At 35.9% G+C, this 141,083-nt stretch overlaps 13 protein-coding genes across 16 annotated transcripts in view; 5 read left to right on the top strand and 8 right to left on the bottom strand.

Moving 5' to 3' along the window:
- Positions 1-11,516: 11,516 nt before the first annotated feature.
- Positions 11,517-12,147, top strand: LOC146139700 (transcription initiation factor IIA subunit 2-like). Its single transcript, XM_083391071.1, has one exon. The coding sequence runs from the start codon at positions 11,540-11,542 to the stop codon at positions 11,864-11,866; it is 327 nt and encodes a 108-aa protein (XP_083247197.1). The 5' UTR covers positions 11,517-11,539; the 3' UTR covers positions 11,867-12,147.
- A 4,450-nt stretch (positions 12,148-16,597) lies between these two features.
- On the bottom strand, positions 16,598-23,054 carry LOC146139699 (uncharacterized). The gene is made up of 6 exons (XM_083391070.1): positions 22,905-23,054; positions 20,455-20,673; positions 20,245-20,358; positions 19,235-19,330; positions 18,455-18,672; positions 16,598-17,658 (listed from the first exon to the last, which is right to left on the bottom strand). The coding sequence occupies exons 1-6, from the start codon at positions 22,939-22,941 to the stop codon at positions 17,638-17,640; spliced, it is 705 nt and encodes a 234-aa protein (XP_083247196.1). The 5' UTR covers positions 22,942-23,054; the 3' UTR covers positions 16,598-17,637.
- A 5,313-nt stretch (positions 23,055-28,367) lies between these two features.
- Positions 28,368-39,851, top strand: LOC146139698 (CD151 antigen-like). The gene is made up of 8 exons (XM_083391476.1): positions 28,368-28,545; positions 29,040-29,249; positions 31,666-31,740; positions 32,881-32,988; positions 33,569-33,791; positions 34,580-34,743; positions 35,240-35,323; positions 38,893-39,851. Exons 1-8 carry the CDS (start codon positions 28,492-28,494, stop codon positions 38,938-38,940), a joined length of 966 nt encoding a protein of 321 aa, XP_083247602.1. The 5' UTR covers positions 28,368-28,491; the 3' UTR covers positions 38,941-39,851.
- A 1,455-nt stretch (positions 39,852-41,306) lies between these two features.
- Positions 41,307-49,358, bottom strand: LOC146139697 (trichoplein keratin filament-binding protein-like). The gene is made up of 11 exons (XM_083392109.1): positions 49,138-49,358; positions 48,447-48,614; positions 47,966-48,008; positions 47,595-47,720; positions 46,808-46,957; positions 45,894-46,033; positions 45,416-45,590; positions 45,032-45,175; positions 44,179-44,342; positions 43,238-43,403; positions 41,307-41,977 (listed from the first exon to the last, which is right to left on the bottom strand). The coding sequence occupies exons 1-11, from the start codon at positions 49,326-49,328 to the stop codon at positions 41,942-41,944; spliced, it is 1,503 nt and encodes a 500-aa protein (XP_083248235.1). The 5' UTR covers positions 49,329-49,358; the 3' UTR covers positions 41,307-41,941.
- Positions 49,359-50,170: 812 nt separating this feature from the next.
- Positions 50,171-52,088, top strand: LOC146139696 (transmembrane emp24 domain-containing protein 2-like). 3 transcript variants are annotated; one of them, XM_083391317.1, is made up of 4 exons: positions 50,171-50,367; positions 50,605-50,800; positions 51,457-51,567; positions 51,852-52,088. In XM_083391317.1, the coding sequence occupies exons 1-4, from the start codon at positions 50,188-50,190 to the stop codon at positions 51,974-51,976; spliced, it is 612 nt and encodes a 203-aa protein (XP_083247443.1). In that variant the 5' UTR covers positions 50,171-50,187; the 3' UTR covers positions 51,977-52,088. The 3 variants fall into 3 exon arrangements, with proteins under 3 accessions (XP_083247443.1, XP_083247444.1, XP_083247442.1); XM_083391318.1 differs by having other exon boundaries at positions 50,605-50,806; XM_083391316.1 differs by having other exon boundaries at positions 50,605-50,851.
- Positions 52,089-54,450: 2,362 nt separating this feature from the next.
- On the bottom strand, positions 54,451-61,617 carry LOC146139695 (glyoxalase domain-containing protein 4-like). Its single transcript, XM_083391192.1, has 8 exons — positions 61,481-61,617; positions 60,382-60,431; positions 59,918-60,038; positions 59,434-59,578; positions 57,507-57,557; positions 57,272-57,438; positions 55,722-55,889; positions 54,451-55,041 (listed from the first exon to the last, which is right to left on the bottom strand). The coding sequence occupies exons 1-8, from the start codon at positions 61,568-61,570 to the stop codon at positions 54,943-54,945; spliced, it is 891 nt and encodes a 296-aa protein (XP_083247318.1). The 5' UTR covers positions 61,571-61,617; the 3' UTR covers positions 54,451-54,942.
- Positions 61,618-61,951: 334 nt separating this feature from the next.
- On the bottom strand, positions 61,952-63,225 carry LOC146139694 (tRNA N6-adenosine threonylcarbamoyltransferase-like). Its single transcript, XM_083391847.1, has one exon. The coding sequence runs from the start codon at positions 63,164-63,166 to the stop codon at positions 62,144-62,146; it is 1,023 nt and encodes a 340-aa protein (XP_083247973.1). The 5' UTR covers positions 63,167-63,225; the 3' UTR covers positions 61,952-62,143.
- Positions 63,226-65,812: 2,587 nt separating this feature from the next.
- Positions 65,813-73,979, top strand: LOC146139693 (uncharacterized). Its single transcript, XM_083391264.1, has 10 exons — positions 65,813-66,052; positions 66,636-66,716; positions 67,248-67,370; positions 67,566-67,689; positions 68,341-68,463; positions 68,777-68,877; positions 70,116-70,240; positions 70,731-70,829; positions 72,982-73,135; positions 73,425-73,979. The coding sequence occupies exons 1-10, from the start codon at positions 66,042-66,044 to the stop codon at positions 73,495-73,497; spliced, it is 1,014 nt and encodes a 337-aa protein (XP_083247390.1). The 5' UTR covers positions 65,813-66,041; the 3' UTR covers positions 73,498-73,979.
- On the bottom strand, positions 73,979-88,523 carry LOC146139692 (protein Smaug homolog 1-like). Its single transcript, XM_083391263.1, has 15 exons — positions 88,370-88,523; positions 87,316-87,493; positions 85,963-86,132; positions 85,355-85,511; positions 85,057-85,158; positions 84,849-84,983; positions 84,499-84,608; positions 81,513-81,599; positions 80,757-80,940; positions 79,964-80,049; positions 79,570-79,673; positions 78,681-78,843; positions 77,662-77,762; positions 77,014-77,102; positions 73,979-76,329 (listed from the first exon to the last, which is right to left on the bottom strand). Exons 1-15 carry the CDS (start codon positions 88,385-88,387, stop codon positions 76,301-76,303), a joined length of 1,713 nt encoding a protein of 570 aa, XP_083247389.1. The 5' UTR covers positions 88,388-88,523; the 3' UTR covers positions 73,979-76,300.
- A 4,577-nt stretch (positions 88,524-93,100) lies between these two features.
- LOC146139691 (scavenger receptor cysteine-rich domain-containing protein DMBT1-like) lies at positions 93,101-97,798 on the bottom strand. The gene is made up of 6 exons (XM_083392350.1): positions 97,630-97,798; positions 96,627-96,826; positions 96,229-96,382; positions 95,730-95,965; positions 94,562-94,778; positions 93,101-93,388 (listed from the first exon to the last, which is right to left on the bottom strand). Exons 1-6 carry the CDS (start codon positions 97,676-97,678, stop codon positions 93,288-93,290), a joined length of 957 nt encoding a protein of 318 aa, XP_083248476.1. The 5' UTR covers positions 97,679-97,798; the 3' UTR covers positions 93,101-93,287.
- Positions 97,799-99,979: 2,181 nt separating this feature from the next.
- On the bottom strand, positions 99,980-110,072 carry LOC146139690 (phospholipase B1, membrane-associated-like). The gene is made up of 13 exons (XM_083392515.1): positions 110,066-110,072; positions 108,633-108,703; positions 108,104-108,188; positions 107,964-108,022; positions 106,117-106,228; positions 105,658-105,772; positions 105,510-105,561; positions 104,673-104,819; positions 103,936-104,115; positions 101,817-101,921; positions 100,878-100,973; positions 100,606-100,668; positions 99,980-100,201 (listed from the first exon to the last, which is right to left on the bottom strand). The coding sequence occupies exons 1-13, from the start codon at positions 110,070-110,072 to the stop codon at positions 99,980-99,982; spliced, it is 1,314 nt and encodes a 437-aa protein (XP_083248641.1).
- Positions 110,073-113,522: 3,450 nt separating this feature from the next.
- LOC146139689 (uncharacterized) lies at positions 113,523-118,729 on the bottom strand. Of its 2 annotated transcripts, XM_083392342.1 has the most exons (8): positions 118,594-118,729; positions 117,535-117,704; positions 116,491-116,647; positions 116,120-116,264; positions 115,468-115,549; positions 114,601-114,735; positions 114,201-114,291; positions 113,523-113,937 (listed from the first exon to the last, which is right to left on the bottom strand). In XM_083392342.1, the coding sequence occupies exons 4-8, from the start codon at positions 116,182-116,184 to the stop codon at positions 113,861-113,863; spliced, it is 450 nt and encodes a 149-aa protein (XP_083248468.1). In that variant the 5' UTR covers positions 116,185-116,264; positions 116,491-116,647; positions 117,535-117,704; positions 118,594-118,729; the 3' UTR covers positions 113,523-113,860. The 2 variants fall into 2 exon arrangements, with proteins under 2 accessions (XP_083248468.1, XP_083248469.1); XM_083392343.1 differs by lacking the exon at positions 118,594-118,729 and having other exon boundaries at positions 117,535-118,002.
- A 15,126-nt stretch (positions 118,730-133,855) lies between these two features.
- Positions 133,856-141,083, top strand: part of LOC146139688 (sarcosine dehydrogenase, mitochondrial-like) — a 22,171-nt gene continuing 14,943 nt past the window's right edge. The window contains exons 1-4 of the mRNA XM_083392514.1: positions 133,856-133,940; positions 135,661-135,918; positions 138,901-139,079; positions 140,226-140,405. Coding sequence (XP_083248640.1) covers positions 133,856-133,940; positions 135,661-135,918; positions 138,901-139,079; positions 140,226-140,405 — 702 coding nt within the window. The remainder of the gene's footprint in view (positions 133,941-135,660; positions 135,919-138,900; positions 139,080-140,225; positions 140,406-141,083) is intronic.

Here is a 141,083-nt window from a genome sequence, read left to right as displayed (position 1 = left end):
ATCTCCTTTTTCGTGAATTTCAAGAAGTGATATAATTCTACTTTCTGCTATACAGCCCGCAACAGTTTTTTATTAAACTTTTCGTTTGAGAAGCTAATTTTGCTTGATTTCTACCACCGACTCAGCGTCTTTTATAAGCCGTTAACTAAATCATTGAACCAAAAAGCTGCTATTCGCCATACACCAGGCTGGATCTAAAGTTTTTTTTACATAATACCACAAACTCACTATAGCTAAAAGGAGGTCGGAAAATCAGTAAAGTAAAATAAACTTGCTAAATGGAACTCATGCGCGATTTGCCCATAGCATTTAATTTATGAGCGTCAGTTCTTATAAAACTTAAGTATTGACTTTTTTTACAATAAATTGCGATAGAACGGTGTGTTATCACGTTAAAGTTTAGGGAAAACATTCCATTTGTAAAGGGCTATACGATACCGACAATACCCTTGTTGATAGCCAAACTTAACCAGCATAACTGGTTTACACAAAATGCTAGAGAATGCGTTTACTGAAGAATTTTCATTGCGTCAGACACAGTGGTGTTTCATAGCGCTCTGATCAATCCTTATTCGCGGGTTATAGGTAAAGTTGGGAAATGGGGGTAGATGGGGCATGACATTACGCACATACAATTCTATTCGGTTTTTATATGTTTTATTAAAGTATGACTGCTTGAATTGTTAGCAAGCACAATTTGGTAGCAAGTTGGTAGCAAGCCTATTTAAGGTTATGTCTTAATTACAGCACGTCAGATGAGAATACACCAAAATCTTTAGTTTTGTCGCATGCACGTGTTACGCTAAGTATAATTAAATCGACCTATTTTTAATTATGAGTCAAACGGGAAACAAAAGTACCCTGTAAACAGTTTCAAACTAAAACACCCAGGACGGCCCCGTTATCCTATAAAAATACTGAATAATTTTATCCTTTTAACGAATGACCGAACGATTTTAATAACTTAGATGAGCTAATTAGATATTACATCGTCCTATGCATATATGTACAAATAATATTAACAATAAAATTAGTTTGTTTTAAACAACATCACTTAGGCTACTGTATATGTTATAAAACAGGGGTCTGCAACCTTTTTCTAGTCGCGGGCCAAAACCAAACTCAGAAAGGTCTCTGCGGGCCACACAAAATGTTAACTGATAATTGTGTTATTAACATGTTAGAAATGTTAATCAGGCAGGCCTCGGATCGTTTTTGCACTTAAAAACGTGTTTAATTACATTTAAGGAGGCAGTAAAGTGTTGACGCAAAGCGCAAAAAAGCGTTTGTTTGGTTTAAAATTAGAGTTCACATGTCGTCATCCGTGCAACGAATGAAAAGTGTAATAAAACTACTTTGATGGAACGCGATAACATTCACAGGGAATTTATAGTTTAGTGTTTGTTAACCTTTTGGGTGAAAGTAAAGCTGGCGAGCGAAGCGAGCGCGATTTTTTTTGTTGTATACGGGCATTTCTTTTAAATTTCTTGCAAGTTTTCATACATTGCCGAAAATGAAAAATAAATAAAATGTTAAAAAATGTATGTCCAATATTTTAGAATAAGTATGTTTTCCGTTTTTCCGCGACGCACTTGACAACCTTCCACGGCGCAACGGTAATAAAGAGGTAATCTAGTTCAAAAGACAGCATCAAAACGTAAACAAACCGGACGTAGAATGGTCATTCGCGCGAAGCGCGAAAATTTTTCGCTCTTACGTAGTTAAAATAGTCAAAAAGTATGTGAAATAGACTCGTTTCTAATTTATCAAAGAGGCGGCGGGCCGGATGAATTTCATTGGCGGGCCGGATCCGGCCCGCGGGCCGTAGGTTGCCGACCCCTGTTATAAAATTATAACTAATTAAAACATAGTCGTTAGATCCAATTTTTTACGAATAAGTGACGGCCTTCTTGGCTGAACGGTTATACTCAAAGACCAAATTAGGTGTACACTTAAAAATAGCTTAAAAATGTGAGCGATTAATGCCAATTGAGTCCAGCTAAACAACGGCCATCTTGGAGCCACACAAAGGTACAGGAAATTTGCTGGAACCTGTGGCAAAGAAGCCAATTGTTTCACTTGGCCGAATTGGACTGGTTGCTACTGAAAACGCAACGGTTCGTTTGATGGTGGTAGGTTCTACCGAAAGTCGAAGGGGTTGGTTGTATATCGGTCCACCGGTTGAGCTGTAATAACTTCCATTCTGTACATAACGAAAGTCAAATCAATGCTTTTCTATCGATCATGCATCTCGCACTGTGGCTAGTTTAACAGAAACTCCAAAAGTTTACCTTCGGTGAACAACACGACCTTTCAATAACCAATCAAAGCTACACAAACATGTTAACAACTATTATAGAACAACATGCATATATATAGCCAAGAATGATATCATAAAACAATTAAATATTGACCTAAATTTCTATTGAAAAATTTTCTAAGGATGAGTGGAATTTACTGTTTGAGCTTCATGTCGTCCACGCGTTTCCTTTGTCTGTTTCGTTATTAAACTGAATTCTGTAACACGATGGTATTTTACACCTACATGATTACATGATAAGGTTGGATAAAATAACGACTCATATTATTACGTAGGTGCTCTGTGAACATTATAACATTTCGTCATAAACGTACATTCGTTTCGTCTCATGTTTGTGTCTGGAAAAATATCATTATATTTAAAAATTCGCTTCTACCGCCAAAATTATTTCAAACGAATAGGCAATCCAAAAAGAGCCGTTGATGTACCTTATAGTTACTTGCAAGCCATACGTCCACTGCATCAGATGCAGGTGCATCTGCGTATATATTCCATGCCATTTGAACATAGCCGTAAATAATGTCATACATTTCTTTATTTTCGATGTCGATAAGAGAGCCGTTGTAAAAGTTACAGAGATCCTGTGCAGTTTGCCTGTCACTGAACATCCCTATCGTCGTTATAGTCAAAGGAAGCCAGTAGCAAGAACCGTTGTAAACCATTCCACGGCATTTCATTCGCTCTGATACACGGTTCAAGCACTATTAGTAAGACAAAAGTGTTCATTTACAAACTATATAATTAATTCAATTATAGACAAAGCAGCCAAATGTATATCACAAAGACTTTTATAGCGGCCGAAGACCGGCACAGCTATTTATCAGTGGCTCACGACTTAAAAAGTTTATTAATGCCTTACGAAAACTAAAGATTAAAAAAAGACTTGTGAAAGGCTCTTCTCAGACAGAAATTCATCCTAATTAAAATCAGATTACAAATATCATTGCATTGCGTCCTGCCTGAACGAAATATGAAGCGCAGACATTAAGTAATAGAAAACGAATCTGCCCAACTTTATAGTTTTGATACTACTAAACAAATCTTGACGTTGAAACAATTACTAAAATACCTTGATCATACAAATACAAAAACCTCCCATGCAAATTCAGAATTCCCATTAAAGGAAAACCTCTTAATACTGTTAAAAACTCTGCGGCACATATGTCATATTCAAATAGATGGCAGCAAATTTTTTTCTTATTTTTTTTGTTTTTTTGGCCAACTTGCATATGTAAAAACATTTGTCAAAACTTAAAACAAAACAAAGTCATTTGTGTAATAACATTTAAACTACAGACAACGCGCTGCTGAATATTTGTCTAGATTATCACCACTGTATTGCAATTTGAATATTATTTATAACAAACTGATAAGTTAAAGTAACTTGACGAAATTGGTTGCCTCAATGTTGTTCATCACTCATCAATACTAATCAGCACCATTTAAAACAACTTTTACCCGCTCGTCAATTGTACCGGTCACATCAGCCTTTGGTCCGATTGGTCCTGGGGGTCCAACTGGGCCTGGATTTCCAGTGAGTCCGATCGGTCCGTCGGCCCCAGGCGGACCCTCAATTCCTTGTGGTCCAGGTAAACCCTGGGGTCCAACTGGTCCTTCTGCTAAACTTTTCCATGCTGTATTTATGAAATGAATACGATTGACATTGCCATAATTGGTTCTACTTGTATATTTTCGTTCTACTTATATATTTTTTTACGTTTCCATGGATAAAATAGTAAGAGTGTGAAACAAATATGAATTGTAAAAGCTGTTTTAAACTGTCTGTGGATGCAGTAGAGCAGGGGCCGGGAACCTATTTCTTGCGAGTCATATATGGCTCTTTTGATGATGTTATCTTGCTCGCAGATAAATGTAAGCTATATGATTTCTTATCATGGTTTGAATAAAACTGCCAGCGGCCATGATCCCTTTCAAACTTTTAATTTAAAACCTGTCTAATAACAAATGTTTCTGTGCTTCGCGCGAATTTTTTTTTGTCGTTACGTGACTGTTTGGCGATTTGAAGTTATATTTTTGCATCAAAATAGCGTTGTTCGTACCATAGCACCCCGTTATCAAAGTTTTGCAAACTTGTATAGCTAATATATTTTTTCTCGCTTACTGTGTTGCCCTTTCAAATGGCCCAATTTAAATCACCATTTTGGCAAACTAAACAAGTGTTGAAAAACAATACACGCCTCTCATGAAAAAACAACCAAAAGTATTCGGATTTAGTTGTTCCCTTAGCTGAAAAGGTTCTTGACCCCTGCAGTAGAGCATAGGCATCCATAATTAGCGTCTAAACACATTATTTCAGTATCGTAAGAGCCAAGGTACTACATCCGATATAACCTACTCTTACCTGTTTGACACTTTTCGACGCTCGATGGTGATGAGCAGGAACAATACAAGTTGTCATAACTCTTCATCCGGTTGCATGTTAGCGCGACTGAAACAAAGCAACTATAATAAGCATTGACTGTAAAGAGAAGACAGCTCTTGAAGTCTGACGTTGACAATCGAAAGGTATACTCTTATTAAATAGTCAACATACATTTAACACCGTTCTTCAAAAACTAATAAAATGGATTTAGGTTTCGTGGGTCGCGAAGCATTTCCAAATGTTACAGTTTTCTATTAGATCGGAAAATTATTGCATTACCATTACGTAACATTTATGTAACAACATCACAAATACGTAACAATTAGATGTGTTGTATCGTATTAACTATTTCAGTACGTACGCCAGTAGTTAAGGTGCAGGTTTTATGCAACTTAATTTGTTTGATCATATTTATTGTGGGGCGCACAATAAAACTTGCATTTAAAGTCGATCGCGAACTGAAGCACTGCACTAGTATATCGACTATATTTAGACTTGGTTTGGACTCTACTGTGTTTTTATTGAAGCACAATTAAACAGTTTTAATTTTTTGTTAGACAATTGCTTCTTCGAATCGAAATAATTACCGATTGCCAAGATTTAAAAAACTGGATACCAATAGTTTAATTTCTTTACTGTTACATAAAAAAGTATAACTTAAACAGCGGATTTACTCAACTCGGACTAAAGTTACAAAATCAGAAAAAAATATATTATACCTGTTAGCAACCCTTGCGATGCTGTCAGTAAAAGCAAAACGGCAAGATACCCTTGAATCTGCATTATATTCAAAGGGATTGTGCGCAGTGAAACAGATCGCAAATAAACGCGCTTGATTTTTTGCCCTGTTCTTCCGGCGTTGTCTACCTGCTTGCAATTGTTCTTTTACGCGCGTTGAGCTATTCGTATAAGACCACTTCCTGGTTCCCTAATCAAAGGCCTTGTCACCGTTAGACCGCAAGAAACTGAACAATGAACACGGAAGACGAAATTTACCCACGATTATAGACAGGGTTGTCATAACGTGCTTCCTTTTTCAGCAATTTGTGCTTTAGCAATCAACTAAACCTTTGGCTTGACGAGAGGATTGACGTTTTAGGTTTAGGCATACGTGTGTCAATACATACAAAATAATATTGAGAAAGTGAGTTTTTTCTAAAGGGAAAAAACAATACGATCATTGCTGTTATAGTGATGGTGAAATCAACGTAGAGCAGGGGTGGGCAATTATTTTTAACCGCGGGCCGCATGTGAGACTCAAAATGTTGTAGCGGCCTGGTCAAAAATAGGATCACAAATACACGCAATATGACGTCATACTCTGACGCTATAAAACCAAGAAGATCACGAACTTATTATTACGTTTGGAGATGTGCGCAAATGTGCAATTTAAGTCAAATTTAAAGAAGGCCACAAGACGTCGAGCGAAGCGCGAAAAGTTGCGACTATATTGTTTTAAAATGCAAACTTTAATCTAGACTCAGAGGGGGCGTGGCGCATTGATCGCAGATGAAAAAAGTACATTGCTTGATATATTGGCGTTTATAAAGTTATGTTGATCTAAAAGTTAAGATTAAAATACGTAAAAATTTCGCACACAAATTTTTGTTGTGCCTTTTGAGGCTTTAAGTTACCGATACCTGCGGTACAACGGCCATTTTGCAAAGACGATATAAATCGGGAGAAACACGCAACATGGCATTAACTAAACTAGGTTGACAAAATGTGAATAGATATATTTCAGAGTTCGGAAAACGGTCGGTATTTCGTTTATATTCTAAAAACGGACTACTTTCGACCGAAGCGCAAAAAATATATAAATATTAGGCTAAGTTTGTTAAACTTTTGTTGGAAAGAGTGCACAGTGCATATAGGACGGTATTTGTCTGTATAAAGATACCATAATAGCGTGGAACATACGAGAAATACAGAAGAGTTTCGCGCGAAGCGCAAAAAAAAGTTCCGTTTTGATATATAAAACAGGCTAAAAATCGAACTTGGCGGGTCCATGACTAGATCCGTCCCTGCTAAAAGTGTTTACGGTACAACCAAACATGTAGAAACTCGCCCTTGATTTCGCTTAGCTTATGTATATTTTAAGGAAAATAAGCCGCGGGTCGGATTCAAGTGGTTGGCCGCGGGCCGTATGTTGCCCAGGTCTGACCTAGAGGCCATTGAAACACAATGTTACAAAAACACATAACACTTTTGCTATAGAAGCATTACAGCAAATCATTCAATGAATAATTTTATTACAAGCAAACTGCGTGCGCGTTTCATGCTGTCGAGCACTGCGTTTTAAAGGCGTACAGGTTCACTCTGACCCAAAAAAGTTAACAAAGCTTGCAAGAAAGTAAACTACTGCGTCATCACAGAATAAAACTGCGTGTTTATTTTTTTGGTCTTGTCAGATGCTTGTAGCCTATGTCTATATCTCAATTTAACCCAGGGTGCGGCAACCATTTTCAAGTCGCGGGCGAAACCCAAACTCAGAAAGGTCTCTGCGGGCCGCACAAAATGTTAACTGAGAACTTTGTTATTAAAATAATACAGGAACTGGGAATCAGGCCTGGATCGGATCTTTATTTTAAAACGTGTTTAAAAACATTTTAAGGAGGTAATAAAGTATTGGCGCAAAGCTCAAAAAACGCGTTTGCTTGGTTTAAAATTCGAGTCCACACGTCGTCATCCATATACTACTAATGAAAAGTGTAATAAAACAACTACGATACCTTTTAATAGTTAATCTAGTTCAGTGTATGTTAACCATTGTAAGATAGGGCACACCTGGCAAGCGAAGCGAGCGCGATTTTTTAGTATACCTACATTTCTTTTCTCAAGTTTTTGTTAAATTGCCGAAAATAAAACATAAAAAAATGTTAAAAAATATATGTCCAATATTTCTGAATACGTTTTCCGTTTGTCCGCGACGCATTTAGCAGCCTTCGAAGGCGCAACGGCAAAGAAGCGCTGATCTAGTTGAAAAGACAGCATCAAAACGTAAACAACCCGGACGTAGAAAAAACATTCGCGCGAAGCGCTAACATTTTTCTTACTTACGTATAGCTAAAAACAAACGGACTCGTGTCTAGTTTGTCAAAAAGGCTGCGGGCCGGATAAATTACATTGGCGGACCGGATCCGGCCCGCGGGCCGTATAGGTTGTCGACCCCTAAGTTAACCTATGGGTTATGCCGATGTGTCGTCCATCTATCGTTTTAATTTGTTATGCATCACATGGTGATTAATGTGCAAAAGTGTATTAAACTGACAAAACGCGTACTACTTGCAACGATTTAAAAAAAAAAACTACTAACTAAAGGGAAAACATTCAGAAAGAGCGCAAAAAAAGTCTTTATTCGTTGAAGTTTAACACTTCTTAAATGAAATATAATCGCGCTAAGCGCAAAAAAAATTTTTTTTTTTTTGAATAAATACAGTCTTGTAGTCAGGGGTCATGGCCACCCCTGGATCGTCCCTGGTCCGTACTGTTATTGGTATGACGACTGCACAAAAAGTTAATTTGCAGCGATGAAGTGTCGTTTATAAATTAACTTGTTCATGCGGTGCTTTCGACATTGACCAAACCCTACGGAATATTTTAAGGAGGGTTAAAGAACATAGAGTAGATGAGTAATCAGAGGTTTGCAGACACCTTCTGCAACATTCCGAAGTAATGCTCCAACTAATCTCAGTCACATTAACTTAAGGTGATTCTAGCTCGTACCAAAACGTCTTAATAATCAACATGATGTCGATCTACTTCACCTTTTTAGCTTTGCAATTCATCATCAAGCTACATTACAAATCCATGCATAGTGTACCCTAACCCTGTTGAAAAAAACGAAATGACAAGAACACAATAATGTGTCCGCTAATTTTAGGAATTTATTTCGACGCTTTTCAGCCTATATTCATCCGAGTTAGCTAACAGTTTCGTGTTGAGCTTGGTTTGTAAGTCGCACAAAATACACACGCGTTTACTTCGTAACTTTTAAAGTTTTCATGTATAGAATGAACTCCCTTAACGCAGAACACATCAAGCCATTTTTCAGTATTTTGGTGTAATACGAACGGTTCGTCGTAAACAACAAGTTTACCGCCCACAAAAAATAATCTTAAATACAACAGTTAAGACACTAATTTGTGACACGAACACTGCACATACATTAACTGTTAATGTGTGCAACCCTTTAGCTAGCGCTATGTCGATGATGTAATAATAATGTTGATGGTGTGGCAGTGATGTAATGGTTGCACTTTCTCAAGGTGATAGGCTATAACGTGCGCAATCATTTGGCGTGCCCAGAAAAATCATCTCGTGTGCCAGGGTTGCCGACCCCTGATTTAGCTTCTCCAAGCAGCCACAAACTACCAATTAACGCGTAAAGTGATCTACTTCGTTTAGGATGACAAACAGTGACAGATATTTTAGCAGCTTTCACGCAATGCGAGAAAAAATACATAGCATATCGATTCGCCCTTCTACTCAATGTCGACCAAAGACTATAATATTGTGGAAGAACAAAATAATTCGCTCTACATGTGTTATTTTTTAGTCGCCTAAGTCACTGACAAAAACGTGATAATGACAACAACAGTAGCGTGAAAGATAGAAGCAGAACATTTGAAATTTTATCAAAAAACAGGAAGTCGAACCGTTTGACATTTCCAGTTCAGGCTCAGTTCTGGTTTAAGGATTTTTTTGGATACCGGTTTCGAGCAATTTAAAAGTTCAGCTCCAGATCGACCGTCGTTATTTCAAAACAGGTTTATAAAGTTCTGGTAAGGATACAATATAAGTTGCTATCAATCTAAAAATGTTGGTCAATAAATGTAGGCCTATAGAAAATCTTTTTATTAAGAAAACTTATATATTGAAATATTAAAAAAAAATCAACATTTTATTTAATCAATAGGTATTCATATGTTTGTCATAAAATTTCGAACATGGCGTAACTTAACTCTGTAAAACACATGTTGTAACGTCATGCTGGAATGAACTGCCTTTTTAACAGGTTCAAGTTCGGTTAAGGACCAAATGGACATGTTCTTTCCAATTATTCGGTTCAGTTTCAGTTCGGGTCCTTAAAATCGTACAAAAAACGGTTCAGGTTAGTTTATGGATAAAAAAAATTGACCCTAAATCGATTTATCAAGTGCTTTTCAATTTGTAGGGTCTTCATAAGTAACTGCCTTGTACTGATTCTTTCACCCTTCTTTATATTAATTTTTACGCGCGAGATTAAGCCTGGGGTTACATTACTTTAATAATATTAATTACCGGTACGGTAGGTAGATCGTAGACCACTGGTCGGCGGGGCCGACTACGACTCTTACCCCTGACCCTAAGAAAGATTATTTAAGAAAAAAATTAGCGTCGGCTTACACCTGTGGGAGATACAATATCCAGTAAACGTGTAGATGATTTAAAAATATTTCATAAAAAAATACTGTAGTGTAGGTTGTTCCCCTATAATGAGATGAACAAACGACACAGAAGCAAAAACAAGTAAATAAAAAACTAGACAAGTATATACAAAACAAGTTTCTTAGATGCTTTTTAAACAAGGTATAAAAATACAAATTTACAGGTTATATTCTTTACCTTTTAGATCAAAATGTTTGGCGCTGGTCTAGAATCCTACCACAGTTATGAAATCAAGGCACAGAATTTGAGTTAGGGTGCGAGTTAGCGTTTGGGTGTGGGTGGGTGAAGTATTATAATATTCTTTATTTAACACTTTTACTTGACCCACCCTAACCCAAACGCTAACCCGCGCCCTAACCCAAATAATGTTTGTTGTGGTAGGATTCTAGACCAGCGCCAAATGTTTAGTTGCGAAATACATTTTTACATGAAAATGAAGAGATCATTTTGTTAAATTACTTTCTTCGGCAGGACTAAAAATACAATTTCTTGCCGATTTTTGATGGTTATGTGACTATTATCAAATCAATTGCAGTTTCAAATGATATTTAAATTGATTATCTTTACAAAACTTTCACACATATATTGCAATAATTTTCAAATAAATTAAACTAGTTGCTCTCCTAAAGAAGTGATGCCTTATGAGGCTTACTAATAAAACGAATATTTTAGGCCCTTTCTTTCATATTAGTGGTTTACTGTGATTATAAACTAACGTTAGTGGTTTACTGTGATTATAAACCACAATAAACTAACATGAAAATAGTACACAACATAGAAAAACAATTCTTGACTTGTGGCCCTCAAATTGCACACAAAAAATGTTTACGAAGCTTACCAGTAAAGTAAATATTGCAATCCAAAATTTAAAATATAACTTGGCAGGTGTTAAAACCAGGGCTGCGTAGTCGGTTAAAAACAACCAGAGTCCGACTCCGGCCAAAAAAATACACCGAGTCTGACACCGGCCAAAAGTAAGATTTTGTCAAGTCCCGATTCCAGCTGTGACTCTACACCCTGTATTTTTTACCCATTTACGCAACTAAATTAAGGTGGTTTTCTGCAATCCACTCATATAGGTGTCATTATTCATCCACCCGCATTACAACATTTCACCAATTACTAATACACTTTTAGTACTTACATTTTGCCGCCTTTACAGTTTTAAAATTTGATACTGTGCATGCGCACGTCGGACTCAGGTAGTTTTACGCGGTCTTACTCGAGTCCGACTCCGGCAAAACAAACGGACTCCGTCGAGTCCTGACTCCGCAGCCCTGGTTAGAACAGCCCCGCATTTGGGAAACAATGTCTTTAAGGGTTATCAATTTTTTTATAGTGAGCAACATGAAATTAGATGTTATATTTTGATATTACAGCTTTTTTTGGTTAAAATCTACATAACCATGAGTTACCAACTGTATCGCAACACAACCCTTGGAAACAGCTTACAAGAGTCACTGGATGAATTGATTCAAAGTCAGCAAATCACTCCCCAACTGGCACTGAGGGTTTTGCTGGAATTTGACAAAGCCATTAACACCGGACTCTCTTCTCGTGTGAAAAACCGTATTATGTTCAAGGGAGACCTAAACACTTACAGATTTTGTGACAATGTATGGACATTTGTTTTAAAGAATGCAGATTTCACTGAGTGTCTCATGAAGATCCCAGTAGACAAAGTTAAAATAGTTGCTTGTGATGGGAGAACCGCAGCAACCAAGGATGACTGACCTTTTTTGGACAAATTTGTTAGCTACAGATGCACAGCCCAGAAAAAGAGCAGTTCCAATAAAACTTTTTGGACTTTATTTTAATATTAAATAGTCATTCTATTTTACAACTGGGCTTTACAGTAACCATTATAATCTGCATGTTATTACCTTCGTGAAACACAATTATTTGTTTATTCATTGTGTGATATTTATTGTTAAAACTGACTTTACTTTTAAGTAATATCTTATAAACAAATACAACCAACAATAAAATTTAATTTTTTACAAATTGATTTTAGCAGCTTTAAAAGGTAAACCAATGACAAGCCTATGTGCTTGTGTTGCTTCTCTGCTGGGTCCAGTGCTTTTTAGAAAAAAATATGATGACAAAAAAAGGTTCATTGATGAAACAGAGCCATATATCAGACATGGTACCATCCATAGTTCACAACTTCACGGCAAGGACTTGCTGATCATTGGAGACATTCATGGGTGCTTTGATGAGTTGATTGCTCTCATTGAGCTTGCAAAATCCAGGACAAACAAAGAAGTTATTTGTGTTTTAGTTGGAGACATCATCAACAAAGGTCCAAAAAACATTGAAACAATTGATTTTGTCTCCTCCTCTAATGCAATTTTTTCTGTTCGAGGAAATCACGACCAAAAAATATTGCAACTCTATTTGAATTACAAAAAAGGGAAAGTTGCTGAAACTGACCTCAATTCCTGGATGAAAGATTTAAAGCCAAAACATATTGACTTTTTAAAAAGCCTACCGTATACCTTGTCAATACCAAGTCTGAACATTTTAATTGTACATGGGGGAATTGTTCCCAATGTACCACTTGCTGACCAACACCAAAATAGCATGCTTAACATGAGAAGTTTGTTGTATGAAAAAAACGATTTCGGTGATTTAGTTTTAAAGGCTACACGTGAAAAGATACCTGGCTACCTTTGGGGAAATTTGTATCAAGGAAGAAAACATGTGTATTTCGGCCATGACGCAATCGAAGGTCTTCAGTTACACAAGAACTGCACTGGACTTGACACTGGTTGTGTATATGGCGGTAGACTTACAGGCATGTTATTGCATTTGCACACACCAAATCAGGAAATCGTCAGGGAAATTATTGATGTAGCCCCTCTTAAAACTTACAAGGAAGTCGGTTATAATCCAAAGCAAAAACCAGCAGTTAAATTTAGGCAATAATCTTTTTAGGTTCTTGGCCAGCCGAACGCCACCGCCATTCGCTTTTCTTTATTTTATCAGGCACGATTAAAAGCATTCATATATTCGTTAACACAGAATTAAACGTTTTGCTTTCAGTATAAAAAGCACTTAACTTACAGTTAGCATAATATCTTTGTGTTTAAACAATGTTGTTTCCCGAACCCTATTACGTAATAAACGCCTTTCTGTAAACGCGCGTTCTAGTTTTAGACTAGCAAAATAATAAAAAGTATAATTAAAGCAGATGTGTAAATAGGAATCCTGAGCATAGTCTTGGAAATATATGTTGAATCTTTGTTTTTTTAAATCTTTTGTTATTTTTAGGATAGCTACTTGCTAAATGCAGTTTGGTTAAAACTAAAAGCTTAGTGTTAGAGACTTTCTAGTATTGGATGAGTTAGCAAAATGTAACGATAACGCTCGGCCAAAATCGTTTTGTTTAGTTGTGGTTTGCAAGATTGTTTGTATAGGAACGTCGAGTTAGAGTACAGCAAATAGTAGACGAGCGAGAATGAGTCAAAATCATTGCAATAGATTTGTGCCTCCGCGAATTAGCAACCAGGAATCCTTAACGCCAACAAGTCTTATAAGACGACCGATTAATGTGGAGACCCCCAAAACAGTTTCACAAGGCTACACTGTTGAACATTTGCTGGGAAAGCGAGCGGAAGTCGAAACGCCGCAACTTCGAGAGATGGTTTTAGGAAAAACTCCAAAAGCAGGTAAATGCGGTGCCGGCGCAGTTTTGCAAATCCTCCTATGTCTGTCGTTCCCTAATTTGTTTAACTATTATAAAATTATTTCTCGGAACAGTGATTTCGCAGCAAAACAGACTACACAGCGAAAACGAGAATCATATGTCGTTTTCGAGCAGCAGGAATTACGTGTAGACCAATCGCCGTTTTATGGGCAGTTTCTCCAAAAATATACCTCCTAAATACTCCTTAGTCCTCCCTTTGCACTTACTAACAATCGTATATTCCACAAGTTCAGAAAAGTTACAGATGATGTTACCGGTGTGACGTCTTGTAATGACTATTTACCAGAAATGAGGGTTGCCAGATTAAAATAAAAAAAAAGCCAAACCGTAAATGAAAAAAAGCCAGAAAAAGCCAAACATTAATTATATAAATTAAAAACACATAAAGGGCTATAATAATACGAGAAGTTTATTTGTATGATAACAAATAACCTTTAAGGTTCAAACTTGTGTGGTATAGCAACATGACAACCATAAGATGTTCACAACATACCAACCAAATTGATTTTTTTATTTTTGGAAAGCTCAGTTATCCTACGATCTTTAGACTGAAAACGTGATATTTATTGTCAAGCTTTTCATTGAAAAATACTTGCGCTCACCATAAAGCGCGGTGTTTCTTAACCTTTTGGGCTGCCTGCCATAAGTAATAAACCAGGGATTTGCTAGCTTAATCCACTTCACTGAACTGTTTAAGCGACCAATACTTTACGTAACAATTTAAATTTAAGTATGAGAAATTCTCTTTGTATTGCTTGCAATTTCCTTAAAAAATTTAAACGCGAACCAACCAAATCCAACAGGTTGGCGTTGGCCACCCTTGGGCACTGGTTCAGAAACACTGCGGCCTGGAGAGTGGAGACCTTCCGTAACGATTTATAATTTTAAAACTCAAGCAAGGTAGGGCAGATCTTAAAACGAATATTTTAGAACAAAAAAGGAGACCTATGTATGCAATTTGACTAGTTTTAGCAGGCTTGTATGAAAAAGCCAAAATGCTAACTTAATTTTCTGACGCCAACCAAGCAAAAAAAAAGAAGAGCCAAATTTGAAGAATTTGGCGTCAAAAAAAGCAATCTGGCAACCCTGCTAGAAATATTTGTTCAGAATGGAACGTTCATTGATAAAAAAAAAAAAAGTTTAACATACATATTTTTTATGTCTAATATGCTGTGGCTTTTCGCGACTGTTTCGCTGTTTCCAACACTGTTGCATACTACTCAATATTTCGTTAATGATCTGCATAGCCTAATAAACATGCTCGTCTCGTGGTTTAATAGGGACCAAGGCTTTGTATCACAAAATAGGTTTTCTTTAAAAGTCTGACAAAAAAAAACTGGATAAATGATCTTAAAAAAATTAGAAAAAATATTGTGCTCGACTCGAGTCATAAGATTTGTACTTTGCAAGTTGATCCGTCAATGAGGACATTTATTTTACGTTTTCGGGGCCATGTGTTCCAACAAAAATAAATCGGATAGTCCCTAAATCAAATCCAGTCCATCTTTTTGGCGTTTTTCAAAATGCAAACAATTTCCGTATGAATCGCGTTCAAATCAAATATGATAATGGAAGTCTAACGTATCCAGATTTAGCTCCAATATCCCAAATGAAACATGCGCCAATAAGCACAAAGTCGACCCAAATTTACTACATTAAGCACTGAACAAACGAGCTTTGCAGATTATCATCCGCGGGACATCGACGATATTTTCCCGTCACATATCGTAGAAGAAACGCCACCGGGTTCCCCGACACTATTGGATCGTCGTTTCGCCGAGGTGACTATTCAAGCCAGGGGTAGGAAACCTACCTGCATAGTACTGTTAGGCGTGTAGGTTATAGTTCCGAAGTAGTTATGTTTTTTAGATTAAAGGTAAGTTGAAGTGAGTCCTATTAAACAAGCTTGCTGGTCACATGCAAGTGGACTCCAATAATATATTTTTTGAGAGGACTTCAATAATATAAAGTCGACTTCAACGTTATTATTGAAAAACATACTTACAAACCGAATGGCTAACGGGAAAATGTTACGATGTTTAGGTATATTGTGACCAGGGCTGGGGAGCCACCGTAAAATGGCATTAGCTCCGGCTCCGGAGCCATCAGGCAATTATTAAATGGCTCCGGCTCCAGAGTCGTAAAACTAAATCCTTTGGCTCCGGCTCCAGCTCCGGAGTAGTAAAACTCATATCCTTTGGCTCCGGCTCCAGCTTCAATGGCTTTTTAAAAAAGTTTTAAAAATTGCTTTTGTCTCACTAACGTTGTAGATGGAACAAAATATAAATTCTTAGCTTTAGCACCACAAATTGAAAAATGGCCCCAGTCCACAAAAAATAATAAAAAGGGCTTCGGCTCCTAAGAAAATAATAAAAATGGCTCCGGCTCCAGCTCCACAAAAATAATAAAAATGGCTCCGGCTCCGGCTCCAGCTCCACAAAAATAATAACAATGGCTCCGGCTCCGGCTCTGGCTCCAGAGAAAATGCTTAGCTCCGGGCTCCAACTCCGGCTCCCCAGCCCTGATTGTGACAATTGTTGAAAAAAATAGAACCACAATTTTGTTAAAGGTTTGGTATTTAGTTTAAAGAATCGATTTAGATAAAATATTCTATCCAGGAACAAACCAAAGCAGTTTACAACTTTCCTACTTCTCCACAAAGACTGCTTCAGCCAAAAATATGTAGTAGACCCTCGTCACGGAAAAAGACGCAGGTTTGAAAGGCAAGGTTTCTTTCTTGGCATATATGCCGAAACTAATTGGGATATTTTATTTTATAGCGCCAGGAAAGAGAAAGAGAGAAACTTTTAAAATTTGTACAGGACACGCTGAAAGAAGTACGAGAAATTAGGAAGAAACGCAGTATTCTACGACGAGAGGGATTGTAAGTGAACTTTGGAAAGTTTCTGTTCAAATAGTATTTTGTAAACATATTTTTATATCAGGGGTAATAATTAGAAAAAACACTTCTACTGTAAAACGATTAGGAGATTATTTTGAGTTTTGTGATTGTTGGCAAGTCCGAATTTAATACTCCGTATTATAGTAATAATTTAATACTACAATCTAAAACGAATTGACCTACAGGTAATAACTTTTGCGACAATATATAAAAGTTTTTTTTAGGTACCATACTATCCAGTAAGATTCAGATGTTTTTGTTTCAGGGAAGCTCTAAAGAGTTATGGAAGCGGAAAAATCTTGTAGTTGTAAGTTCTGCCGAAATACGCATTGTCAGTTCACTTTAATTTTTGTTCTTCGTTAATCGCCCGTTGCATTTTTCGATTTACATAAAACAAAAAAACTTGCTATGGAACTTTGAAGATAGGTTCATTTAAAGATCGCTAAAAAAACTATATACAGCAAAAAAAAGTTGATAATTACACACAATTAAATCAATATAAAATAAGTGCATTAAAATGCATAAGTTGTATACAGTGGGGCAAATACAGTCTTAGGATTTGGAAATCAAACGCCAAAAATAAGCTGAATTTTAAGGTTGATATTTTGGTAAAGCATATCGGACACGAAACATGTGGTTTTAAACTAAGTGTAACCCTCAAGCACTGTAGAGGCGAATAATTATATCAAAGGCCAGAAAAATTACAAATATTGGGTTTGGATTACCTTAACTGAACACAACACCATGACATAACATTCTTACAGAATTGTTGCATGATATGTAAAGGATATATATTGTCACGTATGTACACATTTCTACCTTTAAAAGGAGAACATATCCATAAAAAACAGAAGACGTCAGTTAATTCGTTTTCTTCAGGGCAGTTGGCAAATTTAGCTTGTTTCAGCTTCCATCTAAGGATTATATTAATAGGTGGTCAGCACGTTCTACTATATAACTAGGGCGATCATTTTTTGATTTGTCAAAAAAAGTCAAAATTTTGTCTAAATTTGCACGTTAGGTCAAAATTTGTCAAAATTATTTCCAATGAAAATCAATTAGGAATACACATAAATCGCTTAGTATTTCAACTATTTACACAACATTTAAAAAAAAAACAGCGTGTTGTTTTTTTTGCCATTTTAGTAGTTGTTTGTCTTTTGAAATGAGAAAAATGTTAACTAAGCGTTTTCATGAGTTTTGCATAAACCCGAAATAGAACTGATTTGTGTTGACCGGTAGTCAACAAAATATCAAAAATGCGTGGTTAACGACGCCAAGACACTATTGCAACACTTTAAACAACAATATATTGTTTGTATCAATGTTTTTCTAAAAGGTCAAAATTTTGTCAAAAAATATATTTTTAGCTCAAAATTTGTCAAAATTTTCCATTTTTTAGATAAAAAAATAATCGCCCTATATATAACATTTGGAGTAACCTAGTTTGTAAATTGTGACCCAACAATTTATGCTATTAACACAATTAGACAGCCGACAAAATTGGTTTATGTTTTCTTTGCAATATTGTCGAACTCCACGTGGGTGATGTGGTACATATGTCCATTACATTACGAATCTACGTTTCTTCAATTATGGAGTTTTTGCAAAAAAACCTTAGCAACGCACAATTCTACTTGTCTGCAAACCCATATTAGAATATAAATAAAAAAATCTAACTTCAGACGGTAATCGAAATATTTGTCTTACCTCATTACCAACAGACAGTAATGCATTGACAATTGCATTTCTTTTATGGGAATTGCTGGGCAAGGCAAAGGCTAAGTTTGCAACAGAATATTCCATCTCCAACAGAGAAATCAGATCACGTGAACTTACACCCGTCTGTAATAGCTTTAAAAGCACCCGTTCTGGGCTGTAAGGTGGAAAGTCTGGAATCTTAAGGGTTGGACTTGCTGCACTTCCACCTAAAAATCATAAACAGTAATGCACAAACTTAAATTTAGTATATTTACATTTATCCCAAATATTACTGTTTTGTCACACTGGAATGCATTATTAAACAAAACATAAGTTCAAATAACTTACACTATAGACATGTATAGTATTTTGAATGGTACTTAATATTATGTTTGGCCAAGTGTGTAATAGTTAGAGGAGTATTCAGAAAGCTAAAAATCGGGTCCCGAATTTTGAACTAAGGGAATTTCCTTAATTTGCGGCCAACGTTTATGATGTCATAATATATAGAAACAACCTTATCAAAAACAGTCAATTAACATCTAGCGAAAACAAACTACTAATTAAACGGAAAGCGAACATGTTCATTGTACATAGTTAACAGTGTTTTGCGTTGCATTTTCGCTTTGGCTTAAGATTGGCCAAAATACAAACGTTTGCTTCGAACAGAGAGTCGAACCCTGACAAAAACAACACATTAGCGCTTACAATAAGGGACACGGAACCCAGAAACCCACCCCCTTGATATGCCACAGGTCATAGTATACAATTTGATAACCCAAGGCCTACCTGTTGTAGTACAAGTGCTCTTTCCTCCAATGCTGGTTTGCGTAAAACTCCCATCAGTGATGTGAATGTTCTGATTTTTGGCACCATCCTTGAAAACTGTGGAAATTTTAATTATTTTTTATGGGGAACAGCTCACTGTATTTTATTTAAAGGTCAAATCTAAATTTTCTTCTTAACTTAATGGAAGTTATTACTTTTTAAGTCAAAGTCACTGTTTTTAAAGGACTTGACTTGATTAGTTTGAGTCTTTTGGACAAAATTACTTGCATTCACAGTTTTTGCTGGTAAAACATGCTGGCCTATAATATTTTAAGTTTTTTGTTATTTTCTAAATAAAAATCGGTATCTGACAGGTTTACCCTAATTTACCCTTTTATTTTGACGACTTGACTGGGACTCAAGTCGTGACAGTATATAACAGTGGTGCAAATATACTTTAGACCAGTGTTTCATAACATTTTTTACCTCAGGGTGCACTTAAAAAACTCTTGAAAACGTGGAGGCGCACCTGGCGAGCAAAGCGACTGCAAACTTTTTGGGGTATCTTGTTACATGTTATATTATGTCTTCACTTTTTATTAGGAAGGCCTCCTAAAATCGTTATCTATAAAGTATGGTATGCTTTATGAGATAAGTCAAAAGAGAAGTAAAAAATAAAAAAGAGCCTAATCCTGCAAATTATTTGCACAACCTGGAATACACCTTAAACCCACATACTTAACATGAAAAAAATAGATTGTAGCACATCATATTTAAAAAAACACTTACTTCAGGGATACACTCAACAAAAACCTACAAAGCAACAATCTTTAAATCAGAATGATCTAAATATACCATATATTACTAAGACCAAAATAAGATAAAAAGATCTAAAGAACACCCAAATTAAGAGGAAAAGGGTATGAAACGATTCATTTTCTCGTGGCACACCTGTTAAGAGTCGCTGCTTTACACAATTAATACTATTTAAAACATCTTTATATTAAACAAAGTATGAAGCAAATTCTTACCTGTTGATTTTGTATTAAATTTTACTGGCCCAGCAGACCCAATAGTAGCTGCAGTAATATTTGCGGCTTTTATATTGTAGACATTTCTTGTGGTTTTGCCATGCATTCCTTTTTCTAAAACACATAAATAAGCACAATAAGTACCACTCACATCCCAGCGAGAGGTACAAAATGCTTCCAGAAAAATTAAACAAAAATAGATTCTCATACTTTCAGATGAACTTGAAATTTCTGCTGATGTGTTGGGATGAAAATCAAAGGATCTCGAATTCGGGTAGGTCTGGGTTTGTTCCTGCTGGTTTGCTGTTTCAGCTGTTGGTCCATAACTCGGTATGAATCCATGGCTTTTATTTCCACCCTCGGAAGTCTTTTCCCCTGAAGCTGTTTGGGTATTGGTTGTTTCCTCTGTCTCCATGTTTTTTGGAGCGCCTGTAAATTGTTTTTGTATGTTTAGTGACAACCACCCAAAAATACATAACTTAATTACAATAAAAAAGAATACTGGATCAAAACCATTGGCTAGTCAATTCCTTTGTGGAGTTTTTTATAATAAACTTAAAAAAGTCATCTTATTTAATCAGGGTTGTCACATATTACTAAGAATCAAATTCAAAGACATTCAAAGACTTTACAAAGACATTTTTTAGATATTTAAAGACGGGAAATCGAAACACTCGGCATGAGTCGGAGGTCATTTTAAAATCAAAACAGTATAAATGAATAAATACAATAACAAATAGTGTTTCAGGCACACAACTCAAGTTTGACTAGGTTCTTACTTATGAGGAAGAATCCACTATAATGAAAAAAATGAATGAGAATGGACTGTCACAATTATATTAAATTCGTCACAATCTAAAAAAAACATTGTTGCATCCATAGGCGACAAACTTTTAAATTCCAGGGCGTTATTTTGTATAGACAATGCAAAATTGGTTATTAATTAAACAAAAAATGTGAGCACTGAGCCAACCATTTCTACTTTTAAAACTTTATTTTCGCACAATTGGTTATTAATTAAACAAAAAATGTAAGCACTGAGCCAACCATTTCTACTTTTAAAACTTTATTTTCGCACCTTTGGGCTAAAAAAGTTTCTATTGAAATGGGCAAAACGTAATAACATTTAAAAAAATGCATATAACATAAAAAACATAGTTTGGAAATTCTATGGCCTCGTGTCTATATGCTTATTCAGAAAAGTTTCAAACAACTTTGGTTAACTAAGACTGTGCTACAGAAATTATTTTGCAAATTTATTAATAACTTGGCGAAATTCCCCAGCGTTTTGACGCTCTACGAGAAATCCAGGGCGTCTAGAAATGCTCTGCACACCCATGTTCGGCGCCTTTGGTTGCATCTTACTATTACTTTACTTAATTAACAACTTCTACGAATGAACATTAGAATCATTAACCCTAACTACCAACAGTCACTGCGAGTAGTCCAGCTGTTTTCCTTTTGATGCTATGAAATAGATACAAACAATGAGTTATCTGATTTAAAAAAAAACCTTGTTTCTGTTAATACGGATTAAAAATAAATTCTTCACAAAGTTTCATATAAAATCAAATCAAAGACTTTTCAATACATAAATCAATTCAAAGACATTCAAAGACTCAAAGACTTTGTGGCAACCCTGTTAATGGTGATAAAAACAAGAAAATGTAACGGGTCATAAACACGACCTTAATCCTCGCAAAATGCTAAAGTGGGTCATATATTAATCATATGCTAATTTTATGCGAAACTTTGCTGTTGCGACGGTTTAAGTGTAATTGTCCGGGTTCAGAATTAAAGATTTGTGGATGATTTCCAAATTCTGATTTACGCGAAAATTAACTCAAATAGTTTACAACAACTGCAGCATTTTTTATGGGATTACAGGAGTTCACAAAAAGCTTTTCAGCATGGTTTATTGGTTCAGCCATGGTTTCCAGAATGTTTAGTCTTTGAGCTCTAAATTTGCCTTGAAGAATAACCATCCTTTTTACAGCGATAAAAAAATGCTTTTAGTTGTCTGCTTTTCTGCACGCATTTGTTGCTGTGCAGTTAATGTAGGCCTACTCATCACCCCTAAAACACTTTTGCACGATCCACTGATTGGGCAGCCTTGATTTAAATAGTATATAGTGATATCTAAGAATCAACGCACAATATTTGGGTTAGGGTGACAGTTAGTTTTTGGTTTAGTGGTAAATCAAGTATAATTATTACTTTTATTTCTTCCTTGCAGTTTCAATTTTGACGACACGTTTTGTTGCTGTAAAAAATGTGGTGTGATTCTAGACCAGCTTCCGCATTTGTTGAACTAATGTGCAAATCAGTGGCGGCGGATAGCAGTTTATTCGTTGTACAGTGGGTCATTAACAATCTGTGGTGAGTCCTTTGTGACCCGCGGGTTAGTGGTTGGCCATCCCTGCCGTAAGTTATAATTCTCATACAAATTTAAATTCATCTAAAAACGGTGTTTAATTTGGTAATTCACGTTTGCACAAAGATTGGTTTAAAAAAATATATGGCCTGCACCTGCAATTGAATGCAAACTTGGCCCGTGAAAGCATTTGAATTTGACCAAATGGTACCAAGGTTGTATTTCGTTTATGATTGGAAAGACCTTAAATGTCAATCGTAACTCAAAACTATGGTTTCTAACTTACCAGTATCGAACGGTTGTGCGTCACTCTGCAAAGACATTTTAGGTAAGACCAACTAGCTTAATATTGATCCGAAATTAATATCAAACAAGGTTTTCTTGAAAGTTTAAAAATTACACAACGACTAGTATGGAAAATGTCTGAAATAGTTCCTCTTTTCAACAGGCAAAGAAATAACGGGTACTTGGGGTAGCGCAGATAGCGATTGTTTGTTTAAAAAAAATAATTATGTTTATAAAGTTACCACTCTACTACAAGTTCAGTATAAGACTATAGTGTATTTTTCTCGATAAATTGTTCGAGAAAATGGCATGGATGTTTGTTTCACTTTAATTTTTAACCTGAATAAACGCCAGCTTGTTTATTTTTAATAGTTTTTTAAATGTAATTCAGACAGGGCTTCCCATAGGTAGTGGCCGCGAGTCGTGCTACATTAATTTTACGCTGACATTTACATATTTATGAATTTGTTTTATTATACTGTTTTTATATGTGTATATTTCAACAGGTGAGACATGACCACCGTGCTATCTGAACTCCACTAAATCGAAACTAAACAAACTGTCATAGCATTTCAAAGTGCATACATACTGTCAGGTCGCTTATAGATTTATTGTACATTCACATAATTTAGCATAGCTCGCTTTCAATAAAAGAGCTTACAGCGCAGTAAAAACACGTGTTGCCAGTAAGGCGTGCATTGTTGACTGTTGTTTTTAATCCAACAGCAGCGTGACACTATATAGCACAAGAGCGACTGCGATGGAGATTAGCTGAGTCGAATGTCGGCTAGATTTGCCAGAACGGCCACGACCGGGAAATGAGTATCGAGGTGAAATATTTAACACTTTACCAGGCGAACACGCTATAATTACAAGCACAAACAGACATGCGTCGTTTCTCTACAACATTTCCTTCCTCCCTGGAAAGCGAAAAAGGTCTCGAGCAGTTCGTTGAGCCGCGCTTCTTCTTTAAAATCTTCCCAGGATCCGATCACGAGTCGAACAACAAACGCAGAACGTCGGACATTTGTGCAATATGGAAACATCTCGTGTTGGGGATCGTGGTGTTCAATAGAGCGAAGAGGTTTCATGAATTCCTTGTCTTGGCTTCCCACGAACAACTCCAGGGGTAGCTGGTTGTACGACACGATGTAACGTCTGAAATGGTACTTAAAAGGCACAATAAACAACAATGCAAAACACTTTTGAATAGCCTATAATGCAGAAAATGATCGTCTTAAAACGCAATTCTAATTTCAAATCGCAAAACTGAAGTTAGTCGCTTAGAGTCTTTTGCTCTGAAGTTCCAATTAAAAGGGGGTAAGGTGCTAATCTTAGAAACGCGAAAACAAATTACATAGCCTAGTCAACATTTGATGGGTTCCCTAAATAGCAGACATAATAACCTTGGCGCAAAAGGTCATTCTAGAAAGTTACTCTCAGCATGCTAGTAACTTCATGTGGACTACATGACGGTTATCTCACACCGTCTGAAAAGTAAATGAGGCATCAAAGGCCTTAAAAATCATTGGCTTATAATACCCAGAGCATGCTCGCTTGCAGTTACAAATGAGACAAAGTGATCAGGTTATTTGGGTGAGATATAAAACATCAATCACCATGACACGTGACCAGAGACAATAGCCGCAGTGGCTTTGACACTTTTGAAGTAACGACTTCTGTAAGTGCTGATTGAGATAGAATCTATCCGTTTATTGGTTTTGAGATTAGATATCACGAGAGGTGTTCGCAGCCAACCTCGATCGTAAAATTTTCACCTTAAAAACTTTACCAAAAAGGGCCATAATTTCGCAACAATAACTATAATAGTCTTGCGTAACTAACAATTTAAAGCGTCAAACGATTTTTCTCTGCATTACGCCTAATCAAACATCAAATTAACAAGCAATAACGCTGGCATAAACTTGCCAACAAACGTTTCAACAAATCATAACTGATCGGCGTAACTTAAAAATACTTACAAACGAGAGAACTGCGCTAGCAAACCAAATTAACTCATATTTGCTATGCAAACTGACAGTATGCATAAAATTTTATTCAGAAGGATTTATTTGCATGTTCATATCTCAGTCGGGGTCTCCAATGTATATTTCAACAGGTGAGACATGACCACCGTGCTATCTGACTCCACTAAATCGAAACTAAACAAACTGTCATAGCATTTCAAAGTGCATACTGTCAGGTCGCTTAGATTTATTGTATACATTCACATAATTTAGCATAGCTCGCTTTCAATAAAAGAGCTTACAGCGCAGTAAAAACACGTGTTGCCAGTAAGGCGTGCATTGTTGACTGTTGTTTTTAATCCAACAGCAGCGTGACACTATATAGCACAAGAGCGACTGCGATGGAGATTAGCTGAGTCGAATGTCGGCTAGATTTGCCAGAACGGCCACGAAAGGAAATTAGTATCGAGGTGAAATATTTAACACTTTACCAGACGAACACGCTATAATTACAAGCACAAACAGACATGCGTCTTTTCTCTACATATGCAAATGTACAACTAATAAACTGCTATCCGCCGCCACTGATTTGCACATTAGTTGAAACTGCAAGGAAGAAATAAAAGTAATAATAACACTTGATTTACCACTTAACCCAAGCGCTAACTCGCACCTTAACCCAAATAATGTTAGAAATATAACCCCCGGGCGAACATGTGGTAGGATTCTAGACCAGCGCCGAAATGCGCTCTTATGCAGACAGTGAGAAATAGGGGGTCGCCGACTTAAAGTTGGGAAGCCCTTTACCAAAAACCCTTCTATTAAAAACGGTCAGGCTTTAATACAAGCAGTGTTATCAGCAACACTCTTTTGAATGTATATAATACAACTAATATTGAATTACATTTCATTGTACAACACAACAACAAACTTCGTTACAAAAATTGCCAATTTACAATAAATGCTGTACAACCGCTAGGTAGCAGTAGAGGCGTAGCCAAGGTTTGGCGCCCGGGAGCGAACTATAAATTTGTTCGGCATTTGTTGGCCTCATTTTTGTCGCCCCTGTTTGACGTCCGTGGGCTTATGTACCCTTTATGTAAAATAAAAAGTTTAGCTACCTATTGCTTTTTCGTAATGATCTATTTCCGTTAAATTGGACTACACACATTCTGTTAAATTGGACTACAATGCTTTTATTTCGAGCAATATGCAAATCTTTTTTTAGGATCTACACGTCTCTTGTTAAATTAAAAGTTCTGCCTTTTTCATCGAAATTACCGCCTTTTTGCGCGCTTGTGCGCGTTAAAACTGAATTTGTGCTGCACTTTGTGTACGAGTTTGGTCGAGAACGACAGATGTTTTTAAAAGTATTTATTTTCTGACGTTACAGTATGACGAAACTTTGTGAAAAAATCTATTTATATTGCACAAATTGGATGTAAGAATATTATTACAGGATACGATATTATCGAACACAAATAAAAAAGGACAACTAAACCATTTCAAACGCAAACTACATTTTATGCTTTTGGGCGTGACAAGATTCTAAACTAGAGACACATGAAAAAAGGCTACGACCTGTTGTTTAACTTGTTTAGTTTATTTAAAATACATGCGTTGCAAACCACGTATATCTTGCACGATATACAAGACAGGCCAATATCGACGCAACGTGAAGGAAATGACTCGAAGAAGCTGTTTTTAAATGACGCAGACGAAAACACCTTTCTGGCGACCAAGCAGGCAATCAGGCAAGACTGTCGCTCATCAACACATGCACTTCGTCACATCCTTCGTACAAACCCTTTGAAGTCATGCAGCGTTTGTAACAGTAAGACTTCAGGAGTATAGTCCTATGGTAACTTTCGCAGTTCAGCAGCTGAGTACTAAGTTGCTTTAAACGAAAGCTGTTCTATTGGCAACTAACAGGGCAAACATAGAAAACGCTCTAATTGTTTATTATGCAGGTTATCGTGGTGATTGTAAATGTCGATAAACATATGCAAAGGCATTTCACAACGAGGGAAGTGTTCAGAACGGAACATAAGGGTGTTAAATCACCAGTGCATTCTTTGAGGTCAATTACGAGCTATAAACTTTAAATATAAGATTTGACTAATTAAATTATTGTATAGTTCGCAAGATTTAACGCAGTCAACACCCAGACAAGGTGTATGCAATAGAAATTCCTCATATAGGCCGTCCATAAGGGACATTCAGTCCATAAGGGACATTTTGTATTAAAAAATGTCGGACTTAGTAATAGGAAGAGTCTGTCACGACTTACGTCAACCAAGTCATGTGCATAATGCTGCGACGACATTTTACGTCTTATTGGCCTACTGTATTTGCATTGAAAAAACTTAATGATAGGGCAACGTAAACGTGTAAAACTTAAAAAATACTTAATGAGAAGTATAATGTAACTCTAACTAAATTTAATTTTGAAAAGCTGAGCACAGACTTTGACAATAAACGGTTAAAGACAGAGATTTTTATAGCAAGCTATTTACGTACGTCAAACCTAATTGAGTTATTATGTATGTCAAACCTAATTAATAAAGGTAAAGTACTAATAGCCTATCGCATATATGGTGCAAAAGTAGAATAGAAATCAGATTGTCAAACACCTGCGGTAAAATCAATGTCAATGTTAGATTTTCTAATAAAAAACGGCAAAGGCCTTGTGAAAAGGCGCCTCTTCCCAATTTAAGTTCCACAAAAAAGTTGGCCAAATATGAATGAAAATATACAACGCGGTCAGGCCTTATCCAGTGGTAGAAGACCACATGCGTGGGCCGTCGTGAACTTTTTTCACATCACTCGGGCAATGTGCGCGAGCTCGCAATTATGACATATAGTGACGTAGAGGAAGTCCGATTAGTACTTGTGCCTTTTGCTGATGTTGGTGACGATTTAATTGACGAGAAGCTCTTATTAGGCAAGGCCGCAGTACAGTGTAGAATGGCCGTAAAAGTTGTCTGCCAGCAGCTACGACAAAACCACTAGGCGGTTTAAAAAGTGGCTTCTTTGGTTCCCTGTGTTTGTGTAAGGAAACTCTGCAGCTATTTTTGCTGTGCGCCTGTGTTTTGGAAAGGAAGTATTCGGATCTACGTGCTCTTGTTGGCTCGGGCTGCTCTTTGTACTCAAAACGCGTTGAAGGCGTAAGATACAGGTTTTAATATATTTTCGATTTAAACTTCAAGGAACTACTTTATTTTTGGCGACGTCGTTGAACTTCGTGTTAAGAACGAGAAAGGGTATTGTGGTTCTAGTCAGGAAAAAATGCGACTGCACGTGTTTGGCTTTGACGCTGAAAATCACTTAACCTTGTTTGTCACACGTTAATATGCGCTAAAAATAGAAAACGACATTCTAATTGACTTGTTTGAACTACAACAGTTTAAAGCAGCAGGTGGCGAGTTATCTTGTCTGTGTTGCAACAATTCCTCAAACCTAATATAACCGTTCTTAAATTTACTATCACAGTTCATTTTCAGATTTTCCATAGGCAAAAAAAAAACAGATTGCAAAGTTAATTTTTTCAGTGTTGTTTTTGCTAAACGAAGTAAAAATCAAGATTTATTTGATTGGATATTGAAAGAAAGACAAAGAATCATGGGAGAAGCCTGTGTAAAAGTTCTCTTTATATCCTTTAATGTGATTTGTTTGGTAAGTAACATATATATATAGAACCTAAGTGACATATGTTTAGCAACTGCGCGTACCACCACTGTTTTTTGTGTTGACTGTATTGTAAAGCAAATTAGGATAAATGCTGTTGCATAGACAGTCAGATATCTACATGTACACGAAGTTAGGTTTTATCATATGTAGAAAACAGGTTTGCTCAGATTTCAGTGGATCCACTTAGGAAGAAATATAACCCATCGAAATTAAGTCCATTATACAATCGCGATATTACGGTATACATCAGAATGACCTATTGTAATATTTTAGAGCAAATGGGCTTTACTCTTCGTTAGTTAGTCCAAGCAAAACAATTAGAGTTCTCAGGCTAAAACCTATAACAAAATACAGCATTTCGTGTTTTTTACAAATAAAAAAATAGCATCCGAGGCGCTTGCCTACATAGGCTTCATAATCCGCCCGCTTTAACAAGCCTGTCCACGTAAAACTCTCAATCAAAACGCGCGCTTTTTTAGATGGCTGGGATCCTAATGTTCGCCGGTGGCCTGCTCATCCAATACTTGCCGGTCGTGCAGCAGACGCTGCTTGCGGTCAACGGCACGGTCACACAGACGCAAATTGGCGCCATCGGCGTAGGACTTATCGCTCTCGGCGCCCTGGTGCTGCTTATCTCGTTGGTCGGATGCTGTGGCGCGATTTCGGAGAGTCGAGGGCTGCTGGGCGTCGTAAGTAAACTCGGGACTGTGAAGGGGCTTGATTGTACGATTGTGCAGTCGGGGCGCTAATCGTGCCATGGCTGTATACTGGAATAGGCCTCGATGTGCTTTGCAACATCACTGGGGCGGCATAGAAGAGCAACGGTCTTGACCGGATTTTTCAAAGCTTTTACCAAGGCAGCGTTCTTAAACAATACCTATGACGAAGAAAAGTCATATCCAAAATAGATTCGTTCCAAAGCAAATCGTTTCAACCGACAATACCAGTCCAAGTCTATTGTAATTGCAGGTCAAGTCTAAATCAAATGATGTGAAATTTTAAACAGCTATATTTTGCGAAGTAAAAACTAGCCCATAAACATTGTCACTTGACCAATGGTTTCAAATATAATTAGACACAAATGCGATACACTTTAAAACTATGAAGAGACACAAATGCGGTACATTTTATGCTAATTCATATGGGCGTTTAACAGTGTTTAATGATTTGAGTAAATGACTAGACTCCAGTGAAATAATGTTACTGTTTTCGAATGACTCAATTACGCAAATGACTAGTTGACTTAATTTAAGGTGATGTTTTTTTAATCCCAATACTATCTATACCCAAAGCACGGCGAATTTCTTTAATTATAATGTAGAATTTTTTCACAAAGAATACTCGATATTAAAACTGTTAGGGCTTACGTGTTATAACATTTCAATCAACAAATCTTTAGGGTCCCTTGTCCAGAGATTAGACCGAATCATATATTTATGCCAACGCTTTAAACATTATTATCTATAGGCCTACAAACCAAAAATACATGCGTTTGTGCCACTCAGTTGCCTTCAAACGTGGTTTCTGCTTGTTTGAACGACTCCGAGTTGGCGTTCAATGTAACGGAATTACGCGGGGCGTACACCTGTATCCTCTTGGAAACACGAACAACGGTGTGATTTAAAATACACGTGGGTTCACAGCAGGTATAATGCGCATGGTTAATGCACGACCCCGTTTAAACGTCCTGGTATCAACCTGTGCGGGATTGTAAAGCACACGACATCATATTGCAAAATTCGCGGCGCTCATTTCTAAAAAGGGCAGATTGTATGCACGTCACACCAATAAAGCGTATATACAGGCACGTGAATATAACGGTAATGTGTTAAGCCTATGGATGTATTCTAAGGTCTTCTTTATAGGTACCGGTACCGTACATCAATAAATAATAAAATCCATGTTTTAAATTTGCATCGATTTTGCCTTTGTTTACAATTAGGTCTACCATGTGAGCAACATGACGACTGTGAATGGTATGAGACGTAATTGTTTAACGCAGAGTTTCTTAAACTGTGTGTCGCGGCACCCTGGTACGTATAGTTTTAATCTTCCAAAGGCGTCGCACAATGATTACGCTTCTTATCTCAACTTAGCTGCGACAATGACATGCTTACAGATATTATTATCCAATGGCATGGGCATTCAAAGTAATTTGTTACGAGAAAATTGAAGCAATTGATTATATGATTCCTGAAACAAACAACTATTGGCTTTGGTAAGAAAATGTTAGTATAAATTTTTGAAAGTTAGTGGTTCGGTGCGCCGCAAGTCCTAGCCGTTCTTCTTATATAAACTATTTCCGGGAAAAATACGTCATTCAACAAAGTCGTATTGCGTGACAGTCATTTGTTTACACCCTTAGTTAGCAGCCCGGAATGCGAACGACTCGCGGCACGACATAACCATGAACTGCATTAAGTTGCCCAACAATTAATGCGCCAAAAACAAGGGCTTTTTAACTGCAGGAGAAAAATATATGATGCAGTGTAATTAGGGTCTGTATAGCTATGTTGGCATACAGCTCGCACGACAGCGCAGTGAATCAAATAATATTTTGCTCTCTAATTTACTTTATGTTATTCAATTATTACTCGTGGAGTCGTGGTGACTTATAGATTAGTGGTTCTTAACCTTTTTCCTTATTGCACCCCTTTAAAATAATTAAACAATCTCGGAACCCTATAAAATCACCAACCAATTTTCGCACCACCTTCTAGTATTGTTTAAATAACAACCATTGTAGTTTTATTTATATACAAATACAAGTAATTGATAACACAGTAACACGATACCAAAATATAAGTTAGTTTTACATTTAACTGAGCAAAGAAATAAATTATAAAGTAATGCATTTTCTGAGTCTGATTCATCATCCCCTCACCCCTTGGAATAGTTGTTTCCCCCCTTGAGGGTGCGAGCACTCCTGGTTAAGAAACTATGTTGTTATAGATGCTCAGTATAAAATAAAGTGTTTGGTCCATACATGTGATTAACTGACTAATTACCAACAACGGCTGTTGGATAAATTTTGCCTGATAAAAGTATCCCATCCTACATAGTCTTAACTTGAAAGTAAAGCTTTGTTTATTGAACTTTTTGCAGTACTTCGTCTGTCTTCTGCTTCTTCTACTCGGACAAATTGGAATCGCAACTGCCGCTTTCGTATATGGGTACCAGGTATAAAAGTTAGAACACTACAAAAAGTTCAAATTCCGTTTTGGTACTAAGTTGATATGTATATAAAAGGCCTATCTTTATGGGATCAAGAACCAATGGCAGCAGGTTTTTGCTTGTCGATCACTGTTCCGCTTACTTATAAACAAATAAAACCCAAAACCTGACTAAGTTCAAAAACCTGAGTAAAATCAGGATCAGACATTTTGTTATGATTCATTCGAATTAAGGAACTGACGATGCCAGTATAGCCGAAATATATATTCCTTTAACAAAATGTGTGATCCTGATTTACTCCATTTTTTTTTTAATTTTGAGTTTTATAAGTTGATATGTGAGTCGGATTATTGGTATAACGGGCGTTGACAAAAGTTTATCTATTGCCTAATTAGTTAATGTTAACGACAAAATATCCTAAATAAAAGAAGGGTTTCAACTTATTTTTGGTGAATGCCCAATGCCTATTCATTGAAGATTTTTTGACAGTAATTGTCAATCTTATATATTGACATTACAACATGTGAAGCACAATAACTTTCAGAGATTGGCTACTTCAGCATACCGTTTTCGATTTGAGGAAATTTTGCACGTAGAGAATCCGTCGTCGTATATGTATATAGTATTATTACTTAAACGACGCTGTAAGCTCAGGAATGCCACCAAACTAGAACCATTTATTGTCTAAGCCATACAAGGGGAACTCAAAAGACGAAGCCGGATACAAGTCTTCTTGAAGCGTGGTTAATGATAAATATCCGGTACGCAACTCGGGAAGTTAAGTTGCGTCAAACCTACACCGCGATAGCAGCACAGCTTATCATAGTCCATCAAAAAGTACTTGAAGCTTATGATTTAATAAGACCCAGTCCTGGTCAGTGGTCATTGTCATTGGTCCAAATCAGTTTATTGAAATCAAAAAAGGTTTTAACTGTTATATTTTGTAAGAAACTACAAAACATTAACATTAAGCAACTATTTTCCGTGTCCAAAGTCAGGGAAACGTCGCATCTTGTCAGAAAAACAGCTCAAACATGTTTTCCACACAAAAGTGATTTTACTCGTAACTATAAAAGTCAAGTTTTGTAATTCGATGACTCTATACCACGTACTATAATCTTGTTGTATTTTGATATGTATTCTCAGGGCCTCACAACTCAAATCCTCAACTACATGAAAGAAATAGTTCACGGCTACGGTACGCCGAGAACTGGTCAGAAAAGTATGGAATCCATTGATTTCGTTCAACAAAATGTAAGACAATTATGCGTAAGACTGTTTTTTAACTTAATTTCTTATTTAAAAAATGGTGTCCCAAATGTGGTGCCATCTTCCCTGGGTTGTGTAACAAGACAGCCCGCTTTTAACTTCATTTAATGTAAGGCGCACAGGATAATAGCGTAAGCTGCCCAAGAGCTTTCCAAAGGCGACTCTGTTGATGGACATCAATTTTACACAAGTTTCAAAAGTTTTACATCCAAACGAATTGTACATATTCTGTTTTCAAAACGCAGCTGTCTAAACAAGGGCTTTACGACTTAACCTAAAAGAGGGTCGCGAAAAAATTTCAGTCTTATAGTCGCCAGTTGATTTTTACATTACTTGATCAAATTTGTGTTGAGGCAGACAATGAGAAATTCTCTATTTTCCGCTGTTCTGTTCCATAAATTAAAACGGTTTACAGACTATAGCGTTTAGAAATCCCTAGGATGTTCAACCAAAGTTCTGATTGTATAATGGTAAAACATAGTAGGCTATATTAGGTGTCTATAGTTGACATGTGATGTTCTAAATCGAGCAAAGCAACAACCGCTATATTTTCGTATTGCTGCAGTTCCAATGCTGCGGCTACAACGGAACTTCCGACTTCATAAACTACAAGCCAGCCGCCACAACTCAAAGCCCGACATTCAACGCGACTACGGCCACCACGATGCAAACAACTGGCTCTCCGGTAACCAGCATGGAGATGTCGACCGTGGTGGACGCAACAGGAACAACTGGGATGATGGTCAACATGACAACTGGAGAAGTATCGACAGGCGCCGCTATAACTGGTAGGCTGCGAACAAAGCACTAACACAGTGATTCTTAACCTTTCATGGCTTACAGCACCCCTCAAAAATAATAAATATATTTTGAGCATCCCGACCGGAATTTTCGTCGAGTATTTCACAATCGACTTGAAACATGTCGGAAAATGTCGTTTAAAATAATGGTCTCTAATCGTACACAAATAGTTGTATCAAGAAGCTTATCAATTGACCAAAAAACAGATTCTTACAAATTATCAAATACCGATCGGCACCCTTACGCATGAATTTTTAAATCCAGGGTACGTTTCTCTGTCGCAGTGAACATTTCCTTCGTTTACACAACATTTGCCTATCGTGTTTAGTCCAAAAATGTATTAACAAACGTTTAGACCAGTGGTTCTCAACCTTTTTTCTTCCGTGGCCCATTAACGTTTCAAAAAAATTATGTGGCCCAATAAATTTTGGTGAGGGAAAAAAAAGTGTAAAATAGGTTTAAGAACAAAACGCAGCAGACCATAGTGAGCCATAGCCCACTGGTTGAGAACCGCTGGCTTAGACCAAATCACTTAACAGCTTTGAAGTTAGATTGTTATACTATAAATACGTTTGAGCTTGAAGAAGCTCATGAAGAGAAACGCCAGAGACGATATTTGGAAATGTCATTAGTTTGGAAATCGTCTGGGGTGCATAATATTAGCTTTGAGACAATGGGCCGGCACTTAAAAAACTAAAACTGAGGAAGTCATATACACATTCCGAAATAACGACATGCATAATTATGAATATATGCTAAAATCTCTCGTTGCTAGGCGGCGGAATGAATCAGGCCACGACCCAGACAATGCCGACTTATTTGACTGGATTTTGGCCCCAGTCTTGCTGCAAGCAAACAGGAGGAAAGTACATCAACGTGACCATTTGTACGGACAACACGCAGCCTCTTTCCGTACTGGAAATGTACCTCAACACCCAGGTGACCCAAGTACTTAGTACAACGTAGAAAATGGCACACCGAAAAGCCATCGCAGACTCGCCGAATCTATCGATCTATGACACGGAAGCCGTAATCGTTGGTCATAAAGCAACTTCCGAGGGGCTAGATCACAGATGTTATTAAACACATATGTTTGTGCGTGTCTTTCATAGAAAACGACACGTTGGACTTTTGGCACTTTGGTAGTTGAATCAATATTATTTTAATGTTGCCAAAAATATATCAAATTTTTTTAGAAATGTTATTTTATTACGTAAAGTTTTGCAGAATAAGACTTTACTTTTGAAATTAAAAATGTCATTTAAAAAAACGGAAGTGAATATATCCCATAGTTACAGCGTTTCAACTATTTAAGTACCAAAAATACTAAAATTTTGAACCGCCCGGGGCCTGGAAAAACTACCAGCATTGGCAAATTGATTATGTGAAATTCCAACCACGAGCTATTCTAAAATACGGTGTTTCTCTTGACCAGGGCTGTTTTCCAGCGATTGAAAAATTCGTGAACGACAACCTGATCCTTATCGGGGCAGTTACGCTGGGAATTGCCTTTGCACAGGTGAGACATTTTACAGTAGCCTATATACCTGCTTTCGTTAACCAGATCGCCATTTGCGTCGTTTTTGCTGTTTATTTGTTTTACAAAGCCGCGTAAAATAGTTTATATCGCGCTGATTCCTCCAAATCTTCAGTGGTAGCCACCTAAATAGCACAGGAATGGATTAACAGCTGCTCTTACGTTGATTTTTTTTTTAGTTTTTACGGTTGCCCAGTGTCAATTCTCGTGTGCCTAACTTTGTACCCATTTTAACAAGTAAAATTCAATATTTTTCGTGCTTGCGCCTAACTCGTTAAACCTTCTTATATATCTTAGCCCCATTTGAGAAATCTTCAACTTAGACTCGCCGTGCATTGTGTGGCAGTTTGCTAAGATTTAAGGGGCTAAGACCTCTGTCGCTCTAGTATTGAATGTGATTAAGCTTGCTTTTTGCGCACGAGACTAATACTGCCACACGCCCCCTAAAACAAAATGACGGAATACACCCCTTCTCGGACCCTATTCTTTTTGTAGAATAAAGTCAACAGATTTTTTAAACGTCGACGGCGTGATGGCATTTATTCGAAGTCTTACATTGAAGAAAAATCGCACTTCAGCCTACGTCATGATAATGCATGTCTGTCGTAATGCTGAACCGAGCGAATGAAGTAAATTGGCGTTACTTCCTTGTGTTAATTTATTTTGTGCGGGCTCGATATTTGACGTCAAATGGTTACATCTGTCAAAACAACATGGGCACCGTGTAATCTGATTAACAGCGTCTAACGTTTAAAACAATTATTGTGCGCGAATGTTTAACTGTGCGACTTTTTGGTTGTAAATAATGCAGCTGGTGGAACTTATCCATCGCTAAACCAGCCGATCCGTCAGAAATTAGTGCAGTTCTAAGCAAAAGGGTCTACTCTACGACAATTAGTGCATCCAAACATTCAAAAAGTCTGACTTTAGACTTTGAGGTCTTGGACAATGCACTAATTTGACCCAACAAATCTGCATAAGAAGATTAAGTTTAACAATACTTGACCAACCCGAACCCAAACGCTAAGCAGCACACTAACCCAAATAATGTGCGTTGATTCCATAAGAATATAAACGCTTTTAGGCCCTAAAACATTAATGTGTGACGTAACAATCCTATACACCCTGGACGAGTAATGATCTTATTCCCAACCGAGTTTGGGCTTTTTCCAAGCCTTTAAATAATTATTACGGAAGTGTACGTCCCAGTGACGTAACACACTCCGCTTTTTTTTTTTTTTTTTTTTTTTTGAAACCGTTTTCTGTCTGCGTGGCAGGTTTGTTCCATTGAGTAATACTGTGATCAGCATTTGTTGACAAACGTAACGCCAATCAACACAAAAGTTATAAATAGCGCGTAAACCTGGTTCCAAATGAAATTGTCAAACAGCTTTAAATCGAAGCAACACAAAACATAATGCGTCATATGCGGAAACGGCCTAACCTGTATGCGTCATATGCGGAAACCGCCTAACTTGAGTGCGCGGAAAGCCCTAAGCAACTGTTTGTTGTCACGTAAAATAAAACAAAGGCCACGCCGAAACGATGAATCACCAGGGGAGGTTTCGTTGGAAAACTGCTGACTAACCTGAATCGAGAGTGAGTCGCACGTAGACGCCGGTGTAATTTTATGGATACAATAGCAGCAGGCCTCCGAGGTGCCAAACAAGTTTCATAGAGTGCACACAAACCCGGAAGCCCTGGGTTTCGGCCAGTCACTCTTCCTGGTTGGAGGCGCACAATAACACGCGCTTTTAAACGGGCAACGAAATGACCCGTCGTGCGTATTTTAGATGATAATAATCGCACGAGCAAATTTCCAATGTGACCCAAGCACACGCGAGCGACGTTACAAAGCAACTACTCTCAGCCTATACCTGGTGTAGTTATATCACTTCTGCAGTGGTAACAAAGAGTAAAAAAAAATGTTCGAAACGTGTGTTGATATATAAGTATATTATGAGCATCTATACATGAGCTCGTAGCACCCCCTGGCCCCTATATGAAGCTGTTCGAGTAAGTAAACCGTTAGGGTGTAACTTCATAGTTACGCCTGACCAATGTGTTTGTTTCCTGCGACTTTGCGTTGCCAACTTATCCATCGGGCTAATTGTGAAAACAGTTTTGTACACCGTCGTTCATGACCAACTGCCTCAGTCACCGGTACCACAGCAACAGCAACCTATACGAGTATTACGAATTCGAGCGTATACATTTGTTCGCGTCTTTCTTGGTAAATGTACAACTGAAAATTGCGTCAGCCTTTGTGCGTTTTTCTTCGTCAATTTTTGATTCAATTCAACTACATAATGTTCCGACTGTACTAGCCCGTTGCCGTGAAATGCTTGCTGACCATAACCACGCCAGTAACGTCGTTTGGCGTGAAATATTGCCGGCCTAGTGAATTGCCCATGAAAATTGGCCTTTCGAGCGTAAGTATTGCAAAAAGTTGGCGTGGAATTTGGACTAAAAAAAATTATTGCTGCGAATGTTTGGCGGCCACTAACTATGGAATGCAGTCGGACGTACTAGGAGTCCGTAATGCGTGCAGGGAAGGGCGACTGTTCAAAGCGTCGAATTTGCGAAAAGCGCCAAAGCAATAAAGCCTTCCTATGCGAGGCGCCGCTTCATTCCTTATTCTCCAGGTTGAGCGCGCAGGACGTGACGCAATACACAACGACTCGAACAACAGCTCTGCATCTTTAAGCATATGCGAGTTGCGGACAAACTGACAAAGCGTACACAGGCGGCCGTCACATGATAGGCGCTCACCACGCATAAGAGCATATATGACATGCGTTTTCTACTAACTTCCGCGCATTTTGTGGACCTTCTTTGGTTGCCTTAAACATTGCACCAAATACGAAAATTGGCGTGTCGAAATCACGCGATAATGCGTCAACGCTTTTAACAGTTTGGTGTTTGCGGGCTATTGGAAAACCAAGCAGCACGTCAATGCAACGCAAGGCCAGAAGTATACATTCTGGTGTTTTGAAACTGTGTTTTTGTGAAAACGCAAACCGCTTTAACACCGATGCAAGTTTTACAAAAAATACAGGTAAAACAACATGAGAACTGCCCTGGCTTTTTTATGCATAGTCTTCAGGTTGCCACTGGGTGCAGGTTTGTTTGTATGTACGCTAGCGTTTATCAATACAATATTTTTCCACAAGACCGAAATAGGAAGTTTAGTTTATTCATAAGTCGTTGTTGCACCGTCGCGAAACTATTTTGGTATAGCGTACGAAAGAATACAGTACTAGATACTCAACGATAGAAACCTATTTAAAGATCTATACATGGGCCTATCTTTATGGAATCCAAAACCATTGGTAGCAGGTTTCTCCTTGTTGATCACTGTTCCGCTGACGCGTATACTACCAATAAATCCTAAAATTTAAAAACGAAAAACGATTCTTAGAGCTGGCGATGCCAGTATAGTATAGGCGAAATATATATATTCCTTTAAAAAGTGTCTGATTCTGGTTTTACTCTGGTTTTTAAACTCTGAGTTTTATTGTTAATTTAGATCTATTTACGTTTGTCTGCAGGTAATGGCTATGACGATGGCTTGCTGCATCCGAAAATCGATGGACTAGAAAAAGGCGAGGTCCGAATCATTGATGACACCTGGCGGTACAGGCGAGAAAACGTATTACTACCAACGATACTTCGCCGACGCCCTAAGGTTAATGTACTCCTAAATAGACAAGCTATATTAGCTTGACATGCTTGTATTTTGTGTGTGACTGTTCGTGCAGACAAGCCATGCTATTTCGCAACAATTATTGGTACTTCATTGCTTAGCGAAGCGTGCAATACCTAACTTTCCTCAAAAGGTAAAGGGGCTCGAAGTTGGTTCACTCTTGAGATCAATAGTAACTCATAATTGCTGACTTTACCGTGCTTGGCTGCAGTAATGCAACGCGTTTATATGGTGATTTTTTTACTTGAACACTTTTATCGCTGCAATACCCGTACCTGATAACAACTGGCACTTTTTCGGTTATGTGCAATTTGCTTACTTGTGGCATTTAAAAACATAATGCAAACCTTCGTTCCCTAATAGTGTTTTGTATATCTTATTACTGCGATTGCGACTCGGCAGAAAATCGTTATGTAATTGACTTTTTGTCAGGTTTTAAAAATGTTGAGTAAAAATGCATTATTATCTATAAGCTATTTTTGATAACCTAGGCCCTAGAATATTTTCCAAAGTTTTGCTTTTGATGAAAGCTTAGGCATTTCAAAAAGAACCACTTTCTAAACCGAACATCAACCATTTATCTTGTTGCCCACTTATCATTCGTGATTATTATTTCGACCAGCAAAAAATATTAATTCCTGATAAAGTTCTTTGTATAGTTGTAGTCATGTGTTGTTTTTTATTTTTTTGGCAAGAAATTCGCTGTTTCACACCAAATGCATTCAAGACTTTATAAAAGAAACAAACTATTTTGCAACGTTGTCGTGCTTTGTTAATAAAAAGTAAAACAGTGGTTTTATCGTACGTTATAGTTTAAATATAGTAGTTTCAGTAACGCAGGAATTGGGCTGCATCTGCACAAAGCTTACACAACAAATTATTAAATAAATTCAGTAGAAAATTCACAACGAACGCGTCAGTTTCATCGATAACCAAAATCCAACGAAAATTCATTAAATTTAACGAAGACTGTCTTATGTGGACGATAACTGTAGCTTTGCTACATTCCTGCTAGAACAGGTGTGGGCAACTATTTTTAACCGCGGGCCACATGAGAAACTTAAAATGTTGTCGCGGGCCGGGTCAAAAAAGAGGATCTCAAATGCACGTAATATGACGTAATACTACGACGCTAAAAAAATAAATTAGCTAACGAACTTGTTATTACGTTGGGAGTTGTGCGCAAATGTTCAATTTACGTCGAATTTAACACAAAGGAAAACATGTGACTAGGCCTAGGCTTTTTCAGTGTTTCTTAACCTTTTTTACTTGGGGCGCACCTAGAGACATATGCAAACAGGGCGGCCCACCTTGCGAGCGAAGCGAGCGCGAATTTTTTTTTTTGTGTACCGGTATTTCTTTTAAATTGCCTGCATTTTTTTTATTATATAGGTTTTATATAGTTGCATATCTTTAAAGGGACTCCAGCCTTTAAGACTAAAAACCTTATTTTGTCCATTTAAGTCTTCTTCCGATTAATTTTGGACTTATTTCGTGTTTAGGTCTTATTTAGACTATTTTAGATCTTATTCTGTCGTGGTTATTACTGCGAGTATGGCGTTATTATGTCGGTGGTCTCAGTAGGTCTACTATGGTAGCCGCGGCGCACCGGTTGAGAAACGCTGGGCTATTTGTTAAAACGAAAATTTTAATTTCGACATAGAGGGGAACGTCAAAAATTGAGCACAGACAAAAAATGTACATTGCTTGATATATTGGCGTTTATCAAGTTGTGGGTCGAGTTGACTAAAAAATTAAGGTTAAATACGTAAAACTTTCCCACAAAAAACTTACAATGTTTTTTGGCTTTTGAGGCTTTAAGTTACCGATGTGTTATACTTTGGTACAATGGCTATATTGCAAAGAAGGTATAAATCGGGAAAAATACACAACATGGCATTAACTAAATTAGGCTGACAAACGTGAATTTGTATGTTTCAGAGTTTAGAAAACGGCATGTATTTCGTTCATATTTTAAAGTCGGAATACATTCGAAAGCAGCGCAATATATCTATATATATTAGGGTTAAGTTTTGTTGTTTGTTTTGCCCAGGTCTGTGCTAGAATAACAACGAACTTTAAAATTTGGGTTCTGAGTGGAAAACGTTGCGTAACGACATCGCTAAGTTTTATGATCCCAAGTTGTTTTCCCACAATAAATCTAGAGTTAAACCTAGATTAAATCTATTCTCGCCAAATCCTAGAACCTTGTAGTGCAAGTCAGTGGAATATAACAGGAAAAATTCGCAGCATGGAAATCAAATTTTGTATTTGGAAATTATTCCTTTACACAGTCACAGTACATTTATTCCAAAATTCAAGAGAAGAGTAAGCAAGAAAACGATCAAAGAGTTTTTTTTTTTTGAAAACAATAACCCAAAATTAGGCAGATTATTTTTACGGCTTCATCACAACTACGAATCGAAACGAAAAATTGCGCGTGTTAAAACACGAGATTTCATTCTAACTTAATAAATTAATATCAATGTCGGGGATCAATCCTTTATCTTCCTGAAGAAAAATAAATCTTAGGAAAATTCATAACGATGCAATACTGATAAAAAAAAGACTCATAAAGAAACGAACAGTTAGGAAAGAATGTCAACTTTTTTTTCGATTTTTCAACAAAGCGTGTAAGTTTCTAGTGCGTATGGTACAGTACAGAAAAAAAACAATTGCGGTCAAGGTAAGATAACGCAACTGAAATAAGAAAAAAACAAAACAGCTATTGTCCTTAGGTTTCGCAAAGCCCAAATAAAAGGGATTTTACTGGTGCCAATGTACTATAACAGAAGGAATGAAGACGACTGACTTGCAAAGGACGACAACGCATCCCATAAATCACTTCGATTCGCTTGCAACGTTTGTAGGATTTACCGTTTTGTTAAGGATGTTTACTCCCAAGCCGGTCGACTGGAACGTGGTCGCCTCTGCAGTAAAAATATCTATGTCAGTGATTTAGGCTACAACTAGTGTTCCGCAAGATATTGATTATTATGACCAATGTTCCATGGAACGTCGATCGAAAACCACCGTCGGTGTAACTCAGCGCATGGAAGGGAAGTAGCCTTTCATAGGAAATCCACAAAACAGATAAAGGCTCTCTAGACCTGTTTGTAGTAAATCTGCTGTAAAATATCCTGCTCTACCAACAATGTTGCAAAAATGCGTATGTCTATTTGTAAAAAATTTACCTAAATTTTCATTTATACATTGTTTAGCTGAAATCTATATTGATAAACAGTAGTTAATCCATTATACCAAAAGAAATGCTTGGTTACTATTGACTCCAAGTGGACTGACAACTCTTCAGTAGAATATTTGCACAGTTTAAATGTTCCACAGTGATTTGCTTTATTTTTTATTTGTTTTAATAATAAGTTTGTTGTGCAATAATCATACGATTGCATCTCTGTTGGTCTGTTAGTGGCATTAGTGCCTAAGTACAATCCATCTCGGATATTATTTTTGTGCTCGTCCAAATAGGTCCGATATTGACTAAAACAATAAAGGCGAATAAATAGTTGTTTTGTTGTTTATTTTAATGAAACCTATAAACTTTGCTTTATCCGTTTAATTATTTTAATGCATAAAGCGACAAAAATAGTCAAAACGCACTATTCTATAGACTAACAGACGCTTATTAAATAGTATTGACGTAGCCTAAAATGTCGTTACAATCAAGGGACAAAATTAGCGAAATGACATAATTAACACTTTTGGAACAACTGACTTTTTTCGACTTTTTTCTTACTTTTTTTTCAAGTTTAAAGGGTTAATGAACAATATACCTTCGACCAATTGTGGCAATTTAAGTTGTACTACAATATATTTAAGCTAAAAGCACGCGTGTACTTACTCAGGCATATAATTGCCATAACGCCACACAAGTACCGCCAACTTTTAAAAACAAAAATAAAACTACGCAACTAAATAATTTTTTGACAGGTCGGCTGAAAAGAAAATTTTCTACCACACTGAACAAAGACAATAAAATCTCGTCAAAGTGATCTCGCGTACACTGTACGTGAACCCGTTATGGATTTTGTATTGTATCATTCGTGCCAGTTGAACAGTTTTATAGTAAATGTCTCGTGATAAATGCCTATTTTTAGTTGTATGTATGTCAGATTTGCAAAGCATATAGCTTCCGTTAGATCGAAATAATAAAAATATTCAAAGGAACAAACCTTTTCGACAAAGCCTCCCATCTTCATTCGCCTCGCCTCCTCTCTCATCATCTGGTTGTACTCTTGCTCCTCTCGTTTTTCTCTTTCTTTCTCCTGATCCTCCCACTCTCTCCTGGTGCGAGCTTGGCGGTCGCGCGCGGTGATTTGACCGTGAAGCTCTTCTTGCCTGTGTTTTGATTAAAAATAGCAATTTTAAAAGGAATTCCGTTATCCTGGTAATCCTGGGGGAGCAATTCCATTTGTATTTTTTTTGCATATTTAGTAGGAGTGAAATCATTAGTAGCAATTATAACTATACCTAGAAAAACGGATTGAAGCTAAAATCATTGGTTAAAACCGGGGACTTAAAATGCCTCAAAATGATGAACCAACAGCAGTATTGAACTCTTTAATCCTGGCAATCCTAGACTCTGTTAATCCTGGTAATCCTTAATTTTAAAATATAAACCGTATTTTCAATATTGGTAGCGTTTAGATATCGGACAAATAGTTTTGCTTATGTTTAATTTTAAACTGAAGGCCTGATTAGCGCGAAAATGTGTGAATAACATGCATATGTGGTAGTAATTCACTCAAGAGGCTACAATTCACGCCACAATAAAAAAATTGGTTCCATACAGCGTATAGCTAAACTACATAACGCAATCCAAAGACTGGGAGAAACCAGTATGTTGTTCTGACCCTTAGCAATGCGTTATACACAATTATAATTATTGCTTAATAATAAATTCTAAGCCAAAAAGGTCGAGTAGATCGACATAATCTTAATTAAGACGTTTCGATACAAGCTTGAATCATCTTCAGTTCATGTGACTGAGAAGTAATTCAAAGTATCACTAAAAGGTGGGATGTAATTGTTATCGGTAAAACTGTCTATGGTTGAAACATTATTTACAACGACGTAAAAAGTTTTCTTTTTAATAACAAAAGAAGATGCCGACCTCTTCTGTTTTCTCCTTTCCTCCTCCTCTTTGTCGATCCTTGCCGTCTTCTGGACCTCCTCCATCTGCTCCAGAAGATCCTCCCGCTCTTTGAGGAGCGTTTGCTGCCGGATGCGGTTCAGCTCGGCTCGTCGCTTGATCTGGCCTCCTCTCTCGTCTAAGACCTGAAAAAAAACGCAACATTTTTTTTTAATTTGAACGATTTCTGAAATATGCACCTTTCAAATGTGTTAAAAGGCAAAAAAAATTTAACTTTTCTTTTCTTTTTTAGAATGGGACACTTTTTTGGTCAGACGTGTCCGTTTATATACACAAGTGGTGAGGTGCTATTGTAGACCAATTTTAAGAGTAATACTTTAAAGCGCCTCCCGAAAACAAACAATCTGTATTGTAAGTGTTTGTTGTTTATCAAACGCTAAATAATCATTTATTATAACCAGACACGATGTTTGCTACTCTTAAAACAAAGGTATAACACTGATTCGCTTTCTTCCTGATCATCAAAATGGTGACGATACTAATACCAAGTCTAAGAACATTTGTATTAAAGTTTGGTTCGCAAAACGTTTCCTAGAAATTGAGTTGAAAAACGAAATACCGTCTGTCATTGCTTTAAACTTAAAAGTGAACGATAAATTAATGAAAATCGTTTTGGCCAGTTTTCTACCAACTTGGAATATGCTTGCCAAGTCAGATAAAGTATGCTACGAGTTCGTTAGGCCTAAAAGGTCAAATCAAAATTGAATTTAATACTATTTTACAAAAATACTGACAGTGGAACTTTCTCCCGGCGTGAAGTAATAAATTAAAAGATCAAAACAAACATCCTTTGATTTTGTCAAATTTAACTTACCTCGCCCATAAGCTTCTCCCTCGCCATTCGTTCTTTCCTCCACTCCTCTTCACGTTGATCCCAAACTCTTCGCGCCTCTTCCCGATAAACGAGGTCGAGTTCTGCTTCGCGCTCGCGCTCAAGCTTTAGCTGCTCCTCCAGGACCTGAGTAAAATAAACGAAGCATTTATAAATAACAAGTCGAGATAAGTATATAAACAGGTCTTCAGAAAGTTTTCAGTATTTTTTAAATAAGATTACACATATCTTTTATTTTTTTATTTTATTTTAATTTAATAGTTATTTAATACTTATTTTATTTTTATTTTTGTTTTTATTTTATTTTATTTTTATAATTATATTTTTATTTTTCTAAAAAATATATATATTTTATATTGAGCTGACCTGCTTCATCCACTTGACATCCTCCTTGGCTCGTTTTTCTCGCTCTGTTTGCACTTCGTCTCGCTTCCGCTCTTCCTGCTCCAGCAGTCGAAGGATTTCTCGATCTCGCTCGAGCTCCTCCTGAACTTGCTGGGCTCGCCTCCGGAGCTGCGCCTTGTACTGATGATGCAGAAATCTGGAAATTAAAACGACATCACAAACTTAACGTCTTAAACACAATAAAATTGGCAAAACATATTCAATTTAGATGCATAATGGTTGGAGATTGTAGTAAAACGAATATAATAAGAATATCAAAGCCCATACAGAAATAGGTATCAAACTCTGTTAAAAATGAATAACGAGTTATTTGAAACATTCAAAATGATACCTACTTCTGTATGGGATTTGATATTCTTATTATATTCAATTTAGTTTTTACTTTATATTAATACAAAAGTATATATCTTTAAATGCCAATATTGATATTATATAAAACCTGTGATGCTCGGCTTTCTTTCTCTGTTCCTCCATCTTTCTTCTCTCCTCTTTAAGTTTCTCCAGTTTCCACTCTTCCTGTTGAATTTGATCTTCCTCTCGCTTGAGAACGGCTGCTGCCTCTTCACGATCCTGCAAGTCCTGAAAGGCACAACTTGTTTGATTTCAATTAAAAGTCGTTTCTTGGTCTACTCATAGACATTTTATTTAGCAGAAATAATTCATACAGGTTGTATAGAAAGCCCACAACTTTGGATTGTACCAGTAAGTCATAAAAGCACACCTTTGTAATTAGATTGGAATCTTTTTGAAATAGTAGGAAATTGATGTTTATGTTCAGCAGTGTTGACTTTTTTAGTTAACAGACATTTATAAACAAGTAATAATAGCGCTAATAAGCTGCATAAAAGAATATGAGAAACATAGTTTTTTCCAACCACAGTTGAATACAAAATAGTTTGCTGCATTTCAAAACACAAGACACGTTTCGTTTGCCTTCTAACTTCTGGCAACAAAATGGTACACATCCTTAACCCTATTATGCACCATTTATATTGAATTCTTAAAGTGTAGCCAGTCTGTTAGGCGGCAGCGTAAATATAAGTCCACCTAAATATGCAGTAGTTTAACACAATGTAAGACTTTTTAAATATGTGTTCTTTGACACAATATTACATATTATGGTGTACCATCCCTGTCCCCACCATAATTATTTATATATATATTTGAGAAAGGCATATATTTGAGAACCACTGATCTAAAGGGTCACATTAAAAAAAAATTAACTATTTTGATTTTTGAAATCCTGCAAAACACAAACAAACCCACACTTACTTAAAATCAAAGTAACACACTATACACAAAGTTGTTACATTGTGGACTGTATATATTGGGCCAATGTGCTGTACAACATACTTTAATTTGTTTCCTGAGGATTTCCGCCCTTTCCCTTTCTGCCTCGACTCTTTGCTCCTCTTTTTTCTGGATGTTCTCAAGAGCTTTAAGGCGCGCCTCCTCGTACTCATTTGCAAACTTGCGCTCAAGTTTCTTCTCTTCTTTTTTGGCCTGAAATGATGCACAATAAATAGGACAAGTTTAAACTAGTTTAAAAAACAAGGTTTAGAAAAGGGAACACGCCATGTTTATAAATTACATACAAGGATATCAACAAATACAGGACAGTTAAGAGACATAAGAATCCAATGTTCCAACATGTATCTAAAGGAGATAGACACATATCATATTGTCTCATTTACATTTGTATCACACAGGAAGCATTTACAACACAAATCAATATTAGTAGCCATTCAAGGATCATTGTGCACGCAAGTGACTGAAGTGGCAAGCACATATTAATCATTGATCTCACAGCATCAACCTATGTGGTACCATTGTTACAATTGCTGGGCCTTTGTTCATTTCTGAAAATGACAGTTTAATGCCTTATAAAATAGAAAAATATACATAATGCAAAAACAAATTTATTATTAATAAACCGCAATGCCAAAGATTTAGTAAACAAAACGTTTAGGGCTTGTTAAATTGGGATTTTAACTAAATTTTTGTCTCTGCCACATCTTTTCCACTACTACCAATTTAAAGTTAAAGCTTGATAATATCTGCTTCAGAAAGAAATTGACCAACTTAAGATGTATTTACTGCAACCATGACAATATTATGGTAAGGAAATTCAAATACTTACTGCTTCTTTGCGATCTGTCTGGTCACCCCAAGCCTCAACAACATGATCTTTGTGCAAGTCACTCTCAATAGCTCGTAATTCAGGATTGTTCTCTTTCCAATGTTCATATAGTTTTTCAGCAGCAACCTTAAATTAAAACAAAATAGCTTGTAAAATATAAATTTATATAGCATATATATTTATATAATATAACCCATGTTTGACTAAATTGATTAAAATGACCTCGTAAATTGGTTTATTGTACTAATAAATATACTCAAGTTTGGATAACTATTTTTTAAAGCAGATCTGACAAGAATGTAGCATCCTGGCACTATTAAAATATTTTTTAAGAATAACCTTTACACCCTGTAATGAGGATATTTGCCTACCTGTTTCCGTTTCTCTTCTCTGGCAGATTTGAGGTTCTCAGACCTGAAAGTACAAACATTTCAAAATCACAGGCATGAGTTTTAACAGGTTTAAAATCAGGGTGATGGTCCACAATCCAATCACTTTTTTATAGTAACAAAAGATACAGTAACAAAAATGACAAATATGTTAAACAAATATAATAATAATAATAATCTTTGATCCACCTGAACCCAAAGCTAACCTAAATAATTTTAGTAATTAATACTACAATTCCCTGGACAAAAAATTATTTTATGCCCAGCAGAGTTTTGGCATATTTCTCAGTGAGCGTTCAAATAGAATTTATATTAAACATTTATTCATTTAATTTGATTTAAATTTTGACAGCTGAATTAGTTACGTTCCTAAAAAAAAGTGAAAGAATTCTAGACCAGCGCCAAAAACAGTACAACAGTAATCATATTTATTTTTACAAAAGTAAAAATAATGTTTATTCACTTCTCTTTCATTTCCTTGAGACGTGAGTAGTTGCCCAATGAAAGGTGTCTTAATTCAGCTTCCAAAGAATCTTTTTCCTCTTGAAGCATCTTCTGTAGTTTTGCTCTTCTTCGATGAAGAGCGGCTGCTTTTCGTGACTTTTCTTCCCTCGATGAATATGCATCCATACTGTAAACAACAGTTTCCTGTCAGTTCAAGAAGTGTCGAAGAAATTAGCTAAGTTATTACTTCCTTTTATGGTGAATATCTAGTTAAGAAATCAATTAACATTAAAAAAATAGTCATTTGGTGAGTTTGAACATGCAAATATTGCTATGCAGTAATGTATGTCATCAACATGATGTTTGAACGTGGATGCTCATCTAGAATCCTACCACATTTTTGTCCGGCGGTTTATATTGTTAACAACATTTGTTAGCGTTTTGGTTTGGGTAGGTCAACCCGGTCAAGTATTATTATTTTTAGATTTATTCTTACATATTTATGCCTTCTTGTAATTTGAATTTTGACAACTCGTTTCGTTAGTGTTAAAATAAATATGGTAGGATTCAAGACCAGCGCCAAAAGTTGTTCTTAACTCAATCATATAGCTTTCTGGGGAGGATGTGTCTATAAAAGCCTAAAAATGTATATGTATAGATTGCTAAACATTCAAATCAAAACCTACTAACTTTTAGGTAATTTAACCAACCTTTTGTTGAATGATTGTTTCGACTGTAAATTGTTGGACAGTTTCGTGTTGACATTTTGGTCGTTGAAATATTTCGCCGCCGTGTTCCACTGGTCGCGAAACAACTGATGCTGCTGGTGCATTCGTGACATTTGTTGCTCGATGTGCTGGTGCTTGTGTGTCCAGCAAGAGGGCAAAGTCGGAAGAGCCATATCGACTTCTAACGACGTCTTCTGCGGTGCTGTAAGTTTAAATTATAAGCGTGACTGCGTGAACTCACTTGAAAATTAAAATCCGTTTTTGTTTTTGCGGCTGTTTCTATTGTGAAAACATCCTGAGCAGTAAGGCATAATCGTTGCAAACGGCGGCTAACTTTTGAAGTATTTACGATTTAGTTTGGGAATATCTACATCTATTTGACATGTATGACAAAATGAATACCAAATTGAAAATTGTGGTTTCAAATAACCGACATAGATGTTATACGTTGATTACGATACAGATCTGCATTAGGGGAAGAAAATGTTTAAAGCGTTAAAAACTAAAATTTTCGAATGATTGTTTATAGATAAACATTTTGTAGCAACACAAACATTTTTTGAACTATAACCTTTATTTAACAATTAACAATTGCTTAACTACATTCTTAAAATTTAAAAATTTATTTAATCAAATTATGCACAAAAGTAAGATGTCTATTATTTATTGCGAAGATTTGACACGCTTGGTCGGTTTCAGTTGTCTCCCAAGTCGTTGTGAGATTAAGTTGACGTGGCCGAATTTCCATATGTTCGTTATGTTTGTTTGAGCAGTAATGTTGAAAGAAAACAAATGTTTTTATCTTCCTGTTTCTTATATATTTTTGCTTTGAATGTATATTTCTCATATATATATAATATTGGATAATTTCGTGTACTAGCTGTTAAACCCACAGCAACATGTATATCATTTTCATATAAAGCAGGTTGTTGTCATGATACTTTATAATACCTTAATAGAAGTGGCAATCCTTGTAATTTAGTTTAAACTATAATAATATTGTGTCTGCAGCAGTATATTTTTGTATATAAAATGAATTTTTTAGTATTTGTTGCCATAAGCCTGTTGGCATTTGCCCGTGTTGGGAATTCATACTTTATCACAGTTGATGCACATGCCGAAGAGTGCTTCTTTGACAATGCAGAAGCTGGTACAAAGCTTGGATTAATGTTTGAAGTTGCAGAGGGTGGATTTTTGGATATTGATATTGAGGCAAGTATATACACGATGCACATGAAGTTAAATAAACTTGTATTTAATTTTTTTTTATATTCCTAATTCTGCAATAGATTTTAAGGGCAAAATATCATTCTTTGTGTTTGTATCTCCCTTTGCAGTTGAAGTGGGTTGTTACAAAAAAAAATCTCAAACAAATTCTCACTCAATTTGTAGCAATGAAATGTGGTAACAATTTAATTTGTTATGAAAATATTTATTTTTCATTTCAAGGTTACTGGGCCCGATGGCAAGACAATCTACCAGGGTGCAAAGGAATCCAATGGCAAATACACATTTACCGCACCGAATACTGGAAAGTACAAGTTCTGCTTCAGCAACAAAATGTCAACGATGACGCCGAAAATTGTCATGTTTAGCATCGATATTGGCGAGGCTGCCAAGCCAACAGAAGATGCAGAATCAGATGGTAAATGTTTGTTTAGGGATACTCTTTATCTTCTGGGTTCGCGTACAGGTTGTATTTCAAAAGACAATTCAATTTTCAAGCTTTATTACAGATAACTTGTTTTGACTCAAACTATTATTAAGAATATTTCTGCTGGACTATGCACTATGGTTTACTTTGCAAAACAATGTGTTTCTTTGGAACAATGTTATATATAAAAAGCAATATAGCTTTCACTATTATGCTATATCAGGGGTGGGCAAATGTATTCAATGGAAGAGCTATTTGCAGAAAATACAAGTACCTGAGAGCCTCAAAATTATTTCAATACTAAAACCGTAAATAATGCAAGTTCAGCAATAATAACAGAATTGTAATATAACAAGTTTTCATCTTTACATTTTCGTTTTTTGCTAGCTTTAGATGCCATTGTTTTCGTTTTGAAGTGTATTTAAACAGACTAAACTGAGCTAAATCTTACTGTCTGAGCAATGAAATTGTGCTGATTTGCTGTTAATTAACTCTTCGGATTCTCTGTCTAGTGTTACGTCATAAACAAAATGCTGCCTAACTATGAATACTTGTTTGTGAAAGAGTGTGAATGTACAGTACTAGAATTTTAATTGCATTTAATTTACTGTAGAAATTTATCTTATATAACTGTTGTCTTTTTGCAGCTGCTCACCATGACAAACTGGAAGGAATGATAAATGAACTATCGGTGGCTATGACTGGAGTTAAGCATGAACAGGAATATATGGAAGTGAGAGAAAGAATTCACCGAGCAAGTAAGTGATAAAAATTCTTTTAAAATTTAATTGGAATACAATAAAAATAAATATGTTTTTACTTGTTAAATATTTAGTGGGAATTTGAAAAATATGTTTCCAGTTAAAAGTTGTTATATTTTTTACTATCTTTAAATTTGAAAATTCTTTTAAAATTTAATTGGGATACAATAAAAATAAATATGTTTTTACTTGTTTAAGATTTAGTGGGAATTTGAAAAAAAAGTTTGTTTCAAGTTGATAATTGTTATATATTAATGTCTTTAAATTGTATTGTTTTGCAGTCAACGACAACACCAACTCCCGCGTTGTTTTGTGGGCTTTCTTTGAGTCACTCGTCCTTGTCGCAATGACATTGGGACAAATCTACTACCTAAAGAGGTTTTTTGAAGTTCGAAGAGTTATTTAGGCACTTTTTGCAACATATTTTACTATTTTTCGCGTTCTGGTGTCGATGAACTGCACACAACAACAGCAAAATAAATGATATAGGGCATTCTAAAACTGATGCCAATATCACACCTTTATATATAGCGTTTAATGTATTTATTACATTTTTTTCATTTAAATGTTGGCTTAGAAAAAGATGCTTATATTAAAAATAAATGCCAACATTAGTTTGTCGTCATTTTAGTTTTCAGTTTGACAAATTAAAAAAATAACATGGATTTCACCATGCCAGTAAGATTTGCCTATACCATAATATAATGTATTACTTTGCACAAAAATATGGTATTTAAAAAAAAAAAAAACTTCGTAGCTCTAACATCATTGGCAGTAAATGTTAAATCACTTATTTCTTGTCACTGCTTTTACAAATTACGAATTTCTACAAATGGGGTGGTTTGGTGACCTAATTCCTCATTTATTCCGATTTCGCGCGCGTTTTGGTCGTTTTATTGCAATGCGTTGGTTGTGAAAGAAAAGATGCAAGATTTCTCAATTATGTGTAGAGTCTGTTGGGAATATCTTTTGAAAACCGCCAGCTTAATAACACTGTTGTGTTTAATATTGGCCATAGTGACGGCTTTAGCCACCAGTTGGTTTGCCTCAATCAGTACAGGATTTCCTGACAATTGTCGGCAGACGTAGATAGACCCGGCTTACCCGTACTAAAAAAGAAAGCACGAAAAAACATTGTTTTGTAAGTTCTAAACCAAATGAAAAAACTACTTTGTCGACTGCAAGATCTATTTACTATAATAATCTCAATTTAAAATAGTTCCAAAAGTTAGTTTAAAGCTCCCCAAACAACCATGTCAGACTGTTTATTGAAATTTATTTTATGTCTAGAAAATATTTTTAAATGTTAACGTAATTAATTTGCTAGCCATCAAACAGTTTCCACAGATCTCGTCGCCCAATTTTATGGCACAGAACAGACCGTGGCGGCCACCGTGTTCTGCATTTTACACGATGGGCTCAAAACTTTTGTACATCTTTGAGCCCATCGTGCAAATCAGATGCAGACATACATATAACTTAATTATAATTACCAGTCTGCATTTAGGACAGACATCTAAAATTATGTCGTCGGCTAGAGAAAGTAACAACAATATTTTAATAAGTTAAGCAAACTACAAATTTTAAGATCTTGAGTACCTAATTACGGCGAACGAACAAATGTCAAAATGAAACATGTCTTTAGAAATTCCACATACTCTGTCATCGTTATTAAACTTGAAGTACAACTATTGTTCGTTGCACGAACAGATAACTTTAGATTGGTATGAATACTATGTAATGAAATATGCACACACAATAAATACGTGTTCAACAACTGTTATCTCGCCCTTCTGAAGGCTTTCTTATCATAGTACACCGAAAGCCATCGAAGACTCCATGAATCTGTCGATTAATGATGCCAGCAAGGCGCAGGCTAGAGCCTGCAGTGAGGTTTGAACTCACGACCCCGGCCATCGGGACCGTGGCTCTTAAATCGGATATCTCAACGTTTTATCGAAAAATATACGACCCCGTAATGTATTTCACTGATGCTTCTTTCAAAGAGAAAATCTGCGGCATCTTACAGAAAGACTGTATCAGCCCACAAGTTTTGTTTGGGAGTAAAAACGCAAAATTCAACAAACGCAATATACGATGCAATTTTTCCGCAACTGTAGTGAAATTTCGTTGCTTTGAAAGAAATATAAAATAAATGTTTTAGTTGGCCTTGAATAGAAATTGAAGAAGTTCGTACCAACATGAAAAAAAAACAGTAAAGCAAACAAAACTATGATATATATTTAATCACCAAATGATGCTCAATAAAATTTACAACGAAAAGCTTTGTCACTAAGTATTTGCGAGTTACACTATGATACAACAGCTTTCAAAAAAACAAGGTTCAGGGGTTCGTTTTAGAAGCTTGGTCGCAATAAAACTTGCTTTATCTACTACACCAGTGGTCCCCAACTCGGGGGTCGCCTAAAATTTTTGTGGGGTCGCCATAACTCATCATATTCCTACTGTTTTAGTACGATTTATGTAATTCGTTTTTTTTACGACGACGTCACACTAATAAACGTGAGTGAGTGCATAGGTGAGACAAGCTTTCGTTTCTGCTATATAGAATTGCTGTTTTTAGCTTTTAATGCAATTTACTGTTGAAACAAATTGAAAGTTTTGTGTTCGTTTGTTTGTTAAATTCAAATTTGTATGATAACTAAACTTCCTAAGGGCAATCATTTTGGTGCACATGTTTAGTCACGGTTCTCTGGAATTGTGTATAATTTACGCATATTCTCTCGTGTTACTTTGTTACAGCAGTAATTGAAATATTTTTATTCGTATCTGACACAAAATGGGGTCGCATTGTAAATTCTAATTTCTTTTGTTCAAAATGGGGTCGCATTGTAAATTCTAATTTCTTTTGTTCAAAATGGGGTCGCATTGTAAATTCTGATTTCATTTTGTTCAAATTGGGGTCGCTTGTTACAAAGGTTGAAGACCACTGTACTACACAACATAAAACAACCTTAGGAAGTGCGGTTGTTGGACAACCATTCGATACTAAAATGTATATTGCTTTTCAACAACAGTGTCACCTGGTCCACAACTAACTAATTACTAAAATAATGTAATCTTAATGCACGATAAACGGTGATGTTGCAACACAAAAAAGCAATATTACAGTAGGGCAATGCAGTTAACTACCGCAAGTTTACGCAAATGCTTTAGCGAATGTCTTGAATTGTACAGCACAATGTTTTCCGGCAAACACTCACACACATACACATAAATACAAAAATACACTTCTCCGTTCAAAAAAAGAAACTTTTATATCGCTTTTAAATCTTTGACAATAAGAACACTAATACAGGCCTGAATCCCGACGAATAAATCATGATTTGAAACGCACGCGAAGTTCAGGCATTACGCCGCCGGCTTGGAGCGATTCTTCTTGGCGTACCATTCATTACTTTTGTCCGCTTCAAGCGCCTCGTTCATCAACTGGTCGCCTTTTGGATCCACCTGTTAAGCAATTATTAAATAAGTTTGTAGTAACAATTATTTTGGTAATGATTTACGTGTCAATTCGAAAGAACAGCCACTTTTCTAGCAACTTTTAAACGCGATGCGCTACACTGCTTGACACAAAACGCTGCAATAACAGTTGGCTGGCGGTCAGGAATTTGAGAGGAGACTCGAAACCAAAATTACGGCCATTTTTTGTGGCTAGATGTTGTTTGTCTGCCGATCTTAAATACAACGCTGACGTTAATTTATGCAGCAGGCAGTTCAGCGTTAATGAAGTTTGGCTAAATCCGTACCGGGCCAAACTTCCATAAAATAACAGCATGTACATGAAAGGAAATTCCTAAATTGCAAGCTCTTTTGTTAAACATAAACTGCTACTTTAGTTTAAATTAAAACAAGTTTGGTTTCAAATAAAAAACGTTTTTAATACATGTTTGTCTTGTGCAGAAACTAGCGATGCCTGCTTTGTTCGTCTGTAATCTGCTTATTTAAAAAAAATGTTTCGTTTGTTTTATATTTTTTTGCACCTCAATTAACATAATTCAAACGATGTAAAACGGTTATTTTATTTGGAGAAAAAAAATCTTGGCAGACCTATATACCGTTTGAACGCCTGACCTAAAACGTCAAAGAACAGAAAAAGAAAACTAAAAATAGATTTGTGCCATACGCACCTGGGACAGTTCTCTGAAGGCCTCGTCGCCGACGAAGCAGATCTCATGGTCGTCTGGGTCGGCCAGAATCACCACCTGGACGGTGGCCTTACCGGGGGTGTCCAGACTCACCAGCTCCGTGAGAATCTTGGAGCTGATCGATTTGGCGGCGTCCTGGATGCCTGCCAGCTATAAAAAGGGATAATTATCGTTGCTCGAACAGCACACGATATTGTTCGTTTGCAGCAAATTTTTTCTGTGATTTAAGGTTTAAGCGGTTCGGTTGCATCTTTCGGTAGTGGATTTGTCCTTATTTTGAAAAGCCCTGTCTTAGAAAACCTAAATGTCTTCATTTTCGACTAGCGTCCTTATTTTGTCTTATTTTCAACAACTACAGAACTTCGATCGTTTTCCTCTGGAAACCAATGTTAAATAATATTCTAAAATTATGCTTTTGCGCTGATATTTTATGACATTATAAATGAAAAGGTACTCCCGTGGCGTACAAGTCTCAGGATTTTACTGTTAAGTGGCGAGATAGGTAGGGAAGTGGTATAGCAGTCTTGGCTGCTGTGCCAGGATACAGCAGCTGACGACATTTTAGCAGTAAACAGCAGTACAATGTTACTGCTGTTTAGGCTACAGCAGAATAGGGTGCGGCGAAGGAAGCATTTTTGCGAAGTGGTTGGTAATGGGGAAATGGGTGCAATGCAGTCGACACTTCGATTAAATCAGTGAAGTTATAAGCGGGAGTGGCGAACACTTCGATCGCAATCGACCGTTTGATCGTCACATTTCACCTGGTCGATCGCGTTATGTGGTCGGATTTTTAAAATAGTGTTCTTTAAGCAACATTATCAGGAGTTAACAGAAAACCAAACCATAAACCTAGATAAATTGCTGGAGCAGATTGTTTCTGGCAAAAAGTATGGAATGTGATATGACACGGCTCGTATAAATACGATGCATTTCCAAAACCGTTTTTTAAATGCTAATCTAGTTTTTCGGTTGTCCTTATTTTTGGGTCCATGTTGATGGCAACCCTGTATTTGGCACATCGAAGCATAACTGTTTTTTAACCGACGCAATGCTAAAAAAACAGGAAGAGTGACAAGAGTTAGTTTTTTAAGATGGATTCCAATCAAACGGCGCTTAAGTTACAAGTCAATTAAAGACTTACGTAACAGTATTTCAAATATCTCAACTTGACTCTAATGTTTTAGCTAGCATGTATTTACTCAGTGGCTAGAAGCCACAAGAAGTTGAATAAGTTTTTTGTCTTTCAAATTGAACTACTTGTATGTATATCCTGATAAATTGCACACTCCCTAACGAAACGCATTCTCCCATCACATTGTGATTGTGTTTCTAACGTTGATTACCAAAGCGAAAAGCAAAACCTTTACAGCAAGATAATCTGCCTGTAAATAGGATTCGTTGCTCTTATGATAGTATACGTTTTACATGTCCGTATCACGAAATTGTAATCAGGACAGGTGCAAAAACCAAAGGTGTTGGTGAACAACTATACAGCACATGCTTTATCCTTTGAAGAATTTTGTCAAACAAACCTGATCGCTAGGACAGGCTATTGCAACCCTTCCAAATGCCTTTTTGTGTTCCACTTGGCCAGGCACAGTACACAGACGGAGTTTGGCTTGTTTCTCACAATAGCCGAGTGTGGCCGCTTTGTCATCTTGCGCAAATACCTTCATTCCGGCGATGTTTGACCAGTAATCTGGGAATGAAAAGCAAAATGTGTATTTCGAACGACTAGCTGGCAAAAAACAGGAATGCTTTTCTTACCAACTGATTTCTTCAGATTTGAAGAGGCAATAGAGACCATTTGAACAGGATCTGCGGACAATGTGTAACACAATTCGTAATAAAAATGCAAAACAACAAACCCGTAAACGTTAGGTTGGTACTACAGCAGCGTGGTCCAACTATATTCTGTCGCGGGCCGATCTAAGATTTGGTTTTAGGGAAGGGGAATGGAAAAATCTGACATATTACGTTACAAGTTACGTTATTATTTAGGGCAGTGGTCTCCAACCTTTTTAATAATCGACCTCAATTTAAATAATATTAAATCAGAATTTACCCCTTTTTTCAGATAGGAATAAATTATATATATAATAATGCTGGAACTAAGTATCACGAGCGAATGTTTGTAAATTATGCACACTTCCAGATAACTGTGGCTATATCCTACGTGCCCCAAAATGATTTCTTTTAGGTAGTTTTATTTAAATTATGAATTTATATTTAGCACACGAACTAAAGCAAAAAATTCAATTTTTTTAACATTAAGTGCGATGGTTGCGCCTGCATAATGTCCACCAGTTAACAGACACTTTGCATAAGCTTAACGGCCATGATCTACTTCCAAGCGATTTACGATGTTGCTTTTTTTAATATGGTCAGTGCGATAAATTTCGTTTAGCAAAGCCATGTGGTTGAAAACGGAAATGTGGTTGAAAACGGAGTAGTTAACTCATAAAATTGGACGGAGTCAGGTAAGTTAGTTGCATAAAGTCCAAAAGTAAATATGTATTTGCTGCAATCTTTGTAACCCAAGACACCTATTTTATATAGAAGAAACAAAAGCTTATATTTCCTATGTACTCAGTCACATTTATTGGTGTGACGAAATTGCAAAGAAAACAAAATACATAAATCGTACTAAAACAGTAGGAATATAATGAGTTATGGCGACCCCAGAAAAATTTAGGCGATGTAATTAAAGAACTGAAGATAAGTTAATCCCGCGCACAACACAAAAAAATGTTTTCATTAGGTTGAATTGGCTAAACTATTAGTACAGTAATTCAGGAGGCTTTTCGCATTGGGCACACAACAAATTGCTCGTGCTTGACACGACCTGATTTTGACAAACGTGTTGTGAGGGCATTGAGTTGACTCTATAGTTCTAAGGCTGTGATGTCGAGCGCCAAGATTAAACATTGCATTATCGTGTTTTAAAAGATGTCACTAGACACAATACAACAGCAATATTGCAAAAAAACATTATAGATTCGCGAAAAGTCCCTGTTGTTAGCCTGGTATCATAATAAAATACGGATAAAATATATTTCGAAAGGGGAATAACTTTGATGGGTTGATTATAAATTTAGCAAAACTGCAATTTAAAGAGGGCCGTTATACCTTCTATGACATGTGTACTACTAATAGACAAAAAAACTGCAATGGCATTTAAAGAGACTTGTGGTAAAAAAAATCAACAAAAGCAGAAACATGATATTCACGCATAAGCGCAAAAAAAATTTCGCAGTTTAATGTTAAAGTTGGCAAAAAACAGAGTTTGAGTGGTGCCCAACCCAAATAAAACCATTAAAATCACTGTAAAAAAATTAAATATTGAAGTAAGGCTCGCATCCCCTTAAGAATTGCTTGGCGCCCACCCGATTAAGAACCGCTGGTATAGACTAACTAGATAATTTGGCAGAAGTTGTGTTTTGTAGTGAGTCTCTGGAGTAAATGAAACAATGCGGGAATGGGCAATTTGATAGCGGGCCAAATAAACGATCCCCAAAAAAATAACCTGTGGGCCAGTAGTAGGACCACGCTGTACAACAGTAAATGTGTAAATTTTACTATATTTTTAAATATTTCAATGAGCATTTTACAACAGAAAATACAACTTCAAATCTGAAGCTTATTGATTCCAAAACCTTGACAAACAAAAAGACAATAATATGCAATATTAAACCTGATGCTGGTTGTTCAGAATCCATGATCACAAACTTGTAACCGCCTGGTGCATTAATTTCAAAGGTACCATCAGACACATTTGTCATTGGCCAGTCCTTAGATTTGCAGTTTTGTACGACTTTGCTAGACTTTATGGTGATGCCCTGAGATAAACAAATAGCATTGTGAAAAATCTTTAAACTAAAAACAACACTAGGAAATATATAACAAAAATTTAAAATAAATCTTTAAAAAAAGTAGTAATTATATTAATTTAACTTGGTTGGCAAGTAAGTGTGCTTTAAAGTGGGAGAATTACAACATGGAAAATAGTTTCTATCTTCCTGTCAGATCTAGGAGTGTCTACTGTTTTCTGAATAAAAGGATGTCAATCAGCATTAATTTCCTGCAACCATTCACCAACCCAAACCAACAAGATCAAGACACAAGAATCATTATTTGCCGGCATCCAGTAAAACCCAATCCATTTTAAATTTATATACCATGAAATCATTTCCAAGGGCGTAATCGCCAATCCCGTAGTTGTAAGTCAATTCGCAGACAAAGTGGTTGTCCTCTGGCCCATATCCAACCATCGTCTTGCTCCATTTTCCATCGTAGGGTCTGTAGCGCAACAAATTGTACAGTTGGTTTGGAACTGATTGGTGCCAATTATTCTAGCACCACGTGCCATATACTTGCAATAAACATAATATGTCAAAAATAGTATATTTAGAATTAAACGTTTTGAAAAATAAATGACTTTTATTTTATCCTGTATCCATCACACTTTTAATAAATAAAAAAATATAGAAAAGCATTTTGAAATGATTTGTTTGATTTAACACTAGTTTATTACATTGTTCATTGTAAAGGTTAAACAACTATGAAACATGGTAAATATCGCAGAAGTTGATCAAACAATTATATACCAATCAAATAATTATAAAACAAATAAATAACTTACCCGTTACAAGTAGCCTTGCAGCCCTCTTCAAACTCTTCGTGTCGCAAAATCTAAAAAAAATATTACTTATTATTGGGGCGATTATTTTTTGACTTGGCCAAAAAAGTTAAATATATTGTTTACAAAATAAACAAAAATTGTACTGCACTTTTTAAAATTGTCATTCAGTTCTAAACAAAATCTACCAACATTTTAATGGTATTATAACTTCATTAGAGCAATAAATAGTATATGCGAGCAGTCAGAATTAACCACATATATATGTCTAGATCAGTGGTTTTCAACCAGGGTTCCGCGGAACCTAAGGTTCCGCTAGTACAAGCCAGGGGTTCCGCAATTTCTAAATTGTGTAGCTAATTGGGGTTCCTCAAGCCAGTGAAATATTTCCATAGGGTTCCACTCCAGCAAAAGGTTGAAAAGCACTGGTCTAGATTATCGCATTAGGTTCAGCTTGAACTTCGTTTTTTCAATTTATATAGTTGTGATCTCTGATTTGGACAATAGTATTGAACAGTATTTGTTGTGTTTATTTTTTAGTGTTGATTCGCAATTAGACTATGTCCTATTTCGTTAATATGATAGGTCTGTTTAGAATTTTTGCCATTCTTTCTACCTTGTATTTTAACTGAACTGTTTACTTAACAATTCTCTAAAATAGCCAACGTGTTTTTTTCTTTGGCATTTCTCCAGTTGTTTGTCTTTTTAATATGCCTAAAATATCAACAGAAGTTTTGCATAAACCAAAAAAATAACTGATTTGCGTTTCACCGATCCTCAGTAAAATATCAAAATCAAGTGAATACTGACACCAAGAAACTAGTGTAGTATTTCATGCTACAATTTTTGAGTTTTTAATCTGTTCTATGTCATAACATCATTATAACCACATGTTTAATCCACATCATAGAAGTGCAGTTTAATCAAGGGGTATCACTGATTTTTTTGTACTTTATTGCAACGGATACAAGTCTGGCATATTTATTGCAAGTTATTTATCATTTGAATGCTAGCTGTGAGCAATTTAGAAGTAATGACTTGATAAAAAGTGTAAAAAATGATAAAACTGGTATCAGTAGAAACTCTTCTTTAAAGCACCTACCTTCATGCCAAGGATCTCTCTGTAAAATTTCATGGTAGCAGAGCGGTCGCCAACTTTAAAGACGTAATGAAGAGTTCTTCGCCCTGCCATTTTTACTAACACCTTTCAAAATTTGTTGATTAATAAAAAATAATGCTAGGTTCAGGGAGTAAAAGCAATGGTTGTAGAGTGCAAAAAATATACTATTTTTAAAAAACACAACAATATGTTAGTGTTAAGATTGCTCAAAAGATGGTCAGACATTTAATTTTTTTTTAACACAATAACAAAAAAAATGTCAGCAATAAATTTCACTTGTTTTTTTCTCACATTTAAACTTTTATATTGAAGAATTGCCAGTATGCATTTCATGGCACATGGTAAAGCCAGTCTGCATTTTTTGGCACTTGGCAAATTTTGTGCAATGATGTTTGTTTAAGTTTTTTAAATTCTTCCAAAAATCAACCTTTGTCTAAAATTTTAAGTGAGCAATATACTAATTCTGGTGTGCTCACAAATTGTGTAAAAAATATTGGGTTTTCACCTGCCACAGAATGCATACTGACTGCTTGGTTTCCTTGATCAACCCTTTATACAATACAAAACCTAATTTCCTAATGTTAAAGCTTAACAAAATGTTAAGAAATGGTAGAAGCTATAGAGTTAAAAAAACACTGATAACGCTTATCTCCATGTTACTTCAACTTCATCTGTCCGGAACCTCTGAGTGCAAAACGAGTCTTTCAGGAGCTCTCCAGGGCCAATATCTTTAACGCCATGTTTATACATTTCATAGCCCGCTTGAGCTATCATGGCACCATTGTCAATGCAGTATCTGTCATCAGTTGCATAGAGTTTCGCTCCACGTTCACCGGCCATGACCCGCATCATCTCTTGCAATCTCATGTTGCATCCGACACCACCAACAATAAGTACTTCGTCAGACTGACAATGTGCCATTGCTCGCTCTGTGATTTCAATGAGCATTGCAAAGATTGTCTCCTGAAGTGAAAAACACAAATCTTCTGCCGTGCATTCCCCAGACTTAATCTTATTCCTTGCACAGTCGTCAACGTATGAGAGGATTCCAGAAAAAGAAACGTCCATCCCCTTAACAGTGTACGGAATCGGAACAAACTTTGCCCCTTTTTTAGCCATTTGTTCAATATTGTAGCCTGGGCTGGGATCATTGGATATGCGCAAAGTTCGCGCAAAGCGATCCAAGCAGTTGCCAACTGCAATGTCAATTGTCTCACCAAAGATCCTGTAGCGGCCTTGAGAGTAGCCGATAACCTGAGTGTTGCCACCTGAAACGTAGAGAACAATCGGATTCTCAGCACCAGTCACCAACCGACCCATCTCGATATGGGCGATACAGTGGTTCACGCCAATGATGGGCTTGTTCCACAATTGCGCTACAGTCCTTGCGGCAACAGCCACAGACACCAGGGGTGCGGCCATCCCCGGGCCCTTCGTGTATGCAACAGCGTCGATTTCTTCATGGGTCACGTTTGCGTCGCTGAGGGCTTGCTGTAAAATCTTAAGCATGTACCGGCGATGATGCTGCGCAGTTTCCCTGGGCAGAAAGCCTTGCCCAGGCGGCGATATGTAAGTGTGTCTCGGGTTGGACAGCACCTTTCCGTCTCTTACAATCCCGATGCCCAGCTTGTTCGCGCTGCCCTCGAAGCCGATTATAGTGTATGACATGGCAATTCCAGTTGCCTAATCCACGAGGCAACAATCAAGGAAATAACAGAATGCTTACCGAGAAGAAATGTGTCGCACAGCTCGTTTGTTTTTTGTATGGTGCAGTGTACACATGGTAAATACGCAATGACTCATCAAAATAAATATTGCAAGTCACAGTTACAAAGTTTGTCAAATTAGGCAGGAGTAGCTTGACGAACGCCGGTGGTTTATAAATTGGATCCGTCGTGGTCAAACGGAAAGTTTAATATTTCCTCGAAAATTACATTATCCGAACACTCATTCTCACTGATTTTTTAATGAATACGTTAATGTTTTGCATAAGTTTATACTTTGCCTTTGCAGTATGCTTCCCGTTTTGGGGATCCTAGGTTGCAACTTTCAAATCATCAAACTTCCTTGACGATTCACCGTACATAGACAACAAAAATATGTTTTACATTTTATAATAACCATAAGTCCGTTTTTTTTCGATTATAGCTCACAGCGCGACACAAACGTATCTTGTAAACAGGGTTGTGGACTCGGTTGAAAACAACCATTCGCACCTGGCTCGGCCTACAAAATTAAGTCGATTTTGGAGTCTGATTCGCCCTAAATAAACCGGGTCCGTCAAGACGACGGTCATGCTCGGACTTAACAGTCCACACATTCTCCTTTGTTAATAATTATAATAGAGATGTACTTATAACGAACCTAATGTGGCTTGATTACCCATCTACAAACTATCCAAACCGCATAGGTCAACTTATTACATAGGCATACGTCCAAGTTGAGCCACTTATTATCTCCATGTACGCTTTCGACTTTCGTACAGCCGATAGGGCTAACTATAAGAGTCGCGTCTATAAGAGTGATTAATCGGAGCGCGCTCGGTAGTGTGACGTCATAAAACATAAATTAACAAGTTTAACGAGATCAACACATATGTATTTTTTGTGATTCGGGGATCTTATAAGATGTTTTTTAAATTACTAATACGTCACACTCTTTCTGAAAAAAAATGCTGACAATTTGACCTAATAAACGCTTCGCTCTTCGATTAAACGCTTTACCTCCTTGTATATATTTTATCCATTTTATTTGCACACGTTTTCGACTGAGAACGGCAAATTCTTACGGTTACCAGATTTATGACGAAAAATTATGACGTCTTAGATCGGTCCCTCACCAGAAGAGGCTTGGGTCGCGAGATTTACCCAGATTTATGTTTTCTTTTTATTTTGGGTCGCCGATCGTCATGTATTTCGTAAGTCTGCCGCAGGTAAAAAAAGGTTGCGGAGCACTGACCTAAACTAGTGCTGGTTGTCGTTCAGCTATGCATGCAGGGGTTCTTAATCAGGGGTACGTGCAGGGTTTACGACATGCAGTGTGGAATTATGCGCTATTTGGGTATATTTGTGAAGAATGCGTAGTTTACGAAAAGTAACAACAAAATCGCTATTAGTAAATTGACTGATTGTTTGTACTTTGTAAATATTGCTGAACTTACAAGACTGTTTTTAATGCATATATTCAACACGTAAGTTATAAATACATTGAGGTTAATTCGTGTTATTAAAATTTTATTTACTACCATCAGCCATTGTATACGAGAAAATTTTATGAAAGCTCAAAGGGTACGAGCGCTAAAAAAGTTAAAAAACACTGCTGTAGGGTTTATTTTAAACGATCCACTGTGTCGAGCAATAAGCAACTTTGTTTCTTCATGCGTCACGTCCCGTTGAAATGTTTTTTGGCAAATTACTAATTGGCGCATTTTTTCACACGTCGCGCAAACGCTTTTAATTATTGGTTGTTTAGGCTTGGATGTTACTTGTTGTATGATGTCACGTTTTGACTAACTTTATTACGGCATTTTAAACTCTACATGCCATCAATTACAGCGTCATTTTTTCAAATTTGATAAAACGCGACTATTCTTTTTGCCCGGGCCGTGGCTGTTACGGGATCTAGAACGAAACAAACACAAATTATACCGACATTAAATTTGTTTTTAAGGACGCTTTTGCTTTTTATTCCGCAATTGAAAGTTGTATAGATATCCGATATTTTGACATTTGATTTCGATAGCGATACCCGATATTTTTTTCACAAAAAGTATCGCAATCTGATATGATAAATTTACAATTCAAGGTAGAATAGCTGAGTTGGGTTGCAAATCATGGCTGAAATTCCTGTAATTATTGGTATCCGATTGGCACCGATACTACCCTATTGTCGCACAAGTGCCGATACTAACATTTCGCTTCGAGTAACCACTAAGATCAGATAATACCAGACAACCTAAATAAGAAGTACAGCCATGGCAAATATAGTTACAAGCAGTAACAGGCAGAATTACGTTTTGGCCCAGAAAACAATGAACAACCTTTGAGAATAACCTTTCTTAAAAAGTGATAGATAGTTACGAAAATAGTTGATTTACCAGTATTCAAATCTTGACGCGCTAAAGCGTTTTGACTGTCCGCTGCTTTGTATCCGTTTCACCTCAGGCGACATCTTTCAACAAGGTTCAAAACAGATAGTGATTTTCATGCTTCGGCAAAATAGCTTAACGTTAAATCATGACTGGAGGGTGTATTGGTCATAATGTGAACGGATGGCATGTATTGTACATGAAAATTCCTTTGAGGTTCATTTGAGTAGGCATTTAGTCTACTACTGCGAAATAGAGTTTCGAGAAGAAAGCTGTTTTTTTAAGAAGGGGTCTGATAAACGCTATAGAAAATGATTCCAGTCTTCCAATGATTTGGAAATACAAATACTGAGTTTCTTTCTTAGCGCTTGTTGTATTAATGGGAGTTATTGGAAGTCAGAAATTAATTTTATTGAAATGTTTATGAACGGCCTCAAGGTTTTCTTAATGTAAGGAATGGACGTAAGGTATGTTATCACCACAAAATAATAATTTGATTTGTCACACTAAAATATTAAGTTTATTGTTAAAGATTGTATAGGTTGTAGGTTTAAAAAAGTACAGTCAATTGTAAGGTTAATAATTAAGGCGCTCCATTTGTATATTATCTTAACTAATAGATACATCTAATTTTATTTACAGTTTAGTATCAGCGCTTTTAACGCCTTTCTTCTTATTTTTGGACAATACGTATTGGCGTAAGAGAAAATGGCATCAATTAGGTTTAATTTTTAAGTAAATATTATGCTTACTTAGTTACAGGCTTCCGAAGCAATAAAACAGCGTTTAGTTCCCTACTATAGGTTTATTCAATAACAAAGTGAGTTTTAAAATTTCCGAAATAGTTTAAAATAAAAGAGAATGTCTACAGCTTTAACAAAAAGAATTTCTCCTGAGAAGAAAAGACAAAATTGTGTAAATACTACAAAAATGTTGTGTGAATCTAACAAGTAATTTTTACATAAATTTTATGTTTTCGTGTATATCTTGATTTTATTATCTACAGTTGTATAATTCTTGTAATGCTCATTTGATATTTAATGCATGTAGGTCCACTGCTTCATCAGAAACGACAAACCATTCTCAAGCAATCTTAAATATCACTGCTCATGCCAGCTTCTCTCATGTTGAGTAAGTAATTCAATGGTTGTGGCAAGTGGCGATTTACTAAACGTTTACTTTGGTTTAATTACTTGAAGTAAATCAATCTCCATTGTTTAGTTGAAGTAAATTTAGGAATTCATTGTTTAGCTGAAGTTCATTTAGGAATTAGCCGAAAAGTTCCTATCTAACGTCGAGCGCCCAATAAATTTGTCGTAATTATACTCGTAATAGGGCCTTAATTTAAACCATAACTTTGATCCGGTGAGTATTCATTTGGCATAAAGCTGGACATTTCTGCCAAATGTAAAAGAAAATATATTTTTTTCCTTATTTGAACATGATATTCAATTGGCTTAACCTAATAGATTTTTCATTTTATTTATTTATAACAGTGGTTACTCTATATTAAAATTACTGTATTGGCAAATATTTTCAATAATCGCAAAATTTTAGCACTTACGTTGTTTTTTATATCATTATATGTGTCTTTAGCAGTCAGCCATTTTTGTGTAAGAAGTGTATTAGTAACTTCAATCATTAGGTTTTATTTTTCTGCAGGATACAGACTTCTTCTTCCCCCTACTATATTGCTTTTTTGGTCACACTTCTCACATTGAGTTGCTTTAGCTTTTTCGTCAACTCTTTAACCCTGGTTGTGTTTGCATTCCATAGAGAAATCAGGTAAAAAAACACGTGTTTGCTAACTTACCAAGAAAATCCTTTAGATTAGATTACTTCCTTATTGCTACGACGTAACAGCTCTATTATCTTGTGGAAAGACCCTATACGTTTGAATTCTTCAACTTTTTTTAAACTTTGTAGTTTGTACTATTGCGTTTTGCTGTGTGATTTTTAACTGTGATTACAAAAAATTAGAACACCGTTCAACATTGCAATTATCAGTCTTTGCGTTTCTGATGTCCTTTCGTCTGTTTTGGGTGCAATCTATTCAGTTGGATTTTATCATGTACAGTTCACACAATGGCATGACTATTTTAAGGTAATTTGCGTATAGCCTAGTATTTATGTTTCACTAGTCTACTATACTTTTACCTATTGCACTCAATGGTCATCTCCAACTATGCATTTTTGTGGTTTAAAGGCAAGGCTTTAATATACAAATTATAACCCAGTGCTCTATATAACCGCTGTCCAGTGAGCAGGGCTACAGAGTCGGTTAAAAATGACCCAAATCCAACTTCCGAGTCCGGCTCCGGCCAAAAAAATAAACCTGAGTCCGGCTCCCGAGTTCCGAATCCGACTTTGGTCAAATGTGCGATTTCGTCGAGTCCGGAATCCGGCCCTGACTTAAAAGCCTGTATTCCGCAGCTTGTACTTCCACAATTTACGTAATTAAATAGTTTTATGTGGTCTTACTCGAGTCCCGAGTCCGCAAAACAAACCGACACCGTCGAGTACCAAGTCTCGAGTCCGACTCCGTAGCCCTCCCACTGAGTAGGGCGTTAGATTATAATCAGCATGGTACGATAATATTTTGAAAAGGAGGTGCGTAAATTAAGCTGTAAAACATTGAATTAAGGCTTATATTTTTTGCTATTTGCCCTGTGAGTAAAACACATTTGTTATCTGCGACTGGTGTGTTTGTATTAGTAAAAATGAAAATAAAAAAACATTGGTGTTTGTGCTTTAGGTTATGTTATTCATGACGGAATGGACATGCTTAGTGACGTCATGCCACATCTGTACTTTTGCGGCACTTCGCTGCTGGGTTTACCTCAGACCGTTCTGGATATTCACCAAAAAGATGGCCAAGGTATTTAACCTGTTTTATTTTTCTATTTTGCTGTAATCACAATAGGCCCTAATGTAAATTACCCCTGATTTAATCGAATTGTAAAAATAAAAAAGTATGATTTTATTGCTAACAACGTTTTTAGTGTGTTTTTCATAATATCTTAATTTTTAACACCTATCGATGTGAGTGTATATTCAAGATAGTATTAATTTATCAAATCTACTGATATGAATGTCTTTATTCAACATTTTGCCCGGATTTAAATTTACCATACATATTTAACGCAATCGCCGCATTATTCCTCTTCTAACTTTTTCTGTGTTTTGCGCAGGTTTTGATTTTCTGCATATGGACCGTGAACGTTGGGAATCTTGTTGCTTTTATGGTCTTGCTTCCTCAAGATGGAAGTCTGGAGAGCAAAATTGATATCGAGTAAGTGTTGTATATTTAATTAAAACACAATCTTAAAAAACGGTCAGGCAGTCCAGTTAAATAACAAACACACTCTATTCTGCCTGGTGTTTCGCTATATTTAAAAGCATAACTTTTGTTGCTCCAAGTGTTGTAATGATTTGACCCAGACTTGACGTAAGTCACTCTTGTGTTAATTTTAAGTGTTTTCATCAGATATTTTTTGAAAAAGTTTGGTTAGACTTTATCTATATTTATGCGTGTAAAACAGCTTATTCCCTATACGTTACGTTTTGTCGTTTTCGTTGATATAGCTCCTGATCGGCTGAGTTTACTACTGCAAATTCAATAATCGAACGTACTATGTTGATAGAAATGACTTACTGCGACAAATATATTAAATGCCTAAATCCGGACTTGTTATTTTTGCAAATAACTTGTTTACAACACTGGCTTCCCTTTTGGGTTATTTAATTTTTCATTGTAGATTATAGAGCTCCTGTTTTTTGCTTAGTCTGTTATTAAGTAAAGTGATTGTCGACTACAGTTCTTTGTGTTTTTTAAACGAAGTCTGTTGTTTTAGTTGAGGTTGCGCACAAATTAAAGCATGCAGTTTCGCGAAGTAATTTTGTCAACGCAGATTCGCTATAGAAGTGTCCACAGCAGCCTATTCACTAAATAGCCGTGAAACATATGTCGGCTAAACCAGTGGTCGGCAAACTGTGGGCCGCGAGTTACTTTTGAATAGTTTAGTGTTATCATGCAGTTGTGGCCAGCGTGATAGCCGTACAATCATTGCACTTCATTTTAAAAGTTGGTGTGACATGGAATTTTAAAATTTGCTCAGCTTGAAAAAGCCCACGTGCCAAATGTGGTCCTTAGAACCTGTTGAACTATATGTTTTGCCAACTTTAACTATAGGTAATTGAAAAAATCTTCGCGCTGCGCACGAATGTACTTTTTTTATGTTTTACACAAGGCATATCAGTTGGCAATCGAAGCGCTGTTTAATATTTCACCTTAAAATCAAATATCCTGAATCCGCCACTGTTTTCGTAGTGGTTTTACGAAATGGGCCTTCAATAGCTCTTAAAAGAGCTCTTTGGGCCGCGACAAAAAAAGTTTGCCGACCACTGGGCTAAACAAACCGGGCCAAATAAAAAAAGTTTATGAATCGTTACAATGTAAAGTAAAATTTTGTCTATTGGCCAAACAGTACCAGCAATCTCTTTTAACACCAGTGTTTTATTATGCGCTAGGCGAAGGTTTCTGCTTGGTTTGGAAATTATCCTTTCAGCGTTGTTGGTTTTCACCACCGTTTCAACTTCACTGCTTTTGTGGAGTATACATCGCCAACGCAAGGCTCGGAATACGTTGGCCACAGGTGGGTGAAATAAAAACGTTACCCACAGGTGGGTGAAGAAAGTTTTGGGGTTTTTAAGTCATGGGTCCGCAAATAGCTAAATTCGCGAGCTAAATCTGGGTCAACCACAGTTGTCAACAAACTGTGGGCTGCCGCCCAAATGTAAGCCTTTGAGCCCTTTTTCGTGGGCCGCGCGCTTTTGATTATTATTTTACATATATCGTGCAGTTGTGGGCCGCGTAATACTACTTTCATTGAACCATATTTGAAAAAAGAGGTGGACACGAGTTGTATTTTGGCTAAGTGCTTCATAGGGCCACCACTAGGGAGTATTGCCATCTAAAATTATACTTTTAGCCAAGTTGAACTGTGTACAACAAATTTTTTATCGCAAACTGTACAACAATTTTTTATCGCAAACTTTTATAATTTGTAATTAAATCATCCAATATATATATATATTTATTTTAATTTTTGGGTTATTTATAAATATAATCGTTTTTTTATTTAGGTCAGGATTTATCGACGCTCATCCAAGACGAAAACTTCATCATGGTCCAGTTGCTGCTGATTGTCGGTTGTTATTTCTTCGGTTACATTCCCAGAATTTGTAAGTTCTCAAGTATACTTGAGTTTTCCATTCACTGAGTAGCCTATATTCACGTATATTTAAGAATACCAATAACTGGAATTGCATTTCATCATGAATTAACCCGTCAAGAGGCCAGGGGTGTCGAAGAACGTATCGAAATCGTTTTACGTAAGTCAGCTAAAAGTATTGGGAACTACCAAGACTAAAATGGCTGATGATCTACCTGTTCGTCATACTTCGGTCTGTTACGTTTTGTTATGACATATTCGCAGAACCAAACTCTGATACAGTGCTGGGTCTTGTCCTTGCAGAAGTGGTGGCCCTTTTTTATGAGCGTTCATCACAAGGCGCGCCCCTTGTTCACGTTTTAAAAAATGTCAGAATGAAAAAACACAATTTAGATTGGACTTTCACTGGATAATTATTAAAAAAAACTATGCTCGTGACATACCAGGTGGCCGTTATGATGATGATTGATGGCTGGAGCGATTATTTTTTGACTTGTCAAAAAAAGTCAAAATGTTATTAAAATTTACACGTTAAGTCAAAAATTTGTCAAAACTGTTTTAAGTCAAAATCGATTAAAAATGCACATAAATTGTTTGCAAAATTAAAAAAGCTATAGTCATATTTTTAAAATTGTCGTTCAGTTGAATTTTTTTTTGATTAGTTTTAAGTTATAATAATTAGTTTTAAGTTATATTCAACGACATTTTAACTGTATTATATTTTCAATAGAGCTATACAAGATATATAGCGACCTGGCAGAATTAACAACACAAGCCTAGCTTTTTGCATTAGGTCCAGCTCGAACTTCGTTTTTGCTTTATAGAGTTTCGTATCTCTGATTAAAACACATCTGTCGTTTTTCGCTTGCAATTTGCGAATGTCCCATTTCCTATTTCGATAACTAGGTTTTAGTTAATTTTCTGCAATTATATTTAAGTGTATTTCAACTGCGTTTTTTTTCATTTTCTACAAAAACCCAGCTTCTTGCTTTTCTTTGGCATTTTTATAGTTGTTTGTCTTTTTGAACTGCCAAAATAACAACTAAGCTTTTAACATTTCTGCTTAATCCAAACAAAATATTTGATTTGTGAACCAGCGATCGTCAGTAAAAGATTTTAAACGTGTGGTTGACGACGCCAAGACACTAATGCAGTACTTAAAACAACAATATTGTTTACATTAATGTATTTTTAATGGGTTAAAATCTTGTCAAAAAATATACTTTTAGGTCGAAATTTGTCAAAATTTTGATTTTTTAGGTTAAAATTTCTGATTTTTTAGGTCAAAAAATAATGACCAATCACAACACAGTTGTTGTGTTGACTTTGGTTAATGACTTAACTGCACTTAAGTCACTGGTTTCAAAGTTTCCTCTATCATAACCTCTTACCTCGTCAACAGGCGATACATAAACACGGAAAAGATTTACCAAAAAATGCGATGGAATGAACGGATTTAATTGTTTGCAACGAAACTGGATCGTTGAACTTGGCCATCGGTATTGAGAAAACGACAGTAGTATTTTAACCGCACAGATAAATGCATTTTGGAAATAACGCCTAAGGATATTGGACTGTTGGACAGCTATATCTAATCCACTCATTTCGGAATTTACCTTTCAAGCTATTTCACAAAGCGATACGTTTGGTCGCGTTTCAGATCACCTGCGCGTCGATTAGTCAAATCTTATCCTTGGTATCGTATGCCTAACTATTTTGCGACAGGATAGTTTATAAGACAAAAAGGTTTGGACCACGCAATGAGGTCATGGCTTTATGTAGACTTGGCTTACTCTTAACCATTCTCTAGCAAATTTCTATTGAGCATAGGCTACATTTTTGTGGTTATAATTTGGACCATTGACGATACGCAGCCTACTTAGAACAAAATATTAATCAAATTATAGAATTGGTGATTTATGTAGGACTATTTCGTTTTAGTTTTTGCTGTGTTGTCGGTTTTAATCGAGATGTAATTTATTTATAGACCATGTTCAACTTTATACAATTCAGTTTCTAGTGTTTGGTTCCGTTGATTTTTTTGGGGAAAAAGTTAAAGTGAAAAACATACAAATCTAGTTCTGTTACGTTTTACATAAAAAGGTAGCACTATACACACTAATATCGCTTTGAAATTTCTTGACAACATGCGTTCTTTACAGTTTATTACCACTACTACCGGGAAGTTGTTTTGTCGGTAGAACCCACAGATTCATTGTCGAAACACAACGTCGAAATCCATCTCCGCATTTCGGCCGTGTTTTGCTTGAGATTGAGCGAGTGCTTCAATCCGCTTTTCTACAGCGTTGCAAGCAGGTAACTTGCAAGCAGAGTTTAACTGAAGTGGCTTAATGCCTAACGCACTTCTATTTAGACTCCGCTGTTTAAAACCAAAACAATTTAAAACAATAGTTTTTAGCAGTTTTCGCTTTGAACCTTTTTTGCGCTACGAGTTTGCGCGTATTTTGACACAAGTTATACTACCAGGACCAACGCAATAAAATAGTTCACAGCTGTTGTCTCAACTCAAATGAATACTAACCGACTTGCCAGACATTTAAATACAGGAAAATTAGTGCGATGTGCTTTTTCTCATTTCATTTAGCAAACTACGCCAAGCGACAAAAACCTTTGTGAGGCGTTGTTGGAAAAAGTGCCGCTGCAGACGCAACTCGTGAAAGTGCAACGTTGGTGACATCGGATCTTCACGAACCGACTGTTCAAAGCACAACTTGCCAGCCTAAGATTTTTTTTGTTTTTGTGCTATGAAATGTTACTTCAATCATTTTTTAAAGATGAGGTATTTTTGCTTTACAAACAGAACAATTTTTGTATTACTACAGCCCTAATTAATTAACGTTTCACATACGTTTATGGTTTTCGTTTGTTTGGTAAAAAAACCTGAAACTTGCACAACTGCAAACACACGAGAAAACATTTTTGTGTTCCACAGTGATAACAAAATTAGATTTCGTTATTTCCAAGTTACAGTAGATAATATATTGTCGTATGTTTTAACACCCTAAGTTAAAGGTGCCATTTCTCGACTAATTGTGTATTGTGGGATGTTAGTATCCTTGTTCTATAGGTGTTTCGGATTTATTTTTTCGAGTGTTAAATTTTTCTATCGTCCTTTCGTTCAAAATAAAGAAATCAACTTAGATAATTGTTTAATAAGAAGGGCATCATTGGAATTTACAATGACAGTAAAATAGAAAAATGTACACGAAATGGGTTAAAGAAAATGAAAAGGCGAAGTTGTTACAAGCGCGGTGTATTGCTGTACGAACGAACGAGTCCTAACAATACCAATACCAAAGTATTATTGTGAATCTAAATTCTTCTTTTAGGAAACCTTACTGTTTGTTTTAGCAACACACCATCAGTTACAAGGGGTTATTTTCATACATATAGATATATTATTTCTGGGCCACACAAAGTATAAGCACAGGCTGGCCACTGTATAGCGCATTTCGGTGGCAATGACAAACTAATTCCAATGCTCCAATGAAATGATCGAAAACGGTGCCCCAAACAGAGTAAAGTGGTTTGAATTCATAATAAATATTCCAAGAAAAAAATGAAGCAAGTTGTAAGTAAACCCATTCGTGGGTACGATTCGATTTACATTGTGAGCTTCTGTGTGCTCTTGAAACAAAACAGCCAATAACTTGTCAGGGGCCAAGCGACAATACAAAATGAAAAAAAAACTTCTTTACTCCGCAGAGCGTCAACATTAAAGCACGAAACAATGCATGTCAGAAAGTAGGCGTTAAGTCCCGAATCGGCTTGGGAAAGATGGAAATTAAAGCGCCACAATTTTTGCGAGTGAACTATCTCAATTGCCGCTGATACAGCGAAGGGGGTACATAAAGAGTTGAAGCATATCGACCGTCGTTTCTATATTTAGGTAAAGATTTTTCGAACGCGAAACACCGGACAAGTGGAAATGATTTAATCAAAACTCTTATTTTCAAAGGCGAATTTGAAAACCACCAGGGTTTTAAAAGAACGGTGGCGTTTTACAACCTTCGGGAAGTAAATGCATTTGTGAACAAACGACAAAAATGACTTATGACATGTAGCACACTTGAGTGGAGTTCCGTGACACGGCAACGAATTGTATGCGGTTCAGTTGCTCGCGCAATTCGAGATCGGCACGCAATTGCATAACATTGAACTTGTGCAGTCACGTGTGTGCCTGGAACAACGAGTTGGGGGGAGACGGGGAAATTGGCACCAGGCCAGCGAAAGATGGCAAGATCGTTACTTTCGTACAGGTAAGGAGCACCACACGGGGAGACAATAAAAACTCTCTCGATATAACTTAAATCTGATATGTACAGAACGGAGAAAAAGGCTGGAATAAAGGATCCGCAGTGCGAAAAACGAGTGAACGAGCGATTCACGTCTTTTGAATGCAAGTTCTCGCAGTAACACGGAAAACGTACTTTGGTCAAATCGCGTGTCGACGAAACGCTTTTCACTTGATATCACTAAGACACAATTTTGAGTTGCCCCGTTTAGTAGCTGTCTATTTCAGAGTCGATTCCTGAAAATGCCGTATGGCCACGTTAACTGCAAATAAGGCCTTGACCGCTAAAAAGAGTGGCCGTCGTTGAGATTCGAACTTACGCCCCCGACCCTTCCAAAACTGACGGGCGCGACTTTTAAAGTGGTTGATACCAGTTACAAATGTCAACATGTGTCTATACAGTTTAAATCAGGGGTTCTTAAACTGGGGTCCATGGACACTTTGGGGGGGTACGTGAAATAGTTTTAGGGGGTCCATGAAGGCCTAATTAAACTCGTAGCGTATATTTAAGCAAATCAATTTTTTCAAGTCAAGTTTGTATTATGACGTAAATTTATGACGTCATCTATAAAAATGTCTTGCCTACACTGGTCCATGCGAAACAAAATTTTTTTTAGGGGTCCGCGGTAAAAAAAGTTTAAGAACCCCAGGTTTAAATCGACTGCAGGAACTTTTAAACTCGGCGGTTATCCTTAAATAGATACAGGAATGCGCAGTAGTTTCTTTGTTCTACAAATTGGCCCGAGTGTGAGAAAGGTTGAGCAATACAGTCGGGGAATATAACGTTACTCGCTTTAGTCGAGCAGCTTGGTAAATTTGCCATCAGTAAAACTGTCAACATTTACCAAATTCTTAAAAGATTAAGACTAACAAATATGGTGGATACATTCTCGATGGGGATTATCGGAACCTTTTGGGAATTTGAGCTCCAACCATTTTTGGGGATTTTGAGCTCCGAGGCATTTTCAAAGATCATTGGGCGAAGAGCATTTACCAGGACACGGCCCACAAGTTCAATAAAGCCCAACTTAAGTCGTTCACAATTGCAGAAAAAAAGACTGACAAAAAATAGAACGCGACAAGTTAAAAGCAGGATTTGTTAGTTATTAGATATTAAAATGAAAAAATAAAAGAAGAAAAACAATACTCTCTTTGTTCTATGTATATCACAACGTCGACACACCGTCCATGCCATCTGCAACAAGAAAATAAGGTCTTAAATATATTAACAGTTTGAAGGTTTTCAGTAAAAACTCAAATATTTGCATAAATCCTTTGATTGCGAAAACACATCAAACAGTTCTCTATACAGTAAACGTGGGCAACTGGGCATACTCCCCAATACAACTACAAGTAGTCATCAACGAAAAAGAGAAAAAGGTAGTATATCTTTTAATATGAATGTACTTTCACTTTAAATCAATTAGGTTAATTTTTGACTGCATGAAGCAGTTTGTACTATTATATTACAGCTGACAAACGATACTATAGTAGTTTCGCTATTATAATAAATCATAACTACGCGATAGGTATATTATTAGTTTTAGGACAAAGGTACTAATTAACCTTCCGAGGAAATAGCGTTGCTTGATGTCACAAACAGTTATAAAGTAATCCCTATGTATTCTGATGATGCTCCTACCAGGTTTTAATTAATTGTAGTGCGATTTATACCAAGATAGTAAGCAAGGAAACGTGTGTTATAAAGCTATAAGATAAGCCCTCTGGGGAAATTATTGCAATGATATCTCTACCAGTTTTTGATTAATTGTAGTGCGATCTTCGCTAGCACTAACAATATTAACAGCAACGACAAACCAACCTAATCCGTATGGGTATACATGAAAAAATATTTTATCATCGGCAAATGCTGTTTTACCTGCCAAAGCATGCTCGGCGACACTTAAGCATAAGGAATCCAGCCTGGTGTTCAGTTCGCTCGAAACCTCTTCCGTTTCGCTAAACATCCTGAAAAACAACGGGAATTCTTTACGATGTTTGTCTCCACTAACGGTTAATTATTCAAAAGAGAACGAATTGAAGTTCATATTACTCGCTGCGAAAGGGTTTCAAATGAAACGGTGTTTGTAAATAATAGGAAAAACCTTAGTAATTGTTTCAGCCTTCTCCGAAAAGAGAAGTAAAAAGAATGGAATTTTCCTTATCACATCTTTTAAGATAATTATACTAATATTCTTTAAAAGTAACAGCCTAAAAGACACATTAACGGGGCAAATTTATTTTACCATAAATAGATGTGGTGATTCTATCTTAATATGAATCATTGATCTAAAAAATGATTGGAAATCAGTCGGTCCCCTAAAAATCATTGACTTTAACTATAATGCCGAAAAGTAAAAAAAATCATAATTCTGAAAAAAGATAAACAAAACAAAGTTAAAACGTCAAAAGGAAGACATTTGGGTATTTAGTTTCGTCGGGGGACCATTTATTTTTCTTTGCAAAATAGGACAAACCGTCTTAAAAGAGAACTGTTAAAAAAGAACATAATGCATTGCGAGCCTACCTTTGACCGAGCCTTGGATCGTATGAAGCCGCCTTTCTAGCAGGATCAACTTTCGTTAATCTAGTAGCACCGGGAGATTGAGGAACGGCGAACCAGTTCATCTAAAACACAGGCGCACGGTGAACATTTTGTAACGAAAAGGGTATTTCGAATTCTTCACGTTTTTTCAAAATACAGCCCACTTCTATAACCAAGGCAGTTTTAGCAGATAAGGTTTTAACCGTTCAGCTAAACCAGGGGTGCACAACATTTTAGCTTTTGACGGCCGCATTGACCGTCGTTATTTTTTTTCACGGCGCCAGTAATTTTTTTTTTGAAAGACGTCAGAAAGTTTAGTCATGACGTCATAAAACATTCCTAAAAATACATGCTGTTCTCTAACGATCTCGTGCGAAAATATGAAACTGATATTCAGTCTAATCGCGCGAAGCGCAAAAAAAATGCGTTTTTGCGGTAATTTACATAGCGCCTTGATATCAACGGACTTAAACACAATAAATACCGATAGAACTAAGAAGTTTAGGTATTTACATAGTAGACGTTGGTGAAAAATACATTATTTGGGAGGGGGGCATGGCCAGGTGCCCCCTGGATCCGCCACTGCTCACAGTCACAATGCTTTAGGCAAATCTAAGTTTGTAGGTCCGGCATCCGTGAGCTAAACCTTCAGTTTTGCCTGTTTTTAATTTGCACTTTGCAAAAAAATAATTGCGCATCAAAAAAACACAACCCTAGTTTCGAATGGATTGTGGCAAAGGAAAACTTTTACCAGCACTTTAAAGTCAACATATTTATTACCTATTCGTTAATTTAGTGGACGAGGGTTTTTACTTACAACATGTATATAATATGTTATAGATACATATCACTTTTAAATCTATTATTGCTTTTAGTAAAAATGTCATGGGCAACATGGTGGGCTGGTTAAACACGATAAACCTGATGGGTTTAGCAATTCGACACGCTACGTAAAACGTTACCAAAACTTAAAAACAAATCACCAAGCATGGAATACTTACATTTTGAGGATGGAATCCGATTCCCATCGGGCGCAGGGACGGGGGTGAAGCGAGGGGGTTAAGGGAGCGTGGGGCAGAGGAAGCGGACATCTGGGGGGCGAATGGTGGGGCCCGAGCGCTGCTCCTTCGTAGCATTGGGTAGCTGGTGCCCTGAGAGGGACCCCTGAAAACACAATTGACATACGATATACTTTAGACTTTCAGCAGTCTGATCATGCCGGATTTGGCGAAATATATTTCTCTATTAATGACTAGAACTAATAAATGACTGATTTTGACTCAGACAAGAAAGTCTAAAAAAGTATATTGCGACAATTTGAAGTCATTGTCGTCATTTATGTGTAAGGGCGAGGAGATATCTTCATATTTTACATATTCAGTTTGCAGTTGACATGTTATGACTTATGAGTAAATCGTGCCAAACGCTATAAAGCAGTGGTTTGAACCAGGGGCTGTTGACGCCTTAGGGGTCCGGTAAAGGGCTGCAGACTTACGCCAGTCGACTTAAAATTGACAAACTTTATGTTAAAATACTACTTACTTTTAAGCATTTGTTTTAATTAATTTGAATGCACTATTGCATTTAAACTTTAGCACTTTATATAAACGTAAGCTTAGTTTTGCCAATTATAAAACATAAGATCTACAAGCTTATATTTTTTAAAAAGGGTCTCAGTGACTTAAAAAAGTCCCAATGCTATAAAAGGTTAAATAACCAAGTACCACCTTAACAGAGAGTAATAACAAGAAAACGACCTTTTACATCATGCTGTAAGCAATCCAAAGAGCGGTTATACAAGAAAAAAAAATCGGCAGTCAACTTTTTGCACAAATTTTATAGTTTTTAGGTTAAAATTAATATGCAAGCAAAGGGAGCGCCGTAACTTACCTCTGGGACCCTGGAGGTCTTGCGTTCCGAGGCAGGGACCTGTACATTTTCTGCACCTGGCGTTGCCACGAGTACAGACGCCGCTTCTGCACCTCCGTGAACGCCTGGATTAACAATCAGTATAGAATGTCAAAGCTTGTGTGGGCGGAAAATACATACGAAATACCATACCTAAACACTTAAAATGGTGAAAGCATGCTAACATTATAAACAAAACGCCACTAATGAAAAGAGTAACATTTTTGGAATATCTTCAAAAACATTTGATCTTTCACTAACAGTTGAAGCGTCAAACAACTCTGTGAAGGTGTGTTGGAAAATGAAAAAACAAGTGTGGGTACACAACTTGGGGCAAAACTAAAGCTAGGCGGCAAAAGTAGGGACAAAAACTTACAGAATGATGTAAACAGCGATCCAGAAGATTCATATACAAGGAGATGTTTTCTTTATCAGGCTTAGATACAAGAAGTTGGGTGCAAGCTGTGGAAATAATAACACGACCCTCGTTTTTCATGTTGTTTGTCAATACAAAAACAGCAAGATTTACAACATTATAACTAGCAAAAAAAATATCTAGCGATAAAAGTAAATATCATAATGGTGCATTAAAGGCAGGGCTGCGGAAACGGTTACTACAGCCTGTATTTCACCAATTTACGTAACTAAAATAATGTGGATATTCAGCAATCCACTTATGGGGGGTCGTATAATTCTTTCACTCACAATACATGGTTGGAAAAAATTCCGCCATATAATATTTCACCTTTACAATTTCTGTTTGGCGGCCTTTAAAATCAGTTTTAAAATTTGGTACTGCGCATGTGCATATCGGACTCAGGACTCAGTTAGTTTTACAAGGTCTTACTCGAGTCCCGAGTCCGACTCCAGCTAAAACAAACCGACTCCTCAAGTCCCGAGTCAGCAGACTCCGCAGCCCTGATTAAAGGTCTCTCACACCAGACCAAAGAATTTGGAAAGTCACAAAATTTAGCAATTTGTGCCACAGATGTTTAGGCTGGGTAAAACAACCCTATGTCAGTTTAATACGATTTACAACAAAAAAATCTGTTGATAAACTAATTGGTAATTTTGTTTGCACAAGGCAGTAATATTTAACGAACTTAGAAAAACACAAAAGAATTGCAGCCAGGTTTAGCAAAAAAAAAGAAAACAAAGTAAAAACAAACCTTTCCCCATGACCTTGGTGTAAAGTGATGGAATGTCACCATCTTCAATATTTTCCTTTCGTGCCCGAGCCCCTGGGTCCTCAGTGTCCGGGGGCCTGGCGGATTCAAACCTCTTAATCGGAGTTTGAATGACCGATTCGAGTTCAAGTAGGGCAGCTCTTAACGACCCGCCACCAAGAATTTCCTATCGAGTAAGCATAAATAGCCATTAAACATATATATATATATATATATATATATGATTTTGGACAGTGAAAACTAAAACACAGAGAAACAACTTCGACATTGAATAGCCATAAACAAGAGCTTATTCTATTTTGAAAGAAATCGAATATGTTTTACATAAATAATATATTCCATGCATCAGAGGTTCTCAAACTCTGGTGTGTCGTTTTAGTTTTATATTTGGCAAAAATAACAATAATTTAGCAAAATAATTCTTACAAAAAAAATGCAGCATTGGATTGCGACTTTCGGATACAATATATTAATAAACAAAGCATTAAATAAAAACTAGAAAAATTCTTATACTGGGTGCATTGCAAATCGCAAGTACAATGAACTTTCCCAAAGGTGTCGCAAGAAAAATAGTGTGAAACACTGCCACATATAAACGGCTGTTAACAAAGTTTTATTTTTTTAATATGTAAGGTTTTTCATTCTCGCATCAAATAACAATCTTACATTTTGTACCGCTTATAGTAGTCAGGTTTATGGCAACATGAAATAAAGGAAAAAATAACTTGATCAACTTACAGTTTCTAGCTGCTGGAGTTGTTTAAAACGTTCATGGAGTTTCTTAATGTTGAGAATAATTTTGTCTCTGGCACCTTTGGTGATGCTCTGTGTAAACACAAATATTTGGGTAAAATAAATTTAAATAATTAGTAGGAAATTTGCTTTTCTTAAAAAAAAAAAAAAAAAAAAAAAAAAAAAAACTTTTAAAAAAAAAATTTTTCTTTAAAAAAAATGTTTATAAAAGCCTAATAGATTGATAGTTATCATACAATATATTTTTAATATTTGAAAACATTGAACACGCCAGTTGGATAATGGCTAATCTGTTGTTTTATCTTTCAATGCCATAAATATTTTAAACAATTAAATGACTACAAAAATCATTATTCTTTTATCAGAGTTATGGAAAACAAACCAGAAGCTAGCTGTATTAAACGCACCCTACAAAACATTCTTTTGCATTACTCCCCAATAAGGCTGAAGGTGGCCAGGAATGCACTCAACAATTTGGGGCAAAAGACAAAACACGCAGAAAAGTTTTGCGGCAAAACTTTCAATGCAACAATGGCAGCCCCTGACATACCTCTTCACAGTGGGCTGCCTGTGAATCGGCATTCTCGGCACGCTACGCTCGACAACAAAAAAGCCCCAAGATAATAAAACCTAACAAGGGTGAAAGGCATGTTAGAATGCCTTGGATTGAAATGTCACGAGCCATCATGCTGAAGGTATCAAAAGTAGGATACCGATTTTAACCAAACTCTGTTAAATAGTTATTTGAGTAATGCTTTATATAAAGGCAAGATGGCGACTCTTTTGGGCCAGACAACAAATATGTAGTACTTGCTTGTGGGGCATGTGACTGTTTAGGGACAGGTGGTCATGCATCACCTGCCATCAATAATGAAATCACAATAGGGGGCATTGATGCTTGGCTGAACAATGCATGCTTGTGATGTCACAATAACAGGCAATTGAGAACAAAGGATATGTCTGGCCACGGGCACCTTAGCCCATTTGGGGTGAACAGAAAGTTTAAAACTTGGTCTGGTTTAGTGTAAAGTAAAAAAAAATCATTTTTAAATACATTGTAAATTCCACCTAAAAACTGTTTAAATATTGTTTCCTCAATAAAGGTTTAATATCTATACATTATTTCAAATTATACTGCTTTGTTTAACTTTTTGAATTTTATTTATACTATATACTGAAAAGGGGCATTATATATATATTTAATATTTACTAGAGCAGCTCTTTTCAACCCGTGGGATGGTACGCACTTGTGCGGATGAAAAAAATTGTAATGCGAATGACCAACTAAATAAAACTTTTACCATGTAAGTTGAAATATTTTATTTTACACAAAGAAGAGTTTGTGCCCACAACAATAACTTGCACAGGGCTATACAAAAATATGTTGCATTACATAGCATTTTATATGTACGTTTTACTTCAATATGAACCGACTCGGAATCATGTGGTTTCATAACATTCCTAATTGTATACGCTTGAATTCACATGAAAACATGTGTCTAAGTGTGCTATCATTACCGGATTAGGGAGAAAAGTGCTAAGCAGTGTGTTTAAATACAGCTTAGGAATTTAGTGGGTGGTGAAACCCCATAGCATCCCCAGGGTATGACTCAATTCACATAATAAGGCAACCACAAACAGTGGGGTGTCGCAACACTTGAGTATGTCACTTAACAGCCTTTTAGAACTTAACCAGAGAAATTACTATCAACGTGCCAAGAAAGGGTGTTGTCATATATTGATTCAAAGTTAACAAGCAGCAGTAAGATGATTGTAAGTTTTTTATGCAACAATTTATTGGATCAACTGTATTCACAAAACATATAATAATATTTAATTAATCTTATAAAAATTGGACAACAGGAAATGCAACACCAAAATACACCATAACTTTGATACTTGTTCCCAATATATTTTTTTAACTTGAAACATAACTATAAAGTTGTCAAAATGAAACAACTTACTGATTTACAAAAACATATAATAATATTTTAACTAATCTTATAAACATTGGACAACAGGAAATGCATGAACACCAAAATATGCCATAACTTGGATATTTGTTCCCAACATTTTTAAACTTGAAACATGACTATAAAGCTGTCAGAATCAAGCAACTTACTGACCGTATCAATAAAATAGGAACAATTTTTTAAGCCAGTGACTCAATCCTTAATTAGGTGGGACCCTCTGATAGCTCACTGATGCTAATTCTTCCCATTGGCGTGGGAAACTTAAAAGTGTGAGATGTGAGGCTTTTTATCAACACACCCACTTAGCGAGATGATGTCATTTATTGTTGGTGTCAGTTATTGTTGTCCCGGGACGTACAGTGTCATGTTACCCACTCAAGTGTTCAAACCATTAATTAAATTAAGAGCGGCTGCTACTAATGAACATACAATGTTTGTTTTCACAAACTCAAGTTAATCATTTTAATCTTGTAGGGTTATAAAATTGTTTTTTTTTTGTTTAATTGCATAATATATACATTACATCCATTGTCCAGAAAAATTAAGTATTTTGGTCACAAACATTACTGTTTGTGTAATGATTATTTAGATATTTATGCAATGATGATATATATATATATATATTTTAATTAGACTGATTATAGCAAATAAATTGCTTAACAATTTAACATAATGTTTGTATTAAAAAACATTAAATCATTTAGAGGCACCAGACATTATTTTATGAAGCATTTGGTTGTATAGAAAGATTGTGCAATTAGGTCATGTGATCAACATTAAAAAATTCCCCATCTGTGCTTTGTCCATAAAGTCATGTCAGATAAGGTTACCAAATATGTAAATATTCCACAGGCTACCATTTACAATTGCCATAAAAAACAGCAAGCGGCATTAAACAAATTGCCACAAACAGGCGAGTCGAATTAAAAAAAATGCTTATGCCAACACTGTACTAAATCTAACTTTGATAAAGGGTATAATTTATGGGATGTTGTTACCTTTTCATCCAGGTAACTTGGGGTCAAATTCATCATTTCTTCATATGACATTCTCAGAAATATGTCCGCATATTTGTGTAGACGAAGCGACTTTAACCAACTGCGAATGTCTAGTAAAACAAAAAAAGCGTAAAATTGTTATAAGGATAGCTACTTCATATTTAATAAAAAACAAGTCGAGTTACACACACAAGTCCAATATTTATACAGGCAAAAATTATATATACATGGTGGTGGACACATAACTGGTGGCTCGAACACCTTTACCGTATAGTGTCTTATGGTTCATATAACTGACAAAAATTTTGTGCCACATTTAAAAAGTTATTAATTAAATCACATTGTTCTACCTGACATTCCATCTGCAAGTTGTTCGTTGGCAATGAGCACTGCACTTGGTTGAAGCATTGTTTCAGATGGAGAGCTTGTGCTAAGGCTTGAAGGAGATGAGATGTCAGGCTGGGAGGCACATTGACTGGCATAATCTATCAAAATAGAAGCAACATGAAACAACTGGAACTTTTAAAATAAAAACCATAAAACAATGTTCTTGGCTACCTTTTAGAGAATTTGTCAAGGAATTCGATTCGTCAGAAACATTGTTGTGGTTCCAATCACTTAAGCCATTTGGTGTAGCTCCAACTTCCAGAGAATTTGTATCTGTAAATCGGGATATTTGTAACTTTAAGTAATGCTGCTCAGTTTTTTGTTGCCTTTATTCTTGTTTTATTTATTAAAGTTGGTTGTAACACAAAAAAAAACTTTTAGAAAAAAACACTTCTCAAAAAAGGCATAATTTCTAAATTTATCAGGTGTATATATAAGGTAAAACAAATATGACAAACTAATTTCTTACTTGATGGAACTTCGGGTGACTTCTCCTCAATGTTTGTTGATTCCCTGGTTTCTGTGGTGATACGGCCATCTAGTCCAGACATCCAAGTAGTAAGCAGGTGTCGCTCTTTGTTGTCAAATGCAGGGTGAATAAGTGAATAGGAGAGGAGTTGTCTTGACTATAAAATTAAAAAAAAAAATTAATTTTTTTACCTATGCCAGACTTTTATACAGCTAAGAACTGTGCTGTATTTAAGAAAATTTTTCAAGTGTTGTTGTTCTAGCAGTAATTTCTATCAACCATGGCCAAAGATGCAATATATAAATATACGGAGCTTATTATCTAGTATTAATTTTCGATTTATGGTATACATAACAAAACTGTAATAAGCAAGCATAAAGTTGGATATTGTCAAATGACAATAGTGAGTCATAGATAAATGTTTAAATTTGAATGTTTCTAATGTTTACTGTACTAAAATAATTATTATGTATTAAACAGTTGGGTTTTGAGCTTTACAAAACAAAAATATAATTGTACCTTACATATCCGAATATAGTTCAGTAACTTTTAAAAATATAACTTCTAGTTTATAAACAAGTTACACAACAAAACGGTATTAATCACACCTCTTCCAAATATTCAGATCTTTCAATTGCATAGGCAAGGACGGTTGGTAGGATTTGTAGGTAGCGGTTCTTGGCAGGGGCATTCCCAGGTTTGAGAAGTGGAAGGTGACTTAAAAGTTGTTCGATAACTGCTGCTTTTTGGGACTCCATAAAAAGACCAGATATAAATTCTGCAAAAGAGGGGATAATATATTGAATTGGTATAATTAGTAAACATTCAAAATTCAACATATATACATAAATAAATTTATTAAAAGTATTATAGTTAGAATTTGGAGCAAGAATATACTATAAAATATCCTTATACATATATTATAAGGTAACTAACTCTCTGTGCAATAATTGATCGCCAAAATATTTTACATTCACCATCAGGACTTAAAGTGCTCTGTTTCTGTGATGATAAAGTATAGCTCATTGTAAGCTAAAAAATGCAAATTGACATAGGATGGCAGCAGAGTGCATAACAATTAAAAGAGTTGATTAAAAAGTTCAAAGCTATCCATAAAATTGCTAGTAAGTGTCACTTATCTTACATAAAGAGGTCAAGTGTTGCAAAGCTGAAAGACAAAAAGTCTTTCTCACAACAACACGCCTGACCCATAATTACTTTCTGGTGGCCTGACAATTTCACTGGAAAGTGATAATTAAAGATCTTTGGCATCTATCAGCGCACCACCTGGCTGAAATTGGTGGGAAGCTATTTAAAAAATGTGATGTGAAACAATTTAACATGAAACAGAAATAAAATGTTTCCATACATAAAAAGTGATTACTTTTTGGATAATTTGCAAAAATATTTAAAACAATATGAAAAATAAATTGAATGAATTTTCACCACTTAGAATACAGTTTAATAACTAGATGGAAACAATTAAATAAATGATATAAGAACTGAGCAAGTCACTGATTTCCACAAAATTTATTCAGCTCATTAAAAAATTGTTGCTAAATTTATGTTAAGTTCCTCACATTTTATACAAATAACATATGGATCATGGACGCAGAGTTTGGGGAGCTTAGGGTGATCCAAAATCCGCTAACAAAAACTTGGGGTGCTCAGCCCCCTTTCAAACAATGAATGATCCTCCTGCAAAGGACTGGGCAAATGTTCAAACACTAGATATAACATTTTTTCCTATGACGAAATTCAGAAAATGCCTGCCTAACAAACAAACTATTACCAAAAGTTAACTATATCTAACTCCGTATATAAACTCATCTTTTCAGTGACGTCATATTTAACAGAAAATCCATGATATGGATACAAAAAGGGTATAAATAATGTGTTTAACAAACCACACTTTGTGAGATTAAACACACAAAATTCAGGAAAACAACACAATTAATTACCATCATTATTGGCTTCTTCTTCAAGGGGGTAAAGCTCATCACAATCATTTAAAAAGTGTTCTAGACACCGAGCTAAGAATTTAGCCTGACATTTCTTGACGCGTTTGAGAAGTGAATAAAGCGCCACTGTCTGCTCACATTCATTCCAATTCTTGAACCATGTTGCCAAAACTTCGACCTGAAAAAAAAAATATATAAGAACATATTTGTAACAACAAACAAAAGTTCCCTGATGTAGAAGATTAGACATTAGTATACACTGAGTAAAAATGTGCTTTACAGTTTTACTACTAGTGGGTAATTGTTTGAAAAACCTTAATACAGATAACATAACAACATATACTTTAAAATACACCCACCCATACAACATGTTTCTCAACATTACAACTGATAACAAGTCTAAAATGACATACAAAACCTGTAGCTACCAGGCATAATAGTAATAAAAACAGCTTGTCTGGTTATGCTATTTTATATATATAATTACCAGGAGCTGTTTGGAATATAATAATTTTATAATTTGGACCGATATAGTAGGGCGCTTGTCTAGAGTCCTACCACAACACACATTACCTGGGTTAGGGTTAGCGTTTGGTCGGGGGAAGCATTAATATTATAATAAATATATTATTACTTGACCTGTTGGCCACACACATAAATCAATGCAGATTTTAAATTTCATTATCATCTAATACTTTTTAAATTAACAATTTACAGTCCTAAGAAATTTTGTAAAGCAGTTTTCTTTGATAAAGCGTATATATATATATATATTTTTCAGATATTAAAAAAAATCAGGGCGATGGGTTAGAATCCTACCAAATTATTTGGTCCCGGGGTTTATTATATTGCTAACAATATTTGGGTTTTTAAGGTTCGAGTTAGCATTTGAGTGGGTATTATAATTTTATTTATTCTTACATAATTATGCCTTCCTTGAAATTTTAAATTTGACAACTCGGTTCGTTAATTTTAAAATAAATGTGTTACATTACTAAACCAGCGCCAAAATCAGTTTGAAACAAATTGAATTAGAAATAAAAAACAAACTTACCTGATCACTAAATAGCATACTTGATGATTCTTTTTGCTTTGTTATTTCCAATTTTATCTGTCCAAGAAAATGTATATTTTAGCAAAGTAACAGTTAAGGTCTGTCACAATTTAATAGCTTGAAAATCAGATCATTTTATGTACAGTTTGGCCTAATACCTGAGGAAATTTGAACATGAAGCTCTTTTTATAGATATAATATAAACCTGAAGACCACTAAGGCTTGTAAATATTTTAAACAGAGTTATTGTTCTGTTGCGTGTCTTAGTTTAAACGTTCTTTGTTCATTTGCTGATTAAACTTAACATATCTTAAGTTAATTTATTGTTATCCTTGCGAAAATTGATGCTGTGGAATTCTTGTAGAATAAAATATATTTGTACCATACGAAAAAAAAACTGCCCAAAAACTTGAAAAATCATTTCTTTTGTAATTCGTAAGTTTTTAGTTTGCAGAAATCATCAAATGCGAGAGAACAAATATCCTGTACTACACAGTTATTACAATATTTTAGATGGTTCGATTCGTTAGAAATTACGACAATTAAGGCATTCAATGACAAAAAATCTGACTTTTAGACTTGGAGGTCGTGGCAATGCACTAATTCAGAGGTTCTCAAACTTTTTGAAAAAAATTGCGCAACGGTCCCCCAGCAATTTTTTAAATTGCTCACGGTCTCCCCTTCAAAATATTCATCCACGGAAAATGTGAAACCTCTAACGAATCACTTTATTTGAGTGAAGCAATCACGAACAGTTTTTAACCGTGACCGCCCACGGTGACAGCGCAGCAAGCTGTAAAAACTAAATTCTCATCAGCGCAACGCAACAAAACTATGACATCACAATGCACAATTCCACTCGAAACTTGCAATCACGTGAATGAACAACTAATCGTAGCCTGTGATGACGAGCGCAAAGACGTTGGAATTACTTGGCGCAATGTCACCTTTGCGTATAGGTCTAGCGTCACTCGTAGCCTAAGTTTGGCTTTCTTTTTTTGTCTCACAATTAGGCATAGTTATTATTATTGTGTTTGTTCCCTTGATAAAGTAAGTTGCCTGGAAATTTTATTGCACAAAACATTTTCTTCTTGAGCGTCGTGTTGATTTTTTTTTAGGTGCTTCGCGGTCCCAGAAAATTGTCTCGCGGACCCCAGTTTAAGAACCACTGCACTAATTAGACCTTTAGATAAACTCCCAGCGAAGATAAATTAAAAAATTCGCTGAAAATTCACAAAATAATAACAAAAAGTGTGAGATAGAATTAATAACACTTGACCCACCCAAACCCAAACGCTAACCCGCTCTCTAACTAATATAATCTGAGTTGATTTAATAATTATTTAAACACGGGGGAATCCCAAATTTGGTGGGTGAAGATAGGCCTACCATATGTCCTCTTTTAGAAGGATTAGTCATCTTTTTTTTCTGTAGCCATGAAACATGCTGGATTGCCGGTTTAAAACAGGTTTTGCAACAAATTGCCCTACCAGCACTACCTTCTTGATTGTTATTGCAAACATTGCGCTTGAAAGAATGGCAACAGAACCTCACATTTAAAAAAGGCCTTTGAATAAAGCAAAGGTGTGTGTTTTGTAGGCCTAGTCTACTATCAGTGTTACTGTATGGTAGGCTATGTTCTTATTTCTTACAGAAGCTTGTCTAGTTGTCTATACAGCAGCTGTTCTTAACCTGGGGCGCGGCCCCCTTGGGGGGCTCCAAGCAATTCTTAGGGGGTGCGAGCTCTAAGTCAATATTTAATTTTTTTGAAAGATTTTAATGGTTTCGTTTTGGTTGTACACCACTCCTACAGCGCTGTACAAACTCTGATTTGGCCAACTTTAACTATAAACCTGCAAAAAAAAAATTTGCGCTCCGCGCGAATCTTCTGTTTTTTGGTTTTGTTACCTTTTTTTAGCACAAGGTCTCTTTGAGTGCCATTGCATGTTTTCATGTCATCGAAGGTATATAACGGCCCTATTTAATTATAATTTTGCTAACTTTTAAACGATAAAAGTCATCCACTGTTCGAACTATTTTTATCCACATTTTATATAATTGGATACAGGCTAGCAACTTAAACTGTTTTGCGCGAATCGATAATGTTTTTGCAATATTGCTGTTGTGTTGTGTGCCGTCACGTCTTTTGAAACACGATAACGCAATATTTAATTTTTCAATTTTGTTGTGTGTCCATTGCGAAAAGCGCGACCGACAACAAACTTCGCTATTTACAAGTTGTCTCAGTGACATTTAATTGAAAATGCCGAATTGCTTTTCGTAGGGGGGCGCAAGGCATAGGAAAATTACCAAAGGCGCGGCTAGAAAAATAACTAATTCTACTTTCGTTTTGCCTACTTGCAGGCAAAACAATGTCCTCTTTTTAGGTGCTGAAATATGGTAGCCCTAACCGTGATCAATTTTTAAAAAATGCGAGGACCGTTGCGTAATTTTTTTTTTTAAGTTTGAGAACCACTGGTCTAACAGGTCAAAATTTGGTCAAAATAGATTACTTTTAGGTTAAAAATTGTCAAAATCTTAATTTTTCAGGTCAAAATTTCTTATTTGTAGATCAAAAAATAATCGCCTGCCAATTTGTGTGCGACCGTTAGTCAGTAAAACATCTCAAACGTGTGGTTGGCGACGCCAATACGGGACTTCAAACAACAATGTGGTGTTAAAATCAAGGTATTTCTAATATGTCAAAATTTTGTCCGAAAAATATATTTTTAGGTCAAAAAATAATCACCCTTCCGATGATATAAAAATGATGGCAGCAATGCAATACAACATATTAAAACAATAGGCTGTTACGTATAGAAAGTTTGTTTTTACTTATAGCGGTTACAACAGAGGTTTTCAACTTATGGGCCATTGCCCAGTAATGGGCCATGACGCTGTTTTCAGTGGGCCACAGAGCTTTGCATACTGTACAGCGATATCAGATATTAGGTCATTGTGAACTCATAACAGTCCGACAAATAAATATCTAATGTTATATAGATATAATAAAAATCTAAAAAAATATCTTTACAACCCTCCTCCTTTAAATAGAAAAATATCCAAAGCAGACAAAAATGCTAATAGAGTAGCGTCGCCAATTAATGATTATTATTGGTAATGATAGGAGACTGATAAATTACGTGGGTTGACAATTGTCTAGGGTCGGTGGCCTTTTTGAAGACCGGAATATAGTCCCCCTTTTTAAAGTGATGTTGTATAGAGACCACTAGATTTGACTTATCTTTACAAAATAATTCTTTGAAGAACAACGACCTCACCAAACTAACGCGAAGCCCTTAAATAAATCGAATCTTGTATTTTTGATTTCGTTGTGGCTTTCTCGAAGTAATCGGCGATCGCGGAGATCTCGCTGCTCGCGACGTCATGATGATATAATAATACATCGCGATAAGCCCACAGGCAAATTTCTTGAAAGGTGACTCTCTGACTCATGCTTTTAATATGCATGCTTTGTTTTTGCAAACGCGTTAGCCCACTTTCGGTACTCGTAAGACTGCTTGGCGTTACTCTTTCGAACAAAATTGTGACTTAATTGTAGACAAAAATATCGCGATTTGATACGATACCAAATGACGTCATTAGTATGCTCAAACTCGCAAAAAGGATGAAATTGACAACTTTTGGTAATGAAATTGACAACTTAAGGTATTTTTTTGATTGTAGGGCCGCAAATTCGCTTTAGCGTAAATATCTCCAGTTGTTAACTATTTAAAATTGTTTTTTTGGTTTATATTTCAAGTTAGAAATGTCAAGTGATAGTATCGGTAACAGTGACTTCAGTGACCTGACTTAAGTGCACTTAAGTGACTGTTTAGAAATAACTTGACTTGACTTAAGTATTTTGAGCTAAACAACTTGACTTGACGGATGTATTTTGGGCAAATGACTTGACTTGACTTAACTTACTTGGGTTAAAATAAATTGATTTCATTGAGGCAAATATTTGTAAAATTGGGTTATTTATCTCAATCTTTGCATATAAAACAATTTGCTTGCTATATGTTGCGTTTATGTTATTTTTTTACTTTTTATTGCTCATTATCAGAATTTGTCAATTTTAATAGTTTAAAGTTTTATTTTTATGACGAGGGCTTGACTTGAATTGAACTTGCTCTAGCTATGACTTGACTGGAGCTTGGCTCGGGCCACTGATAACTTGGTCTGGGACTTAACCTGTTAATTGTTCACAAAGCTTTGACTTGGACTTAAGTTATTTTACGAATGACTTGACCGGATTTCAATCATTTCAAAATGGCTTGTTTACAACAATTCTTAATAGTGCAAATAAATTAAGCGTCTGTGTTTTGTGTTACTAACGTTACCAAAATAGCTTAAATCCAAGAAGAACGTTTTACAAGGGAGGCATCTAACCCAAAGCGCTAGTTGTTTATAATATGTAACCTTTCGGAGTGTTTTAACGATGGCATTCTAGTTGTTATTTCTTCTTTTATTGTGTCCTACAAGGTTAAGATGTAATTTGGACAGCATAGCTTTAGGAATTGCCAAATACGTTTATGATTTTGCGACTTGATTTTAGTCTAAGTTTTAATAGTTTGTCGCTGCCTCTTTAATTTAAAATGCCACCTTAGAAATTTTGGGTCTTTTCGTCAGAAAAATCTCGTACAGTTGATGAAAATATAGGCCTATAGGGTGTGTACAGGGTTTGGACACCATATCTTGTTTTCTCCATTGTTTTCTTCATAAAGATCCACATTTGGACATTTAATGATTGACATCATAACAGCGATTTAAAGAATAATTTTACATATACACAGGAACCGAATAAAATAATACGCAACAGGTTCAACTAAAACGCAATACAACACATTCAATGCTATAGTAGCAAATTTTAAGACGCAATTATATGATTTCGGTACAAGTTACCAACATGCTATCATCCATTCAATAAAATGGTTGCTCTTCTTTTTACATCGTCGGAGACGTCTTCCTTACAATCGTACAAACGGCAAAGCCAGCAAATCGTCTGAAGTTTCGCTAAAATAAAAAGAAGCGCCATTATAATGCGAAGTGAAAAGTAACATAGGCGTTTTTTTTTCGCATGATAAAAAGTCCTCTTGGGGTTTTGGGGGAACAAAAGTTGTTTTTCAAACACCAGTGTTGTAATAAAGTCAATGACTTGACTTAACTGCACTTAAGTCTCTGTTTTCAAACGACTTGTCTTGACTTAAGTCATTTGGGAAAAATGACTGACTTGACTCAAGTCTTTTGAGCAAATAACTTGACTTGACATAAGTCTTTCGGACAAATGACTTGGGTTAAAATGAGATGTTTTCATTAAACATTTTTTTTATAAAATTAGGTCATATATCTTAATTTTTTCCAACTTTAGTAGATAAACTTTTACTTTTTATGACAAGGTTGACTTGAGATTGACTTGCTATTGACTGGAACTTGACTTGTGATTTATTGAAAAATACTTGACTTGGACTAAAGTTATTTTACAAATGACTTCACTTGGTCTTAAGTTATTTTACCAATGAATTTACTGGCAAAGTCATTTTAAAAAGTCTTCAACAGTGCGAAAGTAGTTTTGGAAAAGTGAAATAATAAAACAGATTAATTAAGCAGAACTGTTTTTAGGGAATTACAATGTGAAACAAAAAGGTGGCATCTGGCATGGCTATATGTGTTTTTTTTTTAATTACTTTCACGTTAAATTGTGATAAAGGGTTTAGTTCGAATAGTATTATATAATAAATTTGTAAATTCTAAAAATATGTAAAACAGTAGCTGTAAAAATGTTGTATTGCCTATTTTAAACCTGATCATTTTAATTTTCACATGTTTTTTTATGAAGCGATACAAATAATATAATATTAGCTGTGGCTGAGAATCACTGATCTTTGTAGCTTAGAGGTTGAACTTTAAGTATAGTTAACCCTAATAAAGATCTACTAGATTTTTTAACACAGTCATTCAAAAAATTAGTTATGACGTTTCTATAGTTTCACAAATATTTGTTTCAAATTATAAAAAAAATTTCAAATGATAAACGCTTAATAACAATATTGAGCACTGGTATTAAGGCGCTCAAAAAAATCAACGCAATTCTAATTCTATAAAAATACCCCCACTTAAATGTAAAATAACCCATTTTGTCTGTAATTTTACCAAACAAACACTGTGATGGTAATAATTATCAAGTACCTTTGGTGAAAAAATTACAGCTGAAACCGTATCTTGGTCCATGATCTGGTTTGTGGCACAGAAATTTAGGGCAGTTGGAAATGCTTCGTCCACCGATCATTCTAGCGAGATGGAGTTCGTTGGACGCTGCTTGTTTCTTCGCGTTCTCGTCCCTCTTTGCATTTTCATTTGACTTGGTGTGCGCTATCACTTCTTCCAGCGTGTAAGAGCAGTTTTTCTTTGAGACAACATCGAGCAGTCGTTAGAGCATTACACACCAGGCCAGACTTGGACAACTAGATTTATTTTAGCTTTTTAAAATTAGATTAGAATTAAAATTAGAGCATTTTAGTTTTTTCTAAATTAGTATAGAATTAGAATCATTTTGAGTTTTCTCAAACTAGATTAGAAATAGAATTACCGAATTCTTAAAAAAAACTAATTTAAACTAGAATTGAAACTAGAATTACATTTGAATATTCACAATCAATCTCAGTAAATCGCAAATTATTCCAAAAAGAAAGTGAATGGTAAATATATGTGCGCTAATTTTGATGCCTTTTAGCATAGAATATGATTTTCAGACTGTGAAAATTACGTTCCACCCAAAGAGTTTGCATTCAAATTTTTTGTTTTGACTAAGAGAACAAAAATGCCGTTGGAAAAATTAGTATTTTTGGTAAAATCCGAATTAGATTAGAACTAAAATTAGAATTAGAATTAGCCGTATTTTGCTCTAATTCATTGAATCAGAAAACTAGAATTATAGTTGTCCGAGTCTGCACCAGGCCTGCCCAATCTTTTACTGATTGCTGGGCGACTGTTTTGATTCTTTTAGCGGCCCACGATAAATATATATAGCTATAGGTATAGTTAAGATCATTTACATAAAAACTGTTGGTCTAAGCGCCATAGTATTATCGATAATTCAGCTTTAGATATCGTTGCTTCATAGGTTTTGTTGTGTGCTCCCGCTTGTAACCATGTTTGGCATCATTGCAAAAAATCAGAGCTTTTAAGTCAAATTTTAAAGTCAATTCTTGTTTAAGTTAATACTTTGTTGTCATGACGGCACCTATAGATATAGATGTGGCGCCATTACGGTTCCAACTCTATACGACTTTGCTATCTGGTAAATATATTTTAGGAACATGATATACTTGAAAAAATATGTTTTAGAAATACTTACGAAACTGCTAGTGACGCATTCCTTGATCAACTGTGGTTTCGGTTCGCACACCGATTCAAATCGCCCGTTTACGCAGCGCGATGAGGACACATTTTGTTTGACCTGATAATTCGAATTGCAGGTTGCCTCGCATTCTTGGGCCAATACCTCGTACTTAGTGTTTGTACAATTTCCCAAAACCGTGCTGTTCGACTGGTACTTTCTTACGTCACAATACGTTTTGGTGGTGTCGACAACTGGAAAATAGCGGAAGAAAGCTACAGTCGTTGTGGAGTCAAAAAATACACAAACAAAAGTCGTCGTTGTCTTATATAGGCCGTCTCCTGTTTTTAGTTTATTTGCGATATTTCAAATTTTCACTCTGGAAAGAGTTATTATATCTCGGCAAGCAAACAGCAAAAAAGGCGTATAACACTATACAACATGTATTATTTTACATTTTGTTTAAATACTTTAAGGCAAAAAAGTTAGTTTCACACCATTCGTTTCCTAAACTTACATTCATACGACATGTTGAAACCTTTTTGAGGAAAAATCCCATCAGATTCGAAGCGCATTCGAACTTTGTGGGTCTTTGAGACAATTGTAAATGGCTCAATCGTGCCGGAAAAAAATTGAGCAGGTGGATCATCCTTCTTCGCTCCGTCGAAAATCTAGAGAAAAAGCAAAAGATACCGAAACTGCCAAATAATGTTTACCACATTATGTTGAAAAAGGTTTTATTTTTTAGATTTTACTTTTCGAAGTCGCGTTAAACATATAACAGTGGGGTCTTTTTACGATACTACATCCATTGCGAAAATGTATACAACAAAAAACCTGATGTTATACTTTATGGTCGCTATATAAAACGGTTTACTTTAGAACCTTGAATAAATAAATTCAAAAAATATGTACCCTTAAATAGTCCGTCAGTTCTCCGTCAAAAGGCTTCTCAAGCTGAAAATCGTGAAACGTCATGGCAACGACGAAGTTTTTCTTAGGTCTCAAGTAGTAACAGGTGACAGTATCCACGTTATAATCATTCGGGTAGTTTGGTGAGTGGATATTTCCCCGATATGGAGTGCTTATTGTCGTGCATTTCACCTCGGCACGTACTGCATAAATACAAAACACGCTTTAAATGTTAAATCAAGTTAGGCTACTTACTGTCAGAGCGAAAATAAATGACTCATTCGTTTGTAGAGTCAGCAATGGCCACATATATCGAGAGATGTAAGCATCTTGTTATGTGTCTAATGCGTCTAGTTAAAGTTTTGCCATTTTTTATAAATAATAAACAAAGAAAATGTCTTGATCGACGTGTTTTGTATATTTGGTTTGGATATTTGCGTTATCGTCCGGAATCTACCGATATTTTGTTGCTTCGAATATCGCCTAAACTGGCTTGGAGGAAATTTACACAAGTTGAGATGTGAGGATAAGACTGATACAACACTATTTAAAGAAATTTAAAAACTATTAAATCAAAAATTGGTCTTTACCCTAAATTAAGGCATTTTTTGGCTTGCTGTTAATAAATGTGGTCATGGAGCCACAGTCGTCGTTCGCAGCAATACGAATCGTATTTTTTTGTTTTGAAAGAAGTGCTTTTTAAACTTTTTTCCTCGAATGAAACTCAAATGTAATGCAAAACGTTTTGCAATTGATTGCTTTATAATGTTTTTTGTATTGATACTTGCGGTTTATTAAAATGGATTTTGAAGTGTAAACAGCACTGAGTTAAACTGCCTTATAGGTCTTATTTTCCTAATATTTAACACCACTGTCAAGGATAACTTTACTATTTTTCGGCCGGCACAAACACACATATATTTGAAATCAAACCACCAATACAACAAAGGTAAACTGTTTTAAACGTAACTAGTATTATCACTTTCCTGACAAAGTTTCGTCCTACCTTGAACACAGAACAGAACGGCGATGATAATGGAAACTGGTAAGCTCATCTTTATATTACAGCGTGTTGACAATTCGCCGACTAAAATTATTCTTCTGCGCTATATGGCTTAAACATATATGTGCGACGGACGTCTGCCATGCGTTTCAAACCGCCCTTTTTCTTCGGTTAATCTGGTTTCGAAGCTGACCTAACGTCCAATTTGTGACAACACGAATTTGCTAGAAATTTTGTCGAGTCAGTGCCTCGGGCTGGAGTTTCTGTTGCGGGCGTGCTTTGCCATAACAAAATCGTGATACGTTTGTGTGTGTGTGTGTGTGTGTGCGCGCGCGTGTGTGTGTATGTGTGTGTGTGTGTGTGTGTGTGTGTGTGTGTGTGTGTGTGTGTGTGTGTGTTGACTAGCCGGACGTACAAATGTATTTTATATGTTCTCGACGGAAAGCATAATTCGTGCTAATAACAGCCTTCATGGATTCGAAACCGCAGCTTCGGAATTTCTCCAGACAGCTTTAAAGTAGGTTAAATGAAAGAATTTACAGATTGCATGTTAGAAAATGAAATAAACCGAAAAACGTGGCTACTTTCGCAAACGATAAGTCATAACAATAACACTAAATTACATCATTTCTTGTGTACCACTTCCGTAACGAAAGTCATGCAGGCATTTTCTATCTCGAATATTAGACAATCGCCAAATTTGCGGCGCGGTCACTTAAGAGTAATTATACCATTGACGGATCGGCTATTTTACGTTGAATCGATGTGCCGCAAGCTAAACTTTCAGTAAACAAGCCAAGCGAAATTAACACTAATTCAAAAAGTGGTGGGCAGGGTTAGATCGAGGGGGACATGATGCCATGGCTAGAGCCAGGTTCAACTAACGAAAAATTGTATGTCATGTTGATACTTGTCTATGAATAAACTATGTTTTTGTAAACAAAGATGCTGCTCTAACTAATACGATTTTAATAACTCAAGTTTAGGAAATAAGTTTGTTTTAAATTATCGAAAAAATGTATAATTTAGAAACAGTAAATGACAAATGAACGTAACTAAAATTGAAAATTATTGTATTTACACTTTTTAGTTTGGTAGGTGTTGCATAATTTTACCTTAATTTGAATGAGTGAAATCAATTATTTTTTATATCGGATCATACAGCTGTATAGGATTGCCCAACATATTGCCAGAATACAAGTGTCGTTTTGCAATAACAGTGCTTCTGGTATACAAATTGGCTAAAAATTAATCGTATCATTAACATTAAAAAATAATTTGTACAGTGGTCGAGCAGGAATAATTTGATATTTCACGGCTTACCTTACAGAGCCTCGAAGCGCGCTACCTAAGAAGTGCTGTTTGAAAAACCCCAATAGTGCGAAAATGCATTGTTTACGTCTCAAAAAACATTTTCCTAACTATATACGCAAGGATTAAACATGACATGCCCATTGCACAGCAACACGAAATGTCATGTTTTACGTGGAATATTGCCAGTGTTGTAATGACTAAGCCAATGACTTGACTTGGTGATTATTTAAATTGAACTGCCTTCAAAAATAACTTGACTCGGACTTAGTTTTTTGACAAATGACTTGTCAGGGACTTAAGTCATTTTAAATGACTTATTCGCAACACTGAATATTGCGTTGAGTGGCAAATGTAGGGCTTAACGTAGCTCCAAATCTTCGGTGTTCGCTTTAGCTAAAATCCAAATTATTTGAAACTATTTTAAGATATGGAATAATAACTGAAATACTTAATACAAAAATTTCAAAGTAATTTCTTATTTGAACCAACTCATAACCATGAATACCCCCAAACCCAATGCGTCAAGTCTGGTCCTTGAAAGTTGGCCAATTAAAACCAAATAAACGCAATAATTTCGCGGTTAACATTAGGTTAATACACACCAATTTGATCAAGAACAGCACTCTTCTTAGGAAAAAATGTGATAAAAAAGTGCGCAGAGTATAGGTCTCAAAGCTGTTGATTTATCTATTTTTAGATCTACTTGGAAATAAACCTATTTTTTGAAATATGACTTGAAGATTTCTCTCTTATGTCCAGCATAAACTCCTGTTTTACTAAAAACTTTCAATCACGCGTGTGTTCATGTGGCACATGTAAAGTACTGTTTTCAGACTCTATATCACACTTTTAGGTCGTGGTGTGACTTAGTTCTTCTTTAGTATAGTTGGCAATTCTTTAACAAAACACTTTTGTATTCCACACTGTTGAACGAACAATTAAGTAACTATCGACAAGCTTAATGTTTAAATTACGGACAAAGCTATAGCAAAGATAGAATTGTATACATATGGCTCATGTCATTCCGATCATCAGGAAATTAGTTGCCCCCAATAAAAAACATAAACAGAAGCGTCATCATTTGAGCGGCTGCCACGGCAACCAGGGCTACAATGACGCCGATTGACCACTCGGGGATGACGAAGCATTCCTCGTAACGGCAGTTGTCGATGACGTCACTGCTGCTGACATCACGCTTAGCGAGCTCGTGTTTTGCGCGGGCGCTCGGGCTGTTCAGGTGAGTAAAGATGTACGGGTGTTGCTAAAAAATGCATAGTTTCGAGGTTTGCTAAAAGTATTAGATGTTACATGAAAAGTTGTAAAAATAACGTAAAACGCCTTAAAACAATGTAATATAGTATGGTAAATCAATTCAAATAAAAATTAAACCCTTTTTTCTATTTAAAACAGATATTATTATAAATAGAATAATTTTTTCCTTTATTCCCAAAGTGTGCACACTTTTTGATTTTGATAAAAGTTTTTCTTATGTTTGTCTTATGTGTTGCTCATTGTTTTCAACAGAATAGTTAACATTTTACTTGTGGGAAATTGTATAACACGTAATGAAATGCCTATACTGGTCAATACTGCCTCGAAAGGAGTGGATTACAAGTTGCCTTCATGTTAAATATTGAAATAATAAATACGGTAGTGATGTATTACCTTAGTTGGACACTTGAGGTCGCTGACTGACCATCTGGTTGTTTTGGCTCCAACAGGTTCTAACTGAAATAAGAAATTACAGGTTTGAAAACATACGCTACAAGATTAAGAAAAAAATTATTTGAAACATTGGACAAGTTCGAATTAAAAAAGTTATAAAAATATTTAGAATTGCTTTCGTAGAACAAGAGTTCCACAGTTTTATCTTCTTGGATTTAAATTACTTGAAGTACAACTTTTTTAATTGGAAAACCTTATGATAGTTGACCTACCATGTTATTCCAAATGTTAAGAGCGCCCAACGCATGACCTTTCGAGCTGAAATGGAAGCAATCGGGGGCGAAGTAGCTGGCGTCCACTGTTCCGTTCTAATAAAAAATAACAAACGACCATTTCTATTAGTGGGCACAGCAAAGCCGCAGATAAGCTAAAGTGGCCTGACGTTGATGCGCAGCAACGGTGCAAAGTGTGAGAACAGCATTGTTGTTTAGATCAGGGTGGTCCAAGGTTGGCATCATCGCGGGCCACAATATTTCTTGCATATTCTTTGCGGGCCACATACATTAGGCTATATCCGTACGAGGGCGTGAATGTTTAAAAATCGACGTCAATAGTCGTCCAAGACATATAAGTTTCATAAACTTGCTACTATCGCCGAACTTGTGCGCAATGAAATCGTAGCGTATGAGACTAAGGAAAATGGTCGGCCTGGGTTTGGACCGTCCTGGTTAAGATACTGTTACGTTGCCTTTGGAGCATAATACCAGTTGATGTCGAACGAACAATCTTAACGATGAATAAATAAATTTTCGAAACGTTTAAAATATGCTACCTATACTTCTGTATGGAATTTAATATTCGCTCTGCTTAAAACGTTGTTGTTTTGGAATGCTTCACTGAAACATGTAAATCAAGTACATCCTGGATTCATTGGAAGATGCCATTTTAAAAATTGCCCTAATCACGAATGCTAACGATATTGATATTTCAAAACATATGATTTTTTATTGTTTTTAACATTGAAATACACTACAATATTGTTTAAAAGCAGCTATGTCGCTTCAATATTTTTTTCCGAAATCTGTTTTGTACTTGCAAAGACGCAACCTTACAAGAACCGAAAAACGTTACAAATAACAGCAATTTTCCTTACATACATAGGCCGTTATAGGTTTACCATTCGGCAATGTAAACGGAAAACATCCACCAACCTCAGTGACCGGCAGTACAGTGTCCTTGAAAAACGGTTGTATGACGGCTGTAAAATCGTCTCGCGTATCGTACCTTCCGCTATTAATAAGGTCTTCCAACTGGCTCTGAAGGAATGGGTTTCGATAAGGTTGTGCAAGTTATATTTAAATAATTAGTATTAAACATGGCAGCCAGTAAATTTGATAAACATTTTAAACTCATTTTAAAGCAAGTATTTGGCTGACAATATATAACAGCGTTGTAGTTATGTTGGTGTTATATCACAGTTTTATACAATGATTGCATCAACTCATCGCAAAATGTTGTAGCCAGCGTCTGTAACTTTTCTAAAGTTTTCGAACACGGGACGTAAACTTTTAGGATGCGTCTGGACTAGTTTTAAATTTTGCACAACAATGTTAAATTAAGAGAAATAATATTTTGCAGCATCAAATTTTATTTTATTTAAATGATTCGACTATACTATTATAACAAGTCAATGAAACTATCTTTTACCTTATAGTGGATTAGAATCGCATTTGTGTTTACAACAGAATTGCTCAGTTGTATTTTATAAAAACTAGCATACTAGTGTAGAAACATTCGGAATGCACTATTGGCTACACAGCCACCTTTGGGAAGAGGATATTTGTATATTTTTTAACCGCAAACGTTTCGGCGTTAACGATTGTCGATTACTCCACATTTATTGTTTGCAGGTATTGTTGTTGTGTTTTTACGACCATGCATGTTTGTGCGCTGTGCAAAGTTTTAGCGTTGAAACAACGCGATTGCGCTGTAAAACTGCCTTTACGAGATATTTAAGGCCTCGTAAAACGTCGGAGTAATATAGTGGTGGTACCATTCCACGTGAGGAATGCACAAACTGTTTTGGGAAATGTGTAATTATTGAAGGCCACTAAGCTGCTTAAACAACACCAAATAGAACTAAGCTTCAACGTCAATTTTTTTCGTATTAATTGCAATTCAATTCGAGTTTTTCGTTTACTATTTGAAATTTACTGGAATGACACAGAAACAATAAAATTAATAAACTAAATCTTTATTTGCAATCTAATAGTTTGTTGTTCTATTGAAAAGAGAGCACGATTTACGGGTCAATTAATCATTTTTATAAAGTATAATTATTATGTGCTTAAGTAATGATTGAAGGGTTGATATACGGAACGATTATTTCTAAACACAAGTAACACGAGAGAGGCGCCTTTTTAAATTACTTGTTAACAAACCTTCAAAACAGGTTATTTATGAATACGTGGTAGTTTAGGCAATCCAACTCGTGTTTAGGGTAATTGTATGAAAATAATCGATTATTTTATTACCGATTTTAATATTTACTCTGACAAACTAATTTTTTTATAATGTTGTGCTAAAAATGTTTGAAAGCGATAGTTCTCACAGCCGAAGGATCGAGCAGAAACACAGATATTTCGGGTAAATCACCCTTTAAACTGCTTTTACGCCGATAAAGCTGGAAAAGCATTGAACGAGATAAAGGCGTGTGTGATACTTGAGACGCTAATGAAATAACATCAAACCTCAATAGTGTTGCACTTAATATGTGATAATAAAATTCACCTTTACCCTTGCAAGATAAATGTCGACCTTAATTTCTGATCAGTAACAGCAGAATACTTCAGCAAAGCTAGCAATTCATGTCAGACACAATTAAAATATCTTAAAAGATATATATCAAATGTATCGTTTGTATATCTGAATAAACAACCGCAACATGACAAGAATAAGTCAGATATACATTTGTTTATTCAGATATACTGGCGATGCCTTTGTTAGCAAAATAGATAGATATATCTTCGACAATAACATTGTCGATTTATAAGGAATCTGTTTTGCACGATACGTCAGTATCCTGATGAAAACGTTCTGTATAGCACGTCGAAACGTCGATCTATATTATTATATACTGCTGGAAGAGCAATACTCCGTCATATATTATACCTGGCAGCAATAGCTTATTTCATATCTTTTAATTGTGTCTGACCTGAATTGTCAGCTTTGCTAAAGTATTATACTGACCTCAATGGTATCGGAAAAGCGTCAAACAAACAGCATCGCACTATACTAGATCAGCGACGTTCGCAAAGAGAAAATCGAAACCTGGTACTGCCAGTTGATCTCCTTCAGCTCTTGCTGGCCATCTCCCTCGGCCTCCGCAACGTAACCGCAGAAGAGTCGCTGGGTGACCTTGCACAGCGGGTAGGCGTTGTCTGCGTCCGACACCTGGGGTAGCAGGTAGATCTCCATGATCTGAGCGATCTGGACGATGGTACGGGGAAGCTGCAAAGACCAAGGCGATTTTTTTTTAATTCCTTCCCCACGCTGTTGCCTCAAGGGCGCGCCCTTGGAAGTGCGAGATGGCAGGCATTCGCGCAAGTTGTAACCACACGTGTTTAGCGCAGTGTACTATAATTGCGGAATAAATAAATCTATCAGTGCCTTGCCACCGGTGTATCGCAACGTTCCCGGAAAGGTTTTACTTGCGTTTTTAGGCGTACTCTTTTTACTAATTTCATAAATTAACGACGTGTAACTTCATCAGCTTTCCTTAATATAATACTTTTTTTGAAACCTATTTTGTGAAGCATTTTGCAGACCTTTTTTCGGCTTACAATATTTTAGGAAGATAATATGGCTTTTTTCAATTGGTTATTATCTTGGCGATTAATATTGTAAATATTGCCAAAATGTATTTAAGTGAACTTCACTTGGTCAGTGAAAGTTAGCTTGAAAAGAGGCATGTCACTTTTAATAGTTTCCGTTCAAACTTCAAAACATTTCGAAATTCTTCAAGAAAACGTTATCTATTTTCGGGAAGAAAATTAAACAGCTTTTACCTCTGCGTGGAAAATATCCAGTGCCTTTCTAATCTCATCCACGTACGTTTCGGGGGAGGCACCATCGGGGTCACGGTCTATCGCACACAGGTCGTTGCCACCGATGAATATAGAAATCAGTTTCCAGTCGTTCTCAAAATTGGTCCTCTAACATTGAAAACTTGAATTTATAAGTGTCGTAACTAGTTCGTTTCGAACCATTTAAGAATAATATGATTGGAAGCAAAGGTGCTATACAGGCTTTAATTTACCCAATAAAAAAAATTGCACGACTTATAAAATTTGTTGGATTTAAAATACTACAATTAAGGTATTTACTGTGCTGGAACGAAATCCATTATTTTCTTATATAATCTTAAATCAAAATTTTCACATCATTTGACAAACCTAAATGTTTTTAAAAGATTTTTTTACCGGAATAGTTAAACTTAAAGTTTACGTTATTTAAATCCAGGTTCAATCCAAACTGTAGTGAATGAAATATACCACCTACAATCTAAAACAAGTATTTTTTACAAAAAAACACATTTCATTCACAATTTGTTAAATGTTAATAAACGATATTTTAGAAAGAAATATTCGCTGTTGGAATTCGAAATGAATATAAACTATAATCATTTCGAAAAAGGTTGCTAACGGCTCTACGAAATTTTTGCTATCATTGTTCTTATTCTATCCATCGTTTATCAAACAAGTACGGTACTGAGCCCTTTAAAGTTTAAAATTTGATGTTTATTATCACCCTTGCCTACTATAACATTGTTTTAAAAGGTAATTCCGAAAAGATAAGAACGTTGTTACCATGTTTTGCTTTTCATCAAATGTCAATTAACTTACCGAGTCGTTCTTCAAACGTTGCACAAGGTGGTTTGCTTGATCTGTCATGTCACTGAATAAAAAGCACAAAAGAGAGTTGTTTTAATTCTAATTGTTGTGTTGTTTGCATTTTAGTCGATATAAATGTTTGAAAAGCATTGTTTCTTACTGAGCTCGTCCACCAGGAACTGCGACGTTGTACCAATCTTCTTCTCGCACCATATAGCCGAGCCCATTGCCCGATGAGTAACCCTTTATTTGTGGATTGAATCGCCTTAAAATATCTAGAAATAAAGTTTAAATTATTATGAGAAATATATGTTCAATTGTTATGAGGGTAAAACGGGAGGCTTTGTTGCGGTATTTTCCTTCATATCGACATAAAAATTAAATAAGTTGTTGGCTATTAATAATAAAATGTAGAAACGCTAAGGTATATTAATATATAGTTCAATTTTATTTCACATTTTAATTACATCGCACGTAAAATTTTCAACGCCCATTTCAAATTAGTTTAGCTTTTAATTTATGTCAGAAATCAGTCATTTTCTCACAAACGACGTATGCTATAATGACTTAAGCGCTTTAGAGACCTCATTTTTTGCTATAGGAATATACTCCCACTTACTTGTAAGTGTGATGGACGATTCCAGAGTTTCGTCGCCGCCAGCCAGCCAAGAAATGCCTCGGAACTGGATTGCTAGCCCTGGCAGATAATCGGCACCGGCACCAGTGGCCGCCTAAATTCACGCAGAAAAATTCATTCGAGTGGTTTAAAATTGGAAATCAAACAGCGTAAAACATCGCAGTTGATAATGCACAGAATTACATTTTAGACCCATAAGCTACAGTGTCCCTTTTTAGGTGTGCATATAAACTTTAAAATGTCGTTAAACGACGTTTCAGTAAACATACAAACAGACTTAGAAAACTAGATTTATTTTAGCTTTTTAAAATTAGATTAGAATTAAAATTAGAGATTTTTTTTTCAAATTTAATTAGAATTAGATCATTTTGAGTTTTCTCAGTTTAGATTAGAATTACCGAATTCTTGGAAAAACGAATTTGAACTAGAATTACTTTAAATTATTCACAATCAATTTCATTTAAATCGCTAAATATTCCAATAAGAATGTAAATGGTGAATAAGTGTGTGTTAAGTTTTATGCCTGTTAGCATATCATATGATTTTTAGACAGGAAACATTACCTACAAGTCGTTCCATCCAAAGAGTTTTATTTCAATTTTGTTGTTTTGACTGAGAGACTAAAAATTCCGTCGGACAAAGTAGCATTTTTTGTAAAATCCGAATTAAATTAGAACTACAAAGAGCCCACAAGCAATTCACATAGAATAGAATTAGAAGTAGTCGCATTTTGCTCTAATTCATTGAATTAGAAAACTAAAATTAACTAGTTGGCCAAGTCTGCCTACAAGAAAGCAATACGCTAGAGAAGAGGTGAACAACATTTTATCTATTGACGGTCGCATATAAACAGTCTGTTTCTCACGGCGCCAGTATGGATGCCCGGTAATACAGGATCGGAAGCGATAACCAATGCCAAGTAATATTGATACTATAGGGTGGTCGGTGTTTATCGGATACCCAGTATTTTTTTCTCAGCCAAGATTTTTATTTCTATGTATTGACTTTCTATGTATTGACCTTTAATGAGATTATATTAGGTTAACAACAGTATGGAATTATAAACTTGTTAACGTTAGAGCTATTTTTGGCTAATAACCTGGAAAATAACCTTTAAGCGTTTAAATTTTGCATATATGAACATTTTTTTCAAATTTAATGTCTCTAGTGACGGTGTTATTTATGTTATCTTACGAAGCAGCGTGTGCTGTTTTTGAAGGAACTGGTTACGAATTACGCAACAAAGCTAGGTTAATCGCGCTAAGCGCAACAAAATGCGTTTTTTTAGTTTCGGTTGGCAACGTAACTTAGAAATAAAACTTGATGGATTTGTCACATAAAAGGATAAGCACTATATATAAAGACTCCATAACTGGATTACTGAACCAAAATCACGTTAAAACTTCCCACGAAGTGCAAAACACCATACTGTGTTTATATTGTTTTGATTTGTCTTACTAAAGCCACTCATAGGTGTTGCGCGCGTTAACGATTAAATGGTCTCCTGCAAAGAATTATAGAATTGGGCAAACAGAAAAATGAATTAAATGTAAAACCTGGCAAAATTTGTGCTTTGTGGGGAGTCGGAATCCACACAACGGCAGCGCTAGGTTAAGAATACATCGAATATGTGACAATTTTACACAAGGCCTTTAAGCTTGATTGTGCCGAAAAGTGTGTTGCACTTTTACCGGTAAACCCACTCCACATGCGCTACTTTCGACGGGGTTGTTGAAAAGGCTTATTACAAACATATTAACGTTGCTAAATATCAAATGGCATTGCAGGTTATTGTTAATTGTGGATACGGAAAGATTTTTTTAACTTACGGTGATGGAGTCTCCCAGAGCTCCAAGTACGTCGATATCGTGGGGCATCAGGTTGTGCACTGCAACAATAATTAGCACCATAATACTGAATGGTCCAACTTACGAAGATTTTCCAAATTTTACGACAATATTAGGCTTACCGGTCAACTTTTCTGGCTTCGATTCGAAATCGACGTCAAAATAGAAAGTGCCCACATTTCGTTCTGACGCTTGGGTCTCTGGCGACTGTAAGAAGATCGGTTACAGCTCATTTAGCATAAAATATGTGGTGTATTTTTTTTAGTTTATGATTACTATTGCGAGACAGGTAATGAATTAAGAACTGAAACTAATAGATCTGCTGTTCTCAAACATTTATTAATGGTGGCCCCTTCCATTTATTGTGTTAAACAATAAAAATACGTCGCGCAAACGTCACAAGGAAGGTCTTATAGGTAAAAATAAAAATCTAATACTTATGAACTGATATATGCTCGTCGTCACCTTAGCGTGGAAGGAAGGCCACGGATGAGAAACCTTTAAAAAATGACACCACCCCGACCGCGTATTTGCCTAAATGCCAAGCTTTCGTGGCAACGTATAATCGGTTTTCAGGAATAAAAAAATGGCCGTATTTGTATTGTAAAATATCGCATAAGGCGTAATGGAACATAAACAAAAACTGGCAACCTGCTTCTCACTTTCCCATTCTGGCAGCAGCTTCAGCCTTTCGATAGTTTGTGCCCAATCGGTTGACAAACCTAAAAAACAATGTAACTTACAATCATTATACACCATTAAACATTAAGCAATTTGACTTGGAGTGTTGCAGTGGTCAAGTTCCAAACTTCGAATATCGTTGGATTTTACCCTAGTTGCTCTCGAGATGCCGTGTAAAACATACTGTCAACGAGAAAATGCGATTGACAAATCAAGGTAACGGTAACCGGTCAAGTTTTAGGCCGAAAATTGTTCGCAAAACATACAAAACAAATAGCAGCGCGGAATATCGTAAAAGTCGTGGTACTTTCCGCATATTTGCATTGATAAATCAAATGCCTCACAGAGAAAAACATCACAATTAGCGAATGTAATGCACGGTTCATTATTGAGCATCTCTATGAGCAACTGCTCTGGGGAAATCCAACGATATTCAAAGTTTAGAACTTGACCATGTAGCTACGTTTTCCCAGTAATCACACATCACGGAACACAACGATAACAGAACAGTGATTTACTCGTTCGGCAAGTAGTCTAGAGTCTAGATAGCGTCTTGCGGCAATGACTCGCAAACAAAGGCAAATTTCCTCGAGGTCATACGATTCTAATCTGCATATATCCCCTTGCCTTATGGTTTTTCAATGGAGGCGTAATATTAGCACTCCAATTGCCTTTAAACTTAATTGTTAGTATACGTTATTACAAAAAGCGGCTTAGTTTGCTCTCGCATATAGCTTTTTTTATTGTCATTATTTGTCAAAAATTTAACTGTGTACGTTCATTGTTACAAATGTCGCACGGACTAGGTCAGCTAGGAAAAGCCCCTATACTGTTTTGTACGCATTTTCGGTTACATAAAAGTATAATTTTGAAAGGCAGTGATAATCTGCAGGACTGCTCTTGATTGATTTGAAATCCAGTTTCGACTAAATTCCATGCACCGCGAAACTTATTTTCTTTAATGGACGTTCTTTGAGGGATATAACGGTACTCAGTATAGTTAGTGGTTTAGTTTAAAAAAAACACACCTTTTTATAGGTTAAACAAGCTGCTCGATTTCACGACAGCTATTATAATTTAAGATCACGGAAAATGTTTCCAATACTTACCAATCTCACTTGAGGTCGCGACGGCTAAGACGAGTACAAAACAAAACGCTTTCTTCATTGCCAACATTTTAAAAACAGATGACTGCAATAAAACCAGTGAAGTAAAAAATAAGACGCATTTACTTGCAAGTCATGACCTATATGTCATTAAAGCTTGATTTAAAGTTAGCCTAAAAGGTAAGAAATCTATGGCCTGAACACTGACCGAAATAATTTCGACTTCATGGAAATATTATATGCAGAAAAAGAGTGGACACATACGATGCGACAAACCGTAAAACGCATGTTTTATACCTGCCATTAACGCGAGGGCAAACATACCGCTGGGCGACTGACGTTTGACGAGGAAAGTTTGTTTGCAGAATGATGATGTGAAAAATCAAGGCCTATACATTGTTTCCAGAAGGCCCTAATGAGAGATGGCAATCGGCGATAGAATATGTCTTTTCGTTTATTTGCAGTTTCAATGCTACCACAACTATAATGTACGGCGAAATCTTAAGGTTACATAGATTCCCTTCAAATACTTGTCTAAACTTGAACATGTGCAATATTGAACATGAAAAATACCACGTAAAACTAATCTTCTAAGTTATTTTTAGTTGGAGTCATTTCTGTGCGAAGAAACGCTTGAAAAAAAAGCTTTATGTTGGATTATGGTATTCAAGCATTAAAAGAGGCGTATAACTTTCTTAGTATTGTAGTTTGTAGATTTATGTAGCATTAAACCTTGGTTTAGTTTGCCGTTGTAAAACAGAAACCTCTCTAGTTACAAATAGGTATAGGGCCTCTCGTATTAAATGTGTTGCGTTAAGAGTGGTTTGTGCCGATAACGTAAAAAAGTCCAAGTGAAATGCGTCAAAAATCACGTTTTTCTGGTTTTAATTGGCTAATAACGGTAAGGGATTGAATTCGAAGAAATTCTATTCAAAAAAGAGTTAGAATTCATACTGAGCCTATTCAAGTTTAACATGGAAAAGGTATAAACAAAAGTACTTTGGGAAAGCACAAAAAAAACGTTTATCTGAAGATTCTAGACTAGACCAAAGTCAGCAAAACTGTAATTTAAATAACGACATAAAACCATCGATATTATGTTGGTATTAAAAAGGGGGAAATAATAGCATTAGCCGCGAAAAAATGACCCCACGGCATCTTTGGGTTCAAAAAATTCCTAAAATGCCTAGACAAATAATTTAAGTCTAATAGAATTCGCATTTACGTAGTTTCAATAGGCAAAATTACAAAGTTTGCTAAAAAATATCCTCATTTGCCCTTGGACGTGCGCCTCTTGTGTCACGTAATATTCTCGAAATATGTTTCAGTGGTTGCCAGGCAATGCGCCGTAAAATAAAACTGTTCATCACCGTAGGCATAGGTATAGAAATAAAAAAAAATGACAGATTTTAGGATAAAATAGTGGTTCCCAAACCTTATATTCCCGGGACCTCTTTAATCGCCGTTTGAAACCTAATTTCAGCCGTAAGAAAATATCGCGTGTAAATATTTTCATATAAAAGAGAGTATCACCTCTTTAAAATGGTAGGCTTTTAATCACCTATCCTATACTATTATCAACTTATTAGTAGTTAAATTCGTTGTATTTTAAGAAAACAATACATATCGCCAAGGCTACGCTGTGACAGAAAATATTAGAGAGCATTTGGCCTACATAGCGCAATAATTGTGACACATGGGACATTAATTTGTGACGTTGTCTCGTTTGCGAAAAATACCTGTACCTGTAGGCTTTTGTTTAAATTTAGAAATGACCTCTGCTCATAACTTGCTCCAACGGGCACATTTGCACCGACCTGCTCAATAAAATGTATTTTTTGGTTTAAATTTGTATTATTTCACACGATCAAGTTACGTTTATACCGCGGTTTTTTAACAATAATTCTACTACGTCCTGAAAGCACAAGAAAAAGTAGGCTTATTTTTCGATTTAATTGTATGGTTTTGACCATTTTTCAACTAAAGGTTGCATGACGTAATGGGCAAAAAGTTTACCGCATGCTTTATATAATCGATGAATTGGGTAAAAAAATAATATGATTTGAAACAAATTGCATGAGCATTGACCCCACTGTTGCATGGAAATTTGATTTAATTCGTAGGTCAAGCAATATATGTAATATGCATAAATACGCAGAGCATGGCACTTTTCCTAGTAAAATATTTAACAAAAATAAAACTAGTTTGTTTTTACTCCAGTAAATAACAAAAATGCGATGTATTCGCGAATTCCAAATCGCAACCCCCTGATTGAGAACCAATCAAATAAATCAACGTCATGGTAGACAAACTATAGCTGTTTGTGAGATTTGGTAAATTAAAATATTACCAGCATCCCTTTAAAAGGCTGTGTTAAATTAAAAAAAAATGTTTAGCCAATAAACGCCCGTCGTGTTTTACAAATCTTGCCATAATATTGTGGCCCTATAGATTAGGCAATGGCATGGGTAACTACAACTTGACAGATGTGGCCTGTTAAGCAGTTAAATCTAGCCTGCAAACGGTTCTGCAAATTAATTAAACAGTTTCGATTTTTCTGCTGAACTTATCTTCTGATTATAACGTGACAAAACCTGCGATTGAATTGTCAGTTACAATTGCTAAATAGATTGTTGTGGGCCTTTTTTGATGTATATTATCTTGCAATCTTAGCAACACCCAATTTTGCTGGTATCCAAGTTGAAAAATGGGTTAAAAAAGCAAAAATACTCGCAGCAACTTTTTAAATGCAGCAAAGTTATTTTTCAGGTCGAACCTATATCAAATTTGTGTTTTTAATCTATATTGAATTTGCGTGTTTTATAAAAAATATTTGCGCCGCACCTTTTCAATTTATCTGCCTAACATGTGTTTTGAGGGTTGGAAGATATAGCTTTGGTCTATCTGCATTCGATAATAAAATACATATTTGGCCTTTCAGTGGGCATACAGGCTTACTTCTTATGAATAGCCCTGGCTTTCATCATTAGCAGGCCAGTATAAAAACTGAAATAATGCACGAAACATTTGCTAATAAACAGACCAAATGACTGCCAAGAGCCCAAAATTTAGTGTAAAAAACAAAACGTTGGTTATGGTGTACTGTATAGATATAATAGCATTTTAATAACATGGATTTGTTGATGATGTCTAGCAGCAAGCCATAAGCATGCGAACGAATTCAATATGGTGGTTTTAGCGTAACTTTTTCCTCGCTCTTCACATAAAGGTTAGCATGTTTATTTTTAAACTACTGTTTCGGAAAAAGTCAAATCCATGCGAAAAGTATTCAAGTTTTTTATCCGACTGAAAGACAAAAAAGGCGTTGGACAACGTAGCATTTTTCGTAAAATTCTAGTAGCAATTCATGAAGTACATTTAGCGGCATTTTGCTCTAAATGTAACTAGTTATCCGAGTGTGGGCTTAACGTTTATACTTTTTATATATTTTTAGGTAGCCTATTTACCCTAATTATGTATACGTAGACAGTTTTCCTCTTTTGCCCAACTTTTATTTAGACAAACATTACTTAAAATGAATTTTGAATTTCTTTGGATAAAAATGACTTGTACATCAAGGGGCTTGCTATTTGTTAAAATAGCTTGGGCTTGATTGCTTACCACACTTTTAAAATTCAGCAGACAGCTGCTCTTCTTCTCATTACAAGTATTTATTAACAAAGCTATTACGCAGTAGGAAATTAACTAAACCAGAAATGCGTTTTTAATGGACCTTGGTGAAGTTAAAGAATATTTTCAGGTGTGATAAAAATGGGGAATTGTGCAAATTGGAAAATAAAATATTTTACTGAAAATGAGATGTGATTTTCCATACAATAAACAAAACGTACAAAATATTGATCACTCTTGGGAAAACGCTTTGACATATGATACTTTGATGGATCAAGTCTATTGATCGTATCCAACGTTCAACTTAAACAATTTAACAAAAACAGAAAAGTTTCTTTTAGGTCCACATAGAGTATATAAATTAAAAAAAATTGTCTATAAACATTTGATCAAGGAAATTATTAACCTACAAGAAAAGCATGTACACAAAAGCTTTCGTTCTTCTACCAAACATTTTCACAATTATTCAACCGGTCGAACACCTTGGATACATTTAAAGAAATGAAACCGTTGAACTAAACAATCAAAGATGTAGTTTTCTGTAAAACATTTCAAATGTGATTTTACCAATCAGTTAAATACCAACATAAAGTTCGTTCGGTGTACTATGCACGGATCTGCAATGTAGCTTGATAATAAATTGTAAGCTAAAAATGCCTTTTTATTTACTAAACAATATAATAATTTTTTTATGAAATGCACATAATGAATTTAATTATTTGGATACACATGGATTATTTAAAATGCTTTAAGGCACAGCTCTCTTTCGTAATTACTTATTTATTTATTGCTAATGACTTACTTGGAAACGACGCACATTTAAATTGGAAGGCTCCATCGTCAGATGTTTTACATAGATAATAAATAAACAGGCTCCAGTTTGAATTAGATGGCTAAACAAAAGTATAGAAACGTTTCTTAATAAATATTAACAAAGCATTTGAAATATACATGTCAAGTTTATATATTGAGACAAAAGTAAAGTGAAAGTGCAAATAACCAAACACAAAAGATCGTCTTAAACAATGTAGAGTAGGTGTTGCTATCATTCCTGATATTGGAATAATAAGCTCATAAACGAAAATGACACAAATTCCTAAAATTTATAGTTCCAAAGAACATAGTTTTTAATTTTTCTTTAAAAGAAACAAAACTATGTTTAATGTAAAAAAATTACAAACTTTTAAACAATAATTAAATACCTGTCTTACTCTTGAAAGCCTACCCTGTTTGACTTGAACAGAAGTTGGTACAATTTGCATTGGTGGTATATCAGTACCGATTTTACTTTCTTCGTATTCAAAGAACTGAAGGAGTTCTACTATTGTGTAACGGCACTAAAAATACAAAATGCAACAGTTTTTACAACTGCAGCATCATATAGCAACTCAGATAGTAAAAAACCTATAATTCTAATTTTAAGGTAATGGTTGGTAAATAACTGTCAATTTTGTTTAAAGATTTTAGCTAAAACTAGGAGAAGAACGTTCAAAAATTAATAATTTAAACCAGTGGTTCCAAACTTTTTTAGCTTGCGGCACATCAAAAAATTCTTAAATATTTTGCCGCACACCTTTAACAGAAGAACAATATGGTAACTTTACAATCGCCCTTAACACACGACAAACTTTACGTAAATGTCTCAATATTATTAATTTGTAATGGATAGTGCATATTTAAGTCTAAAATTATATGACTATTGGTAATCCAAAGAACTTATTTTCCAAAATTTCAAAAAAAATCGCGGCACACTTGACAATCTTTCGAGACACACTAGTGTGCCGCGGCACACAGTTTTAGAATCTGCAAACTGTATGAAATTTTATGTAGGACTTAATGTGACAGAATGTCAAAGCAAGTAAGTCTATAATGTTCTGTAAATTAATTAAAGCTTGCGTGCTAATTCAAAATTAAATTAATATGTTATAAAAGAATCAGTGTTGAACCATAAACATTCTGAGAAAAGTATTATTACTAAATGGTAATAATATGTTTTTAATATACACATCATTTTGGCAAAAGTAGTGTCACAAAAATTGTTTGTAGTAAAAGATCTATCAACTTATTACCGAAGTATTGTTAGGGCATATGTCAAAAACTCTTTCCCTCGGAATACAGAGTTTTTTCAGTTTTTTTCTCCATTTTCTGGCTCTGCAACACAATGTACATAAGAAACTATTATTAACTGGAAGCTTAATTTATAATTCATTTGTTAAGTACTGCGGGATGACAGCCACCACCTAATTGTTACTACAGAACAAATAGTAAATTGTCCATGATAATAAAAAGAAAAAGGCTTCAATTTCTTTTTAAAAATGATTTTTACAAATTAATTAATTTTAAACCTTAAATTATTTTATGACAAATGGTCAAGAAAATGTTCTTTTTTTGTAAAAAAACAAATAATTGGGTTATTAAATTATTTGTTTAGTTTACAGCATTATGCATTAGTTTGACATCCAATATTTCAGAATGCATGAATGATTTTGTATTTCAAGGTTACAAATGTTAAATTGCTAAATTTTTCAAAGATTTTATGCCTATTTTTCAAAATTCAAGGCCCTAGGTAAAAAAAATTTTGTACTGACTGTTTAACAAAATACCACTTAGACCACGCATTTATTCCCCTTTTTTGAATCGTCAACCGGATTTTAAACAAAGTTTAGTGTAAATGAGGCACAAAAAAACAGCTAATTTTTAAATTCGTTATCCTACACATACCCACACTGAACAAATTGGTGCCGTGCCCTCTTTGTAACAAAATTGGGAGACTTGCAGAGAAACATACAGGACCTCCTGTTGCACTGCTTTGTTACTGTTTCATCATCTGTTACACATTCGTCCAAGCCGCCGTCGCCATGTAAATCTAAAAGTTTGGTACCAGAAAATTAGCAGGATCATAAGTGACTACCATACAACTTTTTATAACTTGTACATTACATGACAACATAGATGGGAACCCTATTTTAGTTTTACAATTAAGGCCAGCTTTAAAACCCTCATTATTTTAAAAAGCCTACCACATTATTTCATACTTGTTTACTTGAGTGGTACTGTTCTACATGGCCCAGAAATATGTGTTTAAGACATACCATGGTAAAATTGGTAACTGCCTCCGAGAGTCGCACTCTTCGGCACTTTTATGGCTACAAATCTTGTAGGCGGCCTGATCACTAAATGTGCAGCAGTTTCATTTCCAACAAGGCGAAGTAATTTAAAATCTTCATAATGTTTGTCTTTGGAAGCCACCTTCAAATAGAATTACAAATAAAACAACAGAATGCATATATGAGGCATTATTATAACACCAGAAAAAAAGATCATTGATATACATTTTAGTAGGATTGGGCATTTGACCGGTCAATTGACTGATCAAATACTCGTCAAATAGGTCAAATATTGGTCAAATACTGTACACACTATCAAAATATTGAAGTTCAAAATAAACCTTGATTTTAACTTTAAATAAATATATGAACGTTTTGGCTCAAGTACAATGGTTTGTAAAACAAAAACAATTATTTTATGACTATCAATAAGAATTTTTGTAAAACCATGCCCATCTTACAAAGCACAACCACCAAGTTAGGCCAACAAGTTTAATTACGAAATTTAACAACAAGTAAATGCATCAGTAAAAAAATATTTCTACTCCTCATCACAACTTTGTCACTATCTTAATTTTCTAAATCATCACCAGGGTCCACTAAATCAGGGTCCACTAAATCATCACCAGGGTAGACAAGGGATTTGGTTCTTCTAAATTTCTATGTAGCGCAAGATTGTGGTATACCCCGACTAGTGTTTCCTTTTATGACAAATGCGATTCATCATATACCTGGATTTATTCTAAACAAATAAATCTACTTTGCTATTACAAACACCACAGAACCATTTTATATTTGAATTCTTTAAAAAAGTTACAATCAAGATTATTAAAAACTCAAATCACAAAAACAAAAATTTACAACATTTGAATCCAATAAGAGTATTTGACCAGTTAAATAAAGTGCGGTCAATTGACCGGCTTGCCAACCCTACATTTTAGACAACATTTTGTAAAGTAATGTTTAGTATATAGCAACAAGATTGTCAAGCCTCAAAAAATAACATTTTACAGAATAATATTAACAAACCAGTATAAATTCATCTCTTAGAATCACTGAGTTTTCTAGAGTGATGTTAAGGCTATGGCTCGGTCGGACAACCCACTTGTACAAAATATCCTCGCATTTATTATTCTGGAAGTTCAATACTCCTGCATTTCCTCGGAGTAGGATTTTGCATCGTTCTTTTTCTTGCCTTCCTGTTAGTATTGGTTAGTTTTAAGTCCTTGCAAAACTGAGTTTATATTTTTGGCCTTCCAAAACAAAATCGGCATAAGCATTTAAAAGGAATTGCATTTAAGTTTAAACGAATACAAGGTGAAAAAATTACATATTTTTACTTATATTTGGCGTCAAAATTAGATGTGCAATTTTCAAGGTCAAGTGAGTGGACAAATGTTTCAGATAAACATTAGGCAAATGTTTCCTTTAACAAAGTGTATCTCAAGAGTAACTTGCATTTCTAATGATATCCGAGTTACAAGGTTTTTTTAAAGAATTGCGTGTTTATCTATAACAAATTAATTAAAACATTTACAGTATAAAACGTAATTATAGAGACATAACATTAAAATACAAATTTTAAGTGCATGGATGTATAAAAAGATATTTTATACATTTTACGTTTTTATTATTTTGCCTATAATATTAAACTTAAGAAATCCAACTAACTTGGAATTTTGTTTCTTCGTTGCCCAGAAACGACCACTGACATAACAAAACATACTAACAAAGTTTTTATTGCCCAATTTTTTGATGTCATTTTTCTGCAAGTCCTCTATGATAGTTCAGTAAATATAAAAATATAATTTTAAATGAAAGCTTAAACTAATAAATCAACATCAACTTTTAATTTTTATTACTAGATTGCTTTCTTGTAGGCTATCACCTTTAAAGATGAGCTCTTTACCAAATTAACTAACCAAGCAAAATAGTGGCCTATTTAAGATATGATATGACCTAATATTTTAAACTTTTTTTGACTATTTTTTCCTGATAATAAACCACTTTTAATTACGTCAAACTTTGACATTTATAAATAAAAAAATCATTCTATTTGTCTTCAACAAACTAAAGCAGGACTCTCACCTCATCCAACGTTTACTTGGTAAACAGTTCTTACAAAGAACAGAAGGTCGTCGACATTTGCAGCAAACAATGAATTACATTTTGAGCTTTTTAGTGGTGCAAAATAAACGCACATGGAAAAATACTTTGACATGGTACTGTTTTTGAGTGTCTGCTAAAAATTGCAATAAAATTAGACTAAAAACTATGGTCCGAGATATTTTTATATAACATATAACCAATTTGACAGGATTCGAAACCACACAGGAACTAATAAACTTCTTTTTAAGAAAATGACACTATTTAAAACAGTGTACAAAGCTAGACATTTACCTGCAAGTTAGGTATTCAAGAAATATCCAATTTAAGCACAAAATAAGATTGATGGCTTTAATTTGATACATATTTCCTCAACTCTTTTGCAGGATGGAATATAGAAAACTAAAGACAAGGACGAATATTTTACAATAACTTGTTGAAAACATTGTCCGAATTTTCTTTTTAAATGTTTGTAATTGCACTCGCCAGTGTCTGTCTACCAATTAGCTTGGCACTCGCCCTCTATTGTGTTTCTTTTCGACCCATCTAAATATAATTTAATATGCCTTTCTATTTCGGTGGCCTCACGGACACAGTGGTTTACAACTTTACATAGTATATAGTACATTCTCGTTTCGTGTCGTCGACTGTTACCTCACTATTAGTTAGTACACCGAAAAGCCATCGCAGACTCGCCGAATCTGTCGATCTATGATGCAAGCAGAGCAAGCCAGAAAAACAACTGGCCTGCAGTGAGGTTCGAACTCACGACCTCCGGTCAAGCCGGGACCGTCGCTCTACCAACTGAGGTATGCAGGCTCAGAGAGGAGCGAGTCGAGAAACAACCATGCACCAATACTTGCACATTTTGTTAGTACAAGCAACTTCACACTGGGGAATAATCAGTCCGTATCAATCAATGAAAGACACACACAAACATATGTGTTTAGTGTACTATTGATACGGAAGCCGTAATCGTTGGTCACAAAGCAACTTCCGAGGGGCTAGATCACAGATGTTATTAAACACATGAGGGGTATGGGTCCGATAATGAGTCTTCATTTATATAATTGCCAAGATGAATCGACCACACTCCTACAAGATTTGAGATGGCCTGTCTTCGTGAGGCCATTCAGGTCCAATTCTTTCCTTTAGTTCAGATACATGAACAGTCAATTTTTTCTGTCTTCAGTCAAAGCTGTAAAAGCCTCTCTTTGGTTCAGTCACAAAAGCACTCGAGTTTGCTGTCTGAGTAGTAGCTATAAAAGCCTCTATCTCTCTCTCTTTGGTTTATATTGATTGAACACGCTATTTATAGACGAGAATCAGTTAAGAAAATTTCTGCGATAAAGAAAGATTTACGTCATTAATTCTTATAATACTTAACAAAATATCACGTGATAACAAGGCGTGGTCTAAACCTTTTTCACACTTATTTCTGACGCGAAACATACAAATTTTACGTCAAAATGCGATTGCGAAACAGCCTCTGCCTCCAGTTAAAATGTCAACAGTTTGAAAATCACACAACCGGGGAAACCGACTAATGTTCAGACCGCGGTGTTTTGAAACATATACAAAAAAACGGATGTAAATACCTTGACGCATAAAAATTGGTGTCAGCAATTTGAATTGTTTGCAAATTCGCTGCAAATATTATCTGGTTGCAAGAAATCTACGTAACGGAATTTTACCGAAAACTTTCCGCTTATCGTTTGCACATTGGCTGCAAGGAGTAACGTAAACATTACAATGTGGTTGCAAAGAATTTAGGCCATAGATTTTTACTGAAAATTTTCCGTTACGACACATCGATTAAAAAACAAAAATTCTCTGTGTAAACACAATATGACAAAATGGCTTCTACAAATATTCCCACGCTAGATTTTGGAACAGCTTGCATATTAAAAGCTGGTTATTTGTTTGTGAAATGTGTGTGGACACGTGGACGCGAAAATTGTTCGATCACATAACGCATTTGCGCAATTGTTTTCGTCAGATTCCTGATTCCTCGAGAAAGTTTTCTCTTTGGTGCCTGAATTAGCAACCGAGGACTTTGATGTCAGCGTTCGCTGAGTTGCTCGAAATTGTTGTGTGCTTGACACACCATTGCATTGCTGTGGATTGAGCTTTTCAGGCGATCTGTGCGGCAGCAGGGGAAACTCCCTGTTTGGTGCGCTGTAATTTTGACGTCACCGGAAAGCCATTCATTATGCGCTGCGCTGTGCTGTGACCTTTCGCTGTCCAACGTGCTTTTGTATTCTGAAAAATGCGAAATATTTTTCGGCAGATGTGTGTTCGTATGTCTTGAACATTTTTATTGCAACACTTCAAACTTAGGTTATTAACATTTTGGTTATAGACACACATATTTTTTTTATACTTATTTTTTATACTTATATAGGCGCGACAGGTTACACTTAAAGTTTGAGACAATTAATTATTGCAATATATTCATTCAAATTTATATTCTTTGCGATTCATACAATGACATATACTTTATAGCGATTACATGGTTATTTAATTTACATTATACGCGATACATAGAGTAACTTATACATAATGGTAACATTTTTACATTTCTTCGCTTCAAAAGCGATACATACAATGATTATAGTTATAACAATTTTGCAACAAGTGAACATTTGTGGGGCATTTCGCGAGCAACGTGCATTTTCATTGAAATTGGTTATCGTCATTCGACTGGCTAGTCGAAGTTTATCATAACTTCATTTTGGCGTGGCAACTCTAGGGTTTGTGAAGTAGGACAGGCGTTGTTGGAAATTCTATCCAGCTATTTTGTAATTGCGACCGCATATAGGTCTTGGTCGGATAAGGGGATTTTCTTATCGTGGAAATGGTAGAATTAACCACCATGATATATTTAGGGTCAACGTAGCAACAACACGTTAGCGATGAAAACTCGTGACCTAGCAAGCTATAGGATATTTGACGTTACCGAATATCATTGGTAACTTGCGGAATACATTTATAGCACTCGCTGAGAACTAATGCGTATGCTATGTATTCTTTTGAAAAGATAAGTGAAATTTATCTGGAAACGTAGAATTTTTGCTTTACATTTCGCTTGGAGGGATTAAGTACCGGCGTTGAAAAGCGCTAACTTACGGAAACACCGCTAATGAGTTTTGTCGGTTGCTAGCTTACCAACATATTCAAAAGCGATCGAGTGGCAACTAAGCCTTGTAAGCCAGGCACGCCTTGGGCGTAAGTTTACAGATGAACAAGCTACTTTTTAGGTAGGGTCAAATGTCTTAACGCGTACTGGCAATCCGTGTTAAAATAGTAAGCTTTTGCGAGTGAGTTTCACAAAATGGTTCATGAGATATAATATATTAGACGTATAGAAGTGTACACTTAAAATTAGTCATTTTGACTGGCTTGCGTTTTATAAGTAGCTGCGGATCCGTTTATAGAAACGCTGTTTGTTTTAGGAAGGGAAAATGCGGTTGGAAACGAGTTCAGTTTCCACGTAGAGTGCCGTTAAGGAAGTTGTTTGATTTACGCCTATTTAATTGGGGTTGCATTTGAAAAGCACGAAGGCAAGCGATGCATTGAAAATATTTACATAAAACATTTAACACATTACGAAAGCGAGCAGGATTTTATCCCTAAGGTCGTGTTAATAGACTTACACGAGTTGAAGCATATTTTTCGCTTGTGAATGACATCACTATGCTTTTACGAAGTATTTCCGCTACGCGTGCTTTGACGCGGGCAAAATTTGGACACATTTGAATGGCTCAAAAAAATGTCGCATAAACAATTTACAGACCTGTCGGTCGGTATTTTAATAATTATATATATATATATTAAAAGTATAATAGATTTTCACCTGATAAACTAGGCAGAATCAGTTATTGTGAAATCCATGTGCAATTGCGTTTTCCATGATTCCAAACGGTGGTGATGTCTTTATCGGCAACGCTTGTTTGTATTTCGTGTTTCGAATTCCAAGCAAATGCTTTGCTGACGCTATGGAGCGTCTCTTCACGTATCTTTCGATGAGATTATTTTCTTCTAAAGCTGGCTTCTTGCAAGTTCCAAACATGACAGTTTTTAGGCGGTCGCTTGTAGCTGGAAGGCACATCTTTTCTTGTCCATAAGATATATGCGGGAAAATAGAGTTCGTCGTCCGGCTTCTTGGGAAAGCAGTTTGCAGGTGGTTCGTTCCTCACTCGGGGGCATCAATTTGTGGAGGTATGGGTCGGGATTAATGAGTCTTCATTTATATAATTGCCAAGATGAATCGACCACACTCCTACAAGATTTGAGATGGCCTGTCTTCGTGAGGCCATTCAGGTCCAATTCTTTCCTTTAGTTCAGATACATGAACAGTCAACTTTTGCTGTGTTCAGTCAAAGCTGTAAAAGCCTCTCTTTGGTTCAGTCACAAAAGCACTCGAGTTTGCTGTCTGAGTAGTAGCTATAAAAGCCTCTATCTCTCTCTCTTTGGTTTATATTGATTGAACACGCTATTTATAGACGAGAATCAGTTAAGAAAATTTCTGCGATAAAGAAAGATTTACGTCATTAATTCTTATAATACTTAACAAAATATCACGTGATAACAAGGCGTGGTCTAAACCTTTTTCACACTTATTTCTGACGCGAAACATACAAATTTTACGTCAAAATGCGATTGCGAAACAGCCTCTGCCTCCAGTTAAAATGTCAACAGTTTGAAAATCACACAACCGGGGAAACCGACTAATGTTCAGACCGCGGTGTTTTGAAACATATACAAAAAAACGGATGTAAATACCTTGACGCATAAAAATTGGTGTCAGCAATTTGAATTGTTTGCAAATTCGCTGCAAATATTATCTGGTTGCAAGAAATCTACGTAACGGAATTTTACCGAAAACTTTCCGCTTATCGTTTGCACATTGGCTGCAAGGAGTAACGTAAACATTAGAATATGGTTACAAAGAATTTAGGCCATAGATTTTTACTGAAAATTTTCCGTTACGACACATCGATTAAAAAACAAAAATTCTCTGTGTAAACACAATATGACAAAATGGCTTCTACACACATATGTTTGCGTGTGTCTTTCATTCTCACCATTAGTTGTGTGCGTTTCTTTAATTTGTTGTTGTAATTGCACAAGTCAAGCGTGTATCGTTTACGATTTACGCAATAATTTGATCTTCAGGCGTAAATTAGTAGGGACCTACAAAGACATTGTTGTTGTTGTTGTTGTTATTGTGGTCAACTTTTTTAAATGCATGTACATATGTCCCCGGGCATAAAATGAGGCTTATGCAGGGCTAAAAATGAATTTGTTTGGAACTGATGCAGGTTTCTGCTATGATTTGAATCCGATTTCATTTGGTAAAGGTAAGTTCAAAGGTTGCGTGTTCCAACAGCTTAGTCACAGCAAGGTATCTGAGTTGATTGAATAACATCAGAACGGCAATCAACTTACAGGAATAGCTTAAGGTCCATGCGCAGTACTAACAGTCCAGCATAATAACTTCTGTCCGTTACATGATTTTAGTTGAGTTGAGCCATTGTCCAGTTGCGTACAGTTTAGTTAAGATAAGTCAAGTATCTTTTGGCTTAATGCAAACGGCTTTTGTACACATCGCCTGGCCAAAGAATCGTTTAGCAGAGGCGTGTTAACGGAATGGAAATAAGTATAACATGTTCGATTATTCTTTGTGTTACTTAGCGCGGTCAATGTTTTATGGTGACAGGACTGCGTTTGGGTCACGTCATAAAGTTAACCTTAGTTTCGGATAACAAGAACAAATAATGAGACGACCCCTACACTTACATATGCCAAAATGAGGCTTCTTCTTTAAATACAATGTTCTATTAAAACATGAAGTGATTTCCGGATAAAGCAAGTTATATTATGTTAATGTAATAAAAAATGAGATTAAAAATTGAGAAGGGGCGCCAATTTTATAGTTTGCCCCCGGACGCAAAATACCCTGGCTACGCTTCTGCTAGGGTTGCCATACGTCCGGAGTTTCCAGCACGTGTCCGAATTTTAGTGATAGGCCTACATTACGTGTATTTTCACATAAAATGAGCCAACAGAAATGCGAAGAAGCAGGACTGGTGTTGTTTCCCCGCTTAATTATGTGATGTAAAAAAGCACTGCCAGACGCAGACAAAAAGCAATATCGCGAGAATGCGGCATCTAGAAACAGATTGTTTGTTAACCTCGTGCACTGATTTTTGTGAATTTGTGTGCTATTAGGGTCTAGCGAAGGTCACACCTTGTACTGTTATATAGGCCTTATTCTTTCCGCCGCTGTGTTTTGTAGAACAGGATTTTCTTTGTGTTATTTTACCTGATGTACCGTAATCGCCACTATCTTGTGGTTATGCGATATACGGCCTGTTGTTTAGAAGAACATAGTACTTTATTCATTACGGAAACGACTGTACTGATTTTTTGTTGAGTCAAGTTTAAGCACTGATTTGCTGTTGATATACTTTAAGCCTAAGGTAATATATTGTTGTCACATTGTGGATTCCTACATTTCGAACTTCGAGACAAACAGAGTTCGCTTGGATCAATAAGTCTTTCCCTCTGTATGAATGTTGTGGACGAACGAAGTGATGGATCACGTATTCACGTGGCATCTTGACGTAATGTATGTACGTCATTCATAACTTTTTGACGTCATTTCTGGACATTTTCATGCGCATCCAAACAAAAATAGGTCATGCGTCTTGATCTTAAGCTAATGCGAAACCAAAATCAAACGCAAAACACCGTTTTTCTATTCTTGTTTGGTCGACCGTAAACGCAGGATACTTTTTCTCTTTCGCCTTTCGTTATTCGTTCAGGTTAGCTAATTATTAGCAAGGGTGTATTCGACTATTGACAACGCAAAGTAAAGCCTTCTTACTTTTTTATCGTTCGAAAAACCTGTGGCACAGCTGCTACTGGCTGTTCGCGCTAGTATCTAATGTAATTGGTGTAACACGGCATTTTTCTAACTAAAGCAGAATAAGAGGTGGTTAACTGTGACTTTCAACGTGGTCTTTTTTATGTAATGGTTGTTACCGCTAAATTGTTCTCTATAAGCATATCCTAAAACCACGTGTTTAGTTTGTAATTGACGCAACTTATTTTCCTTCAACCGCAACTTGTATTTTAGCTGACTTAGCACACTGCTCGGCGCAGATGTTGCGCTAATCATGGCGTAATAAAACCCGTGAAAAATCGATTTACGTTCAATATTGCAGGTGGCGGAAGACGTTCTTGTAATTTAGCGTAGTCTCGTACATGGAACTTAGGTAAATGCGCTGTTGATAATCTAAACATGATGCTACCAAAATCAATCACACATAGTTTACCGTCTTGGTTTAGTTTTTCGCCTGCAGTTGACGATTGCGTATACTGAGCGGTTTCCATGAACGTGTTCACTTTGCGTCGTAAAAGTTCACTTTTGCTGGACGTTAATTGGTTGTGTCTGATCGTTTTTTTATGACGTCATTAAAAATCACTATTTTATGACGGCATACCCGTCACTAGTTTATGACGTCATTATTTTTTTTATTAACGATAGACGAAAAATAGGGGAATTTCCGAAGTTGAAAATTCGGGACCCCCCCTTTTTGATTTTCAGGATACGCTCCTGGTATAGGCTACCATTGATTTAATACACCGGTAACGTAGTCTTCCAGTCCCAACTTGCAAATCATATGTCTTATCATTTGAAACATTGAAACTTGGTTTGTATAAACGGAACAAAAAGATGAAAAGCCAGGGGCACAGGTATATGTGTTGAACAAAGCGTTTATGGCAGGGGTTTAAGTAGGCATAATAATATTAAAAACACTGTTATAATTTTAAGCAAATATCATTCGAAATGAATGTCCCACCACGGGCAACCCTTCCCTCCCTAAATGTTTTGTTTTATGATTTTTGTGAAGACTCCTCTTAACGGAAATTTGACAATGGCATTTTGGGACGTAAGATTTTGTTTGCCAAGAGCAAGGCATTAGTAAATGTTACTTTAGTGCTTTATGTGGTTGTTTACCAATGTACTTTCGTGCTTTATCTTGTTGTATACCAGTATAATCTACGCGATGCTTTAAAATGACGAATTTATTTTATCAAAAGCTTTCTATATTTGGCGATATGCCCTGTTTCGCAAAGTCACTTCGGTGCTCATTAAAGCGTAACTGAATAAGTAAAATTTAATGCACGTCAGTTTCTTGCGTTATCTCAATATCTCTGTTGTATCACTTCCAGCAAGGGAAAAATAAGTTGGAAACAAAGGGCTAGGCTCATGGTTTGATGCTTTAGTGATATTTGTTGTTTACTTACTTGTACTTTTTGTATTTTGTGTAATGTTTTCAGCTTATAGTTTACGTGATCATATAATAAGCGGAACATTAGGGTAATTAACTTTATTCGCTGAACCTATGCTTTGATTTGGCAGGAAATTGTCTTATTACAAACATATATTTGCACTGCAAATATGGTTTAATCATTGCAGTGCTGTCTCTTGTTTAAGGCGGTTTTACTAGTGTTTGAATTTTGTAATGATTATTGTATCTAAATTGTTTATAAAGCAACATGCCCTACAGAAGTAATATCTATAACGACATGGTATTACGACCAACGTCATAATAAAACCAAAATCCGCAATAGTATATTTGACGAAATAAAACCTATAAACTCTTCAGAATAAATTCAAACCCATTTAGGTTACTTTATTAAGTTGATCTGATCAAAGTAAGAATGAAGCAATTAAAAGCGCGAAACGAAGGCCATAAAATGTAACCAGCTTTGCATTTCTTCAGGCACTCGTCGTTTGCCAATACGTACAGTAAAAATACGTCATTTTTCTCAAAGAAACTTGTTCTGCGCAATATAATATCAATTTTAAGCATCGGAAACCATATGTTGTATTGCCTAAATTCTCTAGAAGTGATGATCAGATTTTCGTGCAGCAAATAAAGCATTTCTACCGGTTTGGTTCGGAAAACCATGCAAGACAGTACCGCTGTATAGATATATCAAATTTTCTTCTAATTGCAGATATAGCATACAAATATGGAGAAGGTTGTCTGCAATATTTTTTTTCTTGAATCAAACATGAAGTAAAGTTGACGGTGGTCGTGTAAATCAAGTGGCGCACTGTTTACAGACCAACTGCATTTAATTTAACAAGCTTGTGAGCATCCGTGCGCACTGTGCAGCAAGCGAGCATCGGAATTTGCATTAATTATACCGTGTTTGTTTCGCGTATGTATAAAGCTTTTAGAATTACCATGACGATCATCTGGCCGATCTAGATTTTTAATCGTTAATATTCGCTTAGGTAACTGTGAAAATATTGAATTTTATTGACTTTTCCTAAGCCTATATGTCAGCTTTAAGCAAGTAAATCTTTAGTTTATTAAAATATTTATAGTATAAGGTAGGAAGCGATTTACCTTCAAAGTACCGTTTCTCATTCTTTAACACGTAAAATCGTCCTAAACGATGGCCTTTTGTCGTGCTATTGGTTTAAAACCAACCATGAAATAATTGCTGCAGTAGCTCGTAACCGTTACAGAAAGCGGAAGTAATTCAACACGAGTGCGAACTATCAACAAAATAAAACCGCCAAAATGTGCCGTGGATTACAATGCAGTTCGTGGATATGGTCTATAGGTACATTTCAGAAAATAATATTATAATGGAGCTACAGCGTATTAATCTCAAACCTCCCATAGTTCAAGTCTCTCAATAGTTGAAATAAACTTATAGAAAAAATATTTAAAATTCAGATTGCATAAAAAATCAGATTGCATCTTTTCATCTATTTCTTAATTATCAGTGACTGGTGAGAAAAGGAATGCATATGTTTTAAAATGTTGGACTTGCTGGTGGGATTGATTAGCCCTTGTGATTTGTATGGTTGTGTAGTGCTTGTTTAATGTTTTAGCTATATTTCATTGTGAAATATTAAATTGACCATGGACTCCTATTAATTTTTCTATATTGTGTTTTGGTTTGGCGTAATTTTGAATATATTTTATTACTTTTTATGCATCACTAGAGCTGTTGCTTTACTTCATCTGGTTTCTATAGGCACTTTATCAAAATAAAACGGTAGTCCTTTAAAACTGTTCGTCCGATCGGGAATAAGTTAACTAAAATCAGAAAAAAACAACGTAAAGCAATCTGATCGTTTTACGTGCAACAGTTGAGATAAATATATAACTCAATTTTATATATCACCTAATTTTTTGGAAAAATACTTCAATTTTATAACAAAATTTTAATTGAAACAACTGTATTTCAACCAAAGTCATTTTGGTTTAAGTCAAGTTAATTCATTTTGCCAAAAGGAAGTCAATGACATGAGTCATTACAACATTGGATATTTATGCAAAGGGTAAAGACAATTATATTTACTATACAAGGGCATTACCCTTTGTCTGCGTTATACGAACACTGTGATAAAAACGCTTAAACTGTTCGTAGAATACTCGTGTCTCGGGTGTGGATGTGACACGTGGAAATCCAAAGTACGTGGAGTCCTACCACTAAGCAAACGTATAAACGTCATATTAGTTACTGTTTAAACAGTTCTCGCAAACTTAGGTTTTAGCTTAAACCTAACTTACAAAAGAGCTAGTATTTTATGTAAGAGCACCTGCAGTCAGTAGCACCATTATGTGCAACCTGCATATAGAAGTGGCCTACTAAGTGTACCTTTGTAGATTTTAGTCATATTTAAACCATTAAGAAGGATTGTGCAAACGACATTTCGATGATGTTAAAATTTGTTTGTATGTACGAATTATTTTTTTGTAGTTTTTTACAGTTTCTTTATAGTAGCATAAAATATACTCAAACTAACAAACCAAAATGAGATATATAATGTTGATAAATTAACCTGGTAAATGACGCTATTTATAACAGCCCAGCACTTACACCTATAAACCACGCATGCAAAACTTAGTCTAAAAATATACCCCCTGACAAACTATATAACAACCGCAACCCCGTCTATATATTAGTTATGTAGAAATCAAACTTTGAAATACTCGGCACTTCCTTCTATTATTGCTTGCTTTCGCGCATTACAAAGCAAAACGGTATAGAAATGGTGCAGGTCTGTAAAGCTAAAATTGGAATTTATCGAGTAAAATGACATTAACAAACGAACAGTTGCGAAAACAAAACATACCACAAAGTTTGATGTGGTGTGTAGTGTCTTCGTACTGGTGCCGACTGCACTATGCACCAAAAAACAAGAACTTTATATTGCAACCAAATTGGCCCCAAAGGCTAGAATTTGATTACATTCTTTACGTGGAAGGCGCGCACTACCGCGCCGAAGTGATTGTGTTTATACAATGCTTCGCGCCATTATGCGCACACAAGAACAACAACTGGAGCTATGTAGCGAAAGGGGAAAAAACTTACAAGTTGTTTGTTTGATTTCGTATAGTTTTTTGATATAATCTTCACAGGACGAATCGTTGATATTTGTATTTAGGTTTTTTCAGTCAATTGTATAGGCAGCAATAATAATGATTGACATTGCAAAGGCAAAAAAATCCTGGGAGAGGCTCTACGGAACACTGCTGGTTTCTGATACAAAGACTGGACTTGTTCAAAACTATACCGATTATGCTATCGAGTACGATCAGTGTTTACGAGACATCGGCTATAATATACCGAAGGCTTTGACCAGTCTTGTGATGCGTGAACGAAATTTGGACAGTGGTCAGTCTGTACTGGACGTCGGGGCTGGCACTGGATGGATTGGAAAACAACTGCGAGAAATGGGATTCACCGGGGTTATTGATGCTCTGGACGCAAGCGAAGGGATGCTAACTGTTGCCAAATCGACAGGAATTTACCGTGAAGTGATCACACAGTTTATAACACATAATTGTGATCTGGACGTGGAAGGGCGAAGCTACGACGTTGTAATTTCCGCTGGTTGCTTCACTGCGTCTCACATACCAGCAGAATGCGTAAAGGTCCTGTTAGCGTCCGTGAAAAAAGGCGGGTTGCTGGCGTTTTCGATTCGAGCAGCCAATAAAAACGACAAAGTAAGGCAAGCGTACACGGACAACATATTACGTGTTGTTTCAGAATTGTGCGACGATAATTTTGCCAAGAAAGTAGCGATCGACGAGTGCGATTTCTATGCTGTCAATTTCGCCAGCGACCAGCCGACCATTCCGCTAAAGGGCACTTGCGTCTGCTTGCGAAAGCTTTAGCATTCTGCGAAGAAGGTAGCGATGGGATACCGAAGGACTTTTTAACTCAATACTTTAATTAATTTTTATTATGTAATAGTGTGAATCGATTGCTAAGTGTAACTTTAAATTAATTCTACTGCGTTACGTAAAACATAAAAGGTTGAAATAATAGATTGCTGTTTAAACCACTATGTTGTAAGGCTAAATGAGATGAAAGTTTCAGGCTTCTGGCCCCCTATCCCCTAATCGCCCCAGATCCCCAGTTTTGAGAACAAACTGTCAATGGTTATTGGTTAGGCAAAGTCGTTTGTGTCTGTCCAATGTATTTCTTCTCGTCTATTTTCAAACCAACATTTTATTAAGCTAAATATATATTTAATACTTTTTGTCCTTGACGCGTATCTTTGATTTTCATTTACCCTTTATCATTTAATCAGGGTTATTATTTGTTACACCTGACCGCATAAAAAACACAAAATGTTGTTGCGGGCCATTTCAAAAAAGAGATCCTCACAGTATTAGATGTGTAAGACGAAAATCATAGAAAAAAACACCTTTTGTGGCATACCAACATGTTACAATATATATGCTAGTTACTAAAATAAATATCGGTAAGGCGGAGCATGCAGAAATTCTACTGCATGTTACGCCCTGCTGAAGCTGTGTTTTGATAGATCTGTTGCATAACCCTAGCTGTTTCGTAAGGAGTTATATTGGCTGTGACGGTTTAATCTGTCTAATACAGACACCTGCCAAAACCACAGCTAAATTACCAGTCAAAAGTATACTGTTTCAAATTTGAAGTGGAACGTTATCAAATAGCATCAATGGAGGTAGATTTGTTTTAAAATTACCCTGTGACAAACAGGGCCGGCCAATGGTGCGATTTCGTCGAGTCCAGAACCGGTTCTGACTCGAAAGCCTTTATTACGCCACTTTATGTAACTAAATAAGGGGAATATTCAACAATCCACTTATAGGGGTGTCATACAACTCATCCACTCACAGTACATGGTTAGAAAATATCCACCATTGTTTTATTCCGCTTTTACAATTTACTGTTTGCAGCCATATCAGTTACAAATTTGGTAGGCTTTGGACTCGTAGTTTTACGTGGTCTTACTTGAGTCCCGAGTCCCTAATCCGACTCCAGCAAAACAAACTGATTTCGTCGAGTCCCGAGTCCGACTCCGACTCCGCAGCCCTGGAGATAAGCGAACTATAGCGACTGAGCGAAATTACCACCAATATACATAGCATGTTATAGCCATTACGTAGAAAGAAAGAAATACGTCATTTTAGGCCATTTAAGACTTGCCGGACCTTTTGTTAATCTCTCTAAGCACTCTTTAATGATTACGGCGGCCATTTTTAAGGCCAGATTATAATCACGACAACAACAAGCTTTGTGAGTGGATAAACTTGGATGGCGCCATAGAGGCTCACTGAGAATTAGACGCGCAACATCGCCAGAGAGAAGTTCTTGGTAAAATTACCGTTAGCAAAATGATAGAGATGATAGGTGAAATATCAAATCGTTCACGCACCGGCCATCATGAACTCTGACACCATGTATAAAGCCAACTTAATCGGAGCTCATGAAATCGTCTATTTTTAGAGCCAAGCAGAAGTTCAGAAACTTTGCACTTAGATCGACGAGCTGTATAATTGGAACCGTAACAGCACGCAAAAAATGACATCATAAAATATTACATTATTTTACTCAAGAAATCGTTTAAAAATGGAAAGCTAGGACGCGCTTATCCAAGACCATATTTGTCTATTTGTAGAATAATGATAATAAGAACTCTGAGATTTGGCTTATGGCACTCTGTGGATAAGTTTAACATATATTACATAGTCAAATACCAAGCAATCAAATAGTTATAATCTGCAATAGTATTTAGCGAATTCGGTGACTGATGGCAAAAATATTTTATGTTCGAACGATGCTTTCACAAATAATTTGGTATTAATTGTGGATTATGGTATCAATTTGGATGTGTCCTAATTTTTAACACTAGAAACAAGTAGAGAAAACTATTTAGAGCAGTACAGCCCGAATCTAAACTGTTTACTGAACAAGCATACCGAATCAATTTTCCGAGAAATCTGGGGAAATATTGTTTAGGGTAAGCATATTTGTGTAGAGAACATTTTCTAAATGACCGATGCCAACATCATTTGCCAAGCACAGCAAATCTGTTTATCTAACATTAATTTGGTACACAACCAAGTATTATTTTAACTAACTTTATGTAAGAAAAACAGGTAAATTACTAATTTCTAAGCTGAATCAACACCGAGGGGAAGACCAAAGCCAATTAGTTTAAAAGTCAATTTACGATACGATATATCGGAACAGTGATGTAATGCAGTTGTTCTCAAATGACGATTTTGAAAAGAACGCAGGTGGTCTCTTGCGACGCCCTTGAAAACGTGTTTCGACTAGCGGTACACTCATCATTAGGAATTCTACAATTCTTCACTAAAATTTGTACATCTAAGCTAATATTCACTTAATTGTTTGGTTCACAAAAAAGTTGTTTTTTCATGAATTGTAAAATACATGTACTGTATACATTAAGAAGCTAACCACCGCCATACAGTTAAGTTTAAAGAGATATGCACCTTGAGTTTTATAGCAAACTAAGTGGTATTTATTTACTTTATTAGTTAATACTTAGCCTACATAAATCTAGCTTAATCGCGTACATTTTAACAATAAAAAATAAAAAATGGAATCTTAAGAAAGTGTAACGAAACTCGTGATAACGACACATATTAAGCCAACTTTGTAAACGAAAAACGGTATAAATTAAGACTTAATGTCATTAAACAACAAAATACGCCAGAAGCGTCTTTTATAAGCGCTGGTCTAGAATTCTACCACAGTGTTGAATAAAATAAGGTGTCGGTTAGTGTTTGGCTAAGTGTGGGTCAAGTATTATTATTTAATAATATTGTTTAACCTACCCAAACCCAAACGCTAACACGCACTCTAACACATGTGGGTTTAATGTGATGTTTTTCTTATTATGCATCAGACCGCTGTCAAAGAGAAGGCGGCTGTCAAGAGAAGAATGCATTGCTTGAAGGCAAAAGAAAAAGGCAAAAGTAGAAGTTAGTCGTCATGCGGTTTTATCTCTTTGCTTGGGTATAACTCATTGAGGAAAATGAATTCGATTTAAGTGTTTTCATTAATATTTTTGAAAGTAATTGGGTTATTCACCTTCAACATGAACGGTACACGCAGAACAGTTTGTTTCATCTATGTTTTTTTAAGTGCTTATTAACATATGGGTTGGAAAAACACGCGTTTTGACATTTTCAAGTATAAATTAGACGTTTTAGCGAGTAAGCATTGGTATTTCTATTAGTAAATATACCGTGTTTATTTCGTGTGTTTACTCGAACTCTGTTTAAACATTCTGGCATATTTCATTTTTCCATAAGCATCTTGCTTAGCTACTGGCGAGGTTGATTAACGCCAACCCTGCGAGACAAGTTTGCGCTGAGCTGTTGTAACTTTTGTATTTACTAAAAGCGCACTTATGTCAATTTGTTTAATAAAATACACCTAGCAACCTGACAATATGCTCTTCGATTTACCATGGCAGTGTGCTTAGTTTCAATTTAGTGGAGTTTGAGAATATGATTTGGAGTGACTGACTTTGACAGCGTCTGTATTTGTTATTTACTGTGTGTTCGTTGTTCGTGTGCTAAAACACTGCTAAAGTCGTTTTGCCATATTTCCTTTCCCTGCATCCTGCTCGTTGTCTGGCCAGTTTTAATCCTCAACGCATTTGCTTTTGCTGCAATGTTAGTCCTATCCTTTCTACTGCAAACCAGTCAACGAAGCACTCCTTACTGGCAACACGTGTTTTGACCACACTGTAAGCCATTTTATTGAAAGCGAGCTATACTGAATTATGTGAATGTACAATAAATCTATAAGCGACCTGACAGTATGCACTTTGAAATGCTAAGAAAGTTTGTTTAGTTTCGATTTAGTGGAGTTCAGACAGTACGGTGGTCATGTCTCCATGTTGCAATATACAAATTTAAATGAGACTTGACTTTGATAACTTATGGTATTGTTGGCAAATACCGTAACTTGACTTATTTTCGAACAGGCCTAACGAGGCTTTGGTCAATTAAAAATGTTTTGTAAACAAAAGTGTGGTTCCACAATACAAAACTAAAACTAGTTTTAACCAATCAAGAATTAAAATTACAACTTCTTAGCCAAGGCAAAGAATCGTTTTTTTTCTTTTGTCACGAAACCCGTAATTTAAGTAAACTACCCTTCTATAGCGCGCTGTACAAAAGGTGTGCTGACTCTCCCAGTGCACATAACGGAACTGTCAACCACGCACTCGCTGCCAATGGTCGCATATAAGGGCGTTTCTGGTGACAGGCTACCAGACAAACAATGAGTTGAAGTTATCCCCGCGCAAGGCTGTTAACTTAAAGCTAAAGTACACAAGGCTTGCAGCTGCTGAATGCTACGTAGAATCTTTCACTCTGTCGAAACGGTCGCCATATGTAGTTACAGAAACAATATAGTTGTTGCAGTAAGTTAGGTTTTAGTTTGCACTTGGCAGTTCAGCGTAAAGCGCCTGGTAGGGTACTACAGCTAATAGTACAAAACACTCCAAAGCTGCCTGTAAGCGTGTAATCTACGCAAACGCCAGATATTTAGCCTACAGAGTAACTACAAATAAATGGCATGTACTTATATATTTGTTTGCAGGAGTTTGAGACGTCTAACGCGCCATGGGTCTTCTGAACAGGTTGTTGCATTTTCATTTACCGAAACCGAACGGGTTGCGATGTGCAGGACTAACTCCCCGGGTTGTTTCGTGCCGACACTTATCGAAAGATCTCGAAAAAGACGTGCCCTACGAAACGTCCATACACAGAAGCGACAAGACTGGAAGTGAAGGGTCAGCATTTCCGTTGGAAGCCGACGTCGTTGTAATTGGCGGTGGGAGTGTGGGCTGCAGCACAGCCTACCATTTAGCCAAGCAGAATCTCGGCTCAGTCGTGTTGCTGGAAAAGCACAGGATAACATCTGGGACGACGTGGCACACAGCAGGTACTGTGGGTCAATTGACGCATTTAAGGGTAAAGCTTATGTAGTCTAATAAATACGGTTCAAATTATTATAGAGATTCCCCTTTTTTTGTCACGCTTTTCGTTTTCCTAGGTGTTGATTGGGCCTTTCCGAAATAAGGTGGCATTATTTGTTCTTTGAAGTGTTGTCGTGTAAACTGGGCATATAGTACAGCCCTCATGTGTGCACTATGTGGTATTGTGTAATGTAACTCTAGTCTGGTCTGATCCGTCCGCAGCATTATGATGATATTTCCGTAGTTCGAAAATTGAACACTGCACAGCCTGCGGCTTTGATACCGTACGCAGCCTTCCCCGTGCTATTCATCAAGCCTAAGTGCGACAAGCGCTCGTTCGGTTCAACACAGCGTTGAAACTGTATTTGTTAGACCTGATTCTGCTTGTTCTTTGGGACCGTTCTTTGCTGATTTTGTCTGGCATGGCTTATCTGTAACATACCAAATATCTTATTTTGATCTTCACACGATTTCATTGCAGTATTTTAGTAGCCTGTTGTGTATGGCCCAAGCTTAAAAACTTACAAAGCGAGCTCAACAATTATGACTAAACATTCGTATCAATCAAACTTAAAACTTTCTGTGTTTGGTGCGCTTCTATGCGTTACAATGAAAGGCCGTACTTTGTGCAATGTGCGTTTCTAAAGCAATGCAAATAAATCGTAATACAATAGAAATGCAATCCCAAATAACATATCCACGATCAGCACCTTCGGAAGTGGATTGCTATTGTCAAAATTAGTTATAGTGGCCAGGGCAGATCCAGGGGGTGACGGGGTCATGAGCCCCACAAACTGTATTTTTAGCTTGTTTTAACTACATAAAAGAAAAACTTTGATTTACTACTCTAGTAGATTTTGCCCAATTTAAAAAATGTGTAAAGGCAAAAGGCGTTGTGCGTCTCATCGCACCATCGTAAATGAAAGTTTAAACTTAAACAATATAAAGGCGTTTTTGCCTTTGTGTGAATGGTTAACATGGCAAACAATCAGACCTAAAAGCAACAATATTCAAATCAGAATAATCCATAATACCATAGTTGAAAGACCAACGCCATAACAAAGCCAATACGCAGCAATATTCCTAAAAGATTGTATAGCCTAATTGTGGCCATTTAGGTCTTATTCCGACGGATTCAGGACTTGTTCCTACTAGAAGGTGTTAGTCCAATTTGGTATTGAAAGTACCGCCTCTCCAAGTTCCAAACTAAAACTTTGCATAAAATACACGAACTGTGTAGTGTTCTTAAAACTACTTCTTCTCGACGTCACGTCTGGATGTAACGCTATGTTACGTCACGTTTTCATGTAAATTTGTGACGTCACGGTATGACGTATTTGTGACGTAATTTTTGAATAAAATCACTCCGCCAAACAAAAAACCGCCCAACAAAAATCCTTGTTCCACGCCTGATAGTGACTATATAGAAAACCCATCTGTTGTTTATGCCTTTCAAAGCTTCGCCAAAACCTTATTACACTATTTATCTTTCATCAGGGGTTCTTAAACTGGTGTCCATGGACCCCTTGGGGGTCCGTGAATTAGTTTTAGGGGGTCCATGAAGGTCAAATTAAAAAATTAGTGTATATTTAAAAAGTAATCATTTTTTCAAAGAAAGCAGTTTAATTAAAAACCAAACGGTTTTGCACTGATTGTATTAAAACTTCATTTCACTTTCACAGTTTTTAGACCGAAATAAACCAGATTTATGTAGTTTTTTTGTAATGTGACGTCAATTTGTGACGTCATTTTTTGAAAATTTTTGCCTATCGTGGTCCACGCGAAGCCAAAAATTTTAGGGGCCGCGGTAAAAAAAGTTTAAGAACCCGTCTTTGAGGAACCGACCAACGTTATAAGGCGTGTTTTTATTACATTTTTTGTGACACGCGTACTCTATAAATAGTTTACTAAGCATAAACCGATAACCGCCACACTAAAGTATTAAGTGAATTACCATGGCTTTTCTCATTTTGATTCGTTAGGGTTCGACTGAGATAAAAAGTTTGAAATCAAATCTGTTAATTTATGTTCTTAATTTACGTTTTAGTCAACACATAAAAGTGACCGCGGTAACCTTAAAGGGCATTTACTTATTTACATGACATTTACTAATGTCAGGTGAACTGTGTAACACGGGCTGTAAAAAAGGTTTGATACTAGTCAATCCACTTCAAAGTACTTATTCCCGTCAGTCTGATAAAACCGAAGAGCTTTATAATGTCGTCCAATTTAAAGATGCCTCTTTAACGTCTACCCAAGGTAATATCGTGATTTTCCCCATGTGCGATTTGAATTGTTTTTATGGGGTCTGGTTTGTCAGGACGCCCCCTTTTCCAATAATATAGCCAATTTAGTTAAAGCTTTAAATGTATCAAATTTTGTTTTTAGTTTGATAGATTCCAAACTTCGAAACTAGTTTATTTGTTGAAAACTTTATCTTCGCAACCTATAGGTACTTCCGCACTACACGCAAGTTTTGCGTGTTGAAGTTAAGACAACCTGTGATGTTAACCTGAAGTATATACACAAGTTCATTTGAGCTACTGTTTTACGCCTATTACAAATAAACTCAGCATCGAAATAAAACGGCCCTGTTCAACAAAACTTCTGTTAATTAAATGCAGGAAAATGTATCCCCATTTTTGTAGGCTATGCGACGGGAGTTGATTTTTTCCAACAAAATCTAGTTATAATTATTTCCTCCTAACTTATAATGTTATGGCAAAAATCTTATGTTGAGGTCAACTTCACTAAGTTTACCAGGCTTTTTTTAACAGTTGTTTGTGACGTCAAATTATGACGCAATTTCATTACGTCATCTCTAAATCTTCAAAAAACAAAAAATCGTAACCCCTAATTCCTTGCCAGTATCTGTGAGTTAAGACTGCAGATAAACCCCACGTAATTGCGGCTTACAATAAACGCGGCATTGGCAATTTGTTCCAAAGGGATCTTATGGAGCTTTCGAGGCAGCGAGACCGAAACCCTACTCCAGCTGCAGACCCGTGACCTGATCAGCAAGATTCTTCCAGAGGAGACTGGCGAGAGTGCAGGCTGGCAGCAGACCGGGGCCCTGATGACCGCCAAGACGAGGGACGAGTTCCGAGACGTGACGCAACTGACCTCCGTGAGTGGAATATTTACACGGCAGGAGTCCGGTAAGCGGCCTCACATTCTTGCTCCCATGCGCACTCGAAGCTCTGCGTTTTGTCGTATCTTTAATAGTCTATTAAATGTCTTTAATAGTCTATCAAATCACCCTGTATTTGAAACAGGGTAAAGTTCCTTTTAATGCGTCACTCATGATTAAAGCAAATATTTTTTTAGCTATATATAACGTTTTCTAAACTAGAACTTAAATAAATATATTTCTCACTACCAGGGTATACCTGGTATTCTTACTCCCAAACGCACTCAAAAGGCTCTGTGATTTTATTGTTGTGTGATGTATTTTGTCAAGTCTTTATTAGTCTATTAAATCAGCAAAAGCTAACCCTTAATGTAAAACAGGGTGAAAATAGGGTAAAGTTACTTTTAATGCGCCACCATTCGATAATTGAAGGGTTTAATTTATATGGAATATTATTTAAAAAGGATAGCGTGCTCTAAACTATAATTAACATTAAATAGAATTCGATACCCCTGTTATAGATAGTAATATATTGCGGTATTATCTAACACAATTTCGTTTCATTTCCTAATCTGGTCATGATGGATTATATCAGTGATTCTCAGCCTTTATTTTGCGGTGACCCAAATACTAAGCGTAAGTACAACCGCGAAGCTCTGGCTGTTTACAACTTTTTACAGGTGAACAAAAACTTACGGCCTTATTCTTATAAGTGCGAATTTAAGTAATATGAACTATGCTTTTGTACATCTCTTACAGTTTTCATAAATTCTGGATCAATCTTGCTCAAAACCAATTTAAACAAATCTAGCCATTTAAAACTACTGCAGTCGGCAAGCCAACACAATCAAACGGCGGCCGAATTTTTTACCATAAACAGACAGCCCTAAACACACCTAACCTGATTGAGATAGCGTAAATCGCACATAAATGATATTCATCTTGGTGTGTGTATACATCTATAGGTACTTATATGTGCAGATTCGCAAAAAGTTTCCAAATCCAAAAGTCGCAAATCTCTTTCAATGCTAAGTTTAAGTTGGTACACCGATACCATATTATTGCCGGGCATCTGTGGATAGCTATGCTCAGCACAGCCTTATCGTACCCATTTAACTGTATTACCCCGATTTGTTGTTGCAGTTCGCCAAGGGTTTGGGCTGCGATATTCGAGAAATCAAGCCGAGCGAAGTCCATGACATTCACCCACTGGTCAACGTGGACGACTTGTACGGTGCTGTGTACTCGCCAGGTGACGGAACTATCGATCCAGCCACTTACTGCATGTCCTATATACAGGCTTCCAAGAAATATGGCGCAAAGGTATACATTTACCATTGGTCCTAATGTAGGTTGTGCAATATGGACAAGCCACCAATATTTTCCTAATTCTATTTTGGTGTGTTTCTTCGTCCAAAAGCGTGTTCCAGGTAATCTGCTTTATATCATTTTTTAAAAATTAGTATTTCATGCGTTCGAACTTAACTTTGTTTAGGCTATTTAGTAAAAAATATGTTACCAAATTGTAACTAAATTGTCATGCCTGTTTCGGGTCGGTTTACGTGCTACCCCGGTCAGCTGAAAATATATCCCTATATGCCTTGCGGAACACAAAGTACTTTTGGTCAAAAAATACAAGGCAAAAATACGTTTTTTCTTTTTTGTCCAGCCGTTACTTATTACGTTAAATCTGTGACCAAGTATAAATGTAAGAAATTTGTTAATAATCGTAATTTACATCGACAACATGCAGATTGACAATGTAAGTAAATAGATAAATATATATAGAAGATTAAAATTTTGGATAAATTGCTAAGTATTTTCCTCGGAGAACAAACGAGTTGTGGTTGTTAATAAATGTTTCATCTCCTATACATAGACTAACTTAATAAATTTTATTACCAAGTTTAAGAGTGATATACCAATCCTGCTAAATGCTGATGGGCCACTGTGGTGTGAGCAAACCTTTGCTATTTCGGGTTCGCTGTGAAAATAGAACAC

This window comes from Ascidiella aspersa, chromosome 6, assembly GCF_963924565.1.
Source record: "Ascidiella aspersa chromosome 6, kaAscAspe10.2, whole genome shotgun sequence".
Classification (NCBI taxonomy): Eukaryota; Metazoa; Chordata; class Ascidiacea; order Phlebobranchia; family Ascidiidae; genus Ascidiella; species Ascidiella aspersa.
Note: the sequence above shows the minus strand (reverse complement) of the source record. Positions and strands in the feature narration are given on the sequence as shown.

Bases quoted from the DNA above. Each gene is read 5' to 3' on its own strand.
- LOC146139691 (XM_083392350.1), bottom strand. From the start codon at position 97,678: ATGAGCTTACCAGTTTCCATTATCATCGCCGTTCTGTTCTGTGTTCAA. The intron at 95,966-96,228 runs GTAAGTTTAGGA...GCTATTTTCCAG, and splicing joins TTTCAACATGTCGTATGAAT to TTGTCGACACCACCAAAACG. The intron at 94,779-95,729 runs GTAAGTATTTCT...GTTGTCTCAAAG, and splicing joins AATGCGTCACTAGCAGTTTC to AAAAACTGCTCTTACACGCT.
- LOC146139699 (XM_083391070.1), bottom strand. From the start codon at position 22,941: ATGTCTTTGCAGAGTGACGCACAACCGTTCGATACTG. The intron at 20,674-22,904 runs GTAAGTTAGAAA...AACAATTTACAG, and splicing joins CGCACAACCGTTCGATACTG to GCGCTCCAAAAAACATGGAG. The intron at 20,359-20,454 runs GTATGAGAATCT...TATGTGTTTTAG, and splicing joins AATTTCAAGTTCATCTGAAA to AAAAAGGAATGCATGGCAAA.
- LOC146139695 (XM_083391192.1), bottom strand. From the start codon at position 61,570: ATGGCAGGGCGAAGAACTCTTCATTACGTCTTTAAAGTTGGCGACCGC. The intron at 59,579-59,917 runs GTATATAAATTT...TGTTTATCTCAG, and splicing joins CCCTTGGAAATGATTTCATG to GGCATCACCATAAAGTCTAG. The intron at 55,042-55,721 runs GTGCGTATGGCA...ATTGCTTAACAG, and splicing joins CCTTCAGAGAACTGTCCCAG to GTGGATCCAAAAGGCGACCA.
- LOC146139700 (XM_083391071.1), top strand. From the start codon at position 11,540: ATGAGTTACCAACTGTATCGCAACACAACCCTTGGAAACAGCTTACAA.
- LOC146139690 (XM_083392515.1), bottom strand. The intron at 104,820-105,509 runs GTAAGTTAATTG...TTTCAATGTTAG, and splicing joins AACGTTTGAAGAACGACTCG to AGGACCAATTTTGAGAACGA. The intron at 100,202-100,605 runs GTAATACATCAC...TGCATTTTTTAG, and splicing joins ACCTCAAGTGTCCAACTAAG to CAACACCCGTACATCTTTAC.
- LOC146139694 (XM_083391847.1), bottom strand. From the start codon at position 63,166: ATGTCATACACTATAATCGGCTTCGAGGGCAGCGCGAACAAGCTGGGC.
- LOC146139692 (XM_083391263.1), bottom strand. The intron at 81,600-84,498 runs GTAACAACATCC...GTGTTTACACAG, and splicing joins CAAGTTACCTGGATGAAAAG to AGCATCACCAAAGGTGCCAG. The intron at 79,674-79,963 runs GTAAGTTTTTGT...TTGTTAATCCAG, and splicing joins ATCGCTGTTTACATCATTCT to GCGTTCACGGAGGTGCAGAA.
- LOC146139698 (XM_083391476.1), top strand. From the start codon at position 28,492: ATGGGAGAAGCCTGTGTAAAAGTTCTCTTTATATCCTTTAATGTGATT. The intron at 31,741-32,880 runs GTATAAAAGTTA...ATGTATTCTCAG, and splicing joins CTTTCGTATATGGGTACCAG to GGCCTCACAACTCAAATCCT. The intron at 34,744-35,239 runs GTGACCCAAGTA...TCTCTTGACCAG, and splicing joins AAATGTACCTCAACACCCAG to GGCTGTTTTCCAGCGATTGA.
- LOC146139689 (XM_083392342.1), bottom strand. From the start codon at position 116,184: ATGTTTCTCTGCAAGTCTCCCAATTTTGTTACAAAGAGGGCACGGCAC. The intron at 114,736-115,467 runs GTAATAAGTTGA...TTGTATTTTTAG, and splicing joins TATGCCCTAACAATACTTCG to TGCCGTTACACAATAGTAGA. The intron at 114,292-114,600 runs GTATTTAATTAT...ACTTTTGTTTAG, and splicing joins GGCTTTCAAGAGTAAGACAG to CCATCTAATTCAAACTGGAG.
- LOC146139696 (XM_083391316.1), top strand. From the start codon at position 50,188: ATGAATTTTTTAGTATTTGTTGCCATAAGCCTGTTGGCATTTGCCCGT. The intron at 50,368-50,604 runs GCAAGTATATAC...TTTCATTTCAAG, and splicing joins TTTTGGATATTGATATTGAG to GTTACTGGGCCCGATGGCAA. The intron at 51,568-51,851 runs GTAAGTGATAAA...ATTGTTTTGCAG, and splicing joins AGAAAGAATTCACCGAGCAA to TCAACGACAACACCAACTCC.
- LOC146139693 (XM_083391264.1), top strand. The intron at 66,717-67,247 runs GTAAGTAATTCA...ATTTTTCTGCAG, and splicing joins GCCAGCTTCTCTCATGTTGA to GATACAGACTTCTTCTTCCC. The intron at 68,464-68,776 runs GTATTTAACCTG...TGTTTTGCGCAG, and splicing joins TCACCAAAAAGATGGCCAAG to GTTTTGATTTTCTGCATATG.
- LOC146139697 (XM_083392109.1), bottom strand. From the start codon at position 49,328: ATGGCTCTTCCGACTTTGCCCTCTTGCTGGACACACAAGCACCAGCAC. The intron at 47,721-47,965 runs GTAGGCAAATAT...TTTTAATTTAAG, and splicing joins GAGAAGAGAAACGGAAACAG to GTTGCTGCTGAAAAACTATA. The intron at 43,404-44,178 runs GTCGGCATCTTC...ATCAAAACACAG, and splicing joins GAAAGGAGAAAACAGAAGAG to GCAAGAAGAGCTTCACGGTC.